Source organism: Pantherophis guttatus, chromosome 5 (assembly GCF_059756535.1).
Source record: "Pantherophis guttatus breed Tessera chromosome 5, ASM5975653v1, whole genome shotgun sequence".
NCBI lineage: Eukaryota > Metazoa > Chordata > Lepidosauria > Squamata > Colubridae > Pantherophis > Pantherophis guttatus.
The window spans coordinates 9,420,843-9,565,021 of NC_142067.1; the positions used below are offsets into that span (position 1 = coordinate 9,420,843).

The 144,179-nt window shown below is 43.6% G+C and overlaps 1 protein-coding gene and 1 long non-coding RNA gene across 2 annotated transcripts; one reads left to right on the plus strand and one right to left on the minus strand.

Annotated features, from left to right (window-relative positions):
- The first annotated feature begins 53,906 nt into the window (after window positions 1-53,906).
- On the plus strand, window positions 53,907-82,682 carry PRSS23 (serine protease 23). Its single transcript, XM_060686195.2, has 2 exons — window positions 53,907-54,471; window positions 79,594-82,682. The coding sequence occupies exon 2, from the start codon at window positions 79,607-79,609 to the stop codon at window positions 80,723-80,725; it is 1,119 nt and encodes a 372-aa protein (XP_060542178.2). The 5' UTR covers window positions 53,907-54,471; window positions 79,594-79,606; the 3' UTR covers window positions 80,726-82,682.
- A 14,152-nt stretch (window positions 82,683-96,834) lies between these two features.
- On the minus strand, window positions 96,835-131,873 carry LOC148113281 (uncharacterized). Its single transcript, XR_015728285.1, has 2 exons — window positions 131,581-131,873; window positions 96,835-97,740 (listed from the first exon to the last, which is right to left on the minus strand). It is a non-coding gene; the product is annotated as an uncharacterized LOC148113281 (long non-coding RNA).
- Window positions 131,874-144,179: the final 12,306 nt, after the last annotated feature.

Genomic DNA, 144,179 nt, shown 5'->3' on the forward strand with positions numbered 1-144,179 from the left:
CACCCATCGCTTCTTGTCCTGCCCTCAGGTGCTTTGGAGAATAGCTTGACCCCTTCCTCTCTATGGCAGCCCCTCAAATACTGGAATACTGCCACCATGTCTCCCCGGGTCCTTCTCTTCACTAGACTAGCCATGCCCAGTTCCTGTAACCGTTCTTCGTATGTTTTAGTCTCCAGTCCCCTAATCTTGGTTCCAAGTAGAGTGGCAGAAGACTGCAAACTTCAAGTTGTTGGGTTTCTCCTGCTTGGTTTCCACCTTCTCTAAGCAATCAGAGTATCCAGTACTTTTTTTGTCCAGAGATATATTTTCTTTCTCCCAAAGGGTCTTGGCTTTTCACACCTATTTTAAGCCTTCAGTTGCTTCAGGCTATTAGAATATAAAATAACCTTTCAGGTACCAGGAACTGTCATCCCAGGAAGAAATCCATAAAGCAAGTTCCAGAGAGTTCCGGGAAATGTGTCCAAGGACATCATTCCAACCTAGAAATAGATGTTTACCAAAACGTGCTCCTACCCTAACTTCATATCTGTATCACTGAACACCTTAATCCAGTGTTTCTCAACCTTAAGAACTCCGTGGGAAAAATTGTTTGTTTTTGTTTTGTTTTTATTGGATTTATATACCGCCCTACTCCCGAAGGACTCAGGGCGGTGAACAGCCACAGAATAAAACACCTAAATACAAAAATTTAAAATAGAATAAAAACGAATTAAATAATTTGGCTGAGACAAATTTAAAATACCCAATAATTTAAAAACAAATTAAAATTTACATTTAAAAGGGGAAAAGATTTAGGCCAGGCCAGCTTGATGAAATAAAAAAATCTTGAGTGTGCGACGGAAGCTGCGCAGATCCAGGATCCTCCGTATCTCCGTGGGGAGCTGCAAAAATTGTCTTCCACAACACCGATCCCTGATACCAAAAAGACTGGGGACTGCTGGCATTTTTCTCTTCAAGGACCAAAAGTGCGCACAACAGTGTGTGGGTGTGCCGGCACCCATAATGCAATGCGTGTGCCCCCCTCTCATGCCGCCCGCATGCATGCGCACGCGATCCCCCATGCAATCCCTGCCCCTCCATGCGTGTGCACGAGGGGTGGGATTCAAAAATTTTAGGAAGGTGCACCGTGGTGGGTGGGTGTATGTGTTTTCAACCTCCCCGGAGGCTCGGAGGGTTTGTCTGAGCCTCCGGGAGGGTGAAAACGGCCTCCCCTGGGCTCCGGAGGCCCTCCAGAGGCCGGAAACAACCCTGTTTCCACACTTCCGGAATGTGCACACCGCTCCCTCCTGCGCTCTCCCCTGTCCCCCATGCATGCGTGCGTGACCCCCGTGAATGCGCACCAGTGGTGGGTTTCAAAATTTTTTACTACCGGTTCTGTGGGTGTGGCTCGGTGGGCGTGGCATAGCTTGGTGGGCGTGGCTTGGTGGGTGTGGCAGGGGAAGGATAATATAAAATCTCCACTCCAGGGGAAGGATACTGTAAAATCTTCATTCCCTCCCAATCCAGGGGAAGGTTACTGCAAAATCCCCATTTCCTCCTGATCAGCTGGGACTTGGGAGGCAGAGAATAGATGGGGGCGGGGCCAGTCAGAGGTGGTATTTACCGGTTCTCCGAACTACTCAAAATTTCCACTACCGGTTCTCCAGAACTGGTCAGAACCTGCTGAAACCCACCTCTTATGCGCACGCATCTCTTGCATGCGCCCCGCCCCCTGCTCATCCCAAAAATCAGCTGGCCGGTGGGAGGCACACGCACATGCACAGTGGACGTGAGCTTGGCGACGGCTCACATGCCTGCAGAGAGGGCTCAGCGTGCCAGCTGTGGCACGTGTGCCATAGGCTCGCCATCACAGGCATAGCGTCTCCTTGCTCAAGCAAGGAGTTGGACTAGAAGACCTCCAAGATCCCTTCCAACTCTCGTTATTCTGTATCTTGGTATAAATGACCTTGTCTGTCCGTTGCGTCTGAAGATGTGGCCAGCATCTACAAAACTTCTAGTGGGATGAAAACCCCCAAGCGCTATGTGAACATCGGCCCACTGCCCATTAACGGCTGGCCAACCTTATAATTTATCACTGTTGCAAGGCATTATCTAATTAGTCCTTCAGCAGAACAAAGAAAGCATTCATGGGGCTCCTGCTCCCTGGACTTGTGTTTGTTAAGATGGTGTGTATTTCTGACTCCAGACCATAACAAATTCTGCAGGAGGTGACGGATTACTGTGTAACCAAAGCCTTCCGAATCCCTCACAGTTTTAACGCTCTTTTCAGCCCAAGTCTGCATAAAGGGCAGCTTATTTTAGTTTAGTTTAGTTTAGTTTTATTAGATTTAGTCCCGAAGGACTCGGGGCGGTGAACAGGCACAGAATAAAATACATAGGTACAAAAGTTAAAAGACATAATTAAAACCAGATTAAATAATTTAGCCCGAGACAATTAAAAAATCCCAATAATTTAAAACAGATTAAAATTTCGATTTAAAAGAATTTTAAAACGGGAGAAAATTAGGCCAGGCCGGCTTGCTGGAATAGGAGAATCTTAAGAGCACGGCGGAAAGTGCGTAGATCCGGGATCCTCCGTATCTCTGGGGGGAGCTCGTTCCAGATAGTGGGTGCCCCCACAGAGAAGGCCCTCCCCCTGGGGGCCGCCAGTCGACATTGTTTAGCTGACAGCACCCGGAGGAGCCCCTGTCTATGAGAGTGTACCGGCCAGTGGGAGGCTGCTTGTGGTAGTAGACGGTCCCGTAAATAACCAGCTCCTAAACCATGGACTTATTTTCCCACTTCCATTCAGCCAGTAGGTTTTCTTGGCCCCCAAAATAGCTGCTCCTATTTTAAAATTATCTGGATCTTCCTTAATCTTGAGAGAATGCCAGCGAAGTGCGGCGATGAAGGCGTTGAGTTAGGATTGGTGACAACCAGGTTCAAGTCTATTCTTCAACACAGACATTTTCTTGAGGGACTTTGGAGCAAAGTCCCTCAATCCAATTCAGTGGTGTCTTCTCAGCCCAATCTACCTCAAAAGGTTGCTGTTTTTGTGGGGCGATTGTAGTGCTTTATATATTGTTATTATTGTGGGGCAATTGTAGTGCTTGTAGCAATATGAACTTTCAAACTCCTGTTGTGACCCAGGCCCAAGTGGTTAGTATTAAATACAAACAGTTCAAAAACAAACAGACTTCATTAGAACAGCTGAGAATTAACTCATTCTCAGCGTAGTCCAAACCAAATTAAAGCAAATTCTTCAAAACACCATTCCTCAGTTTATCACCAACCTTGGGATAATTAGGCAAACTGTCAAAGGCTTTTCTTGGCAAAAGTTCAGAAGCAGAAGATGCAGACAAGAAATGAATACAGTGAAACAAGAAGCAAATCTCTCAAAGTTGTTTTCCGGCAAAGAGGCCAAGAGCTGTTGCTGGTCTTTTAAGCCTTATGGGAGGTGCCAATCATCTCTTGGCCCTACTCCCGAGTCGTCTTCTCTGCTTTATCTGATCCTGCCTTCTGGCAGCTCTTCTCATACGTGCAGTAGGAACAGGCTCCTCCTGTTCCTCTGCCTCTCTACTGTCAGCCTCTGGAGGCTCCGGAGTCCGCACATCACTCCCCGATGGTCCTGGCCCCATCTCTGCCTCCGACGCAGAGCCCTCATCCGGGCCTTCCCAAGCCTTCAGCACTTGCCCATGTTCTTCCTCAGCCTCATCACTGTCTGATTCCACTGCCAGCTCCGCAGGCTGCTGGCGGACCACAACAACTCCTTACATAAAAGATGGGGCTTCAATCCACTGAGCCAGTTTGGTGTAGTGGATAAGATATCCGGCCAGAAACCAGGAGACTGTGAGTTCTCGTCCCACCTTAGGCACAAAGCCAGATGAGTGATCTTGGGCCAGTCACTCTTTCTCAACCCCAGGAAGGAGGCAATGGCAACTACTTCTGAAAAACTTCACCAAGAAAACTGCAGGCTGTCACTGAGAATCAAACACAATTGAAGAGAATATTTTAAAAAGAACCTAATAGTTTTATATCTAGATGTGGTTTTGCCCATATGTTTTCCAGGTTTTCACCTTATTATTTTTTTAAAAAATATTTTATTAGTCTTAAAAGTAAAACAATGGACATTGCTCAATGTCTCTGGTTTCTAACATTTGCGTCAAATTCAAGTTAATAAGTAATAAATTCCTTAATCTATATACCAATTTACATATCTCCTATTTCATTATATAAAGTTTTCACATTATTGTGCAACTGCCTGTATGCCTGATAAAGAATTTTCTGCACCAGAATAATAGATTCTTTGCAACAGAGATCTGCTTTATCCTTTATATATAAAGGTATAAAAATAAAATAATGAATAAATAAATATATAAATAAACCAAGAATTGTATATGTCTAATCTAACGAAGAGGAGGAGTAGGGGTGACGTGATTGCAGTGTTCCAATAACTCAGGGGCTGCCAAAGAAAAGTGGGGTCAACCTATTCTCCAAAGCACCTGAAGACAGAACAAGAAGCAATGGATGGAAATTAATCAAGGAGAGAAGCAACCTAGAACTAAAGAGAAATTTCTTGACAGTGAGAATGTCAGGATTCCAAGTAACACCCCCAACGAAATCAAACTCCGAGGCTTGAAGTTCCTCAAAGCTAACTTTTATTAGAGATGTCATATTGGCACATCTGGAAAAACCTGAATCTGAGAGCTTCTGGGTTTTCCTCACCCAAAAGAAATCCAAGTCCTTGCCCCTCACCCACATCCATCACATGAACCAATCAAGTACCCTCCGGAACAGAAGATACCTCCTCATTCTTCTCAGCACAGCTGCAGGGCACAATGGCCTTGACTTTCTAGAAAGAATGTTATTTTGACTACATATCCTCTTCACTCTAAACAATCCCCCTCCCACAGTAGAATTTGTGGCAGGCCTGAAGTCTCAAAGGTATAAAGATGGCTTCCAGGTCTGACAAAGAACAATTAATCATTGGAACGGCTTGCCTCCAGAAGTTGTGAATACTCCAACACTGGAGATTTTCAAGAAGAGTCTGGACAGCCGTTTGTCTGGAATAGTATAGGGTCATGATGGCGAACGTATCGCATGCGTGCCACATGTGGCACGCAGAGCCCTTTCAGCGGGCACGCCAGCCGTCGCCTCAGTCCAGCTTCACCGCACTTACACATGCACCTCCTGCTGGCCAGCTGGTCAACGAGTCTCTGCCGTGCATGCGTGGGAGGCAGGGGTTCTGTGAGGGGCGTGCATGCGCAGGGGTGGGGCGCATGCGCCATGGCATTCCCATTGCACATCCGCCCCCCCACACACACACACCATGCCCCATTTTGGGCCTGGAAGGCCTCCTGCACCAACCTGGAAACCAAATCGGGGCACAGGGTGACACGCGTGCATGCGCAGGGGAGGGGCACATGTGCAGGGGGTGTTTGCATTGCATTTTGGAGTTCGGGCAAACGCACGTGCATTTGCAAGTGCACACACATGCTTTGGACACTTGGCACCAAAAAGGTTAACCATCACTGGTATAGGGTCTCTAGCTTGGGCAGTGGGCTGGACTAGAAGACCTCCAAGGTCCCTTCCAACTCTGTTATTCTATTCTATTCTAAAATGATAAGGCATTCAGTCTGTAGTCTCTCATTGTTGATGAATGAAAGGGATTCTACCAAGGAGGTTGTAGATGCAGCCCATCTACAAAAAGTATCTTGGTTTTGCCGCAACCTGAAAAGCAAACAGTCCAGAGGACGGGAAAACAAGATAAGAAGCTGATAACAAGAACAAACAAATCGAAAGTGTGAAGTGGCTCAGGAAGGTCAGAAAGGTGAAAGAGCTTTTATGGGAGTGGCCACATATGACTGGAAAAGATTTTGGTGCTTGGAAGAGTTCTGTAGAAGTCCTTATCCACTGATAATTCATATTGTGTACCTTGGACAAAGTTCAAAGGAGAAGATAACATTCAGGGCCTCTGGTTCAGTGTAAAAAAAAAAAAGTATAAAAATAGACCTTAGGACAGTTTATCTTGCAGAGTGTTGGTTATGGGAGTTAAATATCAATTATTGTTCTCTCTCCAGTCACCCATTCCAGTCTTCGGCAGGTGGGGGTATTTCGTAGGCTTTTAGCTGATCTCAGAAATGATCAGATTTGATTGACCCTTGGATGGAAAATAATTTTAGGGCTATAGGCTGGACAGAAAAGTGCAAAACTTTGGAAGAGATCAATAGTGAATCCGTTCCTTGCCGTGGCCCATGAAATGAACTGGAAACCAGGTCAAGTTAAAGGAGATCTTATTTATAACTAGCTGATAACCGGGCATTTATTTATCCCAATCCTGTATTAGACAGGAAGAGCAACTTCACCCCGAGCCCTGATTTCGGCGAGAATTAAATTAGTTAGAAATGTTTTCCCTGTGCCCCCAGAAGCGTCAATTAAAATACCATCTTGTTGTTTTGCTAGCTGATCCATGATCATTTGGTATGCTTTTTTCTGATCTTGATTTAGCAGTGGCTTCTTGTCTGCGATATATGCAGTAAGCTGTGGGATGTTGTAGTTCTTTTCTCTTATGTACGCCTTGTTCAAAATGTCCGGACCAAATGTAATTTCTAATGTTGGATTTTCCCCCTTACCAGAGGGAGCCCCCTTGTGGAGTACTGTGAAGCCGTTACCATGGCAATTCCACTGTGCTGTACAGTAGAAGCCATTTTAAGACAGTCTAGTAGAAGCCATTTTAAGGCACAACAGGCTATATCTTAACAGAATACACACCCCAAGGGCTATTGGGGTGTCAAGTTTGGTTGAAATTGCTCAAGGCGTTCAAGAGTTATGCTGGAACATACACACACACACATCCGTTTATATATATATATATATATATATATTCTAAGATTTCCTGGAAGGGCTGTATGTTTTTTGGACAATAATAGAAAAGAGGTTGGTCATTGCTTTCTAATATTTTAGTTTAATTTTGTTGAAAATTTGTTTAAATTTTAATTAACTTGTTAATTAAAATGGGCATGTGTTTATGATGGTTGCAATATCCCAGGGTCACCTGATCACCATTTGTGACCTTCCCAAGATGTCTTCTGACAAGCAGAGTCAATTCAGGAAAGCTAGATTTGTTTCATGATGGTGTGATTCACTTAACAACTGCAGTGTTTCACTTAACCATGGCAAAAAGACTGTAAAATCAGGCAGGACTCACTTAACAACCTACCTTTTTCAGGCTGTTGTGTCAATCATTGAAATGTATGACCCCAACCAGTGTCCAAATAAAGGACGATCGTACATACCATATTTTTCAGAGTATAAAACGCACCTTTTCCCCCCAAAAAAGAGGGTGAAAATCTGGGTGCGTCTTATACTCCAAATGTAGCCCCGCCCAGCCTTGCAAACGGAGATTTCAGAGGCTGAAAGAAGCCTTTGAAAGAAGCTTCAGAAAAAAACCCTCCGAAAGGCTTTTATCTAAAATAATATGGCAAGCAACGAAAGAAGAATCAATAAAGGTTCTAATCAAACTATGATGACAAATCTGGAGAATGACACAATAACCAAGAGATCAGAAGAGGTTAGTCTATGTACCAATACCAAAGAAAGGAGATTGAACAGAGTATGGGTAGTCCTTCAGAATAAAAGTCTCTCAAGGAAGCTTCAGAAAAAAAAGCCTCTGAAAGAAGCTTCAGAAATAAAGCCTCCAAACAGAGCTTCAGGAAAAAAAAGCCCTTTTCTCTGAGGCTCTGTTTCAGAGGCTTTCAGAGGCAGAAAAAAAAGTTTTTTCTGAAACAGAGTTTCAGAAGTTTCAGAGGCAGAAAAAAAAGCAAGGCACAGAGCTCACAACCAACGAACCTGTTGCTAAAATTCACCTCTGGGAACAGCTGATTGGGGGTATTCCAGGAGGCCGATCCACCCACCAATCAGCTTTTTTCTTATTTTCCTCCCCAAAAACTAAGGTGCGTCTTACACTTCGAAAAATACGGTATATTTTTTTAAAAAGGCCTTTTCAAAAAATGAGAAAGGGATGTGCGTTGCAGTCCAATATCTTTAGAAAGCAAAAAGATGGAAAAGCTGGAATAGAAAACCCTAGCTTTCGGTCTGTTGAGCCGAATTAATACCTCGTGCCCTACCCCAGAAGTTTTGGTGTGTGTGTGTGTGTGTGTGTGTGTGTGTGTGTTTGTAATCGATTTTATTGATTTTCTATTGTTTACATTTTGTTAATGCTTAATAAACATCATGTTGTCTCGGTTATTTAATTTTCTTAACAATACAGATTACATTCTTAATCTCAACCCCCTGGTTTTACTGATGTTATGCCTAATAAAAACAGTTCAGGTTTAAGATCTACATATTTTCCTATCCTCTTTTCTAACCACTTATGTATTTTCCAATTTGGCGTGTTGATGGCCACAGCAGAGATGGTGATACGTTGCAAATTTTTTTAGATTCTGAGTGAGCCAATCTGTGAAAGTGCGAGGCTATTATTCATGATTGAGAAATATCTGAGGGGGGTGGGGAAGGAGTTGGGAAATTCACATGGAGAAGTGATGCGTAGGTGGTCGCTATCCACCATCTCAAATTCTGTGGTAAATCTTGAATGTTGCATCCCAGCAATTTGGCTGGGAGACAGGGACGTGGTGTTCCTCTCTTCCTCCTGGCTGATTCTTTAATCCTTTGGCCAGTAGGCAGCAACATTTTGCAATTCTCAGCCCCTCTTTTGTTGAAAGGATGGATTTTGATGGGGAGAAAGGAGATTGAGGATAGAAGAGCGAAAGAAATAAAGAAAGAGAAAAAAAGAAAGAAAGAGAGGAAGGGAGGGAGGAAGGGAGGAAAGAAGGAAGAAAAGAAAGAAAGAAAAAAGAAAGAGAAAGAAAGAAAGAAGAAGAAGGAAAGAAAGAAGGAAAGATAGAATATTCAATGCATTTCATCCTTCTCATGATATACTGTATTTTTTGGAGTACGAGACACACTTCCCCCCCAAAAAAGAGGGTGAAAATTTGGGTGCGTCTTATACACTGAATGTAGCTCCCTGTCCATCCCTCCCAAAAATGGAGTGCGTGGAGGTGGCAATAGGCAATGGCAATTTCTGCAGCCTGAAACAGCTGATCTTTGGGAGGCCGATCCAACCGACAATCAGCTGCTTGTACTAATCAGGCTGTGCTGAAGCTGAAGCTGAAGCTGAAGCTGAAATGGGCAAATTGCTGGGAGGTAGAGGCAGAGTTTTTTTTTCTTGTGCTAATCAGGCTAAGCTGAAGCTGAAACAGGCTGTTTGCTGCAAGGAGGCAAATTGCTGGGAGGCAGAGGCAGATTTTTTTTTCTTGTGCTAATCAGGCTGTGCTGAAGCTGAAGCTGAAACGGGCTGTTTGCTGCAAAGAGGCAAATTGCTGAGAGGCAGAGACAGATTTTTTTTTCTTGTTTTCCTCCCCAAAAAAGGTAGGTGCATCTTATAATCTGGAGCGTCTTATACTCCGAAAAATACGGCAATAAAGGCCTAAACCCCAAACTTGCATGAAGAGAAAACAAATGTCATTCTTTCTTCAGAAGATCTTTATTGCTTGTTTGTTTGGCATAAATTATAGGCTGGGGTAGGGAAATGCTCCTGCTGCTGATGTGAAAACTGGAGGAAAAAAGAAAGTAGAGAAACCACAGAAATATTTTAGGGTGGGGGATTTGCACCAGAAGGCCTGCAAAGGCTTAATAAAATAGTATGGATTTTTTTTTTAAAAAAAGGCATGTAGAGAAAAGGACTAGGGGTGACATGATAGCAGTATTCCAGTATTTGAGGAGCTGCCACAAAGAAGAGGGGGCCAACCTATTCTCCAAAGGACCCGAAGGCAGGACAAGAAATGGATGGAAACTAATCAAGGAGAGAAGCAACCTGGAAACTTCCTAACAGTGAGGACATTTTTTTTTTAATTTGATTTATATGCCGCCCTTCTCTGGAGACTCAGGGCGGCTTACAATGCGTTAAGCAATAGCCTTCATTCTTTTGTATATTTATACAAAGTCAGCTTATTGCCCCCACAATCTGGGTCCTCGTTTTACCCACCTTAGAAAGGATGGAAGGCTGAGTCAACCTTGAGCCTGGGGAGATTCGAATATGCAATAATTGCAGACAGCTGAATGTTAATAACAGGCTTTTAGTCTGTTGAGCTATCCAGGCTCCCTCCACACAAAGGCAAAATTCACTTAACAAATATTTCACTTAGCAACAGAAATTTTGGGCTTAATTGTGGCTGTAAGTCGAGGAATATCTGTACATTAGGCTCATTAACACATCGGTTCAGGTTCATTCACACCCCAAGGGGAAAATCTGAACAGAATATCCTCTTTCCTTCCTTCTTTTTTTTTAAAAAAAAACTTTCTTTCTTTCTTTCTTTCTTTCTTTCTTTCTTTCTTTCTTTCTTTCTTTCTTTCTTTCTTTTTTTCTTTCTTTCTTTCTTTCTTTCTTTCTTCTTTCTTTCTTTCTTTCCCAAAAGTGCAGGAAAAAAGAAAGAAAAAAAGAAATATAAAGAAATATCTTTGTGTGATTTTCTTTTACAATAGTTAAAAATTTAAATTGACTTCTTACTCTAAAGTTAGAGTTGTTAGAACATTCTCATTTTTTTCTCTTTCACGCAAAAAATCCAAAAGAGGTTTCCAATCACCATTAACATTCATTAATATCTTTTTCCCTAATCAAAACTGTCAATTTCGCCATCTCAGCAAGCTCCATCGTCTTCACCACCCATGCTTCCATTGTGGGTAATGTCAAATCTTTCCACTCTTGTGCATACAAAAATCTGGCTGCTATCATGTATAAAAAACTAAGTTCCATGAGATTTCTCCAACATGTTGTCAATCAGCCCCAAAAGCAACATATTTGTCTACAGTTGTATATCAATCTTTAATTTAATTACAGTAATATATATGAACCCATTTTTAGACTTTTAAAGATGTCCACGAAGCATGATAAAAAGTCCCTGCTTGTTCACATTTCCAGCATAAATTTGAAGTACCTTTATACTACATTTTAGACAATTTTTCCAGATGCAACAATGCATCATTTTATAATGTTCTCTTTCAGATCATAACATGGTATGAGTTTCTATCCTTTCATCCACTTATGTATTTCTCCCATTGTTCCACTTTATGTCATGGCCAACATTTTTAGCCTATGTCATCATCATGCATTCTTTCATTTGTTCATCCTATAACAGTTTATCCTTGATGAACCGATTATGCTAAGTTCATTACTCGGTGACCCAGTCTTAATGCACTGCTTTTGACCTCAACTTCCTGCAAGTCAAAAGTGAAAAAAAACTAAAAAAGAAGAATGCATCAACATCACGCTGGGCAGCTTAAAAAAAAACCTCCAGTGCGTAAGGAAGAAAAATGTTACTAAGTGAATTAAGTCCATGTTTTATTCTTTGGATGGATGCCTAACATAGCATTAGCCAAAACAGACGTCGTTCACCAAATGCTAATTTAATGTAAGTTAGAATTTTTCTAACAGAACAAGAATGTTAAACGCATAACGGAGGGGATGATCAAATAGACAAATTTAAAATCATTGGAGTGAACCCATATTAAATGGGGGGGGGGAATTTATTTATTTATTTATTGGTTCGATTTATATGCCGCCCTTCTACGGAGACTCAGGGCGACTTACAACGCGTTAAGCAATAGCCTTCATACTTTTGTATATACCTGCTTAGTAGGGCTTTCGCCCCCCACCCCCAAGCGGTGTTCTTTTTTATACCCTCAAAGTTCCATTTTATCAGAGATGTCATATTGGCACATCTGGGAAAACCCGAATCTGAAAGCTTCCAGGTTTTCCCCACCCAAAGAAAAGTCCAGGTCCCTGCCCAACACCCACAGGTCCATCACATGGTTCAATCCAAGCACCGTCCCAACTGTAGATGCCTCCCAGTTCCAGCCCTCCAGGTGCAGGGCAAGATGTCCTTGACTTTCTAAGAAAGGAATGTTATTATGACTACATCTCACCCCTGCTCCATACAATCCCCCCTCCCAGTTTCCCACAGCAGTAAATGTGGCAGGCCTGAAGGCCCAATGCAATCCCCAGGTCTGACACCAGTGACATCTGCACGAAACATTTGCAGCCAGAAGGCTTCTCTTTCGTTTCCCATGAGCAAATAGTGAAGCCATTCCTCTTAGGAGAAGATAAGAAGGAACAAGCTGAGCTACTGACCGCTGTTGGCTTCTGTATGTTTTCCTTTCTGTTCTCAATGTCCCTCATTAGCAAACCAGATGACTGTTATAAAAACCCTTTGGAGATCCAGAAGGGAGTGTATTAACATTTCTTGGTGCTGCCTACTCTTGATAATTTATCCCCTGCTGAGGCCACGGAGTGCATAAAATGTGCCATGAAATAAGTCATATCTCATGTGGAATCAATTTATTTAGTGCCCCACAAAAATCAGAGACTTCTTCAAGAAATCCATAATATAAACATGGATCTTGGCCATCCTGAGCTATGTAGAAAGTTTAGCACTCACCCCTCTCCTAGGAGAATGAAATATTTTGAAGAATATTATATTTCCCTCGATGAGACATGGAGAAACATGTTTTTTTTTTAGAGGGAGAAAGAGACCCTCATCTTTTCTTAATAGCCATTAACAGCAGATGTTAGCACTTAAGAGGTAGATAGCTCTATTCATAGGCAAAACAAATCCTGCAGGTAGAAATCCATTCAAGACAGGATATTTTGAAATTCCTTGCAGCAAAGTCTGAACAAAGGCAGAGTGATAGGATTAGCCCTCACTTTCAAGATCCAAACCAGGACAAAGACATTAAGCCATAATAGGAATTGCCCAGCACCCTTTCAGAATACAAGCCCCTTTAGTGCATCACTCTCAGAAACCTCAACCAAACGTAGCTCAGACAAACACCTAGGATTTGTACTTTGCCTATAGAGCCAGCTATGACCCCTACATAACCCCTACAACAGCCAATAGAATACATGTTCTTGCACAGGAACAGGAAGCTCAAGTGCAAAGCCCAAGAGAAGGTATAAAAACCCACCCACTCTCAACTCCATGTGGTCAGCTGCCCAGGACCATCCATGTGGTTCTGCTTCATCATTAAACCATCTTTTCTTTTTTTAAAATTTTTATTATTATTATTATTTTATTCATAAACATTTTTGAATACAGTGTATTATCAGGGTATACCATTTACAAGGAAAAAAAAGGCCGAATAGAAAATAGTAATAGATATTAACACATGACCTAATAACAACAATAATCATATAATAACACTTGTACTGAGAATAATAGTAATAATATAACCAAATAGTTTTAACTAAGTTCCTTTTTATATTGGCTTATTTACATTTTTGTTAATTATAATGATTGTAGTTATAAACCTTCTCTATTAATCATACAAACCAGTGTTTCAAATTTTTTTACTAGCGGTTCTGTGGGTGTGGCTTGGTGGGCGTGGCATGGCTTGGTGGGTGGGCAGGGGAAGGATACTGTAAAATCTCCATTCCCACTCCACTCCAGGGGAAGGATACTGTAAAATCTCCATTCCCATCCCACTCCAGGGGAAGGATACTGTAAAATCTCCATTCCCTCCCCAATCTAGGGGAAGGTTACTGCAAAATCCCCATTTCCTCCCAATCAGCTGGGACTCAGGAGGCAGAGAATAGATGGAGGTGGGGCCAGTCAGAGGTGATATTTACCGGTTTTCCAAACTACTCAAAATTCCTGCTGCCGGTTCTCCAGAACTGATCAGAACCTGCTGAAACCCACCTCTGATACAAACATTCGTAGCCTTTCTTCCTCTAATTTCTACCTCTTTTCTCTAACCACTCATAAAATCTATTCCATATCAAAATAATATATATATATATTAATTTGATTTATATGCCGCCCTTCTCCGGAGACTCAGGGCGGCTTACAATGTGCTCAGCAATAGCCTTCATCCTTTTGTATATTTATACAAAGTCAGCTTATTGCCCCCACAACTGGGTCCTCAATTTACCTACCTTAGAAAGGATGGAAGGCTGAGTCAACCTTGAGCCTTGGCGAGATTCGATTCTTTATCTTTTATTTTTAAAGTTAGCCTATCCATTTCAGCACAGTCTAAAATTTTTCGAATTACTTCAACGTCTGGCGGGGTGTTCTCATTTTTCCAGTATTTAGCAAATATAATCCTTGCAGCTGTCAATATGTATAAAATTGATCTTTCCAATCAGCCTCCGCGTTTCCAATGTCTTTCTCCCAGCTTGGAACTGAACCAGATGGATATTTCTTCCCTCCGCTATATATGACTGCATCCAAAAATTCATTGTTCTGGCAAACTTTGCAAAAAGAAAAGGGAAAAAAAAAGCATGCCTGAACATTGAATTGCAACTAAAACTTCAAAAAGAGCTTCTTCACACCTCTCGTAATTAAGTTAAGGGGTTGGGTGTCATATGATGTGGTTGCCACAAAAGAAGTGGCTGGATGAGATGCAACAGATGCCTGATCCAACAGGTCTCTTTTAGGGAGACTCCCTGATTTGCTTGTAGAAGATCCCAGATTCAACCCGTGGCAGTTCCAGCTAAGAATCCAAATATCCATGAACTTAAGAGCAACCTTTCTAAATCAAGCCCAGGCTCATTTTAGTCCAACATGAAAAATTAAGATCCTGGAGGAATTTCTCACTGGGATGTCTGTTCTATGATTCATGAAGTTTGCTCTGTATTTGGACAACTTGAAGAGGTTGTATTCTTTCAGGCTTGAAAAATGAAGACCATTTTGGAGGCTAAAACATATGAGGAATGGCTGAAACATATGAAGACTAAAACGTATGAAGAACGTTTGCAGGAATTGGGTATGTCTCGTTTAATCAAAAGAAGGACCAGGGCACAGGTGGGTTATACTTACCTTTACTGTGCTGTTTCAGCTAGTGAGTTATAGTGAATTAGTTACCTTAAGGATTAAGAGCTGTCTCCTTAAGAGATTGCATTGTGGGAGATGTAGAGAGAGATTGCATTATGGGAAATGTAGTCCATGACATGTGACCACATCTGTGTGTCTGATTGGCCACTGAGGCTCTCTGCCTGGGTGCAGAACAAAGACCCGGGCATTTTGAACTACCACAGAAGAGAGAAGCATGCTTTCTGAACAGGGGGACAGAACTACCGTCATTTTACACTAGGAAATGGAATAGATTATGAAATATTTGGATGAACCTCACCTTGACTCACCATGATTGTAAGTCTATGTTTTGAGGATAGCCGAAATAAATATAATCTGCATGAAAACCTGATTGCTAGAGTTTTTCTGCCTGTTCCCAGTGGAGCCAGATGCCGGAGCCTCCCGCCACTTTTACTACCGGTTCTTGTGAACTGGTCCGAACCAAGGGCAACCCACTACTGGACCAGGGGTGACATGATAACAGTCTTCTGATATCTAAGGGCTGCCACAAAGAAGGGGGGGGGTTTTCAATCTATTCTCCAAAAGCAGCTGAAGAAAGGATAAGAAGCAATGGATAGAAAGTAATCAAGGAGAGAAGCAACCTAGAACTAAGGAGAAATTTCCCAAAAGTTAGAACAATCACCTCCAGAAGTTGTGGGGGCTCCAACACTGGAGGTTTTTAAGAGCTGTATGCAATGTAATTTGATTTTAATGTATGCCAATTAGTGTACATTCAAAGTGACAATAAAGCTATTCTATTCTATTCTATTCTATTCTATTCTATTCTATTCTATTCTAGTCTAGTCTAGTCTAGTCTAGTCTAGTCTAGTCTAGTCTAGTCTAGTCTAGTCTAGTCTAGTTTAGTCTAGTCTATTCAGAGATTAGACAACCATTAGTCTAAAACAGCAGTCACCAACTGGTGGTCCGGGAGAAAACTTTGGTGGTTCGCAGAAAAATTATTTGCGTTTTTTTAATATTGCGCTAAATATCTTTTTAAAAATTCATATTAGTGGTCCATGGGATTTACAATTATGAATTTAGTGGTCCCTGAGGTTTGAAAGGTTGGTGACCCCTGGTCTAAAATGTTATAGGCTTTCCTGCTTGAGCAGGGGGTTGGAATAGAAGGCCTCCAAGATCCCTTCCAACTTCGTTATTCTGTTATTCTGAAAGATCACTGGTTATTTATGGGAGAACTGCATGGTTTGCACATCTTCGCTTAGTGAAGAATGAATAACTGTGATGTTTGGAGGCAGGCCAAGATCAGGCACTGCCTTAGGCAACATATAGTAAAGGGAAACAACCATCAAATCCAGTGGCATATCGAAAGATGGATAGAAGGAGAGATATGAGACAGTGTTGACGCCTGGCAACTGTCTGGACCAGTCGCTGCAGTTCTCTTGGCAAGACTTTCAGAAGTGGTTTGTGTTCAATTCTTGGAACAGGCAGGCAAGGACTGAGGTGAGACAGGTTAACAGTAATCAACCATTTATTTAGCTAACAGTAAATGCTAACCGTGACTCACTCCGTCAGCTAACAACAGTGAGAGCGAGCGCTACCTCACGATCTGACAGCTCTTTTATACTCGAGCTGTCAGCGTCTTAACCAATGGGAACGGGTCTTTTTCCTGCCGGCTACAGTGCCACTGTCTGGCGTGCCTCGTTCGTCATGCATCTTCTGTCAGAACGTAAGAGTTTGCCCTTGCCTTCTTCCCATGGGTAAGAGACAAGGGCTGGCCCAAGATCAGTAACCCAACTGGCTTTGTACCTAAGGCAGGACTAGAACTCATCGTCTCCCAGTTTCTAGCCTGGTGCCTCTACCACTTGTCAGTCTTCCCAGGTAGACCAGACAGGAAACGCTAACCAGATGAGCTAACTGTAGTTTATTGTAAGGCTAATGTAACAGGATCTTGAAACTCTGAAAGTACAAATCTCCCACCATCTCTTTTTACAGCTTGAGACGTTAAGGAGGTTACTTTGTGGGCTGTCCCGCTGACACAGCAGAGAGTTCAAGGGTTTTTTATTCAAGCAGGTTCCAAGGTAATTCCCATGTTGAGTGGATCTGGCACGGCAGGAACACTTGGCAAGACTCAATCCAAGAAGAATGCAAATAAAGTCCAAAGACGAATCTAAAAGTCAAGACCAAGATCAGAGGTCAGGATGGATGGCATGGGAACACCTGGCAAGAAACTGGACATGTTATTCCAGCAATGCTCATCTCTCGGGGTCTCAGCCCGTCTAGACTGGGCCTGGTGGGAACCAAGAGAGCCAGGACACGGACTTCAAAAGCGGCAAAACCGAGCTTTAATCCTCACAAACAGGCCAGAGCCTCAGAACGTGACGAGTAGGTAATAGGTTCCTTGTAAAGTCAGCGCTAGGAGCATCCACCTCCCAGCACCAAGTCTTTGGGCCGCACCCCCTGTCTATCCGGTTGCCACGCCCACTGGTAGCCACCATCCGGTGCCCATCATTGTTGGGGCCATGCCTGTCTGGCTGCCATGGTAACCACCAGGTCCAACATCCTTCTGGCAGCAACAGGCTTCCTCGCCATCCGGAATGGCCCAGCGGTTGGTGTGCGGCTGCTGCGGCAGACCGATGGAGCAAAAATGGGCCGCTGAGGGCCTGCACCGCACCCCCCGCCCCATTTTGGGCCTAGTAGGCCTCCCTGCAGCCTCCTGGGAGCCAAAACAGGGCATGTGCAGATTCCTAGAAGGGGCAAGGCCAGCCAGCAATTTAACAACCGGTTCGCCTGAACTGTCCCGAACCAGCTGAATCCCACCACTGGTTGTAAAGCATGGACTACCTATATTGTCCCCGACTGAGTCATAATCTGGAGCCTTCCAATCTAATAGCCCCTTCTGCCTAGCACTCGAAAAATTCATTCTCAAACCTGGACAGCTGGTGCTAATTATTGTCAACAGTATTGGAACAACTTCTGATATTTCACAATTCAATTTCTCTTAAGAAGTTGCCATGGCAGACGTACTCCTTAAATTCATTTCAACTCTTCTGCACAATTTCCATAACACTTCTCCCTGGCTTCAAACTGCTCAGAAACGGATGGAAAAATGTGCGAAATCTGGCCACGCTCTCATTATTATTCATGCAGCAAAATGAGCATGGAGAAATGCATGCAAATAATAGTCCAAAGCGAGAAAGGAAATTGAACACATTCAATGAGAAGCATGTGGACTTGGTTTGGAGACTAAATAATGAAGCCAAGAGGAGCCTGGAAAGACAGAGTTTGAAGGAATACAATGTGATTGAATCATATGATGGACGTTCAGAGAGATGGGGACAGGGCGGTGGCTTTTAATAGAGCTTGACACATTGCACATACTGTGGGAACTAGAAAACTTTCTCTGCCCATAAATTTCTAGCTTGGAGAGGAAAGATCAAAAAACAGAACACCAGAACACTATTTCTTGGAGGCACAATATGGAAGACTCCCAAACAACTTTTTCCAACGTCGATGAAGATTCTCAGGCATCCAGACGAAGTTGCCTGAAAGTTGAGTCCACCTGAAGGCAGGACAAGAAGCAATGGATGGAAAATAATCAAGGAGAGAATCAACCTAGAACTAAGGAGAGAGTTCCTACAGTTAGAACAATCAGTGGAACGACTTTTGTGGATGCTCCAACAATGGAGGTTTTTATGAAGAGATTGGACATCCATCTGTCTGAAATGTGTAGTGTCTTCTGTTTGACCAGGGGGTTGGACTAGAAGACCTCCAAAGTCCCTTCCAACTCTGTCATTCAGTTATTCTGAGTCATGGCAGCTGGATTTATTAAATGCCTCAAACTAACAGGAAAATAAGTCCCATTTGCCATGACTCAACTTTCAGACAACTCTACCTAGATGAGTGACAATCTCCATTGACATATTGCAACAGACTTGGAGAAAGAAACTTCTGAGGTTTGTGCAGGAGGAGTTGATAGATTCCAACAATTATCTGCCTAACTAACTCGGTCTGACTGCTGAAGCTGCTTGGATGAGCAGCGAAACATCTCAAACTAACAAGAAAATAAGTCCAGTTGCCACAACTCAACCTTCAGAAAGAATTTTTCCAATTTTCTTTCAATGACCTCCTTTCTCAATCAAATTTCATCATTGAGATCACCCACATTGGTTCAAACCAGTGGTGGGATTCAAATTTTTTGACTACCGGTTCTGTGGGCGTGGCTTGGTAGGTGTGGTGTGGGCGTGGCTTGGTGGGCGTGGCAGGGGAAGGATACTGCAAAATCTCCATTCCCACCAATGGTAGGTTGCCCCCAGTTCGGACCGGTTCGCAAGAACCAGTAGTAAAACTGGCGGGAGGCCCTGCCCACCTCCCCGGATGTCGTCATCAGCGATCTGCGCAGAATCAAGGTGCACACACAAGCGAGCAAAATGAGCCGGTAGTAAAGGTAAGTAGAACCCACCCCTGATTCCCACCCCACTCTGGGGCCAGCCTGTTCTGTCCCCGTCTCACACACGCACACAAACAGTCAGCCAGGAGTTAATAAAACCAGCAGTCAGGAATTTCTTTGAGATAACAGCATTGGCAGCAACCCAGTAGCTGCTTGCCAAAAACTTTACTCACAAAGGGAGGTTTTCCTCCTCCGTCAGATAAACCAAAATAAGTTCACAAAGCCAAAGAACTGTCAAGTCCAGTCCATAATAAATCCAAGGAAGGCATATAATGAAGTTCCAGGAACACAGCATGACTTGCTAGCTGTTCAGTTTTGTCTGTCACAAAGCCTGAATGGCCACCACACCCCCTTTTATCAACTGTGGGGTGTGGTCCAGTGACTCAGCTTAATCTCTGGCACGCCTCCTTCTCTGCTGCGCACGCTTGTCTTTCCGATGCTGTCGGGGATCCAGCCAAGACTTATCTCCGTCGCTGTCTAACTGCGGCTGCTCGGAAGTGCCTGGCTCCTGGCCTATCTCTTCTCCTTCGGAAGACACCTGAGGCATTGCCAGAGAGGAGGGTCCTGGAGAGGGAGGCCTTGCCAACTCCTCTCCTTCACTTTCGGAGTCTTCTCCCTCCGATAAGATGGGCTCGGGGGTCGGAGTCACAACACAGCCAGAGGTGGTATTTGCCGGTTCTCCAAACTACTCAAAATTTCTGTTACCGGTTCTCCAGAACCTATCAGAACTTGCTGAAGAGCACCCCTGGTTCAAACCATCACAAGCAATCATCAAGTGATAAAAAAAATGTGGAATGAATAAAAGATGCCAAAGCTGAAATTATACACATGTAAGTGCCAGAATCCATTCTGGTCTTTGCGGAGCAAGAACTGCTCAGGAGTGAGAGGATATGACCCCCCAACCTCAAATCTGTGAAGTTTTACTTGGTGCTCATAGCAAGAAGAAGCTTCAACTGTCTTGAACAGGCATACTGAGACACCTTCATGCAGGATCCAATCTGGGTTGGTCACTGGGACCAGAGGTTTTGTCTTCCAAGCCTCCAGACTTGTGCTGGAGCCCATCCTCAGGGAACTTCTCTGTATGCTCTAGGCCAGGGGTGTCAAATTCAAGGCCCACAGGCCAGATCTGGCCCACCTGGTGCTTCGATTTGGCCCACAGGGGCCTCCCTGGAAACAGCGAAGGACTGGCCTGTGGTGCCTCTGCCAGTGAAAATGGAGCGGCCCTCCCGAGGCTCCATTTTCGCTGGCAGAGGGTTGCAGGAGGCTGTTGCAGCCTAAAACGGAGATCGGGAGCCCATTTTCTCTGGCAAAGCACTTGGACCACCACAGGTATCCCCAACACAAGTGATGTCAAGCTGGCTGGCCAGTCAAACACAACCCTGATGCGGCCCTCAATAAAATCGAGTTTGACATCCCTGCTCTAGGCTGTTCTTTGTGTAGTATTTATATGATGGCTATTGTGTCCCCTGAGGATGGGCTCCAGCATGGAGAAGACAAAACCTCTGATCCTGGTGACTGACCCAGATTGGATCCTGCACAGAGGTGGTATTCAGCCGGTTCGGACTGGTTTCTCTGAACCGGTAGCGGAAATTGCAGGTTCTATGGCATCCTATTTAGCATGATTTTTAGCTGCAAGCCATGTGCGTGAGCAAAGCACATGGGTGGAAGGCTGTGTGCATGCGTGAACAAGATGTGTGCGAGCCAAGCTAGTGCGCACGCGTGCTCACATTTGCGAACCGGTAGGGAAGGTAAGTGAATACCACCCCTGATCCTGCAACATTATCCTGGGACACGTATATTTGCCTTCATTTGTGATAAGGCTTCTTATATCAAGTTTATCTACTTCAGTCTCCATATAGCCCACCAGTCATAGAGTGATAATCAAATTCCTTCTATACTTGAATAAGAAGCTCAGGCCCAAAGAATACTATTCTAGTTTACTTGCAAACACAGCCTGAGATGACATAGGAGCATGAAAAGTTTTATGCAATTCCTGGGTTTTGTAACATTAAGCTTTATCTCTTTCGGTGGGGCTTATGTACACACTGGACTGTGGCCAACATGTCATCATTGTGAATCACATCAGCCTAAAGTTCAGAGAGTACTATAAAGTGGTGTGATTCTTCCTCTTTAGCACTGGGTCATAAAATGTTTATTCTTATAGCTGTTTTCTTCCCATGGAAATATTTTTAATGATTTAAAGTCTTGGCAATAGAATGCATATTTTAGATGTTTGCTACCAACATAAGAATGTCTAGTTTGGAAGAAGAAGGGTGAAGAGAGGACAGTTTCCCCCTTTTCTGTTCTAGAACAGCTCCTAGAACATGACTTCATTGGGCTGCGTAATACCATTGGATCAGTGGTGGTATTCAGCCAGTTCAGATGGATCGGGTGAACCGGTAGTGGCAACCTGTGGGTGGGCCTGCTGGTTCAGACCGGTTTGGGTGAACCAGTAGTGGTGAACTGCAAGTGGGCCTGCTGGTTCAGACCGGTTCAGAACCGGTAGTGGTGAACTGCAAGTGGGCCTGCTGGTTCAGACCGGTTCGGGAGAACCGGTAGTGGTGACCTGCGGGTGGATCTGCTGGTTCGGACTGGTTTAGGTGAATCGGTAGTGGCGACCTGCGGGTGGACTTGCTGGTTTGGACTGGTTCGGGTGAACCAGTACTGGCGACCTGGGGGTGGGCCTGCCCACACACCCCGGTACTTTGCCATCCTATTTAGCCACATTTTCTAAGCCCCGTGCATGTGTGCAAGCCTCACACACGAGCCAAGTGCGTGCATGGAAGGCGGTGTGCATGTGTGGTAGGTGCACGCACACATTTTCGGTGCACGGCGAACCGGTAGTAAAATTATGTGAAACCCACCTCTGCATTGGATCTAGTTTCCCACAGCACACTCCTGGTTACAAAGAAGAGGCCACAAAGAAGAGGGGGCCAACTTATTCTCCAAAGCATCTGAAGGATGGTTTGGAAACTAATCAAGGAAAGAACCGATCTAGAACCAAGGAGAAATTTCCTGAGTTAGAATTATTAATCAGTGGAACCGCTTTCCTCCAGAAGTTGTGGGGGCTCCAACACTGGAGGTTTTTAAGAAGAGATTGGGCAACCATTTGCTGGAAATGGTATAGGGTTCCTGCTTGAGCAGGAAACTCCAAGGTCTCTTCCAGCTCGGTTATTCTGTTGTAATGTTGTGCAAAACAGCATAGGGGGGCAACATCAATTATAGAGAATAGTCTTTCCTAGCTTGGAATAAGTTGGACATTAACTTTCAGAATTCCTAGCCAAGAGTTGAAATCTAGCAGATCTGAAGACCACCAGGATAAGGAAGGGATTAAATGAATGTTCATAGACAGAGATAAATGTGGCAGCTGTAATCGTTTCTGTTACCAAACTAAATCCTTTTATTACATTCTGTGATATATACAGCACAGTTTGAGAGACCTGTCATCTTCCTGATCTTATTGGACTTCAGTTCTCACCAGTCCAATAAAACATCAAGATCACGTGAAGTGTGTTTATAACGGCAAATTTATAATAATAGAATAATGAAATTTTCTGGTGAAGGAAAAATATGTCTAACAAGCAGGAAAGAATGTATGCGTATAGGGAATATGGTAGGCCAAGAATATAGCTCCACCTGGACTTAATACCACTTTATAATGCCTTGGTATGGCCACACTTGGAATACTGCATCCAATTTTGGTCGCCACGATGTAAAAAAGATGTGGAGACTCTAGAAAGAGTGCAGAGAAGAGCAACAAAGATGATTAGGGGACTGGAGGCTAAAGCATATAAAGAACGGTTGCTGGAACTGGGTATGTCTAGTCTGATGAAAAGAAGGACAAGGGGTGACATGATAGCAGTCTTCCAATATCTCAGGGGTTGCCACAAAGAAGAGGGAGCCAAACTATTCTCCAAAGCACCTGAGGGTAGAAGAACAAGAAGCAATGGGTGGAAACTAATCAAGGAGAGAAGCAACTTAGAACTAAGGAGAGATTTCCTGACAGTTAGAACAATTAATCAGTGGAACAACTTGCCTCCAGAAGTTGTAAAGGCTCCAACAGTGGAAGTTTTAAAGAAAAGATTAGATAACCATTTGTTTGAAGTGATGTAGGATTTCCCGCCTAAGCAGGGGGTTGGAGTAGAAGACCTCCAAGGTCCCTTCCAACTATGTTATTCTATTCTATTCTGTTCTGTTCCGTTCCGTTCCATTCCATTCCGTTCCGTTCCGTTCCGTTCCATTCCATTCCATTCCATTCCATTCCATTCTATTCACCAGCATGACAAGATCAGTTATGTATTATTTGCTGTAATATATGAAAATGAGAGCAAACCCTGTTCCCTTACTAGCAATGATGACGTTGCCTAGTTGGGCAATGAAACATCTGCAAGAAAACAGCCAAGCTCAGAGAGCATCAAGGACCACACAGTCCAACTCTGAGCTACAAATACTCTCTTCCATCCATTCTGAGGTGGTGATGGCTCCAAACATTAGATTGGTCCCCCTCTTTTCTAACATAGCTGATCTCTAGATGTATGGAATTATTTTTCCAGAATTCCCAGCCAACGTGGCCCTTGTTCAAAATTCTGGGAGTTGATGTTCACACATCTGGAGAAATTCATTCTCAAAGAAAAAAATAATATGTGCACTCAAAACTGCCTTTGCTTGTAGATAACCAGTGATTCCCTAAAGCCATCCTATGTCAGAAAGAGTCAGTTCCAAGAACTGCATCCAAGACACATTTTCAAATCCAGTGGAGCTTCCAGGCGAACTTTTATAAGGAAAAATCCCAGGAATTTCAGACTGTAACTTTTATCAATGATCTGTGGGATGCAATTCCACTGCTCCAATGCCAAATGGATGCGGAAACAGATGGAGGAGGTCGGTGGAAAAAGTGCACGCAGAAATGGAAGGTATGACAAACAATAACAGTCTGCACCCTCTCAAAATTTGGATTTCCCAATAGGCTCGGTTAAACTGTTCCAGCAGGATACAGAGCAGCCAGCAAGAAAAATAATGAAAATTACCAAATTAAATGGGACCAGAAAGATATCATCGCTGAATTCAATGCCAACATCCTGCTTAAAATAGGAAGGTGTGGAGAACATATTGTTTTAGCAATCATTGCTCACACTGTATAAATATCTGATTGGATCATCTTATATTTATGACTTCTTCATTTTTTGGCTTTGGAATTTAGGTATTTTTCAAAAACACTCAATTCAAGCTATGTCCCAAAGCATCTGAAGTAAGAACAAGAAGCAATGGATGGAAACTAATCAGTGAGAGAAGCAACCTAGAACTTGACTTTAGAAGTTGTGGGTCAGTGGTGGGTTTCAAAATTTTTTACTACAGGTTTCGTGGGTGTGGCTTGGTGGGCATGGCTTGGTGGGCATGGCAAGGGAAGGATACTGTAAAATCTCCATTCCCACCCCACTCCAGGGGAAGGATACTCTAAAATCTCCATTCCCTCCTGATCAGCTGGGGCTTGGGAAGCAGAGAATAGATGGGGGCGGGGCCAGTCAGAATTTGTACTACCGGTTCTCCGAACTACTCAAAATTTCCGCTACTGGTTCTACAGAACTGGTCAGAACCTGCTGAAACCCAGCTCTGTTGTGGGTGCTCCAACACTGGGCATTTTAAAGAAGAGATTGGGCAACCATTTGTCCGAAATGGCATCGTGTTTCCTGCTTGAGCAAAAAGTTGGACTAGAAGACCTCCAAGGTCCTTTCCAACTCTGTTATTCTATTTATCCAGATGTTGGTCCTTTATTTCAGAATTACAGAGATCATGTTGAGACTCTAGAAAAAGAAGTTGAGACTCTAGAAAGAGTGCGGAGAAGAGCAACAAAGACGATGAGGGGACTGGAGGCTAAAACATATGAAGAACGGTTGCAGGAACTGGGTATGTCTAGTTTGATGAAAAGAAGGACTAGGGGAGACATGATAGCAGTGTTCCAATATCTCAGGGGTTGCCACAAAGAAGAAGGAGTCAAACTATTCTTCAAAGCACCTGAGGGTAGAACAAGAAGCAATGGGTGGAAACTAATCAAGGAGAGAAGCAATCTAGAACTAAGGAGAAATTTCTTGACAGTAAGAACAATTAATCAGTGGACCAACTTGCCTGCAGAAGTTGTGAATGCCCCAACACTGGAATTTTTTAAGAAGATGTTGGATAACCATTTGTCGGAAGTGATGTAGGGTTTCCTGCGTGGGCAGGGGGTTGGACTGGAAGACCTCCAAGGTCCCTTCCAACTCTGTTATTCTATTCTATTCTATTCTATTCTATTCTATTCTATTCTATTCTATTCTATTCTATTCTATTCTATGTGAGGAACCCTCACCTGATGTGACCTCCCCATCACAAGACCTACTCACCACACAAAGCTCTTATAGGCAGAGGAACACGGACAGTGCCATCCCCTAAACTCTGCTGAAGATCTTACCTATCCTGGTAACGAAACGTTAAGAAGCCAACCCACAAGCTCGGAGAACGAACCTCCACCGTCATGTTATGTTCTATCTTCCTTTTTTTTAAGGAGGTCCATCTCTTCTTTTGGAGTTCATGCATAATCACCACCGCCGCCTTCATCCCAGCCACCCGGAGTTTGCCAAGTATGGGCAGGCATCAGATCTCCATTCACGCCCAGGGGAGAAATGACAACTCCCCTCTCTCCCATGACCTCTGGCCCACCCTTCTGTGTTTTGCTTGAGGGAACCCTTGATGGGAATCCGCCTCAATTAAGAAGAAAACATTGAGACACAGTTGAATAGCCACAAGATGAGCTAAGCTCTTTGGTATCTTCCCAGCTCCGTCCCGGCGAGCTGTGGCCGACCACAATTTTGAGCAAGCAGCCACCACACACCAACTCCTCAGCCTTGTAACAATACAAACCTAACCGGCTATTCATCATATTTGTTTGGAGCGCGTGACAAGAGAAGAAAAGGAGCATTATGTCTCCTGTAGAGGAACTGCCTGGTTTTGACAAACTATTCCACTTCCTTCACACTGTAGTTTAAGTGGCATGAGCCATTTTAGCCACAGGATTACATACTCATTGTTCTTTTGCGTATGAATTTTGGAGACTTGTTAGAATAGAGGACTAGAATCAGAGGTGGGTTTCAGCAGGTTCTGACCAGTTCTGGAGAACCGGTAGCGGAAATTTTGAGTAGTTCGGAGAACCGGTAGTAAGAATTCTGACTGGCCCCACCCCCATCTATTCTCTGCCTCCCGAGGCCCAGCTGATTGGGAGGAAATGGGGATTTTGCAGTAACCTTCCCCTGGAGTGGGGAGGGAATGAAGATTTTACAATCCTTCCCCTGCCACACCAACCAAGCCACGCCCGCCAAGCTGTGCCACGCCCACCAAGCCACACCCACAGAACCGGTAGTAAAAAAAATTGAAACCCACCACTGACTGGAATGGAATGGAGTGGAATGGAATGGAATGGAATGGAATGGAATCGAATCGAATCGAATCGAATCGAATCGAATTGAATCGAATAGAATCGAATAGAATAGAATAGAATAGAATAGAATAGAATTATAGAATAGAAATAGAATTATAAAATAGAATTATAGAATAGAAATAGAATTATAGAATAGAATAGAATTATAAAATAGAATTAGAATTAGAATTAGAATAGAATAGAATAGAATAGAATTATAGAATTAGAATTAGAATTAGAATTAGAATTAGAATTAGAATTAGAATTAGAATTAGACTAGACTAGACTAGACTAGACTAGACTAGACTAGACTAGACTAGACTAGACTAGAATTCTTTATTGGCCAAGTGTGATTGGATACACAAGGAATTTGTCTCCGGTGCATAAGCTCACAGTGTACATATAAACAGCAAGTAATAGGCCATAGATGATAAATCATAGTTACAAAAAAAATCATAAATCATAAGTTACAAATAACAACTGATAAATCGTAATACATCAATAGGAGAAGATAGATGAGAGGATGAGAAAAGATGAGAAATGAGACAGTGCTGTGGGAATTAAGTGAAGTAGATAGTTCAGAAAAGGCATAAACATGAGATAAACCTCTGTGGAAATCCATTAGCAGGAATGCTGAGTAAACATCTGACTTTGTCATATATCAAAATTTCTTAGCACATCCAAATGTGTTCCTTCCCTCTCCCAGACATGAGAGAAGCAATGGCTCACTTGTGTACTTTTCTTGGAGTGAGAATAAGCAAGTACCGACTGCATGAGAACAAGTGTTAAATACTTCGTAGGTCATGGCCTTCTCTTTTATGACATGCATTCAGATTTTTGAAGTTTCTCCTTTCATATCTCTTATCTCCCTTCCTCAGCCTTTTGATGTCAAAGAAAAGCTTTCCCAGATTCTTCAAACTCTTCGTTTGTTTTTAGTCCGTTGCTCATCCTCACACCATTCTTGGACACCGGTCCACTTTGACGGAATCCTTCTTAAGACATGATACCTAGAACTGGACACAATATTCAAGCTAGAGTCAAACTAATGCAATGAATAATTTCATTGGTAAAATTTAGGAATGCCGAGAGCCACAACTGACTCGTATTTATGACAGTTAGAGTGTCCCGGGGGTCACCTTTTTGTGACTTTCTGACAAGCAAAGTCAAGGGGGAATCCAGATTCATTCTTAAGATGCTTCCGTGGTCATGTGGCCAACTCATGTGACTATACATTGAGGAACCTGGAACGCTGTTACCTGCCCACCAAAGTGGTAGCTTTTTATCTACTTGCATTTGCATGCTTTCGAACTGCTAGGTTGGCAGGAGCTGGAGCAAGGACGGGAGCTCATCCCTTCACACAGTGCTTGGGTCTCAAACTACCAACTTTCTGGTAAACAGCTCAGCATCTTAACTTCTAAGCAGTATGATTGTGTTAGTTGCACTATGTGGAAATCCAACACATTTAAATGTCATGAACAGTCTAGTGCTTCATGTTATTTTATATGCAGCTTCTATCTAGGACTAATATAGTTTGCATAATGCTTCTAACTCCCTTTTTTAAAACAACCCTGTAATCCCTTAATTCGGGTTAGAGTCAGGGTGACTGAATGGAGCTGAGCATTTACTGGCTGGATGCCCTTCCTGATGCCTATGTGGAGTTCGCAGCAAATATTTTTTCGTAGCGCCCTAGGAGAGAAACATCTGTTGCTACCTAGGATTGGACTCTCAATCTTCCGAGTGGGAGGTGGGTGTCTTTACCACTAGGCCACCAAATGTTAGAAGCATAGATAATATTTCTAACATTTCAAAAAATATCAGAAGAGCTACTATTGGGTATTGGCTTGGGGTCTTTTTTTAATACTTAAAAAAATATTGTATGATTCTGGTCTTTTTTATACTGTTTTTATTGTTTGTGAACCACCCAGAATTTCCATCTTTTTCAGAGTATAAGATGCACCGGACTATAAGACGCGCCTACTTTTTTTGGTGAGGAAAACAAGAAAAAGAAATCTGCCTCTGCCTCCCAGCAATTTTGCCTCGTTGCAGCAAACAGCCTGCTTTACTTTCATTTTCATTTTCAGCATAGCTTGATTAGCACAAGGAAAAAAAAAATCTGCTCCCAGCAATTTACCTCCTTGCAGCAAGCAGCAGAGGCCTGCGCAGCAATAGGCAATGGCAATCCCTGCAGCCTGAAACAGCTGAGAGTCGGGGACAATCAACTTGTGCTAATTAGGCTGTGCTGAAGCTGAAATGGGCTGTTTCTTCTTGCTGCTTACTGCAAGGAGGTAAATTGCTGGGAGGCAGAGACCAAAGGGTGGGGGCCAGTGAGTGGGAGGGGCTACACTCAGTGTATAAGACGCACCCAATTTTTCACCCCCTTTTGGGGGGGGGAAAGGTGCGTCTTATACTCCGAAAAATACGGTATATATTGAGATAGATAGATACATATGGATGCCAATGAGAAAATAAGACCATGCCAAGAGAAACCATTGCATATTGGACTTGCTTCAAGCTGCCCTGCCTTGAACTTTGCCAACCAAGGAAGTTTTTAAAAAATGTCATTCTAATGACATTCCACTTGTTAGTGCTTGCAGTCCTTGGGCGCAGACTCTATAGGGGTGTAGTATCTGATCTGGTTTTAAAAAAAAAAAAAAAAAAAAGCAGTCATTTCCAGACTGCTTATCCCAGCATAATGGCAAATAAAGCAGCAATTTAGCAAATGATTACATGCCTTTGTCATTTGAGGCACAGTTATCTGATGAGAAGAATGGAGGGCAGATTTTACCTTCAGTCTCAACCAAGACAATTCCAGGTGAAGCTGTGTCTCTCTGCTGCCCAAGCATTCCCCAGCTGGCATTAAAGAGAATTCATGGTCAATGGCCAACCAAGTCACAAAAGGAACTCAGGGTTCTAGGGATAATGGGAATTTTCCATCTGTTATTAAAGAAAATAAAGCAATCAGCCAACTGGCTGAAATTCTGTGGTGAAAAATCCAAAAAGTACTTACAAAAAGTAAGGTTAACCTTTAACCTTAAACTGTCTACTGTTGACCTCATCCCATTCCTAAGAGGTCTGTAAAGAGTGTGCATAAATGCATCAGCGTGCCTACTGTCCAGTGGTGGGTTCCTCCCGGTTTGGTCCGGTTCGGCCGAGCCGGTAGCGGTGACGATATGACGTCACGGAACCAGTTCTCCCCCCCCGCCCTCCCACCCACATTATTCTTACTTTTTATTTAGTCCCACCCCCAATCTATTGCTGCCTCCTGAGTCCCAATTGATGACTAGAGGGAAAAAAACTGTCTAAACTCTTGCCGTGGGGCTTCAAAGGGCCGCCCTACAGCTGATCAGTGTTAAAAGCAAACAAATGAGTCAGGTCGTAAGCGCGAGGACTGGTCGTAAGTGCAAGGACTTTCCAGAAATGACTCTGACCAGCTAGCCATGCCCACCTAGTCACATGACCTCCAAGTCACACCCACAAAATAAGCCACGCCTACAGAACCGGTAGTAAAAAAGTTTAGAACCCACCCCTGCTACCGTCCCTGTCCTAATATTCCTTTTTACTTACTCTTTTCATGTATTCAAATTCTGTTTATATTTTTACCTGTTATTTTATACATGCTTGACAAAATAAATAAATAAAATAAAATAAACAAGAGATGAAATCCATGATCCATCAGAAAGGAGCACAGGTAGTCCTTGACTTACAACAGCTCATTTAGTTACAACGACACTGAAAAGTTTCAAAGTTACGACGACACTGGAAAAAAAATGGCATGACCATTTCTCAGTTGACTTTCTACTGGGATCTATTCAAGAATATTCCTGAAAAGCCTGTGGAAAAGCCAAGAAAACAAACAAATGGACCATGAGACAAATTAGACCAAGAACCAATAGTTCTCACTCAAGGCACCAATGACCAGGCTCAAGCCATCCTGCTTCAGAAACATTGTGTGAAGACCAAAACAACAGATTGATTTGAATCCAGAAATATTCTTGTTGGGCATTTTACCGGATAAATATAATAAGGGGAATGTATATCTGATTTTACATGTATTGACTGCAGCTAGAATTGTATTTGCACAAGAATGGAAAAGTGAAGAGATCCCTACAGTTGAAAATGTGATTTTAAAAATATTAGAATGTGCAGAAACGGACAGGCCAACAATTACAATTAAGGACAAGGAAGAAACTGAATACTTTTTGACCTGGGATTTATTTTATCAATGCTTAGCTGAGAAAAACAGGAGTTAGAAGCGGGGAAATATAAGAAAAGGATCAATGATATAAGGGAAGTATGTTGAAATGGTTAAGTAGTAGTAGTAGTAGTAGTAGTAGTAGTAGTTATCATTATAGAATCAATATTAATGTAATGAACACTGTTGTAAATATTTTGATTATTATTTCCTAAAACTACTGAGTTGTACTCAGACAACCCACTGTTTAATTGAAAATGGAATTTTTATATGTTATAAAATAAAAAACTTGATGGAAAAAAAAATGGAAACATCCAGGTCTATGGATAAGGCTCTAACCCTAGAAGAGTGAAAGTAAAGAGAAGAGGGAGAGAACACGGTGTAGAGACTCAGTTATCAGAAGAGACAAATACACTTATCGAATAGCTGAAAGACCAGGTTAGGGACAAACCAGCATGGAGAACATCTATTTCAGTGGTGGGTTTCTCCCGGTTCGGCCCGGTTCTCCCGATCCGGTAGCGGTGACCATATGACATCACCGAACCAGTTCTGCCCCCCGCGCCCCCCGCGTTATTCTTACCTTTTATTTGGCCCCACCCCCAATCTATTGCTGCCTCCTGAGTCCCAGCTGATGGTTAGAGGGAAAAAACTGTTTAAACTCTTGCCACGGGGCTTCAAAGGGCCGCCCTACAGCTGATCAATGGTAAAAGAAAACAAATGAGTAGACCGGTGCCTGCAAAAATAAATGGGTAGACCAGTGCCTGCAAAAATAAATGAGTAGACCAGTGCCTGCAAAAACAGATGAGTAGACCGGTACAGCTCTGCAAGCAGTTAAAAGCCTGGTAGACCAGTACCTCTGCTAAATCCTAAAGAATTGTCACATGACCATCAAGCCACGCCCACAAAATAAGCCACGCCCACAGAACCGGTAGTAAAATATTTTAGAACCCATTCCTGATCTATTTATGTGGTTGCCAAGATGATGGCTTGATGGCAAACAATCCAACCATCCACATGTAACCAAGTAAGACACTGGGCAAGCAGAAATATCCATGCCATCCCACAGAATGATGGATATTTCCAAGAATAAATTTTGGAACCTGAAATGATGAATTTGTGGAACTTTCTCGTGCATCCTTAATCAGAGAGTGGCCTGTTTTGAATTAATAGGTTAAAGAAATAGTTTGCTAAGGAAGATGCAATCAACCTTTTGTTTGGGTTGATTGCTTGCTAATGAATATAACGCTGAAAAAAGAGACTTCTGGAGTGGGAACTATGAGTTCAGGCCATTTCCTGGCTGGCAATTTAGTAATGAAGGGCGAGGTAGGAATGTGTGTTCTGTAGAGTGGAATGGAAACACAGGTGATGTGAAGGTAAACTTCACCGCAATGTGGGCTGGATACGATTAGGGAGACAGGCGCCGAAGGGCTTGGGGAATGGGGTCACAGTTTGGAGGGTGCAAAATGTATTTTTTATGAAACGGGTGGAAGCATTCTATTTTTTATTTATTTATTTATTTTATTTTATTTCTACACCGCCCTTCTCCTGCGGGACTCAGGGCGGTGTACAGCCAAGATAAAACATTGCATATAAAATTTAAAAACAATTTAAAAAACAATTAAATAATTTCGGCCCAAGATATTAAAAACAACCCAATTAAAACCGAATTCAATTAAAAACTGAGAGGATGGGATCAAGCCAGCCCGGCTAGATGGAATAGGTGTGTTTTCAGGGCCCGACGAAAAGTCCGGAGATCTGATATCGTGCGTATCTCAGGGGGTAGGTCATTCCAGAGGGCGGGTGCTGCCACAGAGAAGGCTCTGCCCCTGGGGGTCGCCAGCCGACACTGTCTGGCCGACGGCACCCTGAGGAGGCCCTCTCTGTGCGAGCGAACCGGTCGGTGGGAGGCTATTGGCGGCAGAAGGCGGTCTCACGGATACCCCGGCCCTAAGCCATGGAGCGCTTTAAAGGTGGTCACCAACACCTTGAAGCACACCCGGAAGACCACAGGAAGCCAGTGCAGCTCGCGCAGGAGAGGTGTCATATGTGAGTGCCCCGTTGCTCCCATAATCCCCTGCGCAGCCGCATTCTGGACTAACTGTAGCCTCCGGGTGCACCCCAAGGGGAGCCCTATGTAGAGAGCATTGCAGTAGTAACTAACTTTCTAACTTTCTCTCTTTCAAATTTTTAACACAGAGAGCCCCAAAGTTCCCCCATCACTGTGCTAGACATTCTAATATATATTCAATCAGAGAGACTGAATGGCCATCACGCAATGTAGGCCACCCGTTCAGAGGTGGGTTTCAGCAGGTTCTGACTAGTTCTGGAGAACTGGTAGTGGAAATTTTGAGTAGTTCGGAGAACTGGTAGTAAAAATTCTGACTGGCCCTGCCCAGTGGTGAAATGTAAAATTTGTTACTACCGGTTCTGTGGGCGTGGCTTGGTTTGTGGTGGGGGTAATGTGACTGGGTGGGCATGGCCAACTTTTCTTTTTTAACTTTTAAAAGCATTTTTTCTACAACCTTAAGAGGTTGCAGAAAAAAATGCTTTTCAAAGCCTCTGACAATCCCAGCTGAGCCGCGCGATCATCAGAGGCTTTTTTTTTTTACTTTTAAAGCATTTTTTCTGCCGAAGAAGTTGTAGAAAAAATGTTTTTAAAAGTAAAAAAAAAAAGCCTCTGATGATCGCATGGCTCACCTAGGCATGAAGGGGGGGGGCCCAGGGATTTTTGCTACTGGTTCTCTGAACCACCCACCGCCATCGCTACCGGATCAGGCGATCCGGTCTGAACCGGGAGCATTTCACCCCTGGCCCCGCCACCATCTATTCTCTGCCTCCCGAGTTCCAGCTGATCGTGAGGAAATAGGGATTTTGCAGTATCCTTCCCCTGGAGTAGGGAGGGAATGGAGATTTTACAGTATCCTTCCCCTGGAATGGTGTGGGAATGGAGATTTTACACTATCCTTCCCCTGCCACGCCCACCAAGCCATGCCACGCCCACCAAGCCACACCCACAGAACCGGTAGTAAAAAAATTTGAAATTCACCACTGCACCCGCTGCTTCCAACTCTGTTGACTTCACAGTTCTGCATCGTAGGTAGACACAAGTCCAGAGCTACACAATTCTCAACCTTGAAGGGGGAAAAGTGCCTTGTGAACTTGTCAAGCATCTCAAAGTAGTATCTATTGGCCTCTCCAGAAGGAAGTACAAGAAGGAGGGAGAAAACTATTCGGATTTCCCCAGGTCTCACAATGCAAATTTAATATATTATTATTTATTTTTGTACTATTGTTTTCCCTTCTCCTCCTCCCATGAAATATAATCTCACTCAATGATTTGGCTTTTCAGTTCCAGATTGTCCCTCTTCAGAGTCTTTTGTTGGCCTTGACTTTTGGATGAACCCCATAACTGGCTTGGCTTTGAAAGTTGCATGGCCCCAAAATTAATGTTTAACACAAAACACCCCTTAAAACACAAGTGGAAGCGGGTCAGAAACTTCTCCCTCCCTTCCTCCCTCCCTCCCCTGCACGCCACTTCTTCTGAAGACTTCAACAACCCTCCAAGAAGCTCTTATCTTTCCTGGGATGATTTAAACCAGGGGTGTCAAACTCCAGGCTGTGGGGGGTGCAGATCCAGCAGAGGTGGTATTCAGCCTGTTCTCACCAGTTCTGGAGAACCGATAGCAGAAATTTTGAGTAGTTCAGAGAACCGGCAAATACCACCTCTGGCTGGCCCCGCCCTCATCTATTCACTGCCTCCAAGTCCCAGCTGATCGAGTCCTAGCTGATTGTCTAGTCTTCTTTTGTTGCCCTGCACATGGAGCTGGAAGCTAGGTTAGTGGGGTGGGGAAGGAATCAGAGGTGGGTTTCAGCAGGTTCTGACCAGTTCTGGAGAACCGGTAGAGGAAATTTTGAGTAGTTCGGAGAAACGGTAGTAAAAATTCTGACTGGCCCCGTCCTCATCTATTCTCTGCCTCCCAAGTCCCAGCTGATTGGGAGGAAATGGGGATTTTGCAGTATCCTTCCCCTGGATTGGGGTGGGAATGGAGATTTTACAGTATCCTTCCCCTGCCACGCCCACCAAGCCACGCCACGCCCACCAAGCCACGCCCACAGAACTGGTAGTAAAAAAATTTGAAACCCACCACTGGAAGGAATGGGGATTTTACAGTATTCTTCCCTTCCCTGGAGTGGGGTGGGGTGAAAATGGAGATTTTTACAGTATCCTTCTCCCTGGAGCAGGATGGAAGTAGAGATTTTACAGTATCTTTCTCTTCCCCTGGAGTGGGGTGGGGTGGAAATGGAGATTTTGCAGTATCCTTCTCCTGCCACACCCACCAAGCCACGCCCACAGAACCGGTAGTAAAAAATTTTGAATCCCACCACTGGGATCCAGCCTGTGTGGTGCTTAGAACTGACCGGTGGGGCCAACTTGGAAACAGTGAAGGACCGGCCTGCAGTGCCTCTACCAGCAAAAATGGCGCTTGGGAGGGCTCTGTTGCGGCCCTCATGAGCTCCGTTTTCACTGGCAGAGGGTTGCAGGAGGCCGTCGCAGCCGAAAGAGAGCTTGGGAGCCCATTTTCACTGGCAGAGCGCTCGGGCCGCCACAGGCACACACACACCCCGACATGTGTAACGTCGAGTTGGTCACACCCACCCTGTCACGCCCACTCTGCCCCCCCACACACACACTGAAGTCAAACACAACCATAATATGGCCCTCAATGAAATTGAGTTTGACACCCCTGATTTAAACAATCTTGACAATTTTCTTTCTTTCTTTATTTTATTTTTATACCGCCCTTCTCCCGAAGGACTCAGGGCGGTGAACAGATAAAATAACATACATATAAAATGTGAATATAAGATGATTAAGCCAATTTGGTTCATTGGTTAAGAATCTTCAGCATAAAGATTTAGAACAATTAGAAGAGATTTATGCCAGCCCGGCTTGGTGAAACAGAAAGGTCTTAAGTGCATGATGGAAAGTACGATCATTCGTATCCCTGGGGGTAACCTGTTCCAAAGGGTAGGTGCCCCCACAGAAAAGGCTCTTTCTCTGGGAACCACCAGTCGACATTGCTTTAGTGACGGCACCCTGAGGAGGCCCACCCTGTGGGAGCGTGCTGGTTGGTGGGAGGTTATTGGTTGCAGAAGGTGGTCTCGTAGGTACCCAGGTCCTAAGCCATGGAGCACTTTAAAAGTAAGAACCAACACCTTGAAGCACACTCGGAAGACCACCGGGAGCCAGTGCAGCTCGCGTAGGAGAGGTATTACATGTGAGCGCCATGTCGCTCCCAATATCACCTGCGCAGCTGCATTCTGGACCAGTTGGAGCCTCCGCATGCACCTCAAGGGGAGCCCCATGTAGAGAGCATTACAGTAGTCCAGATGGGAAGTGATGAGGGCATGAGTGACTGTGCGTAAGGAGTCCCGATCTAGAAAGGGTCACAAATGGTGAATCAGGCGAACCTGATAGAAAGCTCCCCTGGTCACGGCTGTCATATGCTCTTCTAAAGGCAGCCACGTGTCCAGGAGGACACCTAAGTTGCGAGCCCTCTCCGTGGGGGCCAATGACTCGCCCCCAATAGTCAGCAATGGTATCAGCTGGCTATATCGGGACACCGGCAGCCACAGCCACTCAGTCTTGGAAGGGTTGAGTCGGAGCCTGTTTCTCCCCATCCCTTATCTTCTAGATAGGTGGTAGAACAGATCGGCTGAATTTGGGGGTCCCCCGACTCAAACCAACTTCTGTGGCTTAAGTTGTGGTGGGGGCAGAACGAGCAATAAATGGTGGAGTCTTGCTTTAGTTAGTAATGAAAGAAACGCTTGTTCCAATATTCTGGTTGTTTTCGTTCCAGACAGACTTAGGTGGGGGAATTCCGCATAACTCATTTGGCACCAGCCTCGGAAAATTTGTGAGTGATTAATCAGGAATCTCCTTCAAGCCCTCACTTCTAACTGGCAGCCAATGAAGGAACTTGACTGCTTTGACATCAGCAGGTAAACTTCATTTATTTAGAATAATGAGCTGTTTATATCAACAGGGCCAGTCCAGGATTCCAGCGATCCAAGAATAAAGAAAGGCAACTTTTTATAAATACATTGATAGAATATATAATCGTAATGAGGGAAAACGGGGGAAAGATCGCTCCGAGGCTGACCAGAAACACTTCACGATTCTGGTAGTTAAGGAATTTATGTTACCAAAAGTGACCCGTCTAGCAGTTCCAGAAAGATCTGAGAAACATATGGTGGCACTTTACGTTGTGGTGAAAAGCCCACGGAGATAGGTGAACTTTGAGAAAATCTAAATCATACCACAGGAGGATCCCGACTTATAACACTTCATTTAGTGACCGCTCAAAGTTACAACGGCACTGGAAAAAGTGACTTATGACCATTCTTCACACTTCCGACCATTGCAGCATCCCCATGGTCATGTGACCAAGATTTAGATGCTTGGCAACTGACTCATATTTATGACGGTTGCAGTGTCCTGGGTCATGTGATCCCCTTTTGAGGCCTTCTGACAAGCAAAGTCAACGGGGGACGCCAGATTCACTTAACAACCACGTTACAGGTAGTCCTCGACTTACAACAGTTCATTTAGTGACTGTTCAAAGTTAGAACAGCACTGAAAAAAGAGATTTATGACCATATTTTACATGAACGACCATTGTATTCAGATGCTTAACAACTGACTCATATTTTTGACGGTTGCAGAGTCTGAGGGATCTGTTATGCCCCAGCTACGGACCCCAAAGAACGCAGCACACACAAAGTCTGTACAAACCTTAGTTTACTAAATTAAATCAGTCTTTTTCAAATAAAGGCTGTTAATTAACTTTCTTAACAGCCTACAAGAATCCAAAGAATAAATAATCGCAATCTTACTATGGTTGGCAGAAAGCCCAGAAGCAATTTGCAGGAAACTGATAAGAGAAGATCAGGACACGAAGGAGAGTGAACGAAGTTGTTCCCTGCAAATTGCCTCAGTTGTCGTCCTTCCTTAAATAGGCTGAGTGGCCAATTAGCCCCAAGCCTTACTCTCGAGGAGACCTCCTCCTGAGGAGCCACTCCTGCCTTTTGGCAGCTCTGTGCGCCCGTGCATCGAGAAGAGGCTCCTCCTCTTCATCCTCTTCACTTAAGGGAGCTTCTGGAGGTTCTGAAGGCCCTGGCTGAATCCCTGCCTCTGGCACCACATCTTCTCCAGCCTCCTCATTGTCTGACTCGAGTGCCAGCTGCTCAGGCTGCTGGCACATCACCACACCAGCCTCCTCGCTGTCGGAATCAGCTACTAGCTGCACAGGCCGCTGACGGGCCACAACAGGATCATGTGATCCCCTTTTGTGATCTTCTCACAAGCAAAGTCAACGGGGAAGCCAGATTCATTTCACAACGGCGTTACTAATTTGACAACTGCAGTGGTTCACTTGACAAATGCGGCAGGAAAAGTCATAAAATGGGGGCAGAACTCACTTAACAAATTTCTCACTTAGCAACGTAAGTTCTGGGCTCAATTGTGGATCGTAAGTGGAGGGCTAACCTGTACTAACTTAACAACTGCAGCGATTCACTTAACACCTGTGGCAAGTAAACTGGGGCAAAGCTCACTTAACAACTGTCTCGCTCAGCGACAGAAATGTTGGGCTCAATTGTGGTCATACATCAAGGACTGCCTGTATATGTGCTTGGTTTTTGAAAAGCATTGGGCATTTGGACAGCTGCTTTTTGGGAAGATGTCACTTTGACAGAAGAGACCTTGCAATAACTTCTTTCTTCTTTATGACGATGAATAGCTGGGTGAATCTTCACACTTCAGCATTGTCTCCAAGAAATTTCTCCATTGCTAAGACCACCTCAGATCTTCAACCCAAAATTTCCCCAGGGCAGAGTTTTCAACTCGCTGCTCTCCAGATGCATATTAAACTTCAAAACTACCCATAGCCTCCAGGCAATATGGCTTATGAGTTCTCCAAAACATCTGGAGAACACCAGCTTGGAGAAACGCTGCTTTAAGCAATGCAGGTGCTCCTCCTATCCTGGGAAACTGTCCTCTGCCCAATCTGGCCATTTGTCTCTTTAATGGAAAAGGAGATGGAGGGTTTCTGTTGAAGTTGGAAATTTGCTAGGACACGTCAAGGTTTCTTTGGCTCTGACACTTGGCTTTCTGTAATCCTTGACTTTACTTCCTGGCTCTGATTCCTGGCTTGGTCTTTTGCTTCTCAACATCACCAGGCTCGAATTTAGAATTATAGAATTGGAAAGGACTGATCACTCCATCCAGTCCAAGTTCATGCTCAGTGAGAGAAATCCAGATCAAAGTGTTTGTCTGAAATGGTATGGGGCAGGCCTGCCAAAATGGTGGCCTGCGGGTTGGATGCATCACACGCAGGCCACACCCACCCCAGCTCCGCAAAGGTGGAATGGTGGCCGAGTGGTGAAGATGCTCACTTCCCATTTAGAAGGTTGAGAGTTCAATCCTAGGTAGTGGCAGATATTTCTCTCGTAGAGCGCAAAGAAAAAAAATACCGTATCTGCTGCTGCAAACTCCACGTGGTGTCAGGAAGGGCATCCGACCGGTAAATGCTCAGGCCCCATCCAGTCGCCCCGACTCTACCCCGAATTAAAGGGATTACAGGGTCACAAAAAGGGAGTTACTTTCAACTGACATTTCTAATCTATAAAGATTGTTTTGAGTTTTGTGTCTTCAAGGTTATTAGCAATCTCATCAAATTTGAGGTCATCCACAAATTTGTTAAGCATTCTTCCATTTCTTCATTGAAGTAATTAGTAAAACCAGATCCAGTCTTTGGCACTCCACTCGACAAATCATTCCAGACTGATGAAGGACCAGTGATGAGTGTAACTTTTAAGCCTGTGATGTATCCACTTAATTTTCAACCCGCCCAGGCCGCATTTATTTAATTAGCTAAACACAGTGCTCTTTACTAAAATCCCTTGATCTTATGTCTGAAGCATCTGCAAATAAATTCAGTAAGTGACCTGATCAAAAAATGAGATTCAGTGAATTGAGCAAATTCTTCTTCCTTGACAAATCCATGCTACTTTCTGTTTTTATATATATATATATATGTTTTCTCAGGTTTTCGCGGGTGTTTGTATGTAGGTCTTTGGTTATTCGGGTCTTCTCCCACGTAAAATTGGAAGTGTCTTGGCGACGTTTTGACGAAGTCTCATTCGTCATCTTCAGGCTGGTGTTTTCAGCTTTGTGCCATTGCTCCTAGAAGCACGAAGCCGAAAACACCAGCCTGAAGATGACGAATGAGACTTCATCGAAACATTGCCAAGACACCTCCAATTTTACGCGGGAGAAAACCCAAATAACCAAAGACCTACACACACACACATATATATATCCCCTCTTATGTCAAAAGGCCTACTTTATTGTTCACGATATCCTCTTTATCTCCCTTTTGGAAGTCTGAGAAATATGGATTTTGCTAATCATTGGTTGCTTCATCCGTTCTCAAAGATATCTCAAGATAGCTCATAAAAGTTCAGTCAGAACATGAACAAGATCACCCAGAGCTCTCAGATGTCATCTGACTTCGGATAGCGTAATGAGTCTTCTTTTATTTTACACATAATCAGTTTAACAAGCTCTTTTTTTATTATCCTTGGTCAACCTCTGCTCATTTCACACTCCAAAACTTACCTTACTTTTTGGAGAATAAGATGCACCTCCCCCCTCTAAAAATGGGTAAAAATTGTGGTGTGTCTTATACATCAAATGTTCCTGAAGCCCTGCCCACCCACCAGCCCCCACCCTTTGACCATTTTCGGCTTCCATGCGTCACGTTTTCAGCCTCCGGATGCTCCATTTTAGACCCATTCCAGGCTGCGGGGATCGCCACAGCACATCACTGCTGATCGCCACCTCTGTGCATCGCATTTTCGGCCTCCGTACATCACATTTTCAACCTCATTTTTGGCCTCTGTGCATCACATTTTCATCTGGTTCCAGGTGGTGGAAGTCAAAAACACGACGCGCAGAGGCGGCGATGGGCTGTGGCGATCCCCACAGTCTGGAACAGCTGATCGGCGGCATACCGGGAGGCTTATCCATCCGCCAATCAGCTGCTCATGCTGAATCAGGCTGCAATAGCATGTTAAAACTGACCAGACTGTTTGCTGTTTGCTGCAAGGACGCTAGCCAGATGAATACTGGTGGATGCTGGTAGGCAGAGGCAGAATTTTATTTTTTTTGTTTTCATCCCCAAAAACTAATGTGCATCTTATACTCCAGTGCATCTTATACTCCAAAAAATACTTTACTCTATTGTTCCATACTATCTGTCTGGTTCTTTCTTTTCAACGTGATCCTTTTTTTGCATCGCAACTATTTGTTTAGAGATCATCCAAAGTCACAACAGGACTAAAACAAGTGATTTGCAACCAGTCTTCACCCTTAAAACCATTTCAGCATCCCCCACAATCACGTTTAATTTCCTTTCTTTCTCTGTCCTTTCTCCAATGGTTTCTATAGGGGAAGAGAGTGTGTTCTTTTCAGTCATTGAATCTCACTGTTTGCTGAAGGGTTTTAAGATTAGACTAAAGTCCATAAAAGACCCATGCTCTCAGTTTGTCTATGTTAATGGGAGAGATTTACCCCAGGATTTTTTAATTTAACGGATGCAAATAAGATCCAGTGTCATTGAATTCTAGAAAAAGATATTACTGTATTCTTTTAGAGAGACAATTTAATAAACTGGTTTGAAGTTACTAGTTACCTTTACTAACCACAGCAAAATTCGAACCCCTGAATAAAATCTTTTGGAAACATCCGAAATTCTTAAGTTTCCTTCATACTTCAGAAGCTATTTCAGAAACTGTGCGTGTTCATTGGGGGGGACGACTCACAATTCTTCAAAATCTGAAGTAATCTGTTTTAAAAATAATGTTTAAAAGTCGATGTTGTGTGGATAGATTTCCAGTAAATTCTTGCAGAAATATGCGATTTATTGTGCCAACTTTTCAATTCAATGTGGACATGTGTAAAATAAGTGTGCATTGTATTTTAACTCCATTTTATGGGACGTTAGCTATTAATAATTGTTCGTTTATTTCTGATGCAGTGATTTCAAACCAATTCTGCTTTTAATGAATTTACAGATTTGCAGATTACACATGCTTAAATAAGTAAGTGGGACCAATTCAGAGTTAATGATTAAGGAACTAAATTATGCAAACATGGATGGTATATATTAGAAGTTGGATAACTTTTTGATGGACAGCTGGTAGATGGACTCATTTCTTTTTATGACGATAACAGCTGTAGTGGATATAGCAATGTGGGCAAGTCCATGTTTTGCATTTGTTATTATTGTTTGGAATGTGTGTTTAAAGTATTTAACAAAAATACTTTAAGTCTAGTTTGGGGCTTATTTTTCAACCGTAAGTAGTAGAAAAATATACTGTTTTTTAGAACATGTAGCCAGAGTGAGCTCCGAAGATATCTACAATAAAGATTTGGGGGTCATGTACAGAAATCCTTCTGTTATATTGATTGATTGATTGATTGATTTTGTGTGTTAGTATCCTGCCATTATTGTTTTTACAATTAACTCAAAGCAGCAGACAGACCTATTTCCTTCTCCTATTTTCCTCGCAACAACAACAATCCTGTGAGGTAGGTTGGGCAGAGAGAGAATGACAGGCCCAAAGTCACCCAGCTGACATTTATGCCTAAGGCGGGACTAGAACTCACAGTCTCCTAGTGATTGGCTCAAAGTCACCCAAAGTCACCCAGCCAGCTTTCATGCCTAGGGCGGGACAAGAACTCATCGTCTCCTGGTGATTGACCAAAACGTACCAGCTGGTTTTCATGGCTAAGGTGGGACTAGAACTCACAGTCACCTGGTTTCTAGCCTGGTGCCTTAATCACACTAGACCAAACTGGCTCTCAATTACGTGCTGTTAAGTCATATTTGACACCTAGCAATCACATAAATAGATTTTCTCCAGAGGCTTAAATTTTCTGATCTTGGAAAATGCTCTGAATGGCCTGTTTAGCAACTGTGGAAAAACCTATAATAGAATCTTCCAGTCAATTTCTCCATTCTGATATCCTCCAGAAATGGCGGACAACCTCATCCAATAATTCCCTTTCAGATTGGTTTTTATTGTTTGGCATTTATGGGCCCTGCAATCTATAACACCAAGAAAGTGTTTGGTTGGCAGATATTGCTCTGGGTATTCAGAGGCCAGTGAGATGGAGCAATATCAGTGGTGAAATCCAATTTTTTTTACTACCGGTTCTGTGGGTGTGGCTTGGTGGGCATGGTGTGGTGGGCGTGGCAGGGAAAGGATACTGCAAAATCCCCATTCCCACCTCACTCTGGAGCCAGCCAGAGGTGGTATTTGCTGGTTCTCTGAACTGCTCAAAATTTCTGCTACCGGTTCTCCAGAACCTGTCAGAACCTGCTGGATTTCACCCCTGAGCAATATGTACTCACTACTCAGTTCCTATACAGGGAGCGTTCAGCGTACAACCATTTGTTTCAGCAATCATTTGAACTACAACGGCACTGAAAAATGACGACCGATCCTTGCACTTGTGATGGTTGCAGCATCTTTACAGTCACATGTTCAACATTTGGGAACTTGGCAACTGGCATGTATGTACAACAGTTGCAATGCCCCAGGGTCATGTGATTGCCAACCTAAGTGGGCAATCCTAAATTGCATTAACAGAGGGATGCGATCAAGATCAAATGACATACTAATACCACTCTATAAAGCAGGGGTCCTCAAACTTTTTAAACAGGGGGCCAATTCATTGTCCCTCAGACTATTGGGGGGCCGGACTGGCTGGGTGGGTGTGACTAGGTCATGTGACTAGATGGGCGTGGCCAATTTAACAATCCGTTAAACAATGCGCACAAATTAAACTTTAATTTGTTTTGCTCCTGTGGGTGTTTTATTTGCTTCTGTTTGCATGTTGCTCTTTTGATTGACTTTTCTTTTTACTAGATCATTTTTTCAGTTGTTTAGGAGTCTAGTGGTCCACTTCAGGAAACTCAGTTTTGCAGCAATTCTTCTCAGCCCCAAGGAGCCTGAGAAATATATATATATATATATATATATATATCTGTCTCTCTCTCTTTCTCTTTCTCTCTCTCTCTTTCTGTCTCTCCCTCTTTCTCTCTCTCTCTCTCTTTCTCTTTCTCTCTTTATGTCTCTCTCTCTTTATGTCTCTCCCTCTCTATCTCTTTCTGTTTCTCTCTCTCTCCCCCCCCCTCTCTGTCTATCTATCTCTCTTTATCTATCTTCTGGAGGTGGGAGAGGTGAAAAACAGGCCATTTTCACCCATTTTTTGGCCTCTTGGGGCATCTGTGCACCCCGTTTTTCACCTTTCCTACCTCCAGAACGTCTCTGCAGGCCAAAATTGTTGGCCTTAGCTTTCAGTTCCAGCCCGCAGGGCTAGGGAAGGAAAGTCCTGTGTTTGGCCAAAGGGTGGGTGGGGCAATGTGGGCGGGGCAGTCTCGTGGTCCTCCATGGGCCGGGTTAATGGGTTCGGCGGGCTACAGGTGGCCCGCGGGCCGTAGTTTGAGGACTCATGCTATAAAGCTTTAGTAAGACCACACCTAGAATATTGCATTCAGTTTTGGTCACCACACTATAAAAAAGATGTTGAGACTCTAGAAAGAGTGCAGAGAAGAACAACCAGGATGATTAGGGGTCTGGAGGCTGAAAGATATGAAGAACAGTTACAGGAACTGGGCATGGCTAGTCTAGTGAAGAGAAGGACCAGGGGAGACATGATAGCAGTCTTCCAATATTTGAGGGGCTGCCATAGAGAGAAAGGGGTCAAGCTATTTTCCAAAGCACCTGAAGGCCAGACAAGGAATAATGGATGGAAACTGAACAAGGAGAGATTCAACCTGGAAATAAGGAGAAAGTTTCTGACAGTGACAGCAATCAACCCATGGAACAGCTTTGCTGGGCTGAGCCAGATGTTGTACCTACATTTGGCAAATTAGATCTCTCTGCTATCTTGGTGATTCAACGTGCTGAAGCTGGTACCCCTGGAATCTGGCAAACCCTGGCATGTTCATCTCCTACAATAGATGTTAGCTAACCATGGAATTTTTAAAGCCTTCGTCATTGCCACATTCTGTTCCAGGTGGCAAAGATGGGATTTTGTGCCAATATTTGACTTGGTTTGGCTTTCAAAGTTCCTCAGGCAAAAAAATTCATTTGAAGTCTTTGGGTTTCAGGTTTTACCTAGATCTTATGAAAACACTTGTTAAGCTGTTAAATCTATAGTATAGCCAAAGCTGGAATCAATTACAGGCCACAATGGAGCCCCAAATTTCATTTGCTATGCGAGACCGTTGAAGTGAATTTTGCCCCATGTTATAGCCTTTCTTGCCACCGTCATTAAATGAATAACCGCGGTTGTTAAAATTAGCAACACGGTGACTAAGCGAATTGGATTTCCCTATTGACTTTGCTTATCGGAAAGTTACAAAAGCCTATCGTATGACCCAGTCCTAAATCCATGCCAGCTGCAAGGCATCCAAATTTTGATCTTGTGCCATAATGGTTGTGTGAAAAATAGTCAAATGCCTTTTGAGCAGGGGGTCAGACTAGAAGAACTCCAAGGTTCCTTCCAGCCCTATAATTTTGTGATTCGCTGACTAGCTGTATACCATTCATAAGAGATAAATTCTTTTTTTAAAGAAAATACACCAGGGATGAACAACTCACAAGCTGCATTGACAAATTGTTCTAGGCTTGTACAAATTTACTGTCATAATGTTTTACTCTTATATTTAGATAAAATATCGGCAGTTCTAACTGATATCTATGATTTCTGGTCCCCCACTTTTTTTTTTAGGCCAGGGGTCGGCAATCTTAAACACTCAAAGAGCCACAAAGGTCCTAACCAAAAGCCCCTCATTCAATTCTGGAGCCAACCGGAAGTCCAGTTCCCCCACCATAGAGTCTCCTCCTAGCATGGCGTCCTTTTTTCTCTGATGACCAGAAGTCTGTTCCTCTACCATAGAGTCTCCTCCTAGCATGGCGTCCTTTTTTCTCTGATGACCAGAAGTCCATTCCTCTACCATAGAGTCTCCTCCTAGCACGGCGTCCTTTTTTCTCTGATGACCAGAAGTCCGTTCCTCTACCATAGAGTCTCCTCCTAGCACGGTGACCTTTTTTCTCTGATGACCAGAAGTCCGTTCCTTCACCATAGAGTCTCCTCCTAGCACGGCATCCTTTTTTCTCTGATGACCAGAAGTCCGTTCCTCCACCATAGAGTCTCCTCCTAGCATGACATCCTTTTTTCTTTGATGACCAGAAGTCCGGTTCCCCCACCATAGAGTCTCCTCCTAGCACGGCGTCCTTTTTTCTCTGATGACCAGAAGTCCGTTCCCCCACCATAGAGTCTCCTCCTAGCACGGCGTCCTTTTTCCTCTACCTGTCCTAACCGAAAGCCCTATCAATTGTGGAGCCGACCGGTGACAGGGAGCCGCAGCAGAGGGATGAAAGAGCCACATGCAGCTCCAGAGCCGCGGGTTGCTGACCCCTGTTCTATTGTCATGGACAATAATTCTTGGCTATCTTTCCTAAAGCTTTTCTTTATGTATCTGAACTCAGCTATGATGTCTGTCCTAAGTTTTCTGTTCTTCAGACTGAAATTCCCACATTCCATTATTTGAATAGGCACAAAGAAAACCAATGTTGTTGCAACAATAGAATAATATTTTCCTCTATAAAAACAGCGGGACGCACTGAAAAGAGAAACAAAAGTTTTAAAAAAGAGGGGAAAAAAAGCTTTAGCAAATTGTAGAAGTCACCTGGTAGTCCCAAAGACACTTGAACTTTCTTGGGTTTTTTTTCTTTCTTTCTTGCAAACATTTTGCTTTTCCTCCAAAGAAGCTTCTTCGGTTCAGAACCTGAACTTGAAGAACCTTCTTGGATGAGAAGCGAAATGTTTTCAAAGAAAAAAAGAAGTCCAGTTGCCTTTTCAAAAAGCACCTTTGGGACAGCCATGAACAGGATGATTGTTCTGCCCCAGCTACGGATCCCAAAGAATGTAACACACACAAACTCCGAACAAAACTCAGTTTACTTCAAAACACAGTCTTTTGCAAATGCAGGCTGTTAATAAAACGTTCTCAACAACCTGACAGAAATTCTACAGATAAGATAGAGTCTTACAAGAGTTGGCAGAAAGCCCAGAAGCCAGGTTTGCAGAGAAAATCCAAACTCAATGATCAGCGAACGAACGAACGTTGTTTCCTGCAGCTTTTTACAAGCTGTGTGCAAACTTAAATAGGCTAAGGAAGTGGCCAATTAGCCCCAAGCCTTACTCTAGAGAAGACCTCCTCCTGAGTTTTGGCAGCTCTGCGTGCCCGTGCATTGAGAAGAGGCTCCTCCACTTCATCCTCTTCACTTAAAGGAGCCTCTGGAGGTTTTGAAGGCCCTGGTTGAATCCCTGCACTACAAGATGTGGCACTACATCTTCTTCAGCCTCCTTGCTGTCCGACTCGAGCACCAGCTGCACAGGCTGCTGGCGCGACACCATACCAGCCTCCTCGTCGTCGGGATCAGGAACAATCCATGCAGGCCGCTGGCGGGCCACAACAATGATTGAGTATCACCTGGTAATGGAGAAGCCCAAAATTTCTGTTTGCTCTATGTCAGGGATGCAGTGGTGAAACCTGAACCAGTTTGTTACCGGTTTGCTGGCCGCGAATGAGCATTGCGCGCCAAGCGCACGCTATGCACGCACATGCACAGTACACGCCAAAAGAAGGCTTGGGAAGGTAAGTAGAACAGCAAGTGGGGGGAATCAGCTGTGGTGCATGATCTTGGGAACTGTCAAGTATTTGCAAGCCATTGGCACATGTATCATACAGACACTAGTGGAGGCAGAAAGTGCCTCCACCCCTATGTGGAGAGGAGGGGCTTACACTGAGTATAAAACCCCCTCTAACCTTTCCACCATGCTCTCTTTTACATTTGTTCTCCATGAGACATGATCTTTGATAAGGGTAGTCACACACGCTGTGTGCCCCCTATCCTAATGGATATTAAGACAGCCTTGGTATATAGTTAATATGTTTTGTTATATGAATAAATACATTTATCACATTTATTCATGCATCTGCCTTTGGACTCTTCTATGCTCCTGGGTGTTTCTACGATCCCAATTTCCACAGGAACCTTTTTAAAAACTTTTTAAAAGCATTTTTTACTACCGGTTCGGGCGAATAGGTAGCAAAAATGCTTTAAAAAAGTAAAAAAAAGGCTTGGACAATCACAGCTGTGCCGTGCGATCGTCCGAGTCTTTTTTTTTTTTACTTTTTTAAAGCATTTTTTTACTACCTATTCACCTGAACCGGTACTAAAAAATGTGTAAACAGTAAAAAAAAAAAGTTCCGACGATCGCGCATCGCTCAGCTCATCGTGAGAACTTTTTTTTTAACATTTTTTTTTTACTACCGGTTCGGCGAACCAGTAGCACTTTTTACTACTGGTTTGGGCGAACCGGCCCAAACCAGTAGAATTTCAGCCCTGCAGGGGTGTCAAACCCATGTCGTCACAGCGGCGTCACCAAGCCACACCCACCAAGCGATGCCACACCCACCAAGCCACACCCAGAGAACTGGTAGTAAAAAATTTTGAAACCCACCACTGGGTGGAAAGATTTGATATACTTACATTGAAAAAAACGAATCGTGAAGTGGATGGAGCTGGCTGAGAAATGACTCCATCATATTTTACAGAAGTGACTTTTTTTTTTAAATTTGATTTATATGCCGCCCTTCTCCGGAGACTCAGGGTGGCTTACAATGCGTTAAGCAATAGCCTTCATACTTTTGTATATTTATACAAAGTCATTTATGGTCATAAAGAGGCATGCCGTTTTTTTTTATGGTGCTCACATATTTATTGCCTGTTTTGCAACGGGAAGTTTCTTGGACCAGGTCATTGAACTAATCTAACTCCAAAAACATTGCAATGACTCTGTTTTGTGCCAGAAGTGTGAAGATGCTGTTATTCTTTTCTCCACTTTCTCCAATCCTAGTTCCCGCAAGGATAACGGGAATCAAAATCCATCAAGTTGGGACTTTATTACGGCAAAGAGAGACCCTCGTGTCAAACCTGTCAGCAATTGTCCAATACAGCAGTCTTCCAATATTTGAGGGGCTGCCACAGATAGGAGTGGGTCAAGCTATTTTCCAAAACACCCAAAGGCCAGACAAAGAATAATGGATGGAAACTGATCAAGGAGAGATTCAACCTAGAAATAAGGAGAAATTTTCTGACAGTGAGAACAATCAACCCATGGAACAAAAGTTGCCGTTGGAAGTTGTGGGAGCTTCATCACTGGAGGCTTTCAAGAAGAGACTGGACTGCCATCTGTCAGAAATGGTGTAGAATCTCCTGCTTGGGCGGGGGGTTGGACTAGATGTCCTACAAGGTCCCTTCCAACTCTGTTAATCTGTATCTGTAATCCCTTAAAGAAGCTGCATGTAGGAGAAGGAATGGCAGAGTCAAAAAAGGAATCAGCCTAGAATCTCTATGTAGCCACAAACGGACTAAATCCAACTCTGCTTGGATTTGGTTAATCCTTACCTAGTCCCAAATAGCACTGACCATTAGTTGAGTAGATTCTTGTGCACAGGCATAAGCAATAAATCAGGTTTTTTTTTTTTAAATTTGATTTATATGCCGCCCTTCTCCGGAGACTCAGGGCAGCTTACAATGCATTAAGCAATAACCTTCATATTTTTGTATATTTTTACAAAGTCAGCTTATTGCCCCCACAAACTGGGTCCTCAATTTACCTACCTTAGAAAGGATGGAAGGCTGAGTCAACCTTGAGCCTGGCAAGATTCGAACTTACTAATTGCAGACAGCTGGAGTTAAATTACAATGCATTAGTCTGTTGAGCTATCCAGGCTCTTAATTGGAACTTAACTGGAACTTAATTTATGGTCCTTATCTTTCGATTCCTGACACTGCATCGCTTTACAGACTCATGCTGTTGTCCCACAGGAGTTTTTGTAGAACTGTAGGACTCCTTGTTTCATTTCTCTTATCCCACAAATAAGAGACCGTGGGAGCCGAGGACCCTGTTCCCCGCTAACCTGCCTGTTGCGATTTAGATTAAGTTGGCTCTTCCTTCAGTGATACATCTGGCTCACCCTGCTTTGGAGTTTTCCAAACTTCTCCAGTCTAGAAATTGAGGCATGGAACCGAACAGCTTTTCTTTGAAGCTGCTCTTGGCGGGTGGGTCATGCCAAGAGATCAAGCATAACTCTACTGCAGAGGTCTTCAAACTTGGCAGCTTTAAGACTTGTGGACTTCAACTCCCAGAATTCTCCAGCCATGCTGGCTGGAGAATTCTGGGAGTTGAAGTCCACAAGTCTTAAAGCTGCCAAGTTTGAAGACCTCTGCTCTACTGGGTAACTCTACAGGACCTTCCGAGGTGGCATCCTCCATCCTTTTGAGATCAACATAGAAGTCACCTCTCAGTCTCACCTGTCCAGGTTGCGCTGCAGCAGTGACAAGCAATGATCGCAACCGCAGCCCCACCTCTGGATTTCCGGCAACGAACTTTTCTCCCCTCCTTAGAGACCCTGGAAGGGTGAACCGCCCCGCCATCGCGGTCCCCCTTCCCAAATTGCAACCACAAGTGTAGATGCGCATTGTCGCCTCTCTCTCTCTCTCCCTCTCTTTTTCCCCAGCCAGGCGGTTGATCCATTGACCTAGTAGTTGATCAAGGGCGCGTGACTTTCCATTAGTGGTGCCCCCCCCAACCCCAGCGCCTGTTTACCCCCCCCCCCGCCCCATTTCCATGGGACTTATTTCCCAGTAAACCTGCAGCAAGGCTGGGGACCCCGATGCCGTCCTATGCGTCCTTGGGGAAGGAAGGGGATCCGAATGGCATTCTAAGCGCCATTCATTCCTTTCCCTCTTCGCCCCCGCCCCCCCCCCCGTCGCTCCTGGTGGAATGTCCCCTTTTAACGATCCCGGTTCCTTAAAATAGAAGACGAAAGGCTGCTTCCCACACACCTCCCTTCCTCCCTCCCTCTCCCTCTCCTTCTTTCCTTTCTCTCTCTCTCCCTCCCTCTCTCCCTCCCTCTCTCCCTGTCCTTCTCTCTCTCTCTTTACCACCCTCCCTCTCTCTCATTCCCTCCCTCCCTCTCCCTGTCCTTCTCTCTCTCCCTTCTTCCCTCCCACTCCCTGTCCTTCTTTCTCCCTCCCTCCCTCCATCCCTCCCTCTCTCTCTCTCTCTCTCTCTCTCTCTCTCTCTCTCTCTCTCTCTTTACTACACTGAGAGCATATGCCCACCAAAGACAAATTCCTTGTGTGTCCAATCACACTTAGCTAATAAAGAATTCTGTTCTATTCTATTCTCTCTCTTTCTTTCCCTCCCTCCCTCCCTCCCTGTCCTTCTCTCCCTTACTTTCTCTCTCTCTCTCCCTCTCCCTGTCCTTCTCTCCCTCCCTCCCTCTCTGTCCTTCTCTCCCTTACTTTCTCTCTCTCTCCCTCTCCCTGTCCTTCTCTCCCTCCCTCCCTTTCCCTGTCCTTCTTTCTCTCTCTCTCTCTCCCTCCCTCTCCCTGTCCTTCTTTTTCCTTCCCTCCATCCTTCTCTCTCTCTTTATGTACACTGAGAGCATATGCACCAAAGACAAATTCCTTGTGTGTCCAATCACACTTGGCCAATAAAGAATTCAATTCAATTCAATTCAATTCAATTCAATTCAATTCTACTCTACTCTTCTCTACTCTACTCTACTCTACTCTATTCTATTCTATTCTATTCTCTCTCTCTCTTTCCCTCCCTCCCTCTCCCTGTCCTTCTCTCCCTTACTTTCTCTCTCTCCCCCTCTCCCTGCCCTTCTCTCTCTCTCTCCCTCCCTCTCTCTCTCTCTCTCTTTATGTACACTGAGAGCATATGCACCAAAGACAAATTCCTTGTGTGTCCAATCACACTTAGCCAATAAAGAATTCAATTCAATTCAATTCAATTCAATTCAATTCTACTCTACTCTACTCTACTCTACTCTACTCTACTCTACTCTATTCTCTCTCTCTTTCCCTCCCTCCCTCCCTCTCCCTGTCCTTCTCTCCCTTACTTTCTTTCTCTCCCCCTCTCCCTGCCCTTCTCTCTCTCTCTCCCTCCCTCTCTCTCTCTCTTTATGTACACTGAGAGCATATGCACCAAAGACAAATTCCTTGTGTGTCCAATCACACTTGGCCAATAAAGAATTCTATTCTATTCTATTCTCTGTCTTTCCCTCCCTCCGTCTCCCTGTCCTTCTCTCTTCTCCTCTCTCTCTCTCTCTCTCTCTCTCTCTCTCTCTCTCTCTCTCTCTCTCTCTCTCTCTCTCTCTCTTCCTTAACATTCCCCCTTCCGGCGACCCTCCTAGAGTCGAGACGGAGCAGGGAAGGGTCCCCAAATGTCGTGCGTTCTTTTAAGGCAGCTCAGGCTGTCAATGGAGCGGCGGGAGGTGAACCAGGCTGGGGAAAGTGAAACAGCGGAGGGGTGGGGTGGAGGGAGACGAGAACGTCGAAGAAAGTGGTCGGGGTGGGGGGGGAGTGACCATCGGAGAAAGTGGTCGGGGGTAGGGGAAAGAGAAAGTCAGAGAAATCGGGGGTGGGGGAAAGAGAAACTTGGAGAAAGTGGTCGGAGATTGGGGGGGTGGGAGAGAAAGTCGGAGAAAGTCGGAGAAAGGGTGTCGGAGATGGGGGGGGAGAAAGGGGGGTGAATGGGAGAGAAAGTCGGAGAAAGTGGTCGGAGATGGGGGGGAGAGAAAGGGGGGTGAATGGGAGAGAAAGTCGGAGAAAGTGGTCGGAGATGGGGGGGAGAGAAAGGGGGGTGAATGGGAGAGAAAGTAGGAGAAAGTCGGAGAAAGGGTGTCGGAGATGGGGGGAGAGAAAGGGGGGTGAATGGGAGAGAAAGTCGGAGAAAGTGGACGGAGATGGGGGAGAGAAAGGGGGGTGAATGGGAGAGAAAGTCGGAGAAAGTCGGAGAAAGTGGACGGAGATGGGGGGAGAGAAAGGGGGGTGAATGGGAGAGAAAGTCGGAGAAAGTCGGAGAAAGTGGTCGGAGATGGGGGGGAGAGAAAGGGGGGTGAATGGGAGAGAAAGTCGGAGAAAGTGGTCGGAGATGGGGGGGAGAGAAAGGGGGGTGAATGGGAGAGAAAGTCGGAGAAAGTCGGAGAAAGGGTGTCGGAGATGGGGGGAGAGAAAGGGGGGTGAATGGGAGAGAAAGTCGGAGAAAGTGGACGGAGATGGGGGGAGAGAAAGGGGGGTGAATGGGAGAGAAAGTCGGAGAAAGTCGGAGAAAGTGGACGGAGATGGGGAGAGAAAGGGGGTGGGAGAGAAAGTCGGAGAGAGTGGTCGGAGATGGGGGGAGAGAAAGGGGGGTGAATGGGAGAGAAAGTCGGAGAAAGTGGACGGAGATGGGGGGAGAGAAAGGGGGGTGAATGGGAGAGAAAGTCGGAGAAAGTCGGAGAAAGTGGACGGAGATGGGGGGAGAGAAAGGGGGGTGAATGGGAGAGAAAGTCGGAGAAAGTGGTCGGAGATGGGGGGGAGAGAAAGGGGGGTGAATGGGAGAGAAAGTCGGAGAAAGTCGGAGAAAGTGGACGGAGATGGGGGGAGAGAAAGGGGTGGGTGGGAGAGAAAGTCGGAGAAAGTGTGTCGGGGGCGGGAGGTCTACTCTCTGTTGCTTTTGAGCGGAGGGGGACCAGAGTCTTTGCATCCATTTCTTTCTTGCTTCCACCCCAGACACGCCTGGATTAGTTTTGGGGACCCGAGAAAAGCGGCGACTTAAAGCGCCGGCTCCGAATCCGCCTCTGGATGCGCAGAGGGAGGGGCGGGCGGTGCACCAAGATGGGGAGGGGGGAAGGGGGAAGGGGAAGGGGGGGTTATTAGGGAGGCGGGGGAGGGGCATTTGCCCGGCCGGGAAGGAAAAAAAAAAGTCTTGACAAAAAGGCTGGGTTGGGTCACAAGGCGCCTGCGCCACGCTGCCGGCTGCCGAGCAGTCCTGAACTTTTCCTCCGCCTGCCCAGCATCTCCGCCTCCGCCTTCCTCGCCTTGGCAAGCGGGGCTCAAGCCCGGAGCTCGCAGAAGGAGCGCGGCGGGGCTCCCAGCTCGCACCTCCGCGGATCGCGTTGCCCTCTTACCTCCTCCTCCTCTTCTTCCTCCTCCTCCTCCTCCTCCGGGGGCTCCCCTCCCTCCCACCCACCCAGGAAAAAAAAAGAAGTCCACCCGCGGGAGAAAAGCGCTCGCCCACTCCCGTGGACTCCCTCGCGCGTGGGACCTGGGCTCTCCCTGCGCTCGCGGGGAGAAAAAAAAACTCTGATTTTTTTTTTTTAAAAAAAATCTTATTTTGGGGAAGGAGGGAGCCGGGATCGGCAGTGCGGGGAAACCTGCACGGGATGGGCTGTCGGTACCCACCTGCCTGATCGTTGTTATCATCACTTTTCAACCCTGACCAAACTTTGCTTTCAGAAGAAAACTTTCGGCGCCCTTAAAAGCTGCGGCAGAGGTAAGTGGCGAAGGAGAGAGAGAGAAGGAGGGGGAGAGGGAGAGGGAGAGGGAGAGGGAGAGAGAGATAGACACACAGAGAGAGAGATACACAGAGAGAGAGAGAGATACCGATAGAAATACAGAGAGAGAGATACAGAGATACACAGAGAGAGAGAGAGAGAGATACAGAGAGAGAAATACAGAGAGATACAGAGATACATACACACACAGAGAGAGAGAGATACAGAGAGAGAAATACAGAGAGATACAGAGATACATACACACACACACAGAGAGATACACAGAGAGAGAGAAACAGAGAGAGAGAGAGAGAGAGATACAGAGAGAGAAATACAGAGAGATACAGAGAGAGAGATACAGAGGGAGAGAGATACACACACACACACACACACACACACAGAGATACAGAGAGAAAGATACAGAGATACATACACAGAGAGAGAGAGAGAGAGAGAGAGAGAGAGATACAGAGAGAGAAATATAGAGATAGAGATACACACACAGAGAGAGAGATACAGAGAGAGAGAGAGAGATACAGAGAGAGAGAGAGAGAGAAAGATACAGAGAGAGAAATACAGAGAGATACAGAGATACATACAGAGAGAGAGAGAGAGAGAGAGAGATACAGAGAGAGGGGGGGAAGGAGGAAGAGAGAGAGAGAGAAAGAGAGCGCGCAGTATGGGCGGAGGGGACCGGCGACCCCCGCAGCTGATGCTCTGGAAAGCCCCATCCCTCGAGGCTCCCGGGCGATATGGCCAGTGATCAGGGATAATGGGAGGTAGGGTCCAACCGCGATGAAAAGACCCTCTCCCGCCCCCGCCGCCTGAACCACAGCTGCAGCTCCCGTGCGGGTTTTGCGGGGGCACCGAAGCCCCTCGGGGCGCCCGGAGTCTTCCCACTGGGAAATCCCTCTTTGCATTGAAAAAGCAGCTGGAAGCCTCCAACGGGGAGGAAGTCTTTCCAGGGGCTACACTGGAGGACAAAATACCCCCGATCGAAGGCGGGTCCTTCCTTTCCGCCGCTACCGGTGATGGTTGCCGGTGCGACTTCGGGATGAAACAAAATTCGTTTTTGGTAAAGTGGCTGTATTCGGTCATTGGAAAGGTGGCTACTTAGTGGGTACCAAGGAAACGTGGACAACGAATCCAAGGAACTAGACAGGGTCAAACTTGGTGGCACAGCTAATGCTCTAGAAAACAGAAAGGGCACTTCCAAAGTTTTCAGTAGGTTGTTGGACTATTCAGTGGGCTGAAATTAACAGCGTGAAAATGAATAGGAACAACAGCAAAGTTGTTTTATCTCATTGTTGTGCACTGCCCAGAGTCTCTTTTGGTGAGCTGGGTGATTGGATAGATAGATAGATAGATAGATAGATAGATAGATAGATAGATAGATAGATAGATAGATAGATAGATAGATAGATAGATAGATAGATAGATACCGTAGATAGATGTAGATAGATAGATAGATAGATAGATAGATAGATAGATAGATAGATAGATAGATAGATAGATACCGTAGATAGATGTAGATAGATAGATAGATAGATAGATAGATGATAGAAAGATAGATAGATAGATAGATAGATAGATAGATAGATAGATAGCTACTGTAGATAGATGTGGATAGATATATAGATAGATGATAGATAGATAGATAGATAGATAGATAGATAGATAGATAGATAGATAGATAGATAAATACTGTAGATAGATGTAGATAGATAAATAGATAGATGATAGAAAGATAGATAGATAGATAGATAGATAGCTACCGTACATAGATGTAGATAGATATATAGATAGATGATAGATAGATAGATAGATAGATAGATAGATAGATAGCTACCGTAGATAGATGTAGATAGATATATAGATAGATGATAGATAGATAGATAGATAGATAGATAGATAGATAGATAGATAGCTACCGTAGATAGATGATAGATAGATGTATAGATAGATGATTGATTGATAGATAGATTAGATAGATAGATAGATAGATAGATAGATAGATAGATAGATAGGTGATTGATTGATAGATAGATTAGATAGATGATAGATAGATGATAGATAGATAGATAGATAGATAGATACCATAGATAGATGTAGATAGATATATAGATAGATGACTGATTGATAGATAGATAGTTGATTGATTGATTGATTGATTGATTAGATAGATTAGATGATAGATAGATATAGATGATTGATTGATAGATAGATTAGATAGCTAGCTACCATAGATAGATGATATAGATGATAGATAGATAGATAGATGATTGATAGATAGATACGATAGATAGATAGATAGAAAGATAGATAGATAGATATCATAGATAGATAGATAGATAGATGATAGATACATACCATAGATAGATACACACAATGAGAAACAATGGATGGACATTTACCAAGGAGAGAAGCGATCTAGAACACAGGAGAAATTTCCTAACGGTGAGAGCAATCAACCAATGGAACAGCTTTGCCTTCAGAAGTTGTGGGTGCTCCACCACTGGAGGCTTTCAAAAAGAGACTGGGCAACCATTTATCTGACATGGTATAAGCCAGGGTCTCCTGCTTGAGCAGGGGGTTGGACTAGAAGACCTCTGAGGTCCCTTCCAACTCTATTCTATATTTGATGTTCCATGAACAGTCACTAAACAAATGTTTGTAAAGTCGAGGACTACCTGTACTTCTTTCCTGCCTGCCTGAACTTAGGTTGTGTACACATCTTTAATTGTCCAAAAATGTGACTTGCCAAAGTTAAAAGCAGTTGATCTCATAACCCAGGCTTTAGCCTCCCCCATCCTGATTAAGGCAAGCATTCCAGAATTCCTCTAGCACGCCTGGGAATTCTGGAAGCTGCGATGTTTAGACGGCACCAGAATGGAGAAACCTGCAGAGACGTATTTCATCTTGGATAACAGTCTTCTCTTTCCACTTATCTAAACTTCAGGGTACCTGATTTGTATGAATTTGCTCTTTTCCCCTTATTATTCTTTGAATTTGCTAAGGAATTTAAGAAGCTACTTCTGTAAAGATCAAAGTTTTGGTCTCTCTAGGATTGTTTTATTGAGTTTCCTGTCTTGTGGGCAGGACATGTATTCAACTGGGAAACTTTTGCAAGCAAAATCTAGATTTTGCTCTGGGTTACCCTCCTTCTCTCTGTGAGAAAGCAACGTTGCTCTGTGCATGCCCAGTGACTCACCCAGCAAGACTTAGTAGGTACACTGGAAATTAAATTAAAGAGTGTTGCATTAAAATTAGGAATGCTTCTGACGATTGCTAAGTCATGAACCAGATAGTCTTTCATCCTTTTAAAAATTGGCACAAAATTAGGCACCTCCTACCAGATGTTTAGTCCTTATCTTGTTAGCTGATTGCTTGCTATTCTGTAATCTCTCTGGAATTTGGTTTGCTCTTCTCCAACAGCCCTGTAAAGTAGGCCAGCACAATACTGCAACATGGCAACAAATGTTATTTGTGACCAAGATGACTAACCAGGGAGCCTTGATAGTACAGTGGTCTAAGCACCCTGTTATTAACACAGCTGCCTGCAATTACTGCTGGTTCGAATCTCTCCAAGGCTCAAGGTTGACTCAGCCTTCCATCCTTTCAAAGATAGGTGAAATGAGGACCCAGATTGTGGGGGCAATAAGCTGACTTTGTATAAATATACAAAAGTATGAAGGCTATTGCTTAGCGCATTGTAAGCCGCCCTGAGTCTCCGGAGAAGGGCGGCATATAAATCAAATTTAAAAAAACAAACAAAAAACCAGTCAGTTTTCAGAAAAAGATCATTTGAAACAATTGTCTAATTCGTGCTCTTACAGCTCACATTAAATGATGTGGTTTCGTTTATCTTGGTTGAGTCTTTGGGTTCTTACATCAGAGTACAGTATGTCTGGAACTTCTTGGCTTATTTGGGAGTGCTTGTTTTAAATGTGTTTTTAATGAGGCACGACAGCATATTTTTCCTTCCTGGAGATAAGGGCTTTCTACGAAAACATATGTTCTCTATGTGAATAATTTGTGTACTTATTTTAGTTTAATTATACTAAGCCAAGACTAAAAAAAAAAAAAAAACGCAGCTCAAGGAAAAAAGGGTAAGATTTACAGATGATGAAATACACAATTATTCTTATTTCTTTGAAGAAGTGTCTATTGGTTTGATTGCTGCCAACCACAACTTCTGCACACAATGGGATTCTAAGCCACTGTATGATCTTGCAGTTTCCATGCAGACTGATTTTGAGATTATTTCCACTTAAGGAGACATGTCCCGTTTGACCCACCCATTTGAGTTATATTATCTGTTTGTTTCCTAATTTGATTTACACCCTGCTTTTCCAATCTGGCAAGTTCTCAAAGCAATTCATTAAATGAGTCCTTTTGGCCGCAGGATCATGAATGTTTGCCCAGGAAATCATTCTCTCTCTCTCTCTCTCTCTCTCTCTCTCTCTCTCTCTCTCTCTCTCTCTCGTTGGTGTTTTGCTGAAGTTCTCAAAATACAGGTTTGAGAAAAGGTACTTCAAGAGTAGATAAAAATCTCTTTCCAGTTGAAGTGAAGTTCTTGTGACTTCCCGAACAATAAGGGTGATAGACAGTCTGGAGATTAAATTGTAGGATCAACAGTTGAGGGAACTAGGTATAGTTCTAGTCTATCAAAGAGAATGATGGGGAAGACATGAGAACGGTCTTCTTGTCCTTGACAGGTTGTCACAAAGAAAAGGAGATCGAGTTATCATCACCACTATAAAAAAAAAGATATATTTTTTTGAATTTGATTTATATGCCGCCCTTCTCCGGAGACTCAGGGCGGCTTACAATGCGCTAAGCAATAGCCTTCATCCTTTTGTATATTTATACAAAGTCAGCTTATTGCCCCCACAAACTGGGTCCTCAATTTACCTACCTTAGAAAGGATGGAAGGCTGAGTCAACCTTGAACCTGGAGAGATTCGAACCTGCAGTAATTGCAGGCAGCTGGTCTTAATAACAGGGTGCTTTAGACCACTGTACTACCAAGGCTCTTGTTGAAACTTTAGAAAGAGTGCAGAAAAGAGCAACAAAGATGATGAGGGGTCTGGAGGATAAAACATACGAAGAATGGTTGTAGGAATTGGACATGTCTAGTTTAATGAAAAGAAGGACTAGGGTGATATGATAGCAGCGTTCCAATATCTAAAGGGCTGCCACAAAGAAGCGGGAGTCAAGTTATTCTCCAAAGCACCTGAGGGCAGGACAAGAAACAATGGATGGAAACTAATCAAGGAGAGAAGCAACTTAGAACTAAGGAAGAAACTTCCTAACAGTGAAAACAATTAACCAGTGGAACAGCTTGCTTTCAGAAGTTGTGGATGCTCCAACACTGGAAGTTTTTAAGAAGAGACTGTACACCATTTATCTGGAGTGGAACAGGGTCTCCTGCTTGAACAGAGGGTTGGACTAAAAGACCCCCAAGGTCCCTTCCAACTCTTGTTATTCTGTTATTGTCTAGGGCCGTGATGGCGAACCTATGGCACGTGTGCCACAGGTGGCATGCGAAGCCATGTCGCTTGGCACGCCAGCTCAGCTAGGGTGCGCATGCACGCGCTGGCCAGCTAATTTTGGGGCCTTCTGGGCCCACCAGAAGTAGGGAAACAAGCTGTTTGCTGCCTCCGGAGGGCCTGGGGGTGGGATGGGGAAGGCTGTTTTTGCCCTCCCCAGATGCATAGAGAGGATCTGGATCCAGGTGAGACAGAAAAACGGACCTACCGGGGCATCACATGCCAGGACCTGGGGGGAGGGGGGTCGCACACGCATGCATGGGGCGGGACGCATAGAATCATGGGTGTGGGCATGCTCACGCGTGAACCTCCCCCATCCCCCTTTATGGCACGCGATGGCAAAAAGGTTAGCCATCACTGGTCTAGGGCACCAGAAAGCAGGAGAAGAAGAAGTAATGAATGTAAGCTTGGTCAAAGAGAGGGACCATCTACAAATAAGGAGACATTTTCTGACAGTGAGAACAATTAATCAGTAGAATAGCTTGCTTCCTGGGGTTTGTGGTGCTCCAACACTGGGGGTTTTCAAAAATAGACTGAACAACCATTTGATTGGGTAAGAAACTTCCTGACTCAAGCAGGAAGTTGGACTGGAAGACCTCTGAAGTCCCTCCCAGCCCTATGATTCTATGTTCTATGACAATACGGAATATTTCTTTCTTCCAGGAGATTTCCCCAACTTGTCAGGCTAGTCTAAAGCCCTGAGAACCCTTGAAGGTCTCCCATTCAAATAGTCTCCAGGTCTCATCCCGCTTATCTTCTTTAATCGGAGAAGGGCATTAAAATATCACCTGCAGCCAGTTCAATGGTAGTGGAGCAGATAGAAACTACAGAGCGATGGTTGGTAGATCCCACCTCCTTCCCATTAAAGTATTGGTCCCTTTCATTCAGTTGTTGTTGTTAATTGTAATGGTTTAACTTTTAATGCTCATATGTTTTTAATGACTCCTTGGAAAAGACCCTGATGTTGGGAAAGATCAAAGACAAAAGGAGAAGGGGATGGCAGAGGATGGAATAGGCTAGGCTAGGCTAGGCTAGGCTAGGCTAGGCTAGGCTAGGCTAGGCTAGGCTAGGCTAGGCTAGACTAGACTAGGCTAGACTAGACTAGACTAGACTAGACTAGACTAGACTAGAACAGAACAGAACAGAACGATAGGATAGGATAGGATAGGATAGGATAGGATAGGATAGAATAGAATAGAATAGAATAGAATAGAATAGAATAGAATAGAATAGAATAGAATAGAATAGAATAGAATAGAATAGAATAGAATAACAGAGTTGGAAGCTGTAGTGGGTTTCAATTTAGTTTGCTACCGGTTAGTTTGCTTGCGCAGAAGCATCTGGGCGGTTGGTCGGAGCCTCCCACCGCCGCTACCAGTTCGCCCGAACCAGGGCGAACTGGTAGCAACTCACCACTGGTTGGAAGGGACCTTGGAGGTCTTCTAGTCCAACACCCCCCCCAAGCAGGAGATCCTATACCATTTCTGACAGGTAGCTATCTAGTCTCTTCTTGAAAGCTTCCGGTAATGAAGCACCCACAATTTCCAAAGGCAACTTCTGTTCCATGGGTTGATTGTTCTCACTATCAGAAAATTTCTCCTCATTTCCAGGTGGAATCTCTCCTTGATCAGTTTCCATCCATTAGCCCTTGTCTGCACTTCAGGTGCTTTGGGGAATAGCTTGACCCCCTCTCCTCTCTGTGGCAGCCCCTCAAATATTGGAAGGCTGCTATCCTGTCTCCCCTGGTCCTTCTCTTCACTAGACTAGCCATGCCCAGTTCCTGCAACCGTTCTTCATATCTTTTAGCCTCCGGTCCCCTAAACATCCTGGTTGATCTCCTCTGCACTCTTTCTAGAGTCTCAGCATCTGTTTTTGTAGTTTTGTAGGTAGTGTCATCAATGCAATGCACATGAATTTGGGCAAACTCTGGGAAACAATGGAGGGCAAGGAAACCTGGTATGCTCTGATCTGTGGGGTTGTGAAGAGTCGGATGCCACTTAGTGACTGAACAACAACAACTGTTTGTGTAGTGGTGGAAAAAGGAAAGATTTTATCATTTGTCACCCCACTTGGTATCCATTTATGGCAGTGAGCCAAATGCTAGGAAAACACAGGAAAGTGTTTACCTTAGTTGGGTACAAAAAAGTCCGGTGTGCAAGACTCTTTGTAGTGATCTTCAGAGAATGGATCCCAAAAATCAGGAGTCTAAGAAGCACACTTTCAAACATTACCAGATTTTATTTGAAGGCATAAGCTTCTGTGAGCTTCTGCTCATTTTCATCAGACGCGACAAATCTGATAAATGAGGTGGTCTCCACTGCTTCTGCGAGAATGAATTACAGGTAGTCCTTGTTTAATGACAATAGGGAGGCTGTTAAGCAATGTAGTCGTGAAGCGAGACATCATACGACTGTGTCTTATCATTTTTACTGCCGGCTTCTCCATTGACTCTGCTTATTGGAAGAGTACAAATGTCAATCATTTTTCCGCAGAGATGTTACAATGGTTGTAAGTGTATAGAAAACCATTAGCAGAGATGGCTAAATTGACGGCTTTGATCCAAGTAAAAAAACATACAAATACTTTTATTCCTACTTGGAAACCACTTCTGGACTTTGGGCTTGAGCTGGAAAAACAACCGAAACTTCGATTTTGGGTTTTACCGATTAGATAGATTTGTTGTTATAGAAATGGCTAGTTTAAACTATTATGTAAAAGTAAAAAAATAAAATGAGGTTTGATGTTAATGCCTTATTCTACTGCACCAAAAGAAATCGGAAGTCAATTCTTTTTCTTTCTTTTTTCCCCTTTTTCACCCTTTCTCCTTCCCTTTCCCCTTCCCTATTTTTCCTATTTGCTTTTGTATTTTTTGTATGTTATAACATAAACGAATAAAAAAAATCAAAATGTGCGTTAAGCATGAGGACCAGTTGTAAAGTTAGCTTTTCAGCACCGTTATAATTCAAAATGGTTGCTAAACAGGGCAGGGATTAAGTGAGGCCTACCTCACAAAAGGTATGCTTTTAAACGAAAACTGTTATCCTGTTTCCCCCAAAATAAGACATCTCCTGATAATAAGCCCAATCGGGCTTTTGAGCGCATGGCAATAAGGCCAAGCGCTTATTTCAGGGTTCAAAAAAAAAAAATATAAGACAGGGTCTTATTTTTGGGGAAACACCTTAGAAGAGGTGATACCAGATTTCTCCTGATTCTGGATTATGATGCCTTTTTTTCCTACAAACTCTAGAATGCGTGGGGCCTCACATTTAAGTCAATTTTGTTCAGTGGTGGGCTCCGATTTTTTTAACAACCGGTTCTCTGCCCTAATGACTGGCTGGGTGGGCGGGGCTGGGTGGGTCATGTGACTGAGTGGGTGTGGCCAACTCTACGTCACTTGTGTGAGTGATACCTGTATGGGACAGGCAGGGTTGGGGATGGAATCCAGGGGTCTCTGGTGGTGGTGGGGGAGCGGGAGGAAAGAAAGATCCAACCTGTTTGTGTCCGTGTGTGTGTGTGTATTTGTGTGTGTGTGTGAGAGAGAGAGACTGCGTCAAGCTAGATTGGGGAAGCTGGCTGAGAGAAGAAGAGAAGCTGAGTAAGTTGGACCCAGACGCTTCCCGGGTCCCCTTATCCCAGAATCAGCAACTTCTCACACTCCTCTCTCTGCTAGCCCTCTTCTCTGGAGAAGGGGGCAGCGGCGGCCGCTAGCATTGAGGGGAGAGTGGCACACAGAAACAGGAGCACACAAAAATGCCACCCCCTTCTCTCTCTCCGTCTCCGTTGCTGGGTGATCCAGTGTGAAGAAGGGGGCTAGTAGAGCGGGGACAAGTGCGAGGTTGCTGCTTCTGGGATGAGGGGACATGTTGAGTCCAGCTCACCTGGCTTCTCTTCCTCTCGCAGCCAGCTTTTTTGAGCTGTTTTCAGGCTGTTTTTTGGGCCGTTTTCAGGCCGTTTCCCAAAATGGCCTAAAAATGGCCCCAAAAAACAGCCTGTTTTGGGGCATTTTTCGGGCTGTTTTTCAGGCCACTTTTGGCCAGGAAAGTGGTTTGGTTTTTGGCTGTTTTCAGGCTGTTTTTCGAGCTGTTTTCAGGCCATTCTCAGGCTGATTTTGGCCAGGAAAATGACCTGAAAATGGTCCTGAAAACAGCCCGAAAAATGGGTGGGGGCAGGGCCAGCTGGTGGTCCAATTTGCCGGTTCTCCGAACTGCGCAGAATCAAAACAACTGGTTCGGGCGAACCGGTCCGAACCGGCAGCAGCCCACCTCTGCTTTTGTTCTTTTTTTTTTTTTTAATTTGATTTATATGCCGCCCTTCTCCGGAGACTCAGGGCGGCTTACAATGTGCTCAGCAATAGCCTTCATCCTTTTGTATATTTATACAAAGTCAGCTTATTGCCCCCACAAACTGGGTCCTCAATTTACCTACCTTAGAAAGGATGGAAGGCTGAGTCAACCTTGAGCCTGGTGAGATTCGATCTTACTTTAATTGCAGACAGCTGGTGTTAAATTACAGTGCTTCTGTCTGTTGAGCTATCCAGGCTCTGTTTCTGAAGACCTTTAGGGCCAAATGGGCGTCTTAAGCCTTGCAACCGTTTAAGGTACCCACTTCACCCTCGGAACACACCCAAACCTCTTAGCCTTGCCAGATCTTGGAGTGCAACTTTGGCAAGCACAAATTCACACCCTTGAGTTAAGTCTTCCAAAAAACTACCCTGTTTCCCCAAAAATAAGACATCCCCTGATAATAAGCCCAAATGGGCTTTTGAGCACATGCACTAAAATAAGCTTCCCCCTGAAAATAAGCCCTCCCCGAAAATATTTAAATGCAGAGCTGGAAATCAGGTAAAATGGCAAGAGGAACGCCGTCTTGTTCCACGCACCCCAAAATAACAAAACCTCCCCGAAAATAAGGCCAAGCACTTACTTCGGGGTTCAAAAATATAAAAGACAGGGTCTTATTTTTGGGGAAACACGGGTATACAGGTAGTCCTTAACTTACGACCACAATTGAGCCTTTCTGACACCAGTGAAAGAAGTGAGGAGCTCCTACTTACTGGATGTATTCAAGTAGAAGTTGGACAGAAACCTGATCAGAGATGCTTTCACTTGGAATTTTGTACCAAATGAATATTGAATCCCAGAGCCCTTGGGATTGAATTCTTCCAATTCTGTAATTGCAGTTTTAGATCATTATAACGGAGACTTTCTTAGTGGGTTGCATTACAGGTAGTCCTCGACTTACGACCACAATTGAGCCCAAAGTTTCCGTGGCTAAGCGAGACAGTTGTTAAGTGAGTTTTGCCCCATTTTACAAATTTTCTTGCCACTGTTGTGGAGTGAATCACTGCACTTGTTAAGTTAGTAACATCGTTGTAAAGTGGCTTCCCCATTGAAATTTGTGTATCAGAAGGTCGCAAACAGTGACCGATCCCATGGCCCCAGGACACTGAAACAAGCATAAACATGCAAGCATCATGCAACAGAAATGTTGGGGCTCAGTTGCGGTCGTAAGTCGAGGACTGCCTATACATAAAGGATGGTTGGGTCATGATGCAATCTCATTGTTTTGATGAGTTTCTAGCTCGTTGCTGATGCCCCTCAATGCAACTCTTGTCATTGTAACACCGCTCCTGCGCGAGCTGCACTGGCTCCCGGTGGTCTTCCGGGTGCGCTTCAAGGTGTTGATTATCACCTTTAAAGCGCTCCATGGCATAGGGCCTAGCTATCTTCGAGACCGCCTGCTGCCACCGACGATCTCCCATCGACCCGTGCGCTCCCACAGAGAGGGCCTCCTCAGGGTGCCATCAGCCAATCAATGTAGGCTGGTGACCCCCAAGGGGAGGGCCTTCTCTGTGGGGGCACCTACCCTCTCGAATCAGTTGCCCCCAGAGATAAGGAGAATCCAAGACCTCGGTGCCTTCCGCCGTGCCCTTAAAACCCACTTTTTCCAGCAAGCTGGGCTGGCTTAAGAAGAAATTTTTAAATGTTTTAATTGGTTTGTGATTTTTAATTTTGGGGCCAAATTTATATATATTTTAATTGTTTTTTTTAATATTTGTATTTCATGTTCTTAATTCTGGCTGTCCTCAGGGAGAAGGGCGGTATATAAATTGGAAATAAAATAAATAAATAAATAAATTTATAAATTATGGCTTAGAACAATATGCAAACCTAGGCATTTCTGGCTTACCTAACTCTTGGTTAAAGCATTGTGACCGTGTGGTTGTGGGAACTGGGCCACCGTTAGCAGGTTTGGATTTTTGCCTGATCTTTCTGACGTGCCAAATTTCTGCCGAGTGGTTTTTCTTTTCCTAGTGGGCGCTCAAGAAGTTACTACTACCGCTCCAAAATAACTTTCCAATTTTTACAACCGTATTTATTCAAAAATGGCCCAAGCTTCCAAGGTATACATTAGACGCGTGATGGAATCAGTTTGCTCTTTGGTTATAAATGTGGACGTTTCTTTGGCATAGCTGCATTTGGGGGTGGGGGTGGGGGGTGGGAATATATCCTTGTGGTTTGAGAAGTTGAGGGCGAAGCTCGGCTTACAGGTTCAATTTCACTGGGTTCTGTTTTTCATTTAGGTATTTACAGAGCGTTACATAAAACGGTTCCTTTTGGAGAGAAATTAATGTTTAACTTCTTATCTGAATGACCGTGAACGCACACCCGGATTCGTTCTCCAATCCATTCTCTCCAACTGCCTTTTTGGTCTGGCCCAAAAACAAATAGCATTTTCTTTGTTTTTGGTTGCTGACTGAGGTCGGCTGAAGCAATAGGAGAACGAATCATGGGGCTGGACGGGACTTCAGAGGTCTTCTAGTCCAACCTCCTGCTGGTTGGTGGGCCTGGTGGCTCAGCAGACTGATAGCATTGTGATTAACACCAGATGTCTGCAATTACTGCAAGTTCGAATCTCCCCAGGCTCAAGGTTGACTCAGCCTTCCATCCTTTCTAAGGTAGGTAAATTGAGGACCCAGATTGTGGGGGCAATAAGCTGACTTTGTATAAATATACAAAAGTATGAAGGCTATTGCTTAATGCATTGTAAGCCGCCCTGAGTCTCCAGAGAAGGGCGGCATATAAATCAATTTTTTTAAAAAAAGGCAGGAATCTCATACCATCCGGGTCAAATGGTTGTACAATCTACTTCTGAAAACCTCCAGTGATGTAGGACCCACAACTGCAGGAGGGAAGCTGTTCCATTGATTAATTGTGCTCGCTGTCGGGAAAAATTATCCTTGTTTCTAGGTTAGATAAGAGATGAAAAACTATGGTCAAGAGGTAAAATTTGCCCGTTTAATGAGGTAACAAACTATGTGTCTGTAGCTGAGTAGTTGTTGTGGTCCAACAGCAGCCTGCAGAGCTGGCAGCGGAGTCGGACAGTGAGGAGGATGTGGAGGAACCTGGGACAGTCCTGGAGTCTGGGGAAAGCCAGGACAAGGGCTTTGCTTCGGAGGCAGAGATGGGGCCAGGGCCATCTGGGAATGATGCGCGAACTCCGGAGCCCCCAGAGTCAGACAGCAGAGAGGCAAAGGAACAGGAGGAGCCTGTTCTTAGTGCACGCATGCGCAGAGCTGCCAGAAGGCAAGAGCAGCTAAAGCAAAAGGGTCGACTGGGGAGTAAGGCCAGGAGATGATTGGCCCCTCCCATAAGGCTTAAAAGAGAAACAAAGGCACTTGGGCCTTTTGCAGGAAAGTAACGTTGCTAACTCTGTTTCCAGTCAGCATCTCTTGTTTGTTTCTGAACTCCATGGGGCTTTGCCAAGTAAGGCCTTTGGCAGGGTGTCAAAGAAGATAAAGGTTGGTGAGTGTCCCGAAGGACTTCTTCCGAAGGACTTGTTTTGCAACTAATTGGGACTCAGCTGGGAATGAACGTAATTCTCAGCTGTTACAATAAAATAGGTTTGTTTGGGACTAATTGTGTCTTGTAATGACTCAGTAAGCCTAGATCACAACAATAGTAAGGAAAGCATGATATGAGCAGAATGGAATGGAATAGAACAAGAACAGGACAGAGGTGGTATTCAGCCGGTTCGGACTGGTTCGGGTGAATTGGTAGTAGCGACCTGCGGGTGGCCCCGCCTATTTGCCCACCCACCCAGGCTCAATCCCATCCTATACACTGTGGTTTTGATTGTGGACGCATGTGTGGACGCATGAATTCCCATGTTGTTTGATATCGCATGTATGGGTGGATGGCGTGCGAGAGCGAATTCCCATGTTGTTTGAAATCGCACATATGCGCTTACATTTCCGGTGTCGGGTGAACCGGTGGTGACAGAATATGAAGCCCACTTCTGGAACAGGAACAGGGACAGAATATAATAGAATGCAATGCAGAAAATGCAGAGTAGACTAGAGTAGAGTAGAGTAGAGTAGAGAATAGAATAGAATAGAATAGAATAGAATAGAATAGAATAGAATAGAATAGAATAGAATAGAATAGAATAGAATAGAATAGACGGAACAGAACGGAATAGGAATAGGAATAGGAATAGGAATAGGAATAGGAATAGGAATAGGAATAGGAATAGGAATAGGAATAGGAATAGGAATAGGAATAGGAATAGAACAGGAACAGAATAGAATAGAATGCAATGCAATGCAGAAAAAATGCAGAATAGAACAGAGCAGAGCAGAAGAGAAGAGAAGAGAAGAGAAGAGCAGAAGAGAAGAGAAGAGAAGAGAAGAGAAGAGAAGAGAAGAGAAGAGAAGAGAACAGAACAGAACAGAACAGAACAGAACAGAACAGAACAGAACAGAACACTTTATTTGGCTAAATGTGATTAGACAAAGAATTTGTCTCCAGTGCAGAAGCTCTCAGTGTACAGGCAAAGCAACAGAATAATACTGATCATAATAATAATACTACTACAGATAGTCCTCAACTTACAACAGTTCATTTAGTGACCATTCAACAGCACTGAAAAAAAAGTGTCCTGACCGCTTTTTCGCACTTACGACCGCTGCAGCATCCCCCTTGGTTATGCGATCAAAATTAAGACGCTTGGCAACTGGTTCGTGTTTATGTCGATTGCAATGTCCCTGGGATCATGTGACCCCCCTTTTGCGACCTTCTGACAAGCGAAGTCCGTGGGGAAGACAAGACTCACTTAGCAACCTGTGTTACTAACTTAACAACTGCAGTGATTCGCTTGACCACCGTGGCAAGAAAGGTCCTAAAACGGGGCAATGTTCACTTAACAAGGGGGGGTTGGACTAGAAGACTTCCAAGTTCCCTTCAACTCTGCTATTCTGTTATTCTGTTAAGTTGATGAGTTTGGGGCAGGTATATAATAAATAAATAATAAATAACTTTATTATCATTGTACCGGTGGTGGTTTGCTCCCGGTTCGCACCGGTTCGCAAGAACCGGTAGTAAAAAAATTTAGTAGTTCGGAGAACTGGTAATAATTGGCTGGCCACGCCCACGAACCGGTCCCTGGCCCAGTCACTGCTCGCTTACCCCGCTCACCTCATCAGAGGCTTTTTTTTTTTTTACTTTTAAAAGCATTTTTTCTACACCCTCTTCGGCTGAAAAAATGCTTTTAAAAGTTAAAAAAAAATCCTCTGATGATCGCGCAGCTCAGCTGGGATCTTCAGAGGCTTCTGAAAACATTTTTTCTGCAACCATTTTTTTAAACGGAAAAAAAATCCCTTTAAAAGCTTCTGGCGATCCCAGCAGATTTGCCTGATCGTCAGAAGCTTCTAAAAGCATGCTTTCCTGCAACCTCTTAAGGTTGTAGAAATAATGCTTTTAAAAGTAAAAAAAAAAAAAAGTTGTCCACGCCCACCCAGTCACATTACCCCCCAAGCCACGCCCACAAAATAAGCCACGCCCACAGAACCGGTAGTAAAAAAATTTAGAACACACCCCTGCATTGTACAAGTGTATACACAGTATACCCATACAACGAAATTCACCTAATACCCAAAGACTAGGTCCAACACACATAACAATCCCCAAACATATCCATTCAGAGGATGCTGGAGATCAGTGTCTAGTTAGATTCTCCTGGCATGTGGTAGGAGATCTATTATAGCTGACAAGCAGACATCACTGTCAATCGTCTCATAAGACATGAAGGTTTCTCCATCGTTAAACATTTCCATCTTCTATTATATCCAAGTCTTTTCCAGCGCATATCCAAGCTCTTTTTTCAAAGGGAAGGAGGGGAGAAGGAAGGCAAGCCAGACTAAGCCATTCAACTTGCCCTGCCAACTGCTAACCCAATAACATCATGATCCTATTATTTTTGTGTGGTGGGGGTGCAGTCGAGCCCCATATATCTGCTGTGCGACTACTGTATTTGCTGGCACGTAGCCCATATACTTCCAGACGGCTTTGGGTGTTTTTACCCCCTGGCTCGTCTCCTCTTGTAACCCTCAAAGCAGTTGAGTCTGCTTTTCAGCATCATTCCTATCGGTTGTAATCGATACAGCTTATGTTTTTTAAAAATGCAACACCCCCCCTCCCAGATTTTAGAAAGGGGGATTTGGCTCCGTTGATTGCACGCTTAACTAACCGCAGTAAAGGTCTGTCTCACTTGGCAAAGGTAGAAGAGAGTTGGGAGTCGGTGTACACTCTGCCATTGATTTTAGGAATCTCTCTCTCGTCCCCTTCGTGATCCATTTTCTCCTCTACCGTTTTCCATAGAAAAACTGCCTTCGTCGTGAGCTGTAATGGAGATTATGGCTTTCAGACCCCTTCCCCTCCTAGGAATTCTATCCAGGGGGTGGGTTTGGAAAAGGACCTCCTAAATAATGACTTTAAAAAAAAAGAAAACAGACGCACAACATGCTGTCCCTTGTTGAAAAGTGATTCATGGAATGATTGAGGTAGGTAGATACATAGACAGACAGACAATGAATATGAGAGAGGGAGAGAGGGGGAGAGAGAGAGAGAGAGAGAGAGAGATCATTTATTATTATTTATTATTTATTTATTGAATTTATATACCGCCCTTCTCCCTGAAGGGACTCAGGGCGGTGAGATCATGGGTCCCTGGTGCTCTCTGAGCTTGCTGGTTTTCTTGAGATGTTTATATATATATATATATATATATATATATATATATATATATATATATATATATATATATATATATATATATATATATATATATATATAATTTGATTTATATGCCGCCCTTCTCCAGAGACTCAGGGCGGTTTACAAGGCATTAAGCAATAGCCTTCATACTTTTGCATATTTATACAAAGTCAGCTTATTGCCCCCACAAACTGGGTCCTCAATTTACCTACCTTAGAAAGGATGGAAGGCTGAGTCAACCTTGAGCCTGGTGAGATTCGAACTTACAGTAATTGCAGACAGCTGGTGTTAATCACAATGCTATCAGTCTGCTGAGCCACCAGGCCCACCAACCAGCAGGAGGTTGGACTAGAAGACCTCTGAAGTCCCATCCAAGGCCCTAGTTTCATTATCCAAACTAGATAACATCATCACACACACACATTAGATTGATTGATCGATCGATCGATTGATTGATGTTAGCTATCTATCTATCTATCTATCTATCTATCTGGATAGATGGTTGGATGGGTAGATAGATAGATAGATAGAGAGAGAGAGATAGAGAGATAGATAGATAGATAGATAGATAGATAGATAGATAGATAGATAGATAGATAGATAGATGATGGATGATGGATGGATAGATGGATGATGGATGGATGGATGGATGGATGGATGGATGGATGGATGGATAGATGATGGATGGATAGATAGATAGATGATGGATGGATGAATGGATGGATAGATGATGGATGGATGGATGGATGGATGGATGGATGGATGGAGAAATGATGGATGGATAGATGGGTAGATAGATGGATGGATAGATGGATGGATGGATAGATGATGGATGGATGGATCGATTGATAGATAGATGGATAGATGGATGATGGATGGATGATGGATAGATGGACGGACAGATGGATAGCTTCCACAAAACTCAGTTCAGTTGTATCCACCCATCTTTTGAATTCTTCCTTTGATCCTTCACTGACTTATAGCTTTTAGGCTGTGGGTGTCGGGCTCTGAAAATCAAAAGGAGATGTTGAAGTTCTTCTAAGCAGTCTCCTCACCTATAGACAGAGATCTTGCCAAACTAAAGTAGACTTCCTGCCCCATTGAACGCATACTCTGGGAACTATTAGGGAGGAACCATCTTCACTCTCTTTCTCCCACAGAGAGTATCTAAGCTGCATTGTCTCTTGCTCCTCTGGAATGCACCCCCTCCCTCCTAGGAATCCAGATTACATTCCACCACAGTGGGTTCTCAATGCTTGCTGTATCATAACCCCAGTGATGGGATCCTCTCGGTTTAACAATCAGTTCGGTGATTGTGTGCTTTGCGCGTGTGCACAGTTTGAAGAAATCTTCACTTCCGTGTTTCTTCGGAGAAGAAACACAGCTGAGGCGAGGCAATCTGCTCTGCCACATGAATCAGCTGAGAAGATAAAGGTAGGAAAATAGTGCAGGCGGACGGGTGGGCCCATCTGATCGTGGGGGCGAACCAGTTCACTCCCAACTGATCGTCGGAGCTACCGGTTCACCCGAACCGGTCCAAACCGGTAGAATCCCACTTCTGCATAACCCCCAAATAACAAATGAATTAACATAGGGCTTTGCTTGTATGACCTTTTCACTCTGGGTTGCTCCTGACCCACAGCTGAGAACTACTGCTTGGACGTGGTGGGTTCTGACCAGTGGTGAAATCCAAATTTTTTTACTACCGGTTCTGTGGATATGGCGTGGTGGGCGTGGCAGGGGAAGGATACTGCAAAATCCCCATTCCATCCCTACTCCTGGGGGAAGGATATTGCAAAATCTCCATTCCCACCCCACTCTGGAGCCAGCCAGAGATGGCATTTGCTGGTTCTCTGAACTACTCAAAATTTCCGCTACCGGTTCTCCAGAACCTGTCAGAACGTGCTGGATTTCACCCCTGGTTCTGACATATGCTAATAGACCCCTCCCTGGACTGCAGGTGTTCCTGTATGGCCTACTCATAAGCCTTGGCGCTCACAGCTAAACTTCAGAAAGGATAATAATAAGTGACGATACAAAAAAGGCGCTAGAGAGTGCTAATTTTCTTCTGATCAGAATATACACTCAATCCCCCATTCCTGCCTCGGAAAAAAAAAAGGGGGGGGATTAAAAACATTATTTCAAAATAAGGCTATTGCTTAAACGCATTGTAAGCCGCCCTGAGTCTCCGGAGAAGGGCGGCATATAAAAATAAATAAAAATAAAATAAAAAAATAAAAACCTCACGTTGTTTTGGGCACTTATCCAACATTAGCTGGCTGAAAATAATGGTGGATCTAAGAATGAAAAAGTACTTTTTTTTTTTGCTGAATTGGAAAACACCCATTTTGTGGAGTTGGGATTGTAGAAACACCCAGGAGCATAGAAGAGTTCAGCGGCAGATGCATAAATAAATGTCTTAAACATATTTATTCATATGATAAATCATATTAACTATGTACAACAGAGATCAAGTCTCATGAGAAACAAACATGAAAAGAGAGAGATGGAGAGAGCAAGATGGAAAAGGTTGGAGGGGGTTTTATACTCAGAGTAAGCCCCTGTTGTGGCTCTGTTACCTGAGCCTGTGTCATCAGCAGGAGAGGACTCCAAGAGTGAAGAAGAGGAGTTGGCAAGGCCTCCCTCTCCAGGACCCTCCTCTCTGGCAATGCCTTCGGTGTCCGCCAAAGGGCAAGAGATAGGGCTGGGGCCAAGCATGTCCACGCAGCCACAGATGGACAGTGATGAGGGTAATGAGTCTTGGCTGGATCCACGCCAGCGTCACAGAGATAAGCGCGCGCAACAGAAGAAAAGGCGTGCCCGAGATTAGGCTGAGTCACTGGACCACACCCCACAGGATATAAAAGGGAGCGTGGTGGCCAATCAAACCTTGTGACGAACAAAGCTGAAAGCTTCTACACCATTCTGCATTGCCGGACTTTTGCTATAGACTTTGCTGGATTATCTCTGGACTTGATTAACTCCGTAATTATTGAGCTATTTCTTTTGATGTATCAGAAGTGGGGAGAAGTTATCTCTCCTCTTCGTAAATAATAAACTCTTGGCAGGCAGCCACTAGGTTGTTGCCAAGTTCCGTTATCATAAGGAAAAGGATTTTGCCGGCTGGTTTGGTCTTTAACTCTTGAACATCTGTTGGTGTGTGTGCGTGTGGTTGGGGACAGAACAGCCCCTCCTTTCCACACAGGGGTGGAGACACTCTCTGCCTCCACTGGTGTCTATATGACACATGTGCCAATGGCTTGCAAATACTTGACACATTTGATATTATTCATCCTGTAAATTGCGTTCGCCATCAAGGCGATTGATGCCTGGGGCAAGGCAGAAATAATCGTAACAACTTTTATCATAACTTTGGGAAATATTGGAACAGAACCGCAGGTAGGGTCAAGGGGATGCCAATGAATAAGGCAAGACGGTGCCTTTCTTATGCAAATTCCACTCTTTTGTACATGGGGCATGTCACGCCTATAGAAAGTGGGCGGAGCTTCCATCACGAAGGGAGGATGCCGTCATCATTTGGAACGGTGCCTGCAATTCTGTAGATCACTCTGCAGCAAGCCACATATTTTACAGCAGTGTCCCCGTCCCCCCCCCAAAAAAAATCCCATCAAAATGAAAGCTGTGGCATTGCATAAAATATTACAGGTAGTCCTCGATTTACAACAGCTCATTTAGTGACAGTTTCAACGGCACTGAATTCAGTGACTTATGACCCTTTTTCAGGCTTATGTCCCAAAGGTGATTTTATTCAGGAGGCAACTGGACTTTCTTGGTTTGTTTTTTTTTTCTTTCGAAGATGTTTCACTTCTCATCCAAGAAGCTTCTTCAGCTCTGACAGGATAGTGGGGAAATGGAAGGATTTATACTCCTTGCAGACAGCTGGTCATTTGCATCCTTTTAGAGGGTCGTTGAAGCACTTGGAGGTTTAGGGAATTTGGGATGAACCCCCTTGGAATGGTGTGGGAGTAGGAATGGATTTCCAGAGAAAAAATTGCAGACTACAGGAACCAGGAGCACCACTCAGGTGCCCCTGAGGACATAGATAAACCTCCAAGTACTTCAACAATCCACTAAAAGGATGCAAATGACCAGCTGTCTGCAAGGAATATAAATCCTTGCATTCCGCAGAACATGGCAGCAACAAACATGGCGGGCGAGGCGACCAAGCGGCGACCGGGGGGCCAGTTTTGGGGCGTGGCCAGCCGACCATCGCTACCAGATTTTTTTTTTTAATTTGATTTATATGCCGCCCTTCTCCGGAGACTTAGGGCGGCTTACAATGCGTTAAGCAATAGCCTTCATATTTTTGTATATTTATACAAAGTCAGCTTATTGCCCCCACAAACTGGGTCCTCAAGTTCCGTGACCTTGGCCAAATTTCCGCCAACGGTTCACACGAACCGGTACGAACCAGCTGAATACCACCTCTGTCTCCATCCCTGGAGGTTTAGGCTCTCCTGCTCGAACAGGGGGTTGGACTAGAAGATCTCCAAGGTGCTGTCCAACCCTATTATTCTACATTTCATGATTAGGGAATTAGAGACTAAAAATGAAGAACGGTTGCAGGAACTGGGCATGGCTAGTCTAGTGAAAAGAAGGACCAGGGGAGACATGATAGCAGTCTTCCAATATTTGAGGGGCTGCCACAGAGAGGAGGGCATCAAGCTATTTTCTAAGGCACCTGAAGGCCAGACAAGGAATAATGGATGGAAACTGGAAGTAAGGAGAAACTTTCTGACAGTGAGAACAATCAACCAATGGAACAGAAGTTGCCTTCAGAAGTTGTGGGAGCTTCATCGCTGGAGGCTTTCAAGAAGAGATTGGATTGCCATCTATCAGAAATGGTGTTGGGTCTCCTGCTTGGGCAGTGGGTTGGTCTAGATGACCTCCAAGGTCCCTTCCAACTCTGTTAATATGTAATATGTAATATGATACACCTTACCACCAGGGGTGGGTTCTAAATTTTTTTTACTACCGGTTCTGTGGGCATGGCTTATTTTGTGGGTGTGGCTTTGAGGTCATGTGACTAGGTGGGCATGGCTAGCTGGTCAGAGTCATTTCTGGAAGGTCCTCGCACTTACAACCAGTCCTCGCACTTACGACCCGACTCATTAGTTTGCTTTTAATACTGATCAGCTGTAGGACGGCCCTTTGAAGCCCCGCGGCAAGAGTTTAAACAGTTTTTTCCCCTCTAGTCATCAGCTGGGACTCAGGAGGCAGCAATAGATTGGGGGTGGGACCAAATAAAAGGTAAGAATAACGTGGGGGGCGGGGGGCGGGGGGGAGAACCGGTTCGGTGACGTCATATCGTCACCGCTACCGGCTCGGCCGAACCGGACCGAACCGGGAGGAACCCACCACTGCTTACCACACTCCAATGAGTACATTGAATTTTTTTCCTTCTTCACCCAGTGCCAGAGACCCTTTCTTAAAATCTGGCTGTATATTCCATTCATTTGCGGCATTTCAAGAATGAAGCTAAGCCGCTCCAACTATTATTGATTTAACTCCAGCTGGGTTTAAATATGCATAAGATGCACCTCATAGCTATGGTTTGTTTGAATAAGCCTGTCCAGGGAGTGGGCGAGATTTCCTCCCGCTTTGCGGTGGGAATTCGGATGCCTACGGTGCTTTAGCTGCCTGGCTAATTTTCAAATTAAATTTTCATTTCCCCTCCCTCTCAATACTGCTGTTTTCGTGCTTTTTTGTTCTTTGCTACTGAGCCGTTTTCTTTCCTCTTGGGTATTCACAATGCTTTGGATAATGTGGCATTGATTTCCCACCCCCCACCCCACCCCACCATGATGAGTACAAATATGGGTAGCGGGTTTGAGTTTCACGATGTTTTTCCAGCCTCTTGGAAACGAGCAACCCAATCGTGTGGAGGTTCTCAAATTGTGCGTTTGTGGGCAATTTAAAAGGGAGGGGGTGGGTTGCAACATTTTTTAAACGTTGCCTTAAGCATCATAAGGCATTTCAGACTTCTGAATATTAATAATTTACTGGTCTGTTTTCAATAGAATAGAATAGAATAGAATAGAATAGAATAGAATAGAATAGAATAGAATAGAATAGAATAGAATAGAATAGAGGAAAAGAGAGAGAATAGAATAGAATAGAATAGAATAGAATAGAATAGGATAGGATAGAATAGAATAGAATAGAATAGAATAGAATAGAATAGAATAGAATAGAATAGAATAGAATAGAATAGAATAGAATAAAGGAGAGAGAATAGAATAGAATAGAATAGAATAGAATAGAATAGAATAGAATAGAATAGAATAGAGGAGAGAGAATGGTAAAATAGAATAGAATAGAATAGAATAGAATAGAATAGAATAGAATAGAATAGAGGAAAGGAGAGAGAATGGGAAAATAGAATAGAATAGAATAGAATAGAATAGAATAGAATAGAATAGAATAGAATAGAATAGAATAGAATAGAATAGAACAAATGTGATTAGTTATACAAGGAATTTGTCTCTGGTGCAGGAGCTCTCAAGTCTACATGGAAAACAACCAGGTAATAATAATGATAATATCAAAGTAATAATAATAGTGATAATGATACCAATAGAGAAGATAATGGAACAAGAAGAACAAGAATTCTGCAAAAAAACAACCTGTGGTATATGCTTGGATTATTATGGTACAGAGTGTTACTTTCAGATGAACTTCTGTTTGTGAATTTACAGAAAACATTTACATTTATCTGCTGAAATAACACGGCTTTGTCCAAAAGGTTTACAGTTTCGAATTTCGCTTTGATTACAGCCTATTTTGTGGCTTGGGAGTGTGTATGTGAGTGTGTGTTTGTCTGTGTGGGGTGGAATTGGAATGTGCTATGCCCTGATCCGCAGTGTGTAAGCTACACACACATTTGCAGAGGATTGTTTCGAATTGTTTCTGACTCTTTTAGTTAATAGCTGATGTAGGAGGCATCTGGAAGGAAGGGACACACGAGTCTACCGTTTCCGTTGTAAGTTGTGATGGTTGTTAAGCAGGTCTTCACATGCCTGATTTTAGGATCTTTTTTTTGCAGCAGTTGTTAAGCAAAGACTGTAGTTATAAAGTGAACACCATGGTTGTTAAGCAGGCAGTGTAATCATTAAGCAAATCCATTGTTTACTACCCCTCTGTCGATGCAGCCTGAGACTGCATTGGCTTCTTTGAGAGATGCAGCACACTGCTGCCTCCTATTTAAGCGATTATCCATTATGAGTTTGATCCTCTCTTCCTCAGGCCCTTGAATTTAAAGTCTCTACCTTCATTAGTTCATTATTCATTATTATTCATTATTATTATTAGTTCATTATTCATTAATGTCGACTGGCGGCCCCTAGGGGGAGAGCCTTCTCTGTGGGGGCACCTATGACCTGGAACGAGCTCCCCCCGGAGATACGGAGGATCCCGGATCTGCGCACCTTCCGTCGCGCGCTCAAGACTTTCTTATTTCATCAAGCTGGCCTGGCCTAAATCTTCTCCCCTTTTAAATGCAAATTTTAATTTGTTTTTAAATTATTGGGCATTTTAAATTTGTCTCAGCCAAATTATTTAATTCGTTTTTATTCTATTTTAAACTTTTGTATTTATGTGTTTTATTCTGTGGCTGTTCACCGCCCTGAGTCCTTCGGGAGTAGGGCGGTATAGAAATCCAATAAAATAAATAAATAAACTAAAATAAATTAATTCATCAGTTCTACAGAGGAATGATTGAGTCTGTCATCTGCACATCTGTAACTGTCTGGTTTGGCTCTGCAACCCAACAAGACAGACACAGACTTCAGAGGATAATTAGAACTGCAGAAAAAACCATGGCTACCAACCTGCCTTCCATTGAGGACTTGTATACTGCACGAGTCAAAAAGAGGGCTGTGAAAATATTTACAGACTCCTCACATCCTGGACATAAACCGTTTCAACTCCTACCCTCAAAACGACGCTATAGAGCACTGCACACCAGAACAACTAGGCACAAGAACAGTTTTTTCCCGAATGCCATCACTCTGCTAAACAACTAATTCCCTCAACACTGTCAAATTAACTACTAAGTCTGTATTACTATTCTTCTTCTCATCTTTACTAGTATCTATCTCTTCCCACTTATGGCTATATCCATGTTACTTGTATCTTTACAATTTATATTGTTTTATTTGTTTCCTAGTATGATTTGATTGCTTATTAGTATCTTAGTGATAGTCATATCACTAAGTGTTATATCTTATGATTCTTGATGAATATATTTTATTTTTTTTTATATACACTGAGAGCGTATGCACTAAAGACAAATTCCTTGTGTGTCCAATCACACTTGGCCAATAAAGAATTCTATTCTATTAAATCATAGCTCCAGGTTGTAATAACTGAAGTGGAAAACCAGTACGGATCTATTCTGTTGCTGGTCCCCCCAAATTTTATTTCTTCAGGACCGAAGTAGAATAGTTGTTAATTCTTTATTCATTAATTGTAAGACTTTTCTTCTTTTTCTCCAGATCCTTGCTCATCATGGTGGCATTGCCAGGTTTTCTCCTACTCCTATGGATAGTAAAAGGAGTTGTGCCCTCACATCCTCATGGGAAGCCAACTTGGCCAACCTACAAGGTGCCCGTCGTTCTACCCCAGTTAACAATCCCTTTGGACAAACCACACTTCGATGCAGAAGCCCAGTTGGAAGTGGTCTCCCCATGTGGCCCATCTTGCCACAAACGCTCCCCACTCCCAACGTACGAAGAAGCGAAAGATTATTTGTCCTATGAGACGCTGTACTCCAATGGATCCCGCACCGAAACCGAGGTCGGCATCTACATTGTTAGCAGGATCAGCACAGGGGAACGGAGCCGATCGCGGACAAAGAGACAAATCTACGGCTATGACACCAGATTTAGTATTTTTGGCAAGGACTTCTTGCTGAATTACCCATTTTCTACTTCCGTGAAGTTGTCCACGGGATGCACCGGAACGTTAGTGGCTGAAAAACACGTCTTGACAGCTGCTCATTGTATCCACGATGGGAAGAGTTACGTCAAGGGAGCCAAGAAGCTACGGGTTGGGTTCCTGAGACCCAAGCCGAAAGATGGCGTCAAAAGGACCAACAACAGTAGCATCCCTGAGCCCGAGAAAATGAAGTTCCAGTGGATTCGGGTGAAACGGACACACGTTCCTAAAGGATGGATCAAAGGGAACGCTAATGACATTGGCATGGATTATGACTACGCCCTGCTGGAGCTCAAGAAACCCCATAAGCGAAAGTTCATGAAGATCGGAGTGAGCCCAGCAGCACGTCAGCTGCCCAAAGGAAGGATTCACTTCTCGGGCTATGACAATGATCGGCCTGGAAACTTGGTTTACCGGTTCTGCGACGTCAAAGATGAAACTTACGATCTCTTGTATCAGCAGTGCGACGCCCAGCCTGGGGCCAGCGGTTCTGGAGTTTACGTGAGGATGTGGAAGAGACAGAATCACAAATGGGAGCGTAAAATTATAGGGATATTCTCTGGGCACCAGTGGGTGGATACCAATGGATCCCCCCAGGATTTCAACGTAGCTGTTCGTATCACACCCCTCAAATACGCACAGATTTGTTTCTGGATCACGGGGAACTACCAACAGTGTAGAGATGGATAGAGCCAATTGATGTCCCAGAGGGGCTTCAGCGGCTTGCTGGGGAGGGGCAGGGAAAGGGAGAGGCATGGTGGAAAGCATACGCTTAACTGTTCTGTGGGCACAGTTCTGTTTTTAGAAATGCCAGGGTGCAGGAGTTGACCAAGAGCTCAACCAGGTTAGTGTTTGGCAATAAGCACAGTGTCCATGCCATGACACAGATCCTGGATTTCTGCATAGTTTGCGCCTTAGGATAAGCAATAGCTTGAGGTAAAAGGGTTGGGGCTGAAGCAAAGTATCTGTATCTCCCTTTTGCACCCTCTTTTAGGATGGGCCGTCATTCGCCAACGGGGATGCTGATTGGCTGGCTCTTACATCATTCATGTAGCGCAGGATTGGCTAAGTCTGATAGGAAGATAAGTGGACAGAGACACAGGCATCTGTTCTTAAATCCAGTGATGCCAAAATAGCAAATAGAGGATTGTGACATCACAGTGCAAGCTCTGCGCTTCTGGATGTGTGTTTTATCATCAGTTATTAGTATATAAGGCATTAATTTACTTTGGGATGTCATGACACACTTTTCACCATTCCCACTTCCTCTGTGGTTGGAGATTTTCCACAGTGGTGCTTCTCCTTCTCCTTCTCCTCCTCCTCCTCCTCCTCCTCCTCCTCCTCCTCTCACCATTTCTCCTTCCTCCGTGGTTGGAGATTTTCCACAGTGGTGCTTCTCCTTCTCCTCCTCCTCCTCCTCCTCCTCCTCCTCCTCCTCCTCCTCCTCCTCCTCCTCCTCCTCCTCCTCCTCCTCCTCCTCCTCCTCCTCCTCTCACCATTTCTCCTTCCTCTGTGGTTGGAGATTTTCCACAGTGGTGCTTCTCCTTCTCCTCCTCCTCCTCCTTCTCCTCTCACCATTTCTCCTTCCTCTGTGGTTGGTGATTTCCCACAGTCCTCCTCCCCGCCCTCCTCCATTCTTCAATTCCCAATAAGAATCAATGAGAGGTAGAAATGGGATGCCAAAAGTGCTTGAAAAGCAAAAGACAAGAGGAACTTAGGCTGGTACTCTTTTAAAAGAAGTGGTCAACAAAATACAAACCTTTGACCAAATTGAGTGAACCCTGAATACATATTTTAAGGTAGAGTGCCATTACTTTCTCTGCTTTCTTTTTAAAAGGCCTATCAAAATATGAGATCACGATGTGCATCAGAGGTGGTTTCATCAGGTTCTGACCAGTTCTAGAGAACCAGTAGTGGAAATTTTGAGTAGTTCGGAGAACCGGGAGTAAAAATTCTGACTGGCTCTGCCCCCATCTATTCTCTGCCTCCCAAGCCCCAGCTGATCGGGAGGAAATGGGGATTTTGCGGTAACCTTCCTCTGGATTGGGGTGGGAATGGAGATTTTACAGTACCCTTCCCTTGCCATGCCCATGAAGCCATGCCACACCCACCAAGCCACACCCACAGAACCGGTAGTAAAAAAATTTGAAACTCACCACTGATGTGCATTAGCTTTCTTCAAAGGTCATGTTAGCAATAAATCCAATACAGTATTGAAACACATATTTGATCACATGGTCAAATGGGGATGCTGTTATAAGTGTAAAAAAACGGTAATAAGTCACTTTTTTCAGTGCCATTGCAACTTCGAACAATCACTAAATGAGCTGTTGTAAGTCAAGGACTACCTGTACTGCATTAGAACGGGACATTCTTAATACCCTTAGAATGGAACACTTTAATACCCACAGTCCGCCTCTCTGTATTTTATGAAATCTTTTTCTTTTATTTCTAAGCATTTAGAAATGTATTGAGCGGTTCCCCTGAAGCTCTCCTGCTTTGAAACGTGACACAAACGGTCGAAGATACCTCGGCCTACATAGGATCTTCTTGTAAATATTTATAAACCTTCGCTAGAAATGGAAACATGCATTGTAATTCTACTCATTTTGTAAGGATGTTCAAATACAGCACGTGTTTAACACCTCGTCTGTTTCTTGCTGTGTGTCCTGGTTTGCTTCCTCATTTTCTTCTTGTGAGAAAAGTTGAGGAGATAAGAACAACCCGGCTAGATCAAAGCAAGGCCGATCTAGACAACCTAGAGGTAATATTGGGTCTTCAAGGTAGGTAGCCCACTATAATAAAGGTCCCCAACCTTTCCGGTTCTATAGATCAGCAGAGACAGCAGCCATGGGTAGTGGTGGCAGCGGCAGGAGAGGGAGGGGATAGTTTTGCACACATAACCCAATCCCACACATGCCCAAGTGGAACTTTGTGTGCTCACCTGCTGCTCGCATAGCCTGGTCCAGGCTATGGTGGGATTCAGCTGGTTCGGACCGGTTTGGGTGAACCGGATGTTAATTTTAATCTGGTTCGCCGAACTGGTTGTTGCAAGGACTGACTGACCCCGCCTAACCCCACCCTGCCCAGGAGTCTCCACACAGCCCGTTTTGGATGCCAGGTAAGTCCAGGGCCCGCACGGAGGCTCTGGGAGGGTGAAAAATGGGCCTACCGGAAGTTCCGGAAGTCCGGAAATGGGCTCATTTCCAGCCTCCGGAGGGCCTCCAGAGCCCAGGGGAGGTCATTTTTGCCTTCCCAGAGGTGCTAGGAAAGCCTCTGGAGCCTGAGGAGGGTGAAAAACAGGCCTACAGAAAGTACTGGAATTCCGAAAACAGGCCTGTTTCCGGCCTCCGGAGTGTCTCCCCAGCCAGGGGAGGCCATTTTCACCCTCCCGGAAGCTTGAGGAAAGGCTCCGGAGTCTGGGGAGGGCAAACCCTCCCCCGGTGGCACAGGAGGCCGATTAGGCCACGCCCACCATGGCCACACCCATCCAGCAACCGGTCAGAGAACCGGTTGCTAAAATTTCTGAATCCCACCCCTGCCTCGTTCCCAACGGATGACAGACTGGTACTGGTTTGGGGATCCCTGCTCTATCACTTTGTCTTCATTTGTCCAAAACTCTTTCAAAGGCAACCAAATTAGTGGCCATCATCACCAGATCTTGTGGGAATGCATGATACCATTTAGTGATGCATTTTGCGAAGAAGTGCCTCCTTTTATCTATATACTGCCAAATTCTTTTGTGACCTTCAACTGGGCAAAATGGTACATCAAAGAGCAATAATTTTTGAACCAAGGTACCTCAAGTGGTCTAACCTATAGGATGTGCACAAAACCGGGGACCCGTGACTCCGGAGGTAAAGAAATTTTGGGAATTGTGGCTGCTTCAGGGATTACTGTGGCTGCTCATGATCTCCATTTTCAAAGTTCTGTGACAGTTTCCCAGCCAATCTCACAATCCCTTGCTCCTTCCCCACCCAGCAGCAGCCACTTGGGAAGGGAATGGAATGGGAGGGAAGGGCAGGGGAAGGGAGGGGAGGGGAGGAAGGAAGGAAAGAAGTTAGTTAGTTTCCTGATGCTCTCTACTATATTCCCACAAAGAAGGTCAATGGGGAAGCCAGCAGGAAATCAGACATCGCTTCTAATCCGACTGGTTTTTTTTTTGGTCATTCTGCTTTTCTGTTTAGGTAAGGAAATACCTGCGAAATGATGATCTGATAGGGCACGGGTTGTGTAATCTTCTCAACTTTAATACCGTGTTTCCCCGAAAATAAGACCCTGTCTTATATTTTTTTTGAACCTTGAAATAAGCTCTTGGCCTTATTGCCATACACTCAAAAGCCCGATTGGTCTTATTATCAGGGGATGTCTTATTTTGGGGGAAACAGGGTATTTAGTCAGATTCACTGGTTCTAGTGTTCGGGGAGATGAAAACTTTCTCCTTGCCCACTTTCTCCGGGCTGTGTCTAATTTCATACGGCTCCATTCATTTCCCACAATTCACTGTTTTTCCCCTAAAAAGAACCTAAGCTTTCTCATTTTTTTTTCTTACTTGCACCTTTCCATGAACTTTTCACCTCTATTTGTTGGCTTTTGAACGTGCAAAGTAGGTTATCCTTCCCAAGAAGACCGCGTTTTGCCAAGAGAAGGACAGGCCGTCAGTTGTAAGATCAGAAATTCCCCACTTCCAATCCCCTTATTATAATAACGTGAATTCATAATGCCTCTATTTATTGTTCCAGAGGTGCTTGGAAATTGTCCAGCTTGAATTTTACTGGCCAGCAAACACGACATACTTGAAATTCTTCTCCGCCGTTGCGGGGAAACACTCAGGCTGTGCTTGAGAAGGGAAGCATTTGAGGAGTGGGGGAAACATAAGGAAGACTGACAGCAAGGGAATCGGCACAAGGACGATGTTCACATTTCCGTAGAGACCTAAGGAAAATCTGAGGTTTCGTGTCATAAAGAAGGAGGATTACTAGGAACAACATACAATATTCATCTAACTCAGCAGAGGGGAACTATGACAACTTAACGACCTATGGACTTCAACTCCCAGAATTCCTGGCTTCCTGGACATGGCAGACTCAGGAATTCTGGGAGTTGAAGTCCACAGGTCATAAAGTTGCTATAGTTCTATGATGGCGAATGTATGGCACATGTGCCACAGCTGGCATGCAGAGCCCTTTCTGAGGGCATACTTGCCATCACCCAGCTCAGCTCCACCATGCATATGCGTGTGCCGCCCACTAGCCAGCTGTTTTTTGGGATGCATGGGGGGGCAGGGCACATGTGGGAGACACGCATGCATGCGCAGGGGGTCACAGACGCATGCGTGGGGGAGCAGGGGGAGCACGGGGTGTGTGGCGTGCCCATTTTTGGGCCCAGGAGGCTGCAGAGTGGCTTACTAGGCCCAAAACAGGGGGCAGGGGGGTCATGTGTGCAGACGCGGAGGGTTGGGGGGAGTACGGGGGTCGCATGTGCATGCCCAGGGGTGTGAGGGAGCATGGGAGGGTCAATACTTTCCTTGCATACAATGCATTATCTTCAAGAACATATGCCCTTTTTACATAAATAGGACTATCATCAAAGGGCAGACTGTGCTAGAATTTGGAAAAGTGCAGATTTCAAACGAGAGCTACGTTTTCATTGTTTGAACATTTCACACTAATTAATTTTAAGTGCAAACTAATTAAGTTTGCACTCAGTGCAAACAACCAGGGGGAGAGCCTTCTCTGTGGGGACACCCGCCCTGTGGAATGAGCTACCTCCTGGAATACGACTGATCCCGGACCTCTGGACCTTCCGTAAGGCCCTGAAGACTTATTTATTCCAGCAAGCCAGCCTAGCCTAAATGATTTTTAATGGGATTTTTAAATTTTATAGACTTGGGGTTTTAAATTGGGTGGCCGATTGATTTAATCTCTTTTAATTATCTTAACTTTTGTATTGTATGTATTTTAATTTTTGGCTGTTCACCGCCCTGAGTCTCTTTGGGAGAAGGGCGGTATACAAATTAAATTATTATTATTATTATTATTATTATTATTATTATTATTATTATTATTATTATTATTATTAATAATAATAATAATAACAACCCACATTTTTGTCCCTCATCGCTTGTTCTGTCCTCAATACACTTTAGTCTGTATGCTGCTCAATATGCAGCTAAACCTAATTTGAACTAAACATGTATTCACCTCTTTTATCTTCTGGTTTAGACATATTTCCCATCTGGCCTCAAGGCTTCTTAGCAAAGTTCTTCCGTTGGTTAGATAAAGTGATTAGGATTTTTTTTTTACAAAGGCAGGGGGGAAAAAACACTTGACCTCCAAAATCTTTCCTGATTAATCTTATCTTAAGCTTCTCTATCCCAGCCTTTTGAACTCGTCTATTCTTGGGGCACTTCAGCATTTATCAGCTCCTGATAAAGATATCTGGTTAAGGAATGTATTTTATTGTAATGTATTTATATACAATGACTTTAAATGGTCATTAGTTTTCTCTCATTCACCTTTCTTTGATGATTAGGATCATTCTTTTTTATGGTTTCCTGCCTTCCTTCCTCCCTCCTTCCTTCTCTCCTTTCTCAATTGCTCCCTTCCTTCTTCCGTTCTCTCTCCCTCCCTTCTTCCTTTCTCCCTCCCTCCTTTCTTCCTTTCCTCCCCCTTCTTCTTCTCCCTCTCTCCTTCTTTCCTTCCTTCTTTCCTTCCTTCCTTCCTTCTTCCTCTCACTTTCTCCCTCCCTCCCCTTCTCCTTCCTTCCTTTTTTCGTTCCTTCCCTCCCTCCCTCCCCTTTCTTCCCCCTCTCTCCTTCCTTCCCTCCTTTCTCAATTGTTCCCTTCTTCCTTCCATCCTCCCTCCCTTCCCTTCTCCTTCCTTCCTTCCTTCTTTCCTTCCCTCCCTCCTACTTATCCCTCTCTCCCTCTCTCTCTCCTTCCTTCCTTCCTCCCTCCCCTTCTTTCCCTCCCTCACTTTCTCCCTTCTTCCTTTCTCCCTCCCTCCCTCCCTCCTTCCTTCCTACCCTCCCTTCCCCTTCTTCCCCTCCCTCTTTCTTTCCTTCCTTCCTTCTTCCTTTATCACTTTCTCCCTCCCTCCTTCCTTCCTACCCTCCCTTCCCCTTCTTCCCCTCCCTCTTTCTTTCCTTCCTTCCTTCTTCCTTTATCACTTTCTCCCTCCCTCCCCTTCTCCTTCCTTCCTTCCTTCTTTCCTTCCCTCCCTTCCTCTCCCTTCTTTCCCCCCTCCTTCCTTCCCTCCCTCCCCCTTCTTTCCCTCTCTCCCCCTCTCTCTCCTCCCTCCCCTTCTTTCCCTCCCTCAGTTCCCCCCTTCTTCCTTTTTTCACACTTTCTCCCTTCCTCTTTTCCTCCTTCCTTGAATCCTTCCTTCCCTTATTTTTGATATATTAGCTTAAAGTAGTGGTTCACAATACCAGCAGCTTTAAGAGGAATGTCCTTCATCTTCTAGAATTCCCAGAATTCCCCAGCCAGCCAGCATTTCATTTCTTGGAAATTCTGGGACTTGAAGTCCAAACATCTTAAAGTCTCTGTGGTTGAGAAACACTGGCGGGAAACATTAATTTCCCTGCATCTCCTGCCACATGCTGTAAATGCAAGAATCTCATTTCTTACAATATTATTTCTTGTTGAAAAGGATATAATCTAAAATCTATTGAAAATTTTGGTTTTCATAAACACATATCTTCCTTTTCATTCAGCGGTTAATAACAGTTCTGGAAGCCAGCATGCTAAGGACTGTTGCAGATTACATGAATTTGAGCTTGCTTGGAATCAGCATAGTACTATTTAATAAGGACTTAGCTAGTCAGTGGTAATCAGAGTCAAACCCTGGTCCAACTATTTACTAGCAAGCATTTCTCCCCTTCCCATGGGACTACCTGACCTCTGTTGGGCACAGCAAGGGGTTCAGCCAAGAGCTTTCCGAATCCGAAGCAGATGTTTCATAGAACAGAGAACCCAGAGTAACAGAGTTGGAAGGGACCTTGGAGGTCTTCTAGTCCACCCCTCTGCTCAAGCATGGATCCGTCATGTGACTGAGTGGGCGTGGCCAACTCGATGTCACTCACAGCAAGGTGCCGCCCCACCAAGCCACGCCTACCGAGCCACGCCCACAGAACCGGTAGTAGAAAAATTTGAATCCCACCAGTGGATCCGTCCCACTGATCCCTGATTTCATGGCCCTGAGTTGCATGGCGATGAACTCTGCAAGTCAGAAGTGGCTTTAATCAGAGGTGGGTTTCAGCAGGTTCTGACCAGTTCTGGAGAACCGGTAGCGGAAATTTTGAGTCGTTTGGAGAACCGGTAGTAAAAATTCTGACTGGCCCCACCCTCATCTATTCTTTGCCTCCCAAGTCTCAGCTGATCGGGAGGAAATGGGGATTTTGCAGTAACCTTCCACTGGATTGGGGTGGGAATGGAGATTTTACAATATCCTTTCCCTGCCACGCCCACCAAGCCATGCCACACCCACCTAGCCACACCCACAGAACCGGTAGTAAAAAGTTTTGAAACCCACCACTGGCATTAATGCAATTGAGTACAGGTAGAACCTCAATTTACACCACATAGCAAACAATGGGTTTGCTTAATGACCGTCCCATTTGCATTACGACCATGGCATTTGCTTTCTGACTGGGGCCTTCCGGTCATAAAATCAGTTGGCTAGAATTAGAAAGATTAGTTTAGTGATAGATTGTCATGGAGAAAATCTACCTTTGTGGTTGGTAGGAGTGAAAACAACTCAATAGCACCAATAGCCTCCCACCGGCTGGTACGCTCTCATAGACAGGGGCTCCTCCGGGTAACGTCGGCCAAACAATGTCGACTGGCGGCCCCTAGGGGGAGAGCCTTCTCTGTGGGGGCACCTACTATCTGGAATGAGCTCCCCCCGGAGATACGGAGGATCCCGGATCTGCACACCTTCCGCCGCGCTCTCAAGACCTTTTTATTCCACCAGGCGGGCCTGGCCTAATCTTTTCCCTTTTTCTTTTTAATATGAAAATTTTAATCTGTTTTTAAATGATTGGGGTGTTTTAAATCTGTCTGGGCCAAATTGTTTAATTCAGTTTTATTCTGTTTTTAAATTTTGTATTTATGTATTTTATCATTTGGCTGTTCACCGCCCTGAGTCCTTCGGGAGTAGGGCGGTATATAAATCAAATCAAATCAATAAATAAATAAAATAATATCAACCCCCAAACAACATGACCAATAATTCTAAATAAAAACAATCTGTGTTGCTATGAACTGAAGTCCAAAGAGATCAGGGCATCACTTTTTTCAGTGTCATTGTGGCTTTAAGCGGTTGCTGGACGAATGCTTGTGTTGTCTCCAATTCGGGTCTGAGCCCGGTGACAAAGACGATGAAGAGCACCAAACACGAGGTGCAGGTTTTGTTTCCTCTTATTGAAACGCTTCAGCGAAAGGGGGCCCAGCCAGCAAAATGCCAGGACCCCAGAACAAAGGACTCAACAAGCTTTTATGCAGTTTTTCAAGGCGGGATAAACAAACATGGTCCAATAGGCATTCTGAAAATTATCTAAAGGGTCCTTTATTGGCCACATGCCATCTCCATTTCTAAGTCCCAACTAATAAACACTTCAAAAGTTACCTAACAAGTATTCTATTGGCTCTATTTCAACCCGATTTCTAAAAGTTAACTAACAGGCATCCTAGAAGATTTTTAGCAAGTCTTCTATTGGCTCTGTCTTAGCCGTATTCCTTATTTTAGCAATATGTCTTAATAGAATAGAATAGAACAGAGTAGAATAGAGTAGAGTAGAGCGGAGCAGAACAGAACAGAACAGAACAGAACAACAGAACAGAACAGAACAGAACAGAACAGAACAGAACAGAACAGAACAGAACAGAAGATTTTTCATCTCTGACTGGATAGATAGGGGGGTTGATTACCCATCCAGTCAGAGCTGAAGAAGCTTCTTGGATGAGAAGTGAAATGTCTCCAAAGAAAAACCAAGAAAGTCCTCTTGAAAAAAAAGCACTTTTGGAACAACCCGCATTGAAAGATCTTTTTATTCATCCAGATCTCCATTCCCCTCACATCCTCCATGCCTGTCAGGGCTGAGCCATTGTTGTCAAACTGTTTCAGCGTTTTGGAATGAAATTGTCACTTTGCCTATACTAATTTGACTCTGTTTAGAATAGAATAGAATAGAATGGAATGGAATGGAATGGAATGGAATAGAATAGAATAGAATAGAATAGAATAGAATAGAATAGAATAGAATAGAATAGAATAGAATAGAATAGAATAGAATAGAATAGAATAGAATAGAATAGAATAGATTAGAATAGAATAACAGAGTTGGAAGGGACCTTGGAGGTCTTCTAGTCCAACCCCCTGCTTAGGCAGGAAACCCTACTCCCCTTCAGACAAATGGTTATCCAACATCTTCTTAAAAACTTCCAGTGTTGGAGCATTCACAACCTCTGGAGGCAAGTTGTTCCACTGGTTAATTGTTCTAAGTGTCAGGAAATTTCTCCTTAGTTCTAAGGTTGCTTCTCTCCTTGATGAGTTTCCACCCATTGCTTCTTGTCCTGCCCTCAGGTGCTTTGGAGAATAGCTTGACTCCCTCTTCTTTGTGGCAACCCCAGTCTTGTGTGAAATGCCTGACAGTCTTGTTTTCTAAAGTATTACAGATTTCCCATATTTCCCATCTGTCTCCACTCCCTTTTCCTTTATCTCTGTTATGTAAGTCTTGAAAATACCCTTCCTTCCCATCTCCTCCCTTCCTTCTCAGTTTATGCCGTAACCTTGCATTTGTACAGCAAATGGCCCTTCACTTGTAAGCCAAGGACTACCTATAGTATGAATAATGCTCATTTAATGAATGTGAACACTTCTTTTGTTTTTCCTAAAGGAAAGATTTCGGGGGGGGGGCTCTTTATTGTTCTGCCAAGTGTTGCAGAAACACACAAACAAGGAAGTCCGACTGTTATCTTCCTCTCTCCGTTAATTGTCTGGCTCACTGCCAACTTTTCAGTGTAACTGCGCTGTTTCAGATAACCACGATTGTTGACATTCGAAGTTGGCAGCCCGTCAGCTTCTAGCTTGAGAACAATCCCTAGATACTTCAGCCATCCCAAATATGGAGAAGTTTCCAAAATGGGAATCACAAGAAACATGAAAGAGGACAATGGATGTAAAACGAACTACCAACACGGCTGGGTAGCAATGTGACCATTGGTGGTAATTCAGCCGGTTCAGGTGAATCAGTAGCGGCAATTGCGGGTGAACCGGCCCATCTGCACTGGCTCTATGCTGGCCTATTTAACCATGTTTTTGAGGCTGGGTGCATGCGTGGAAGGTGCGCATATGCGCAAAGCGAATCAGTGGTAAAAATATGTACAACCCACTTTTGCAACTGACCTCTTCGTTCTATGCTTATCCTCCAGGTGTTCCATCACTGGAGGTTTTCAAGAAGAGACTGGACAGTCATTTGTCCAGAATGATATGGGGGGGGGTGTCTCCTGCTTTGAGCAGGGTGTTGGACTAGAACCGTGATGGCGAACCTATAGTACGCGTGCCACAGGTGGCACGCAGAGCCATATTAGTAGGCACGCCAGTTCAGCTCTGGGGCGCATGCGCGCCGGACAGCTGATTTTCGGGCCTTCTGGGCCCACCAGAAGTAGGGAAACAGGCTGTTTCCTGCCTCTGGAGGGCCTGGGGGGATGGGGAAGTCTCGTTTTTCTTTCTTACCTGGCTCCAGATCCTTTCTATGGATCTGGGAAGGGCGAAAACAGCCTTTCCCACTCCCTTGGAGGCCCTACAGAGGCTGAAAGGGTCCATTTCCCGACTCCCGGTGGGACAGGAAGTGACATTTATTTCTGTCCCCAGCCTCCAGAGACTCCTAGAGAGACTCCTAGAGACTCCTAGAGAGGCTCCTAGAGACTCCTAGAGAGGTTCTGGAGGCTGGGGACAGCAAAAAACATCACTTCCTGTCCCACCGAGAGTTGGGAAATGGGCCCTTTCAGCCTCCGTAGGGCCTCCAAGGGAATGGGAAAGGCTGTTTTCGACCTTCCCAGATCCATAGAAAGGATCTGGAATCAGGTAAGAAAGAAAAATGGGCCTACCAGGCCATCATGTGCCAGGAGCGGGGGTGGGTGGGGTTGCGTGCGCATGCGCGTGGGCACGTGCATGCGCGACCCTCCCCCCTCCCCCCCTCTCCTGGCACGCAATGGCAAAAAGGTTAGCCATCACTGGACTAGAAGATGTCCAAGATCCTTCCCAACCCTATTGTTCTATGTTCCATGTTTTGAAGAGAAAAAACCTCAACTGAACTTCATTGGATTTCTCCCAAATAAACCTAGAGATGATTGCACTGTGATTGAATCCTGAAATTTTTGAACACCAATAGATGGCTAGGCCAGGGGTCTGCAACCTTAAACACTCAAAGAGCCATTTGGACCTGTTTCCCACAGAAAGGAAAACACTGGGAACCACAAAACCCTTCCCGTGCTTGACTATTTGTTGAGCGGCCAAAAAACTAGCATATGTAGTTGAATTAAACCTTCAGTTTTCTTCTGAAACTTTTCTTTTCTTGGATTTATCCATGGTTGGCCTACCAGGGGTTGAAAAGCTCAATAAATCACTTGCTGGCAAGTGTCACACATTGGCAGCTGTGAGTGACATTTTGAGTGACAGGGAGCCGCAGCAGAGGGGTGAAAGAGCCACATTCTATTGTGAGCAGAGGAGTGGAGGACTCTTCTTGTGAAATGGCTTAGGCCCGGGGTACCTGCAGGATCATCTCCTGCCATCCTCCCATCGTCCGGTGCACTCACACAGAGCGGGCCTCCTCAGGGTGCTGTCAGCCAGACAATGTCGGCTGGCGGCCCCCAGGGGGAGAGCGTTCTCTATAGGAGCGCCGACCCTCTGGAATGGGCTGCCCACCAGCCTCAGGACAGCCCCTGACCTCCTCTCCTTCCGCCGCGAATTGAAGATGTGGCTTTTTCACCAAATGGGCTGAATCCCTAGGGGTGATTTTAAATAATTTTAATTAATTTTAAATTGATTTTAATGTTTATGTAATTTTTTGTTCGCTCTTGTAAGCCGCCCTGAGTCCTTCAGGAGAAGGGCGGCATATAAATTACATAAATAAAATAAAATAAAATAAATAAATAAATCCCGCTCAATCTTATTAATGTCTGATACACAGTGTGATATACAGAGTTGCTTAAAGAACATCTTAAATATTAAATATTTTTAATATTTAATATTAATTAAGTAATAATTAATAAAATTAATAAAATTAACTTTTGTATTTGTATTTCTGTATTTTATTCTGTGCCTGTTCACCGCCCTGAGTCCTTCGAAAGTAGGGCGGTATACAAATTTAATAAAACATAAAACATAAAACATAAATAAAGTTCTTAAATATCAACTGTATTTACTCAGGGATAAAGGAATGTGTTTCTGTTTGGTCAGGCTCTCAAAAGTGGTTTTCTAGCCTATTATTCAAATAAAGATGGGTTTCTTGTTTCTGGGTTGTTGTTTTTTTAACAAGGACATTTATGGAAGAGTCTAATACAGCGGCGAAGCGTATGCACGAAGAGGAGATTGCGCGCAAAGCACACGCACAAAGAGAACCGATAGTAAAGCTGGTTAGAACCCACCACTGCACTGTGGGCCAGTCCTTTGCTGTTTCCAGGGTGGCCCTGCAGGCCAGATCTAAGCACCTCGCAGGCCGGATCCAACCCTTGGGCAGGGGTGGGCTGCTGGGGGTTCGCAGAGTTCGGGAGAACCTCTAGCTAAGATTCCGTGCAGTTCGGAGTCGGCGAACCCCCAAATCCCACTCCTGGCTGGCCCTGCCCACCCCACCTTGCCCCTCCCAGGAGTCCCTACGCGGCCCGTTTTGGATGCAGGTAAGTGTGGGGCATGCGCGGAGGCTAAGGCGAAATACGGGCCTACCCGAAGTTCAGGAAGGCCTGAAATGGCCCCGTTTCTGGCCTCCAGAGAGCCTCCAGAGCTTGGGGAGGCCGTTTTCGCCCTCCTGGAGTCTCAAAGAAAGCCTCTGGAACCTGAGGAGGGCAAAAGCACACACACACCCCATGCCGTGGTGCAGTAGGCCAACTAGGCCACACCCACCATGGCCACGCCCATCCAGCAACCGGGCAGAGAACCCCTTGCTAAAATTAGACTAAAGCACTGTTATTAACATCAGCTGCCTGCAATTACTGCAAGTTCAAATCTCACTAGGCTCAAGGTTGACTCAGCCTTCCATCCTTTCTAAGGTAGGTAAAATTAGGACCCGGATTGTGGGGGCAATAAGCTGACTTTGTATAAAATATACAAAAGTATGAAGGCTATTGCTTAACGCACTGTAAGCCGCCCTGAGTCTCCGGAGAAGGGCGGCATATAAATCAATTTAAAAAAAAAAAAAATTACACAAGAGGCATACTATAATGGCAACAAATTCAATAAGGAAAATATTTGAAGATTGGAAGGAAAAGTCAACCAGAAATTAGTTGATAGGAAGAGAGGCTTCTCTAAGACAAGGAGAACAAATTTGAAATGTGAAAAGTTTGTCATTGGAAGGGGTTTTTTTGGGGGGATGGCTAAAATTTTGGAATAATTCTGCCCTATTCCAAAAAGTTCTCATTTTTAAATTACTCATTTGTCAGTGAAAAAAGCTCATGAATTTTTATGTAGCACTTAAAAAGAGCTGCCAGCTCACCTGGAATATGGAGTGAATCACTATTATTGTTCTCCAATTCTATTAATCTGGAACAGCTAATGCTAGCCAGGTTTTGTATTCATATTTTGATCTTGATTAAAAATCTTTGAGTCATAAAAGTAGTGTCAAATTAAATATGAGCTGCCCAACAAAGTTTCTTCCCCCCACCCAACAGGACTATTCATAATTTGTTTCAAGTTTTGGCAGCCAAAATTATTTCTAAATCTTCATGGCTGCCCAGTTTAAATACTGGCGTAGTGGTTAAAGCACCAAGCTAGAAACCAGGAGACTGTGAGTTCTAGTCCTGCCTTAGGAATGAAAGCCAGCTGGGGGAACTTTGAGTCAATCACTGGGAGACTGTGAGTTCTAGTTCTGCCTTAGGCATGAAAGCCAGTTGGGGATTCTGAGTCAATTACCAAGAGACTGTGAGTTCTAGTTCTGCTTTAGGAATGAAAGCCAGCTGGGGCACTTTGTGTCAATCACCAGGAGACTGTGAGTTCTAGTGCTGCCTTATGCATGAAACTCAGGTGGGGGACTCTGAATCAATTACCAAGAGACTGTGAGTTCTAGTTCTGTTTTAGGAATGAAACTCAGGTGGGGGACTCTGAGTCAATCACCAGGAGACTGTGAGTTTTAGTGTTGCCCTAGGAATGAAAGTCAGCTGGGGAACTTTGTGTCAATCACCAGGAGACTGTGAGTTCTAGTTCTGCCTTAGGAATGAAACTCAGGTGGGGGACTCTGAGTCAATCACCAGGAGACTGTGAGTTCTAGTCCTGCTTTTGTCATGAAAGCCAGTTGGGTATTTGGGGAATGAGAAGGAAGATAGTTTCTGTTGCTCTGTGGAAACAGATTAACTGGAAGAAGTCTAGTTTATAAGTCTAAAAGGCAAATACTGATCTTCAGCACTGGGGCTCACATATTGTAGTAGCCTGGTGTTAGGAGGAGAAATAGACCTGGGGAAATCAAATATGTTTTTTCCAAAAGGCAACTAGACCCTTTTTTCCCCCTTTGAAAACATTTGCTTCTCATCCAAGAAGCTTCTTCAGTTCTGACTGAAAGAAAAAAAACCTCAAGAAAGTCCAGTTGACTTTTGCAAAATGCATCTTTGGGACAACCATGACCTGGATGATTGAGAATCTCCATAGACATTTAGACCCAGGGAAGTGTATGAGAAGGAACAGCGAATACTATCTCTTGTGTGGGTGTTGCCTCACGGCCAAGGGGGTTTGGGTTGGGGATCCCAGAGATTTAGGTGTAGATAAAAGCACCTGTGACAGATACAAGTTAACTGGGAGCCTCATATACATGTAGTTCTCAACTTCAAACCATTTCATTCATTTAACAACTGTGGCAAAACTCATAAAATGGGGCACAATTCGCAATGTTAGAAATTCTGTTTATATAAAGCACCACACAGAGCAAAGAGTACAGTCACAATGTGTTTTACTGCTCAGCTACAGTATATTACTGCCATCTATTGGCTGAATACTACTGTAGTTGTCACATAGAAATACATTCCAGCAATGAATTCCAATACTTAACAACTGCCTTGCATAGACATGGAAATTTTGGGCTCAAATGTGGTTGGAAATCAAGGACTACCTATAAGATACATTGGACAGCTCGGCAGTACCTGTGATGACCCCTCCTGGAAGGGAACACTGGGTGACAAATCATTAAGCCAAGCAAGAGAAAAGCTCTTCTAGGAGTAGTTAAAAATCTGTTCAAAAGGATGTGGTATCATAGGGGTGTGGGTATGGGTGAGGGTCAGCCTTCCAAGTATGGTATGTGTGAACACATAAATTTGGGCATAATCTCTGTTGCAGATTTTCAGTGCAAAATTCTTCATCATTAATAACATCTGAACCCATCAGAGAAGAATTCAGACCATTCAAAATGTAGTTGTGGACCTTGTTATCCTTAACATTTATCTACTAATGTTAAGGATAACAAGAAGCCATGGTAAGATGGCACCAAAGACAATAGTCCGCCTAAATAAGACACAAGTATAAAGGTCAATGCAAAATTTTGCATCATTAATTGCATTTGACCCCACCAAGAAAGAATCTAGACCATTCAAAACATAGTTGTGGTCTCAGAAAGCAAGTTTATTTATTGATGTTAAGGATGACACAACCATGGTGAGATGCCACCAAAGACAATGGTCCACCTAAATAAGACACAAGTGTCAATACAAAATTTTGCATCGTTAATAGCATCTGAACCCACCAAAAAAGCATCTAGACCATTCAAAACATAGTTGTGGTCTCAGAAAGCAAGTTTATTTACTGATGTTAAGGTTGACAAGAAACCATGGTGAGATACCACCAAATACAATGGTCCACCTGAACGAGACATGAGTGTGAAAGTCAGATTTAGACTAGAACATTATAAATCCATTGGACTAGTTTTCAAAAAAAGGTTCTTTTCTTCCACCAGCATCATTGAGTTTGGATTCCTCAACCCTACTTTGAATACTACCTCTCATTCTCCTTGGTCATTCAAACAATATGTCCTTGGCAGACCGAAAGAGCCAAATGCACAACCTTCTGACTTTCCCAGGGTGACAGAGGAAACCTCCCCACCATTCCTAAGTGTTGCTCATTTGGAGATGCTCCCAATTTCCACTGAAGAGCAAAACCACGTTTCGGTCAAGAAGTTCCCAAGTCCCACCTTCAGGATCAGACTTGATGTTCTTTTTCTTCAACTGTCTAGGTATCAATTCGTCTTGACCGGATCCTCAGCTGTTGAAAGTTCACCAAGTCATACTTGTTCTTCAGACTTGCTCCGTTCCGGTCTCCTTAATGGCACCACCTGGAAGGATTTACAACATCCGGTGCAGATGTACTTCAAAAAACATAAGTAGGCACTTCCGGAAATGATTACGGTGACGATAATGATCACCGTGGCACTAAAGGCTGGCGAGACCGTTCCTTCCAGGACGGAGTGAAATCCTCCTGTTGCTGAGAAAGTTGGCAATTCGGTGTTCTCTCCTAAGGACAAGAGAAACACAACTTTGTGTGAGAGGGGTGACATGATAGTAGTGTTCCAATATTTAAGGGGCTGTCACAAAGATGAGGGGGTCAACCTATTCTCCAAAGCACCAAAAGGCAAGAGAAGAAGCAATGGAAACTAATCAAGGAGAGAACCAACCTAGAACTTTAAAAAAGTTTGTCAGAAATTTACTGACAGTGAGAACAATTAATCAGTGGAATGACTTTTGCCTCCAGAAGTAGTGGATGCTCCATCACTGGAGTTTTTAAAGAAGAGATTGGACAAGCAATTGGGAAGTGGTGCGGTGACCTAGAGGTGGAGCTCTCGCCTCACAATCAGGAGGCTGTGAGTTCAATCCTAGGTAGAGGCAGATATTTCTCTCTCTGGACACACTGAGAATATATATCTGCCAAACAAAACTCCGCATTGGCGACAGGAAGAGCATCCGGCCATTAAAACATTCTGCTAGCTCCATTCAGTTGCCCAGACTGTACCCCGCAAGGGATTATGTGGTCATTAAATGAAGATGATTGGACAAGCAATTGTCTGAAATGATATAGAGACTAGAAGACTTCCAAGGTCCCTTCGAACTGTGTTATTCTGTTATTCAGTTGCAATATGACATGAATGAATCTCTCCCACATGATCTTTACAATTCTGGTAGTCCTCAATTTATGCTACAGTGGAACCCAGACTTTCGGTTGTAAGTCATTGTGATGCTAAATTGAGGCACCATGTGACCAGATTTGAGTTTATGACCGTTTTTACAATGGTTGCAAAGCGAATCAAAGTGAATTATATGGTTGTAAGCAAACCACACGCTCCTTAAACCAATCCAGCATATTCAATGGGTGGTTTTTTTGCCATTCTCTGCTAGAATAAAATCAGTATGGGGAGGGTGCCGAGCAGTTCCTTCTGTGAGGCTGATTTAGACCCTTGTTCAGGAGTGGTATCCACTTACCTTCACTACCGGTTCGCAAATGTGCAGTGCATCAAAAACGGGTGACATCCGGGCGGGTGGGCGAAGCCTCCCACAGCTGCCGCTACCAGTTCGCTAGAACCGGCTGAATACCACCACTGCCCTTGTTGAGAAGGTGGGAAATGGGACAAGGGATTGTGGGAAACCGGACAGGAGGAGCCAATGTAGGAGCAGAACTATGCTAATCTCTAATAAATACAGGTTGTCCTAGACTTACAAAAATTCATTTAAAAAAAAAAGACTTATGCCATATTTTTCACACTTATGACTGTTGCAGCATCCCTATGATCATGTGATCAAAATTCAGACCAAATTCAGGCAATTGGCACACTTTTGCAATCTTTTGACAAGCGGAGTCAAACTGGAAGACAGATTTACTGAACCACCGTGCTACTGATTTAACAGCCGCAGTGATTCACTTAACAGCGTCGAGAGGAAAGTTGTAAAAACGGAACACCGCTTACTTAACAACTGTCTCGCTCAGCAACATAAATTCTGGGCTCAGTGGCGGCCGCAAGTCGAGGACTACCTATAGTCTAGAAACATCTTTTCAAACTAACCCTTTTTATTCAAAATGGGTTGTTTTTCTTTCTTTCTTTTTTTAATTAAAAGGTGTGCTTTGTTTCGGAAGCAAATGCATCTGACGAACAGAGCTACAGTTCGCAAAAGCTTCTACCTTTTAATGAAACCTCTTAGCCGAACAGCTGCTCCCGGACTCCTCCTGATTTTTTAATCAGCGCAAATCACTATGGTTATCTCGGCTTTGATAGGCTCCCTGCCTTAGGCAGCAACTTCCATTACTTTCACATCTGGGGTTGCTTTTAACTTAGAAGGATGGAGACCAGGAAAAAAAATATAACTCTTTGCTGAATTTTCAGAACTCCAGGGTCTTGCTAACCCCTGGACTGTTCTCAAATGCAGATCTGAAGTGTCCTTGGTGCTTGCTGAGCTTGGTTATTTTCTTGTTCCATTTACCCAACTTGATATAGGGCCGTGATGGCGAACTTATGGCACGCGTGCCACAGGTGGCACGTGGAACCATGTCGCCTGGCACGCCAGCTTAGCTCCGGGAGTCTCTGGAGGCTGGGGACAGCAAAAAACATCACTTCCTGTCCAACTGGAAGTTGGGAAATGGGCCGTTTCGGGCCTCCGGAGGGCCTCCAAGGAGGTGGGGAAGGCTGTTTTCGCCCTCCCCAGATGCATAGAGAGGATCTGGAGCCAGGTGAGAAAGAAAAACGGGCCATCACATGCCAAGAGCGGGGGGGGGAAGGGTGGGGGAAGGGGAGGGGTAGTCACGCACGCATGCGAGGGGCGAATAGAATTATGGGTATGGGCATGCGTGCGTGCGAACTTCCCCTGCCCCCCCCTTCCTGGCATGTGATGGTCAAAAGCTTAGCCATCACTGATATAGGGCGTCCTTGACATACAATCACAATCGAGCCCAACATTTCTGTTGCTAAAGCAAGACATTTATTAAGTGAATTTTGCCGTTTTACGACCTTTCTTGCCCCAATTGCACTGCAGCTGTTAAGTTAGTAACACGGTTGTTAAGGGAATCTGGATTCCCCCGTCGTCAGAAGTTCGCAAAAGGGGATCACATGACATCCCCCCTCCCCAGGACACCGGCAATCGTCATAAATATGAGTCAGTTGCCAAACATCTGAATTTTGTTCAACTGACCATGAAGATGCTGCAACAGTTGTAAGTGTAGAAAATGGTCATAAGCAGGGGTGAAATGTAAAATGTGTTACTACCGGTTCTGTGGGCGTGGCTTGGTGTGTGTGTGGGGGTAATGTGATTGGGTGGGCGTGGCCAACTTTTTTTTTTTTTTAACTTTTCAAAGCATTTTTTCTAATGCTTTGAAAAGCCTCTGCCGATCAGGCAACTCAGCTGGGATCGTCAGAGACTTTTCAAAGCATTTTTTTTACCACCTCTTCGGCCAAGAGGTTGCAGAAAAAAATGCTTTGAAAAGCTTCTGAGGATCCCAGCTGAGCCGCGTGATCATCAGAGGCTTTTTTTTTTACTTTTGAAAGCATTTTTTCATCAGAAGAGGTTGTAGAAAAAATGCTTCTAAAAGTAAAAAAAAAAAAGCCTCTGATGATCGGGTGACTCAGCTGAGCATGGGGAGGTGGGGCAGGGATTTTTGCTACCGGTTCTCCGAACCACCCACCGCCATCACTACTGGATCAGGCGATCCGGTCCGAACTGGGAGCATTTCACTCCTGGTCATAAGTCCATTTTTTTTCAGGGCTGTCACTAAATGAACTGTTGTAAGTCAAGATCTACCTGCAACATCACCAGTGTTGGTTGGTTGTGTCAGAATATTCATGAACTGGAATAGAGCATGGTAACAAGGTCAGCCAATAAATAGGCATAGCAACTAAGTCAGCTAATGAGGACTGTTTGGAAACTGAAACTGGAAGGAGCCTGGGCGTGGCTCTGTATTAAGCTCTGAGCTCTGAAGCTGCAAACTAGTCTGACTGCTGAACTGAAACTGAAACTCATCTCTGCCGTCCTCTCCTCTGCTTGTGTTTGTCTGTAACTCTCTACCACGTTGGAAGAATCTGCTGTTGGTATTGTATGTGTTATTATGTATATAAAGAGAAGTTAATGAATCCTGCTGAATCAGTTATCTGTCTGTGCTTTCTGGATGTGATTTCTGCAACAAAGTCTGACAGGTTGATTTTACCTAATTTGGGTAATGAAACATCTGCAAGAAAAAAAACCTAGCTCAGAGACCTCCAAGGACCCCTCATTTCAACCGCAAGCTACAAATATTCTCCTTTATTATGCTCAGATCTTTTCACCAGTCAATTTGTTCTCCAGATCCTCTTTTCCATTCCTGCTGCATGTCAGATTCCACCCAGGAGTTCTTTCCATCTGTGCCTGGATTCACAAAGTATTTACTTTCTCTCCGGCACACAACACATCCATTCTTTTTATAGATTTTTCACCAGAAGGCCACTGTGCCTTTTCTCTAGTGTCCTAATTAGGTACGATATTTCTTGACGTCGTTGCATGGAATTTGCAAATAGACCAAAAAACAAAAAACAAAAAACCCTAACTAGCTTTGATTTTGAGAACAGTGTCCTTTATTATTATTGATTCAAAAAACGGTCCTTTGAATGTGTTTCTCAAAATTCACTTTTGTCCTTTGTTTTGGTCATTTCGCTTTTACTGTGCCCACGTTCCTTAAATCACCGTCTGGTGGCAGGAATCCTTTTTTTAATACTTGCTTCCTTTCTTGTGGGGGTTTTATGCTTTTTTAAAGATGCTTTTATTAGAATCTTTTTTGTAAAGTTTTTCTGGGTTTCGTTCTTGGCTTTTTGCTAAAATAAAGTTATAAACATAAACAATTGGATGTTTTTTTTTAATCTTTATGGACAGGTGTGGGATCCTACTGGTTAAACAACCGATTCGCTAGGCAGATGCACCACGGGCCGGTCCTTTCGCTGTTTCCAGGGCGGCCCTGCGGGCCAGATCCATCCCTCAGGCCTTGTCTTTGACACCCCTGATCTAGATGATAAGAGGCGTTAAGTCAGGGGTGGGTTCTAATTTTTTTTACTACCGGTTCTGTGGGCGTGGCTTATTTTGTGGGTGTGGCTTGGAGGTCATGTGACTAGGTGGGTGTAGCTAGCTGGTCAGAGTCATTTCTGGAAGGTCCTCGCACTTATGACCAATCCTCGCACTTACGACCCAACTCATTTGTTTGCTTTTAACACTGATCAGCTGTAGGACGGCCCTTTGAAGCCCGTAAGAGTTTAAACAGTTTTTTTCCCTCTAGTCATCAGCTGGGACTCAGGAGGCAGCAATAGATTGGGGGTGGGACCAAATAAAAGGTAAGAATAACGTGGGGGGTGGGAGGGCGGGGGGGGGAGAATCAGTTCGGTGACGTCATATCGTCACCGCTACCGGCTCGGCCGAACCGGACCGAACCGGGAGGAACCCACCACTGTGTTAAGTGTTGCTATGAATAGCCTGGAGAAGACTGTGTGGAGGTACATAACAGCTCTCTTCAAGTACCAGTACCAGATGGAGCAGAATAATTCAAAATCGTTCCAGAACATGAAAATCAGAAGCAATGCCTTTAACTTATAAGAAATAGATTTTGGTTGAACATCAGGAAGATTTTCCTAATAATAAGACCTGGTAGCAGTGGTGGGATTCAGCCAGTTCTCTCCGGATCGTGCGAACTGGTAGCGGTGACTGCGGGAGGCTCCGCCCACCCGCCCGGACGTAATGCGCGACTACTGCGCATGTGCAGAAGGCTGTGGGCATGTACATAGGTGGTGTGTGTGCATGCGCGTTCACATTTGCGAACCGGTAGGGAAGGTAAGTGAATCCCACTTCTGCCTGGTAGTCTGTTGAGAATGCTTCCTCCTTCACTGGATATGTTGAGAAGCTAGGCTGTCATCTCTTGGGGATGCTGTTATAATAGATGGCATTGGTCAACCAGCTGATTATCAAGGGTCCTTCCAATCTTCATATTATGTATCTGATTATCCTGTGGGTTCTGTCTATTGTACTTCTTGTTTCTTTCTTAAGAAATAAAAGACTCTTTCCATCCTCAAGTATTCTGTCCTCCGAAGAATAAAGAAATTGTATTGTCCACTATTTCCTAACAGGATTTCCATCCTTCGGCCAAGCTTTGTGGTGGACAAAACACAGCAGATGAGTCTACTCTAGTACCTGGAACCCTGGATTGCATCACCCATTGGATTTTGGCCTGATCCTGAAGAAATAAGGATTTGTCAGAGTTCATATTATATAGAATAGAATAGAATAGAATAGAATAGAATAGAATAGAATAGAATAGAATAGAATAGAATAGAATAGAATAGAATAGAATAGAATAGAATAGAATAGAATTTTTTATTGGCCAAGTGTGATTGGACACACAAGGAATTTGTCTTCGGTGCATTCGCTCTCAGTGTACATAAAAGAAAAGATACGTTCATCAAGAATCATAAGGTACAACACTTAATGATAGTCATAGGGTACAAATAAGCAATCAGGAAACAGTATCAATATAAATTGTAAGGATGCAAGCAACAAAATTAGTCATACAGTCAAAAGTGGAAGGAGATGGGTGGTGGGAATGATGAGAAGATTAATAGTAGTGCAGATTTAGTAACTAGTTTGCCAGAATTGAGGGAATTATTTGTTTAGCAGAGTGATGGCGTTCGGGAAAAAACTGTTCTTGTGTCTAGTTATGTGCAGTGCTCTATAGCGTCGTTTTGAGAGTAGGAGTTGAAACAGTTTATGTCCAGGATGCGAGGCCCTCTTTTTGACTCGTGCAGTATACAGGTCCTCAATGGAAGGCAGGTTGGTAGCCATTGTTTTTTCTGCAGTTCTAATGATCCTCTGAAGTCTGTGTCTGTCTTGTTGGGTTGCAGAGCCAAACTAGACAGTTATAGAGGTGCAGAATGACAGACTCAATAATTCCTCTGTAGAACTGGATCAGCAGCTCCTTGGACAGTTTGAGCTTCCTGAGTTGGCACAGAAAGAACATTCTTTGTTGTGCTCTTTTGATGATGTTTTTGAAGTTAGCTGTCCATTTTTATGTCCATATTTATGCTAACTCAGAATTAGTAGAAATTGGAACCCAAGTCACTTATTTATTTATTCATTTATTTATTTATTCAATTTATATACCGCCCTTCTCCTAGTGGACTCAGGGCGGTGCATAGCCAGAACTAAAATACATAACAATACAAAATTTAAAATTAATTAAAAGAATTATATACTTAGAAGGTCCTAGCTCTGGAGAGCTGATTTATAAGCAAAGGTCCTTCTAGAAAGGTTGGACGGCAATGCCCACAATTGTGGTGGGAGGGAAGCCAAGTTAGGAAACTCTGATATAACTCAGTAATAGAACTTGAGGGGGGGCTGGGGGTTGTTATTTACCATGGCAACTAGTTGACACTCTTTGGAAAGCTTCCGAGACCTACACAGAGAATTTAGCTGCATATTAAAAAAAAAAAAAACAGTAATTTAAAAAAAAAAAAGATTTAACACTGCATGTCACAATTTTTTTTCCAGTACGCAGCCCGTATTAGATCAAGAGTGACTGTAGCTTCCAGCTGATTAAATTAGAAACCCTTTATGGTAGAATAGCTTTTTATAGCTTTGTTTGTTCAATTTATTCCAGGTTTGGTTCCTTTTAATTTTCCTTTTTTCCTTTTCAAAGGTAGAAGTCAAAACCTTGATTGCTTCCGATCTATGCTTCCTTGGTCAATTTCATCCCACTACTCTCTGCCCCCACCCCTGCCTCTTTCATCTTTTTCTATTCTTGACTTCCAAAGAACTGTACCAGATTTTGTCTAGGCATCTGATTACTCTGGGCTTTTATTTTATTTTTATTACTTATTTATTCTTTCCTTCCTGTGGGCTTTCAACGAGAGATATGCCCTAAAACCAATTTTAAGAGCAAGCCACAAAAAACACTGAATGCTAGTAAAAGCAGAGAAATGTCACCCTAGAAATGTGTAGAATTTGACAGATTTTACTTAATTGGCTCCCCATCAATATGTTTTTAAACCACCTGCGTTGTATGACCTATCAGCCAGATGCTTAATTGTCATTAGATCAGGGTTTTTTTTGTCCCCTTTTCTGTACATAAAAATAAACGTCTTTGTAAATCAAAGAAGTGTGCCTTGGTCACTCACTAGACATATGTGTCATGGCAATAATAGGGTCTTTGCTGTGGTGGCCCCATCTTTTTACATCTTCTGGTTGTCCAGTCTCTTCTTAAAAACTTCCAGTGTTGGAGCATTCACAACTTCTGGAGGCAAGTTGTTCCACTGATTAATTGTTCTCACGGTCAGGAAATTTCTCCTTAGTTCTAGGTTGCTTCTCTCCTTGATTCGTTTCCATCCATTCCTTCTTGTCCTGCCTTTGGAGAATAGGCTGATCTCCTCTTCATTGTGGTGGCCCCTCAAATATTGGAACACTGCTTTCATGTCACCCTTTTTTTAAAAATTAAACTAGACATACCCAGTTCCTGCAACCATTCTTCATATATTTTTGTTTCCAAGTTTCCCACCCTTGATTGTATTTCCTAGTTCAAATAAGGTCAGCCAGGAGCTGCCACTTGTTGAGTCAAGATTGGTCTAGACTCCTTCGTACAGCCTCTTTCATTAACAAGACTGGGTTCCCCATTGTATCACCGACCATTATATTCACCTGGGTAATATAAATGTATTCACCCATAAATACTGACTTCCAACATGGTTTGCAAATGTTGAACGATTCCATTGGTGGAGTAATTCCCTAGTTTTTATTCATATGTCTTGTTATAAGCCTGCCCATATTATAATGGAATGGAATGGAATGAATAGAGTAGAGTAGAGTAGAGTAGAGTAGAGTAGAGTAGAGTAGAGTAGAGTAGAGTAGAGTAGAGTAGAGTAGAATAGAATAGAATAGAATAGAATAGAATAGAATAGAATAGAATAGAATAGAATAGAATAGACAGAGTTGGAAGGGACCTTGGAGGTCTTCTAGTCCAACCTCCGGCTCAGGCAGGAAATCGTCTACCATTTCAGATAAATGGTTGTCCAACTTCTTCTTAAAAGGTTCTTGTGTCTTGTAGTTCACATGTATAAATCCAATACTCTTGAATTAAGCAAGCCATGTAATATGAATATAGTGACTGTCTCTACTTGAGCCCACAATTTTTACTAACATCTAACGCAGTTTGAGCAAGGAAGCATAGAACATAGATAATAGGGTTTAGAAGCAGTGGTGAAATCCAAAATTTTTTACTACCGGTTCTGTGGGCGTGGCTTGGTGGACATGGTGTGGCTTGGTGGGCGTGGCAGGGGAAGGATACTGCAAAATTTCCACTTCCACCCCACTCCAGGGGAAGAATACTGCAAAATCTCCATTCCCACCCCTACTCTAGGGGAAGGATATTGCAAAATCTCCATTCTCACCCTACTCTGGGACCAGTCAGAGATGGTATTTGCCAGTTCTCCGAACTACTCAAAATTTCCGCTACCGGTTCTCCAGAACCTGTCAGAACCTGCTGGATTTCACCCCTGTTTAGAAGGGATCTTGGGTCTGCTAGTACTCAAGCAGGAGACCCAGAGGTGGTATTCAGTTGGTTCGGAATGGTTCACCTGAACCGGTAGCGGAAATCACGGGAGGGCCCGTCCATCCGCCCATCCGCCCTGGCTCTATGCTGTCCTATTTAAGTACATTTTTAAGGCCGGGCACGTACGTGGAAGGCGTGGACTCTCGAAGTGAGCATGCGCACAGCGAACCGGTAGTAACATACTGTGAAACCCACTGCTGAGGAGACCCTATTTCGTTCCAGACAAATGGAATCTCTTCAAAACCTCCAATGATGGAGTACCCACAACTTCTGGAGATAAGCTTAGAATGAAGAGGCTCATTGCTACCCAACTGTGCTGGTGGTTCATTTTTCACCCATTATCCTCTTTCATGTTTTTGTGATTCCAATTTTGGGAAACTTCGCCATATTTGGAATGATTGGAATATATAGGGATTAGTCTAAAGCTAGAAACTGATAGGCTGCCAACTTTGGATTTCAACATTATGGCCTCTGCTATGCTGTTATTTACGAAGAATGGATGTTTATTGTCTCCAATAAAACAGCGCAAGTATATTGGGAAGTCATCAGCTAGTTGGCAATGAACCAGAAGAGGATTCAGGAATGGGGGAAAATAACAGACCAACTTGCTTGTTTGTGTATTTCTGCAACAATTGGCAGAAGAGCAAAGAACTCCCACTGAAATCCTACCATTAAAAAAAAAAAAATCACATTCATTAAATGAGCACCATTCCTATTGTGCTGATCTCAACACAATTAAACTTCCCATGGTGATTTTTCAAGTTACATTTCAGCTACAAGTCCAAAATGTGGAATTAACGAGGCCATCTGTAGGCTATCAAGTTGGATAAATATTATCCCAAGACCATGATCTTACTAAACAGATAATAATTTTGCAATTTGATAAGATATGTGTTTCCTTAATATCTTGGAAGTTTAGTTATTTTTCGAGAGTTATTGCTTTTACAATTCTTATTGTGTTTTTATTAGTTTCAAAAAACAGTCTGAGGTTGGGAGGGAGGGAGGGAAGAAGAAAGGAAGAAAGGAAAGAGGAGGGAAGGAGGAAGGAAGGAAGGAAAGAGGAGGGAGGGAGGAAGGAAGGAAGGAAAGAAAGAGGAGGAGGAGAGAGGAAGGAAGGAAGGAAAGAGGAAGAGGGAGGGAGGGAGGGGGGAAAGAGGAGGAGGAAGGGAAGGAAGGAAGGATTATCTAATACAGGAATGTGCAACCTTGGCAACTTTAAGATTTATATGTTTCAACTCCCAGAATGCCTCAGCCAGTTATGCTGCTATGCTGACTGGGGAATTCTGGGAGTTGAAATTCACACATCTTAAAGCTGCGAAGGTTGGATACCCTGATTTAAAACATTAATACTGTCTTTACCTCCTACTTAATAGCAAGTTTGAAGATTAGTTTGAAAAATGCAATACGCCTGAACATTTGGTTTGAGTGTTTGATTGTCTGCTACCCTGTCCTTTCAGATAGTGACATATTCCCAGGAACAATAGAAAACAATCAAATATAGAAAATAATCAAATGATTAGGGGACTGGAGGCTAAAACACATGAAGAACAGTTGCAGGAACTGGGTATGTCTAGTTTAATGAAAAAAAGGACTAGGGGAGACATGATAGCAGTCTTCCAGTATCTCAGGGGCTGCCACAAAGAAGAGGGAGTCAAGCTATTCTCCAAAGCATCTGAGAGCAGGACAAAAAGCAACAGGTGGAAACTAATGAAGGAGAGAAGCAACCTAGAACTAAGGAGAAATTTCCTGACAGAACAATTAATCAGTGGATCAAGGTGCCTCCAGAAGTTGTGAATGCTCCAACACTGGAAGAAGATGTTGGATAAACATTTGTCTGAAGTGGTATAGGGTTTCCTGCCTAAGCAGGGGGTTGGACTAGAAGACCTCCAAGGTCCCTTCCAACTTTGTTATTATTCTATTCTATTCTATTCTATTCTATTCTATTCTATTCTATTCTATTCTATTCTATTCTATTCTATTCTATTCTACTCTACTCTACTCTACTCTACTCTACTCTACTCTACTCTACTCTACTCTACTCTACTCTATTCTAAATAGAGTCAAATAAGTATAGGCAAAGTGACAATTTCATTCCAAAATGGTGAAAAGGTTTGAGAACAATGGCTCAAACAACAAAGTGGGTTGTCCTAAAGGTGCTTTTTCAAGAGGACTTCCTTGTTTTTCTTTGAAGACCTTTCACTTCTCATCCAAGAAGCTTCTTCAGCTCTGACTGGATGGGTAATCAACCCACTATCTATCCAGTCAGAGACGAAGAAGCTTCTTGGGTGAGAAGTGAAAGGTCTTCAAAGAAAAACAAGGAAGTCCAGTTGCCTCTTGGGGGGAAAAAAGCACCTTTGGGACAACTACAACCTGGATGACGGAGAATCTCCATAGACTTTCAAAGGGGTTCTTCTACTGCAGGGGTGTCAAACTCGATTTCATTGAGGGCCGCATCAGGGTTGTGTTTGACCTCAGGGGCCGGGGTGGGCGTGGCCAGGGTGGGCGTGGCCAGCTTGTCGTCACTTGTGTCGGGGGTGCCTATGGCAGCCTGATGACCCTGCCAGTGAAAAAGGTGTTCCTGAGCTCCGTTTTCAGCCATGACAGTGTCAGCACTTCAAGCTGCATTTACTCTAGTGCTGACATAAGAAGGAGAAGTGGAGGCATCTGGAAAGGGACATTTGACTTTTCACCTACTTATTTTCCCTGGAGATAATATTCCCTAGGAGATGGGATGGGAGGGGGGAAATTCCTTTGAGCTGGAGCAGTAGATTAGGGGTAGAGTGACTTGGAAGATGGCCAATGAGTGCAGAGGAGTGGGGAAAGGAAAGGGAGGGTTTTGGGTCAGGAAGTCAGTGTTGGCTACGATGGAGTCGGAGTTAGAATGTCGTGCTTAATAAATGGGAGTTTTTCATAAAAGACTTCGTTTGAAATGCAATTTATTTGAGACGACCTCGAAACCTGACAGATGGCCTCCTGCAACCCTCTACCAGTGAAAACGGAGCTCGGGTGGTCCACGTGTGCCCCCCGGCCCCATTTTTGCTGGCAGAGACACTGCAGGCTGGTCCTTCGCTGTTTCCAGGGCGGCCCCGCAGGCCAGGTCTATGGACCCTACGGGCTGGGTCTGGCACTCAGGCCTTGAGTTTGACACCCCTGTTCTACTGTCTTGGAAATCAGGAGTCCTTAGGATAAAGTATGTGTCCAGCAGATATCAGAGTCCCTTACAGATAGAGACATATATGAAGTCTTCTGCTAACTGACTAGTATAATCCTTATTTATGTATTTAAAATATTAATATGGCCACCAACCTTAAACAACTCTTATGTGTAACCGAAGGATTGTGAGGCAGAGATGGCAATGAGTATTGTGGCCTGCCGGTGGCCAGCAGAGCTGGCAGCAAAGTCGGACAGTGAAGAGGTTGGGGAGGAACTTGGGCCAGTCCTCGGGGCTGGGGAAAGCTCAGACGAGGGCTCCTCCTCTTCCACATCAGCCACCTCCAGACCTGGGGGCTGTTGACTCTCCATCTGAGGGCTGATGGACGGCCCAGGCTCCGCCTCTGTCTGTCTCTCTCTCGGCCAGCTCCATTCCCTCTTCCCCCTCGGACCTCTTAGGTTGCCTTGATGCCAACCCTGACTCCCACGCCCTCCTCCTCCTCCTCTGATTCGGCGGCTGGAGGGGCCGGTGGCCGACAGGCCGCAACAGTAACTTTGAATGGCCACTAAATGAACTGTTGTAAGTCGAGGACTATCTGTGACAGACAATAGGGTAGGATTCAGATGAATATAGCCAAAATTACTAGGAACAACATATCCCAGAAATTATGTGGAACTAAATGGGGAGTTTCAGCTGCCACCCTCAGGCCATCCACCCTAAGTTTGGTCTACTCCTCAGCAGAATGCTGTGTCCCTCTATGTTTTTACATAGCTGCCAACGCTAGTAAGTTAGATTTTACACGCTGATTTTACACACTCACATAAATCCATACATCCAAGATGGCTTTTGAGGAGAAGATCTCCTGTTGATCGTCTATCTGGAGATGATGTTCTCCTACTGTCAGAAAACTGTTGACTCTGTGCCTGGGAAGATGTTGTGAGTTATCAGAAAATGTAGTTGCTTTCTTGAACTCATCTTATCTCCTTTCTGTGTAATGTTTTTTGGACACTGTCGTGTTTATTTTCCCTGTTAGTGTGGTTTTTATTTTTTGGAGGTTGGAGGCTGACATCTAGCTAACAAGGATATTAAGCTGCATTTTATGTAGCCCCCCCCACCCCCCGCCGCCTTTTTTTCCTTCTAAGCTGCTTGCTTTGCCTTCCTGTGAATTTCTCAACAAATTTCCAGGAAAGTAATACTGGTAGAAATCTTACATTTCATTATATTGATGTTCTCTTTATTTCCCAAGAGTTGGCTGTTCCAACTTTACAGACTTTTTAATTTATCGAGCCTTTATTTAATTAAGCAGAACAAACAGAAAAACAAACGCACCCCAAATAACGTTATCTATCTGTCAGGGGTATTGATATAGATATATAGATTTACCGTTGTTAAAACATGTTTTAAGAGCAGCGAGGATTATCTTCGCACAATATTGGAAAGGTGAAGAAACACTTCAAGATGAAGAGGTAATTGAGAAGATATTAAACTGTGCAGAAATGGAGAGGCTTACAGTGAAAATAAAACAGAAAGAAGACACAGAATATTATCAAACTTGGAACTTATTTTTCCAATGGTTGGAAAAAAGGGATGGAGAGTAAGAATGGCATTTGTACTGTTAAGCAAATTAAATACCCAGACAACACGATGTTGGTTAAGCACTAAGGAATGTAATTAATAGAAAATTAATAAAATGTCTTTTAAAAAATAGATATACTATACAAGATTTCATTTCTTGCTGTAGAGTTGATATAGTCCTTTTTTCTTCCATGTTTTCTATCTGACTCTGGCCTCCTTAAACTTTTGTTTCTGAAACAGTCTGAACAATTTCCACAAATGATTTTATTTGTATGCAGGTAGTCCTCGAATTAGAACCATTCGTTTAGTGACAATTTGAAATTACAATGGCACTGAAAAAAGTGACTTATGGGCATTTTTCACAACTTACAACTGTTGTAGCATCCCACAACAGTCATGTGATTGAAATTCAGACACTTACAAACTGACTCGCATTTATGACGGTTGCAGTGTCCCAGGATCACGTGATCACTTTTCGCGATCTTCTGACTAGCAAATTCAAGGCAGAAGCCGGATTCACTTAACAACCATGTTAACTAACAACTGCAATGATTCATTTAACAACGGTGGCAAGAAAGGTCGTAAAATAGGGCAAAATTCACATAACAACTGTCTTGCGTAGCAACAGTTATTTTGGGCTCAATTGTGGTTGCAAGTTGACAATTACTTGTAGTCATATGGTTGACATTTTTATGCCATGTCCATCAACACAAAAAGAGACAGTTTGGTATAGTGGTTAAAGGCTAGAACCTGGAAGAGCATGAATTATGGTCTTCCTTTAGGCATAGAAGCATACATCTATTCATTATTATTTATTTATTTTTATTTATCTATTTATTCAATTTATATTCCCCCTCCAAAAGTGTCTCCGGCAATTCACTTTATGATCATTTAAATATGAGCCAGCAGTGTGCTGCAGCTGCTAAAAAAGCCAACACAGTTCTAGACTGTATAAACAGAGGGATAGAATCAAGATCACGTGAAGTGTTAATACCACTTTATAATGCCTTGGTAAGGCCACACTTGGAATACTGCATCCAGTTATGGTCGCCACGATGTAAAAAAGATGTGGAGACTCTAGAAAGAGTGCAGAGGAGAGCAACAAAGATGATTAGGGGACTGGAAGTCAGTGTTGGCTACGATGGAGTCGGAGTCGGCTAAAACATATGAAGAACGGTTGCTGGAACTGGATATGTCTAGTCTTATGAAAAGAAGGACCTGACAGTTAGAACAATTAATCAGTGGAACAACTTGCCTCCAGAGGTTGTGAATTCTCCAACAGTGGAAGTTTTTAAGAAGAGATTGGACATCCATTTGTCTGAAATGGTATAGGGTTTTCTGTCCAAGCAGGGGGTTGGACTAGAAGACCTCCAAGGTCCCTTCCAACTCATTCTATTCTATTCTATTCTATTCTATTCTATTCTATTCTATTCTATTCTATTCTATTCTATTCTATTCTATTCTATTCTATTCTATTCATAATCCAGGGCACAAAGCCAACTGGGTGATTTTGAGCTGATGTTTCTCAGCTTCTTAATTGTATTTTTTTAAAATAAAAGCCAATCACCTTAATATAAAACACTGATGATTGATTACACTATGTGCGATCAAGCCAGTGTCATATCTTAGTAACTACACTGATTTTCTCCACGGTGACCTGTCACTAAACTGGTCTTGCTGCTCTTCCCATGTAACGTGAGTTTTCTAATGTGAGTTTCTCCATTTTGCTGCTGTTTGTCCTCTTCCTCCCTCCCTCCATCTCTCCCTTTCCCTCCCTCCCCACCCCACCTTTCCTAGCATTAGAACCTTAACACAAAACAGAATAACAGAGTTGGAAGCAGTGGTGAAATCCAATTTTTTTTTTACTACCGGTTCTCTGGGTGTGGCTTGATGGGTGTGGCAGGGGAAGGATGCTGCAAAATCCCCTGTCACTGCGTTTTTGTATTTACCAGGTGAGCTCATATTTTTGGACTTTCAGACTTACCGTAGCTTGCCAAGTTTCTTATCTTTAAGCTAACTGCGCATGTCTACATTCCTTCACTTTCTTCTAACTTTCTTTGTTCTCCTGCCAAGAGGTCCGGCCAGAAGAAGTGGCCGGCAGGAACGTTGCCAAGATGTAGCTAATTAGACTAGTGAGATGTTTTATTTTCTTTATAACAAATAAATGAGTTTTTTTTCTTAGAAAACATATCTTCGGGTTTATTTTCTTAAGTATACTTCAAGGAAAAGCCTCGATTCATTCTCTAAATCAAGGTGCGATTACCCAAATGCAGAATGGGATTAATTGACACCCTGACATCCCCATTCTCAGCCAGAGATGGTATTTGCCGGTTCTCTGAACTACTCAAAATTTCCTCTACTGGTTCTCCAGAACCCATCAGAACCTGCTGGATTTCACCCCTGGTTGGAAGGGACCTTGGAGGTCTTCTACTCCAACCTCCTGTTCAAGCAGGACACCCTATCCCTTTCCAGACAAGTGGCTGTCCAGCCTCTTCTTAAAAACCTCCAATGATGGATCACCCACAACTTTTGAAGGCAAGCCCTTAATTGAAGGAATTTATTCCTTAGTTTTGGGTTGATTCTCTCCTTAGTTTCCATCTGTGGAGAGCCACCCCCTCCCAGAAGAATGAAATATTTTAAGAAATATTAAAAAGCAGAATATTATATTTCCCTAAAGGACAAACATGCTTCTAAAGGCAGAAGCTCAGAGCCTCAGCTCCCTGCCCCCAAGTAGAAACTAAAGGGCCAATTTTTAGAAATGCAGATTTGGTAATCCATTCAAGACAAGATATTCTGAACAAAGGTAGGATTAGCCTCCAGCCACAATAGGAATTGCACAACAAGCCCCTTTATTGCAACAGCCCATTTCAACCAAACTTATCTCAGACAATCTCCTAGGATGGGAGCCTGACAGCAACCAATAGAATACATGCCCTTGCCGCAGGAACAGGAAGCTCAAGGGCAAGGCCCAAGAGAGGGTGTAAATAACCCTCCCTCTCCATTCCATGTGGTCAGCTACCCAGCATCACACGTGCTTGGTGGTTCTGCTTCACCATTAAACCATCTTTCCAATCAGCCTCCATGTTTCCAGTATCTTTCTTCCCACTTGGAACTGAACCAGATGGATATTTCTTCCAACACATCCATTGTTTCTTGTCTTGCTTTCTGGTGCTTTCGAAAATAAGTTGACTCCCTCTTCTTTGTGGCAGCCCCTCAAATAATTTAGAATACAGCAAGCGAAGGAGACCATTTGTTCAGAAGCTGTTGAAACAGAAGAAGAGCTGCGCTAGATGTTTAAAAAATACCTATTTCTTTTCAGAAATCCAAACAGATAAACTTGGCCGTGCTATAAAAGCATTTGGGCTAAAATCAGTGAAGCAAGTAATGAAAGCCATGCTTCTGTTATCCGCCCAATGCAGAAGAAGTGGATGCTGTTTTAAGTCTGTAGAGATTCTCCATCATCCAGGTCATGGTTGTCCCAAAGGTGATTTTTCAGGAGGCAACTGGATTTTCTTGTTTTTTCTTTTGAAGACGTTTCGCTTCTCATCCAAGAAGTAGGGAGCCGAGGTGGCGCAGTGGTTAGAGTGCAGTACTGCAGCTACTTCAGCTGACTGCTAGTTCAGTAGATCAGCGGAGCAAATCTCACCGGCTCAAGGTTGACTCAGCCTTCCATCCTTCCGAGGTGGGTAAAATGAGGACCCAGATTGTTGGGGGCAATATGCTATTTAGTATACTGTCTTTGGTGCAAGCTGCCCAGAGTCCTCGGAGAGTGGGCGGCATAGAAATATGAATAATAAAATAATAAATGATAATAAAGAAACTTCTTCAGCTCTGACAGGATAGTGGAGAATGGAAGGATTTATATTTCTTGCAGACAGCTGGTCATTTGCATCTTTTTAGAGGGTCGTTGAAGCACCTGGAGGTTTATCGGTGTCCTCAGGGTCGCCTGAGTGATGCTCCTGGTTCCTGTAGTCTGCAATTTTTTTTCCTCTGGAGTTGCTCTGTTTCCAGAGCAACTCCAATTCCTTTCAATCAGACATAACACTGCAGTGATACCTTGGTATTTGGTATTTGTACTGCAATCATTACAAGGCACTAATTATCTTGGTATTTTGGGAGACAAGCTTTCTATAGCATGGTCCTTTCCAGGAAATTCTTGACTCCATGTATATTTTATTACTTTTCTTTCTTTCTTTTTTAAAAGAAGGTAATTCTAGGTTTAGGAGAAAATAAGCATGCACATTTGTAACTTATGAAAGGTCTGGAAAATATTATCAGAAGAAATATGAATTGTGCAAAAGAGTATTTTTTTTCCCCGCACACTGCATTGTGCATTAGCTGCTGGTATTTGTTTAGATTCTTGTTATCACGGGTGAATAAAGCATGCTTGTGAGGCAGTGTTGTTGCCTCTTCACTAACTATGTTTCATGCACAGTCACCAGAATTAGTTCTTAACAGAATAACAGAGTTGGAAGGGAACTTGGAGGTCATATAGTCCAACTCCCTGCTCGAACAGAAGATCCTATATCAGGGGCGTCAAACTCGATTTCATTGAGGGCCGCATCAGGGTTGTGTTTGATCTTGGGGAGCCAGGATGGGCAAGGCCAGGGTGGACGTGGCCAGCTCGACGTCACTCGTGTTGGGGGTGCCCTTTGTGGCCTGAGCGCTCGGCCAGAGAAAACGGGCTCCCAAGCTCCATTTTCAGCTGCTACAGCCTCCTGCAACCCTCTGCCAGCGAAAATGGAGCTCGGGAGGGCCCTCCCGAGCTCTGTTTTCACTAGCAGAGGCACGGCGGGCTGGTCCTTCACTGTTTCCAGGGCGGCCCCGCGGGCCAGATCTAAGCACCCCGCAAGCCAGATCTGGCCCCTGGGCCTTGAGTTTGACCCCCCCCATACTGTTCCAGTCAAGTGGGTGTCCAGTCTCTTCTTAAAAGTTTCCAGTGATGAAGCATCCACAACATCTGAAGGCAAGTCATTTCAATGGTTAATTTTTCTAACTGTCAGGAAATTTCTCCTTAGTTCTCAGTTGCTTCTCTCCTTGATTAGTTTCCACCCATTGCTTCTTGTCCTGCCCTCAGGTGCTTTGGAGGATAGCTTGACTCCCTCTTCTTTGTGGCAGCCCCTGAGATATTGGAACTATTATAATTATATCCTTAAGACAGTCTTCTTCCTCCTCCTCCTCCTCCTCCCCCTCCTTTGTTCTAGGTTGGTTCTCTCTTTGATTAGTTTCCATCCTTTGCTTCTTGTCCTGCTCTCAGGTGCTTTGGAGAATAGCTTGACTCCCTCTTCTTTGTGGCAGCCCCTGAGATATTGGAACTATTATAATTATATCCTTAAGACAGTCTTCTTCTTCTTCCTCCTCCTCCTCCTCCTCCTCCTCCCACTCCTTTGTTCTAGGTTGGTTCTCTCTTCGATTAGTTTCCATCCTTTGCTTCTTGTCCTGCCCTCAGGTGCTTTGGAGAATAGCTTGACTCTCTCTTTTTTGTGGCAGCCCCTGAGATATTGAAGGGCTGCCACACAAACACTGTTTTCATGCCACCCCTAGTCCTTCTTTTCACTAACTAAACAAACCCAATTCCTGAAATTCTAGAAGAATTTCTGCAATTCTGCTAGAAGTTTTCATAAAACAAGCAAGTCGGAAACTCCATTTTTTGACTCAAAAGTCTTTGTCTGATAAGTTGAAAACACACTATCGCTCTTAAGCCTTACTCTTTTGTAGTAAGAAGATTTTGCTGCAGACAGAAACTATAATCCCTCTGGATGGTTTGAAGATATCTTGAGGCTCTTGATCCTACTGCCCTGTGTTTTGTTTTGTTTTTTACAGGGGGAAAAAAAACCTCATCCAAAGCAAGTCAAACACTTCTAAGAAGCCAACATTAGTCGATGTTCCTTACAAAAAATGTTCCAGCAAGCTCTCAAAAAAGCTTTCAAAGAGCAAATTCCATGAAAATATAAGTTGTAAGGGGAAAAAAACGAAGCAAAATACGAATTCATAAAACCTTAGCAGAGAAGAAAATAAATGGCATGGTAAAAATAAGACAGGTGAAACGCTCAGCTTTAAAGGTGAATAAAATAATTCCATAGTGCAGTGTTTCTCAACCTTGGTCACTTTCAGATGGGTGAACTTCAACTCCCAGAATTCCCCAGCCAGCTATTTGGGCCAAGCAATGACCCCGGGACAATGAAACCATCATAAATATGAGCCAGCTGTCAAATGCTCAAATTTTGATCATGTGACCATGGGGATGCTGCAATGATCGTGTGAAAAATATTAGCAACTTTTTCAGTGCCAACTTTAAACAATAATAAACACATAATTGTAAGTCGAGGACTACCTGTAATCATTTCCAAAATTGTGTAGTAAAAGTCTCAATATTCCAAATTCCCTGGACTCTTAATTCACGTATAATCCTCTTAAATCCAAGTCTTATTTAACATTTTGTTTTTTATTTACACATTTTAAACATTCTTAAACTTATGGTTAATTTTTCTTTTGTTCATGAATGAAAGTAAAATTACCAGGTGGCTTTTCAAACTTGCCGTTCTGAAGGTCTCTAATAGCTTTAATAGAGTTAAATAGGCAATTTATGAAAGTGAGTGCAAACGCAGCATCCTTTAAATGGCTCTGCCAAGATTGCAAAGTTGGTGTTCATTTCTTGGCACTCAAACATGTGGGAGATCAATGACCTGCAGTCTCCTTGTGAGGAGCAGCCATCCAGTGCACATGTGGGTTGCTTTCCCATCTACTCCTGGTCCAGAAAGATTCCAAAGAACTAATCTATTCACTGTTCATCTGTCTTTGCTGTGATCATAATGTCCACTTTTTAAGAGAATTGCTTAGTTCCTCATACCTCTCCCAGAAACCTGGCTTGTAATTTTTACTTCCAGGTTCTCCATTAACTCCGCTTGTCGCAAGTGAAAATGTGTGGATGCAAATGATGATCGCATGACTAGGGGATGCCATGATGGTCATAAATGAAGGCCAGCTGTGAAGCATCCGAATGGCAATCATGTGTCTATGGGGTGCTGCAATGGTCAGAAATGCGAAGATTGGGCGCAAAGCTAATTTTTATACTATCGCAAATTGGAACGGTCTCTAAATGAGATAGTTGGTAAATGAGGACTACCTGCAATATGCAAATATCTTTTTAAAGTTGCTTACATTTCAATTAATAATGGATCATCAAATATGTTTCAGAGGCAATACGGAACACGAGATATATTCCTGTGTTATTTTCCCATCCAGCTACAACATTGTTGTGCTCACTGACATCTGGCATGGAAAATCTTGCCTGAGAAGTAATTACGAAGATGTGGTTAAAATTTCTTCTAACTAGCGATGCTAGGAATGGAGCTTCAGCTTCTCCCTTCTCCACCAAATGGAACTATAATTCCTTTACTTATCAATTCATCATTCTGAATCACACACTGTTCACAACACGCTTCCAAAAACTGTGAAAGATAATTGCATCATTGCCTACTGAGAGTCGTTCTTCCGAAAAAGCCACTGAATGGAATAAAGGGAAAGAGAGAAATAAGCAGGTCCATGCATGAGTGGATTTTTCTAGAAATTGGCAACCCAATTGGCACTGATCTCCCAAATGTTGCAAGTTCAAATATTTAGCAAAACATCAGAAGCTGCAGATTTGTCTAAGCTTCTTCTTGTTGTTGTTAGTCGCGAAGTCATGTCTGACCCATTGCGACCCCATGGACAACTTTTCTCCAGGCCTTCCTGTCCTCTACCATCCCCAGGAGTCCATTTAAGCTCACATCGACTGCTTCAGTGACTCCATCCAGCCACCTCGTTCTCTGTCATCCCCTTCGTTCTCCTTAGGTGGCTTCTTCAGAGGTCGGTTTCAGCAGGTTCTGACCAGTTCTGGAGAACCGGTAGTGGAAATTTTGAGTAGTTCGGAGAACCGGTAAATACCACCTCTGACTGGCCCCACCCCCATCTATTCTCTGCCTCCTGAGTCCCAGTTGATCAGGAGGAAATGGGAATTTTGTAGTAACCTTCCCCTGGATTGGGGAGGGAATGGAGATTTTACAGTATCCTTCCTCTGCCACGCCCACCAAGCCACGCCCACAGAACCAGTAGTAAAAAAATTTGAAACCCACCACTGGGCTTCTTAGGTAAACTCAAATCTAATCTAAAGAAATGGCAGTACTTTAAAAGTTTAACTCAAAACAAGGGAAGCAGATGGGAGGAAAAAAATATAAATAACCCCAAAGCAAATAGCTGGCAAGCTAAAAAAAATTAACGGACAATCTATACATGATAACAACAACAGAGAAAAGAATGATGCTATGAGAAGCCAGGCAAGAAATCACGCAGGATATTAACTGCAGATTAGAAAATGGATAATAGTCTAAACTCCAACTCAGTGATAACTGAATCTGATGACAAGAATCAATCTCTTGTTCAACTCAACCAATCTTGTACAGGCCATCAGTCTAGCCCTTTCTATCCACTGTAGGATGAAGGCCTCTTCCGCATGTTTTCAACCTATATGGTCCTGAGCTTTCTTTTGCCAATTGGGCCCACCGTACTTGCGATTGTCGTCAATCCATCTTGTTTTAGGTCTGTTTTGTGGACGTTGTTTATCAAATGGAATCCATTCTATGACTGCCTTGGTCCACCTGCCACCAGGTCTTCTTGCTACCTGGCCAGCCCGTTTCCATTTCCATTCTTTTGATGGCATTTTCGTTTGTTCTTTAATCCATCTCCTTTTTTATTTTTTAATGACCCCCCCCCCCATAATCCGTTGCGGGGTGGAGTCAGGGCAACTGAATGGAGCAGAATGTTTACTGGCCGGATGCCCTTCCTGTCGCCAATGCGGAATTTTATTCAGCAGCACAAATTCTCATTGTGCCCAGAGAGAGGAATATCTGCCTCTACTTAGGATTGAACTCACAGCCTCCTGATTGTGAGGCGAGAGCTCTACCTCTAGGCCACCGCGCCATGTTTGTTCTCTAATCCATGTGCAGGTCTTTCTATCTTCTCTTGTGATGTCGAGCATGTACCTTTCCATGGGTCTTTGCGCCACTTGCCATTAAGAAATTTATCATATGACCATGTTATTTTACTGCCAGGTGTATCCAGCAGTGGTAGGTTGCCCCCGGTTCGGACTGGTTCGTAAGAACCGGTAGTAAAACTGGCGGGAGGCCCCGCGCACCTCCCCGGATGTCGTCATCAGAGATCTGCGCATGCAGATATCAGCGATCTGCGCATTTACCGGTAGTAAAGGTAAGTAGAATCCACCCCTGGTATCCAGGAAGTCTAAAAACCAGCTAATCATTTGAAAATAATATATAAAATTAATGAGTGTGCGGAATCAGATAGATTAACTAGATTGATCAATGGTAAAAAAGATTCAGAATTTTGTAACAGTTGGAAAGTATGGTACGATTGGGTCCAGAAAAGGTGGGATAGAATAGATATATGATGATATATATATATATATGGTGGCAAATATGTATGTATAAAGGAATGATTTTATACTTATGGACAATGTAATCATATTATACCATGGTGGCAGGATTGTATATTTTATTTGTGTATTAGTGTATAGAATATATTAATAAAAATTATATAAAAAATAATAATAAAAAAATAAATAAAAACCAGCTAATCATCAGGAAAAATAATTTATCAAGCTAATCTAACTTTAAAGTCCGATGATAGCATTGATGCAGAAGGTTCTCTATTGACTAGCTCTCTCTTTTGAAAATAATGCGATGGAATATTTCTGGTTCGTTTAATCACTGTAATGAAGGACTAATGGCAAAAAGGATTTGCATTGGGTTCCTTGTTTTATTCCAGGAATTATGAGGCAGAACAACCTGAATTAACTCCAACATATTCTTCTATAGCAAAAGCACTTCCCACAGCAAAAATAAACCAATCCAAGTACTCAATCATGTACAGGATCAATTTACTTTATTGAAGCATGTCATAATGAAAAAGGGTTCAGTTTTCTTCTATTGCCGTCTTTTCATGTTTACTTGTCTCCAAGGCAACACTAATTACGTATGGCCAAGTGGGCGCTGACTTTTAGCAAGCACATAAACAGGCCTTCCTAAGGATGGTGTATGCCGAATACCTGTTGCTGCTTTAATTGAATCCTAAATTGCATTAACAGAGGGATACAATCAAGATCAAGTGAGGTACTAATACCACTCTATAAAGCCCTAGTATGACCACACCTAGAATACTGCATCCAGTTTTGGTCACCACACTATAAAAAGAAATTGAGACTCTAGAAAGAGTACAGAGAAGAGCAACCAAGATGATGAGGGGACTGGAGACTGAAACATATGATGAACGGTTGCAGGAACTGGGCATGGCTAGTTTAATGAAAAGAAGGATTAGGGGAGACATGGTAGCAGTCTTCCAAAATCTCAGGGGCTGCCACAGAAAGGAAGGCGCCAAACTATTTTCCAAGGCACCTGAAGCAGGGGTGAAATCCAGCAGGTTCTGACAGGTTTTGGAGAACCAGTAGCGGAAATTTTGAGTAGTTCGGAGAACTAGCAAATACCACCTCTGGCTGGCCCCAGAGTGGGGAGGGAATGGGGATTTTGCAGTATCCTTCCCCTGGAGTAGGGTGGGAACGGAGATTTTGCAGTATCCTTCCCTTGCCACGCCCACCAAGCCATGCCCACCAAGCCACACCATGCCACGCGCACCAAGCCACGCCCACAGAACTGGTAGTAAAAAAAATTTGGATTTCACCACTGACCTGAAGGCCAGACAAGGAATAATGGATGGAAACTGAACAAGGAGAGATTCAACCTGGAAATAAGGAGAAATTTTCTGACAGTGAGAACAATCAACCAGTGGAACAGAAGCTGCCTTCAGAAGTTGTGGGAGCTTCATCACTGGAAGCTTTCAAGAAGAGACTGGACTGCCATCTGTCAGAAATGGTGTAGGGTCTCCTTGCTTGGGGCAGGGGGTTGGACTAGATGACCTACAAGGTCCCTCCCAACTCTGTTAATTTGTTAATCTGAATTTTGCTGATTATGATTCTCTTCTTCTCTTTCTTTCTATCTTACTGACCATCACAGTTTTCTCAAGAAAAGTAGGTCTTTTCTTTTTTTTTTATAGGTAGTCCTTGATTTACGACTTACAAAATTTCTGTGGCTAAGCAAAACAGATTGCTAAGTGAGTTTTTTCCCATTTTATGACCTTTCTTCCGACAGTTGTTAAGTGAATCACCTCAGTTGTTAAGTTAGGAACAACAGTTGTTAAGTGAATCTGGCTTCCCCATTGACTTTGCTTGTCCGAAGGTTGCAAAAGGGGATCACATGACCCTTGGACACTGCAACCGTCATAAATATGAGTCAGTGGCCAAGCGTCTGAATTTTGATCACATGACCATGGAGATGCTGCAATGGTCGTAAGTCTGAAAAACGGTCCTAAGTCACTTTTTTCAGCGCCGTTGTGACTTTGAATGGAATAGAATAGAATAGAATAGAATAGAATAGAATAGAATAGAATAGAATAGAATAGAATGGAATGGAATGGAATGGAATGGAAAAGAATAGAGTAGAGTAGAGTAGAGTAGAGTAGAGTAGAGTAGAGTAGAGTAGAGTAGAGTAGAATAGAATAGAATAGAATAGAATAGAATAGAATAGAATAGAATAGAATAGAATAGGATTTATTCACCATGATTGGACACACAAGGAATTTATCTCCAGTGCAAAACTTAAGTGTACAACAACAACCAAAAAAGGCCAGGTAGAAATAACTTATTTTTAAATATATTTAATTATTCATAATCAACTGGTCCTCTGAGTAAATGAGATATGGAAAATAATTACTGCCTCCAGCCGTATCTATACATCCAGAAGGAGAAGAAGAAGCAGTAAGAGACGATGTAACGTCAATTTAAGAACTGGTGACAACAAGATGTTTAAAGTATGCATTTACTCCTAAAAGAATCCTACAACTCCTGATAAAATACTCTTTCTTTTGCCGTAGAGAATTTGCTGGTTCCTCCAGAGTGTCACAGTTTTCACTGCAAGCTTTGGCAGGAACAGTTGCAAGGACAATTAAGGAGAAGGTTGGACTGATCATTCTTCGATCTGAAAATGCGGGACTACTGATTTATATGCTTTCTAATTGTGCCCTTAGTTTATTTTTTTTTCCAATACACTTTATTAAACTTTTATTACATTAAAAAACTTAAAAAATATTTCACTCAACAAAAGCTATTTGTGGTGTTTTTCTTGTGACAATAATTCGTGCATTATTTACAAAAATTAAATTGTGTGTATTTACATTCTTACTTTATCTATTATTTATACTTTATAACTATCTATCTTTAATCTATCTCCGTTCTATCCAGTAATACCACTGTTCTCACACATTGTAAAATGTCGATGCCTCTTTATCTTTTAAACTCAGTGTTAATTTGTCAATTTCTGCGCAATTCATGACCTTTTGTATGAACAATTTCTCTGCGGGTGTGCATGGCTGTTTCCAACATTGAGCATAGGCAATCCTGGCAGCGGTTAATATGTGTAGTACTAGATATTTTGTGCCCTTTACATTTTTTTTTTTTTTGAAGATCCCCAGTAGGAAGAGTTCCAGTTCTAAGTCTAATTGTTCGTTAGTAATTTCCTGTAGCTAATCTTTAATTTTTAGCCAATATTTTCGAGCCTCAGGACCCTTACTTTAAATTACTACCCTTCCATTCCAACGGTTAGAGGGATATCACGTTTGGCAGGTGGATTTGATTTAAATCGAGTTGATTTAAATCACAATTTAAATCATGATTTAAATCACTAGTAAAAAGGCTTGATTTAAATCAACTCGATTTAAATCATAATTTTTAAAGAGCAACTGTCATCTCTGCTACTCCTTTGACCCACTGTTGACTCACCGATAGTCCCAGTGTTGCAGAATATACAGCCTCATGCTACATAACTAAGCTGCATTTCATGCTGAATAAACTAAATTATTTACGTATCTTAAATAGAAAACTATCTTACGATAGATTTTTACCCCAAAAGTTTTTTATTAAAATAAATTCGATAAAAATAAAAAAAATCCGATTTAAATCAAAAAATCTGATTTTTTTGATTTTTTTAAAAAAAATTATTGATTTTTATCCACCCTGATGTTTGGTGTTCAAAAATGCAGAAGACGACATGCAAATATATATTTTTAGCATCCTAGTGATTGTCCAGATTTCTGCAGTCCACATGTGGCCACTTTGATGGGACAAAAACTTTGGGTTTTTTTCCTCAAAACTCATCACAGGGGGTTCTTGATTTAGAACCACAATTGAGCCTAACATTTCTGTTGCTAAGTGAGACATTTGTTAAAGTGAGGCTTTTTCCCCATTTTACAACCTTTCTTGCCCCAGTTGTTATGTGAATCACTGCCGTCAAGTTAGTAACATTGTTGTTAAGCGAATCTGGCTTCTCCCATGGGCTTGGCTCGTCAGAAGGTCACAAAAAATAATCACATGACCGCAGGACACTGCAACGGTCATAAATATGAGTCAGTGGCCAAACGACTGAATTTTGATAATGGGACCATGGAGATGTTGTAATGACCGTAAGTTGTGAAAAACATATGTCCCAAAGGTGCTTTTTTCAGAAGGCAACTGAACTTTCTTGTTTTTTTTCTTTGAAGATGTTTTGCTTCTCATCCAAGAAGCTTCTTCAGCTCTGACTGGATGGAGGGGAATGGAAGGATTCATTCTGTCAGAGCCGAAGAAGCTTCGTGGATGAGAAGCGAAACGTCTTTAAAATAAAAGCAAGAAAGTCCAGTTGCCTCCTGAAAAAGCACCTTTGGGACAACCAATTGCCTGGATGACTGAGAAGCTCTATGTCATTTTATTCAGTGCCGCTGTAACTTCAAACGGTCACTAAACGAACTGTTGTAAGTCGAGGACCAGCAATACATGAACCGGCTCCAGAATTTTACTTAGAGAAAGAGAGGGTTTTAACTCTTTGCTCTCATTATAATATTAATCTATATTAGATTTCACATGTGTGCAGTTTCCACTCAGAAGAAAGCCTCGAATGGAATAAAAGCATTTTTCTTCTAAGCAAGCTGTACCTGTACCTTCCCCACCTTAAAAGATCTGATATGAGGGGGAAACGCTGGGATTGTCCCAGAAGTGGGTTTTAACAGGTTCTGACCAGTTCTGGAGAACCAGTAGTGGAAATTTTGAGTAGTTTGGAGAACCGGTAAATACCATCTCTGACTGGCCCCGAGTCCCAGCTGATCGGGAGGGAATGGGGATTTTGTAATAACCTTCCCCTGGAATGGGGAAGGAATGGAGATTTACAGTATCCTTCCCCTGGAGTGGGGAGGGAATGGAGATTTTACAGTAGCCTTCCCCTGGAGTGGAGAGGGAATGGGGATTTTGCAGTATCCTTCCCCTGGAATGGAGAGGGAATGAGGATTTTACAGTATCCTTCCCTGGAGTGGGGTGGGAATGGAGATTTTACAGTATCCTTCTGGACTGGAGAGGGAATGGGGATTTTGCAGTATCCTTCCCCTGGAGTGGGGAGGGAATGGGGATTTTACAGTATCCTTCCCCTGGAGTGGAGAGGGAATGGGGATTTTGCAGTATCCTTCCCCTGGAGTGGAGAGGGAATGGAGATTTTACAGTATCCTTCCCCTGGAGTGGGGAAGGAATGGAGATTTTACAGTATCCTTCCCCTGGAGTGGAGAGGGAATGGGGATTTTGCAGTATCCTTCCCCTGGAATGGAGAGGGAATGAGGATTTTACAGTATCCTTCCCTGGAGTGGGGTGGGAATGGAGATTTTACAGTATCCTTCTGGACTGGAGAGGGAATGGGGATTTTGCAGTATCCTTCCCCTGGAGTGGAGAGGGAATGGGGATTTTGCAGTATCCTTCCCCTGGAGTGGAGAGGGAATGGGGATTTTGCAGTATCCTTCCCCTGGAGTGGAGAGGGAATGGAGATTTTACAGTTTCCTTCTCCTGGAGTGGGGAGGGAATGGGGATTTTGCAGTAACCTTCCCCTGCCATGCCCACTAAGCCACGCCATGCCACGCCCACCAAGCCACACCCACAGAACCGGTAGTAAAAAAATTTGAATCCCACCACCGGATTGTGCCCACTTTCTTCTGAGTTACATAAAAGTGAAGGAAAGTCACATGTTATTTTAGCTTGCCACTTAAAACAAAATGATCAAAGGGTCCTGTACTATTTGAAAGGGTCTTATTTATCGTAAACGGCACATTCACATCACATTTCGATAAAAACACAAGATTAAAATATGAAATCTAAAATAGTATACATGTGTGTCTAGATTACAAATATAATTTGTTTTGGCTTCATTTAACACAGCCAGGAAATCAGCAACGTCTCCATTATAGTCTCTCTATGAGTGGGCAAAATAACATCACCGAATTGTGATTGCGGGGACGAAAAACAAATTATCCAACATATGGTGTAGTGTGCCAATAAGAGCCTGTAATAGTGAGTTTGCTGGTTTCCTGACAAATGAAGCAAAAAATTATATCTCTCATCTAGACCTAGAATACTACATCCAGTTTTGATCACCACACTATAAAAAAGATGTTGAGACTCTAGAAAGAGTGCAGAGAAGAGCAAGAAAGATGATTAGGGGACTGGAGGCTAAAACATACGACGAACGGTTGCAGGAACTGGGCATGGCTAGTCTAGTGAAGAGAAGGACCAGGGGAGACATGATAGCAGTCTTCCAATATTTGAGGGGTTAAAACAGAGCACCTGAAGGCCAGACAAGGAATAATGGATGGAAACTGAACAAGGAGAGATTCAACCTGGAAATAAGGAGAATTTTTTTAACAGTGAGAACAATCAACCAATGGAACAGAAGTTGCCTTCAGAAGTTGTGGGAGCTTCATCACTGGAAGCTTTCAAGAAGAGACTGGACTGCCATCTGTTAGAAATGGTGTAGGATCTCCTCCTTGGATGGGGGGGTTAGACTAGATGACCCACAAGGTCCCTCCCAACTGTTAATCTATATCAGTATCAGACATACGTTTATAATATTTTAAGGGATAAACTAAGGTGATTTAATTAAGCAAATTACAAGCCAAATGTTAGAAGCCATTGTACCACAAACTACTCCGTAAAGTGGAGGTTGTGATCCCTAGAATTGTAAACAACTGGAGGCATCTCCATTTCTTTTTTAAAAAAATAACCTCTGGCATGATCGTTCCAACTTGGATTTTTATGCATTAGGAATTGTTTCCTTCTCTTGCATTCTTTCGATTAGGATGTTGCGGGCTGTTATTTTGAAATGAACTTTTTTGACCCTGGCGTATCTATCGGTTTTACGAAAAGGTTAAATCTCTTTGTTAAAAATCCATCACTCCGTTGGAAGTGCTGAGTGCTTGTGTAACTTGTTGTGACTAAAAGGTCAAATAGCTACGCCTCTGAAGGCAGTCAAACTGAATGGATGGCCAAAACTGTCATTTTTACACAGAGTAACAACTGACAGGGAAGAATTGATTGTGTGACAAAGCAGGATCACAAATTAGCAACAGCAATAGCACTTAGTCTTATACTAAGTGCTATTATTTATATACTATTACTTTTATACTATAAAAGTCTTAGGACTTTTCTTGCCACGTTTAAGTAAATCGTTGCAGTTGTTAAATTAATAATGCGGTTGTTAAGTGAATCTGGCTTCCCCATTTTATTTATTTATTTATTTATTTATTTATTTATTTATTTTAATTTGATTTATATGCCGCCCTTCTCCGGAGACTCAGGGTGGCTTACAGTGCGTTAAGCAATAGTCTTCATACTTTTGTATATTTATACAAAGTCATCTTATTGCCCCCACAAACTGGGTCCTCAATTTACCTACCTTAGAAAGGATGGAAGGCTGAGTCAACCTTGAGCCTGGCGAGATTCGATCTTACTTTAATTGCAGACAGCTGGTGTTAAATTACAGTGCTTCTGTCTGTTGAGCTAAACCAGGCTAAACCATTGACTTTGCTTGTCAGACGGTTGCAAAAGGGAATCACATGACCGCAGGATACTGTGACCGTCATAAATGTGAACCAGTTGCCAAGCATCCAAATTTTTTTTTTTTTTTAATAAAAAAGTTTTTATTTTCTGATCAAACAAGTATACAATATAAACAATCATTCATACTATCATCAGAAAAAAAGAAAAAAAAATCAATTTGGTAAACTCAATCTTCATCCCCTCCTTACCACCCCCCACCCCCGACTTCCCAGAACAAAAACAGGGCATAGATTTCACCAAACATTCGCTAAAATAAACTAGCTAACTACAAGATTTAATAACTCCCAAGACCCCTTAACTCCCCTTTTACAATTTCATCAACCTCCCTTTATATAAACACAAAGTAACATGTAATCCAATAACTCTAAGAATTTTAAAACCATTAACAAATCTTAAACATTCAAACCTAAAAACATTTTTCCCCCTCCTATTTTTCTCAAAGTTCAGATATTTTGAAATCTCATAACAAAAAATAAACCTTAGATATTCACTAATTAAATTTCTACATTTAAGCATCCAAATTTTGATCACATGACCATGGGGATGCTGCAAAGGTCATAAGTGTGAAAAAGCGGTCATAAGTCGCTTTTTTTCAGTGCCGTTGTAACTTTGAACTGTCACTGAGGGAACGGTTGTAAATCAAGGACTCCGTGTATAAAGAAGTGGCTTTTGATACTCCTTATAGTAGTTGTAAGTACGCTATGATGAGTATTAAAAGCCTCTTCTCTTTTTTTTACTTTCTTAGATTTGTTGTCTTATTGCACTTTTAACTTTTTCTTTTCTTTCTCTTTCCTTCTGATTTTCTCTGCTCTATTTTAGTTTGCACAGTTCGTATTGTTGCTGTTCAAACTTTTAATAAAAACTATTTCAAAAAAAGGACTGTCCCTTCTGTCCCTCAAGCATCTCTCCTTACAGATAGCATGGTCTTCAATAGTAGGTTACAAGTACTGCATTTTTCGGAGTATAAGACGTACCTTTTCCCCCCAAAAAAGAGGGTGAAAATCTGGGTACGTCTTATACTCCGAATGTAGCCTTGCCCAGCTTCTCAAATGGAAGTTTCAGAGGCTGAAAAAAGCATCAGAAATGAAGCTTCAGAAAAGAAGCCCCCAAACAGAGCTTCAGAAAAGAGGCTTTTTTTTTCTGAAGCTGTTTTGGAGGCTTTCAGAGGCAGGAAAAAGGTTTTTTCTGAAACAGAGTTTCAGAAGTTTCAGATGCAGAAAAAAAAGCAAAAAAAAGCAAAGCACTGAGCTCACAACCAAAGAACCTGTTGCTAAAATTCATCTCAGGGAACTGCATTACTATTACTATTAATTTTCTCATCGTTCCTATCATCATCTCCTCCCACTTATGACTGTATGACTGTAACTTTGTTGCTTGTATTTATATTGATATTTGACAATTTATATTGATTGTTTTCTAGTATGATTTGATTGCTTATTTGTACCCTATAACTATTATTAAGTATTGTACCTTATGATTCATGATGAATGTATCTTTTCCTTTATGTACACCAAGAGCATATGCACCAAAGACAAATTCCTTGTGTGTCCAATCACACTTGGCCAATAACGAATATTCTACTCTACTCTACTCTACTCTACTCTACTCTACTCTACTCTACTCTACTCTACTCTACTCTACTCTACTCTACTCTACTCTACTCTGGGACTGGAGGATAAAACATGCAAAGAACAGTTGCAGGAGTTGTGTTATACCTGATTTAATGAAGAGAAGGACTAGGGGAGACATGATAGCAGTGTTTCAATATCTCAGGGGCTGCCACAAAGAAGAGGGAGTCAAGCTATTCTCCAAAGCACCTGAAGGCAGGACAAGACGCAATGGGTGGAAACTACTCAAGGAGAGATTCAACCTAGAAATAAGGAGAATTTTCCTGACTGTGAGAAAAAATTAGTTAGTTGAATGGCTTGCCTCCAGAAGTTATAGGTGCTCCATCACCTGAGGTTTAGTTTAATAATAATAAAAAAAGGGACATGATAGCAGTGTTCCAATATTTGAGGGCCTGCCACAAATTCAAGGGGGTCAACCTTTTCCCCAAAGCACCCCAAAAGTAGGACAAGAAGCAGTGAATGAAACTAATGAAGGAGAGATGATCCAACCTAGAAATGAAGAACGGTTGCAGGAAGCCTGGATAGCTCAGCAGACTAATGCATTGTAATTTAACTCCAGCTGTCTGCAATTAGTAAGTTTGAATCTCGCCAGGCTCAAGGTTGACTCAGCCTTCCATCCTTTCTAAGGTAGGTAAATTGAGGACCCAGTTTGTGGGGGCAATAAGCTGACTTTGTATAAAATATACAAAAGTATGAAGGCTATTGCTTAATGCATTGTAAGCCACCCTGAGTCTCCGGAGAAGGGCGGCATATAAATCAAATTAAAACAAACAAACAAACAAAACTTGGGTATGTCTAGTTTAATGAAATGAAGGACTAGGGGAGACATGATAACAGTCTTCCAATATCTTAAGGGGCTGCCTCAAAAGATGAGGGGGAGGGCGTAAACCTATTCTCCAAAAACATCTGAAAGCAGAACAAGAAGCAATTAATCAAGGCGAGAAGCAACATTAGAACTGAGCAGAAACTTCCTGACCGCGAGAATAATTAACCAGTGGAACGACTTGCCTCCAGAAATTGTGAATACTCCAACACTGGAAGTTTTTAAGAAGAGACTGGGTATCCATTTGTCTGAAATGGCATAGGGTCTCCTGCTTGAGCCCAGAGAGGGTGGACTGGAGGACCTCCGGGGTCCCCTTCCAACTCTCTTATTCAGTTCTGTTATTCTAGTATCCTTTCTACGCATCCGTCCCATCCACAGCGATAGCTAATAGCCTTATATATACCGCTTCACGGTGCTTCACAGCCCTCTCTAAGCGGTTTCAGCCTCTTGCCCAAAGAAAATCCAGAATGAGATCGCCTGCCACGGGCAAGGAGGGCTGGGGTTGGACTAGACGACCTCTAAGGTCCCTTTCTAACTCCCTTATTCTTTACCGGCTCCGAGCCTTTCCCCACCGCTTACTTACCGCGCAGCGCAGCCGGGGCTACTGCAAGCAGAAGCAACACCAGCCTGGCTGGAGCGCCTTCCCGGCGGCCCGGCTCCATCGGCGACGGTTCTCCGCTCCTCCAACGAAGGGACCCGGCGGGGAAGCAGAGACGGGCTGGCCACGAAACTGATTCGGATTTGCACCCGGCAGGTGGAGGCTTCAGCGAGCCCCGGGCGTGGAGAAAGGCGGGCAACGAGCCGAAAACGGTGCAATCGCTTGCTCTCTACCTGTGCAAGAGCCGCCTGCCCCCTTCTAGCCAACTGGGGTTAAAAGGAAGAAGGGGGGGGCTTGGTTTCTTGCTGCTGGCACCGCCCCCTCATTTCTCCCTCCCCCCCTTCCACCCCCCCAACCCCCCCATTGAGGAAGAGAGAATGGGCTCCCTTTGCACGCCCACTGCGAGGAGAGCCTCCGGCGGTGCACCTTTGTTAACTTTATCCCCGCAAGGGCTTCCTGGCACCAGTTGATAAATTTATATTTGCCGATTTGATATAAAATGGTTTGTCGTGAAAATGCGACTGCTTGAGGGCTCCTGGATGGGAGCTGAAATTGGAGCTCCTTCCCATATTGGGGTGCTTTGACCAGGTGCTTTGATAGAAAAACACTGGATATATATCCAGATCTTGGAAGTTATATATCATATATATGTAATGGCTCCAGACTCTCTCTCTCCCCCCCTCTCTCTCCAGACCTTGGAGGTTATATATATCATATACAGGTATATATAATCTCTCCAGACTCTCTCTCTCTCTCTCTCTTCCCCTCCCCACCTCTCCCTCTCCCTCCCTCCAGATCTTGGAGGTTATATATATCATATATATATAATCTCTATACTGCCTCTCTCTCTCTCTCTCTCTCTCTCTCTGTCTGTCTCCCTCCCTCCCTCTCCCTATCTCTCTCCCTCTCCCTTCCTCCCTCTGTCTATCACTCTCTTTCTATCTCCCTATCTCTCCCCCCCCTCTATATACACACACACACACACACACATACATTAGTATGTATTTTTCTTCAACCGGGTATTTTTAAACATTTTAACTAACTTATTTAACATGACGCGGGAAAACACCCGAGATTTTAATTTTTTTCATATTCACACCCACGAAAACTTAAGAAGACATATATATGTGTATGTATATACATATATATACATATATATACATATATATACATATACATATACATATACATATATATATGTATATGTATACTACTAGCATACACACTCACACATATACATACATACATACATATACACACACACACACACACACACACACACACACACACACAAAATGTGCAATGCTCACTTGAGGCAAATGCAGGCCTTGAAAAACCCAAATCAAATTAAAAATGGAAAAATAAAGACAATAGACTTAAAAAGACAACAACAACCCAAGGCTCCAGTCAGGTGAGTGTCATTCACGTCAATTGAACCAGCGGTGAAAAAAGGGGAAGGGGGGAAAAGATGGCTTGATGCAGTTTCGTTGAATTCTGGAAGAACCGAGTCCAAAAGTGTTTTTTTGGGGGGGGGTGAGTGGGGGACTCCAGTCGCCTGGAGAATGGGTGGAAGATACAGGGGGAGAAAACCCACCAGATTTGCGCTTTGTCCCTTCCTTCCCTGTTCATAAAAAAAAAAAAGATAATAGGTATATGCTAATTAATGAAAAACCACTGGCTCTGTGGACACTTTAATCATATCTTCCCTGTAGACCCGTCAATGTCAGTAGTTTTTGAACAGGAATCTGTCCTCCGTTTTCTCTCAAAGATAAAATCGGAATTGATTTGAAAATCGTGAGATATTCTGCTTTCAAATCCTGGGAGAGTTGGCTCCAAAGATGATGCTTTGAGAGAGCATCAGATTAAAAGGCTGATTTTTGAGGCGTGCTTCGTGCTTTTACCTGGGATTTCTTGTAGATGTTTCATTAGGTAACATAATCAGTGTGATCAGTGGTGAAATCCAAATATTTTTACTACCGGTTCTGTGGGCGAGGCTTGGTGGGCGAGGTGTGGTTTGGTGGGTGTGGCTTGGTGGGTGTGGCAGGGGAAGGATACTGCAAAGTCTCCATTCCCACCCCACTCCAGAGGAAGCAAAATCTCCATTCCCACCCCACTATGGGGCCAGCCAGAGGTGGCATTTGCCGGTTGTCCGAACTACTCAAAATTTCTGCTACCGGTTCGTCAGAACCTGCTGGATTTCACCCCTGAGTGTGGTTTATGTTCCTTAGCTGGGGTAATGAAACACCTGCCAGAAAACAACCAAACTCAGAGAGCGCCAAGGACCACTCCCATCAGCCCTGAGCCACAAATAATTCTACAAAGATGCAGGAACTCTTGACTTACAACCATAAGTGAGCTTAACGTTGCTAAGCGAGACAGTTATTAAATGAGCTTGGTCCCATTTCACAACCTTTTTGGATGCAGTTGTTAAGTGGATCCACTGCCGTAGTTCAGTTTGTCATACGATTTGTGCCTTCTCCAGAAAGCTGGGTCTTTTTACATTTTACATCCTTTCTTGCCACAGTTTTGCTAAGTGAATCACTGCAGCTGTTAAATTAGAAACTCGGTTGTGAAGTGAATCTGGCTTCCTCTGTTGACTTTGCTTGCCAGAAGTTCCCAAAAGGGGATCGCATGACCCCGGGGACACTGCCACCGTCATAAATATGAGTCAGCTGCCAAGCATCTGAATTTTGATCCACCTGACCATTGGTATGCTACGACGGTCGTAAGTGTGAAAAACAGTCGTAAGTCACTTTTTTCAGTGCCCTTGTAACTTTGAACAGTCACTAAATAGAATAGAATAGAATAGAATGAGCCGGAAGGGACCTTGGAGATCTTCTAGTCCAGCCCCCTGCTCAAACAGGAGAACCTATACCATTTCAGATAAGTGGCTGTCTAGTCTCTTCTTAAAAACCTCCAATGATGGAGCGCCCACGATTTCTGGAGGCAAGCTGATTAATTGTCCTCACTGTTAGGAAGTGTCTCCTCAATTCCAGGTTGTTTCTCTCCTTGATTAGTTTCCATCCATTGTTTCTTGTCTGGCCTGCAGGTGCTTTGGAGAATAATTTGATTCCCTCTTCTTTGGGGCAGCCCCTCAAATACTGGAACACTGCTATCATGTCGCCCCTACTCCTTCTTCTCTTTAGATTATCCAGACCCAAAACCTGCAGCCGTTCTTCATATGTTTTAGCCTCGAGGCCTTTGATCAGTGGTGAGATTCAGCCGGTTCGGGCTGGTAGTTAAATTGCTGGCTGGCCCCTCCCCTCCCCTTCCAGGAGTCCCCACGTGCCCCATTTTGGCTCCCAGGTAAGTGCAGGGAGGCCTACTAGGCCCAAATGGGGTATGGGGGGTTGGTGCCCCCCCCACAGCCCGTTTTCGCTCCCAGGAGGCTGCAGGGAGGCCTACTAGGCCCAAAACGGGGCACGGGGGGGCAGCATATTCCCCCTGTGGTCCATTTTTGCTCCCAGAGGTGTTCAGGAGGCCAAGTGCTGCCTGTCTCACCTGGCCACACCCACCATGGCCACGCCCACCCAGCCAGTCATTAGGGCAGAGAACCGGTTGTTAAATTATTTGAATCCTACCACTGCCTTTGATCATCTTAGTTGCTCTTCTCTGAACTTTTTCCAAAGTCTCAACACGAATGATTGACTGCCTTTCCCACGATTGCGGTCTTTCAGTTTAAAGAGCCTGGTGGCGCAGCAGACTAATAGCCTGTTATTAACATTCAGCTGCCTGCAATTACTGCAAGTTCGAATCTCCCCAGGCTCAAGGCTGACTCAGCCTTCCATCCTTTCTAAGGTAGATAAATTGAGGACCCAGTTTGTGGGGTCAATAAGCTGACTTTGTATAAATATACAAAAGTATGAAGGCTATTGCTTAACGCATTGTAAGCCGCCCTGAGTCTCCGGAGAAGGGCGGCATATAAATCAAATTAAAAAAAAAAAGAAGAAGAACTTTTGAAATCTTCCACCTTTTCCCTTTATCTCCCAAGGAAAGTGCTTTCCAAATTAGACAAGTATTCATCTTCCAAACTCCTTCCACATGACAAGTAGTAATTTCTCTAAGTTAAAGAGCTTTATTACCTATTGTGGTAATGTCAGGTAATTTTTTTTTATTGTACCTTTTGTGCTTTTGTCCCTGTCCATTACCGTACTGAGAATTGTTGCTTAGTTGGGGAGGAGAGCATAGCAAATTGCAATGGTCAATTAAGGCCAAAAGATGAGAGATTTGACGCGTATAGTTATAGTTTTATAGTTTATTGAATTTATATACCGCCGTACTCCCGAAGGACTCAGGGCGGTGAACAGCCAAAAGATAAAATACATGTAATACAAATGTTAAAAAACGATTAAAATACGATTAAATAATTTGGCCCAGAAAACAAAATTTAAATACCCCAATTTTTATACGACAAATTTAAAAAATTTAAAAAACAGTTTAAAAAAGAGGTTGAGTGATGTAGTGTCGTGGCAGTCCTTAAAAACCTAAAGGAAGGATCGCAAGGCCATTGCTTTGAGTGATTTTCATGATGGTTTTTAGAGAATTTCCACTACTATATTTTTCGGACTATAACTTTTTTTGTCTCCCAAAAAGGGGCAAAAAATGTCTGTGCATCTTATAGATCGAATATTGCCGAAGCCCCACCCGCCCGCCCGCCATTTTTTGGCCCTCCACACGCCCCGTTTTTGGGCCTTTCTTCAGCCTTTTTCAGGCCTTTTTTTGGCCCATTTTCAAGGCTTTTTTCAGCCTGCTTTTGAGGCTTTTTCCGTTTTGGGGGGTTTTTTGGCTCATTTTGAGGGCTTTTTTTGGCCTGTTTTTGAGGATTTTGGGGCCTGTTTTTGAGATTTTTGGGCCCGTTTTTGAGGTTTTTTGGCCCATTTTCGAGGCTTTTTTCAGTTCCCCCCCTTTTTTGTTGAAAAAACGGGCTGAAAAAAGCCTCGAAAACAGGGGGGGGGAGTCTCAAAAACATCCCAAAAAAACCTCGAAAACGGGCCAAAAAATGGGCCAGAAAAAGCCTTGAAATGGGCCAAAAAAAGTCTTGAAAACGGGCCAAAAAAGCCTCCAAAATGGGCCAAAAAAAGCCTCCAAAATGGGCCAAAATAAGCCCCAGAAATAGGCTGGAAAAAAGACTCAAAAACGCCTGAAAAAAGGTAGGCCAAAACCTTTTTGTTTTTGTTTTCCTCGTCTAAATTTAGGTGCCTCTTATAGTCTGAAAAATACGGAATGTCCAGGAGGTTGGATAGCAGTTTTGTCTTCTGAGACACTCCATTCCATCTAAAACTCTAATTTTCTCTCTCCGCCATAGCCAAATTATCCTCTAATCATCACTGAGGGTGATTGGATGGAAGAACCTTATTAGACAAGTCTCAGGATTTAACAGTTAGTGGTAAAATGAGTTAATACTTTTAATGTATTTAGAAATTAATGCCCGGCTTCTTCTTTTTTTTTAACACCATCCTTTTTTTTTTTTAAAAGGTATACTTACATTTTTGAGCTCCGTAGCACAAGTGAGCCAACACAACAACACAGGACCCTACACAACACACACAACCAGAGTTACCTCATGGTGAAATGGGCAGCAAACAAACACGAGCTAATACTCACTGCTCACTACTCCACTCTTCTCCCCGCTACTACACGTCCTCCTACTGCTCCCCCACTTACTACTCCTTGTGAGAGTAACTCCTTATTGCTTAGAACAGCATTTCTATCTATCTGCTTTAGGCTGTTTTGGCTGCTTTAAGATGCTTTATTTCCACAAACAAACCCTTCCTTCCTTCCTTCCTTCCTTCCTTCCTTCCTTCCTTCCTTCCTTCCTTCCTTCCTTCCTTCCTTCCCTTCCCTTCCCTTCCCTTCATTTCATTTCATTTCATTTCATTCCTTCCTCCTGTCCCATTTCTCCTTCCTTCCTTTTTTCTTTTCTCCCTTCCTGTCTCCTTTTCTTTTCTCTCCCCTCCTCCCTTTTCCTCTCCTCCTGTTTCCTCCCTTCCGTTCCACCTTTTCCTTCTTTGTTTCCTTGCTTCCTTCTTTCTTTTCTCCCTTCCTGTCTCCTTTCCTTTCCTTTCCTCTCCTCTTCTCTCCCCTCTTCTTGTTCCTTCCCCTCCCTCCCTTCCTTCCATCCCACCTTCTCCTTCCTTGTTTCCTTCCTTCTTTCTTTTCTTCCTTCCTGTCTCCTTTCCTTTCCTCTCCTCACCCCTCCCCTCTGCTCCCCTCCTCCTTTTCCTTCCCCTTCCTTCCTTCCTTCCTTCCTTCCTTCCTTCCTTCCTTCCTGTCTCCTCTCCTCTCCCCTCCTCTTGCTCCCTCCTCTTGCTCCTTCCTTCCTTCCTTCCTTCCTTCCTTCCTTCCTTCCTTCCTTCCTTCCTTCCTTCCTTCCTTCCCCCCTCCCTCCCTCCCTCCCTTCATTTCCCCTCCCCTCTCCGTTCCTCTCTTCTCCCTCCCTCTCTTTTATAGCCCCCAGTTGCTGGGCTGGCTAGGGAGGAGTCTTAAAGGGACAGATCAACAGCTGAACAGGTGCTGGCCATCTGTAGGCAGCCTGTTCTTTCACACTGCCCCATCTCACATACATACAGACCGCTGGCCTCTCTGCCTTTGCTTAGTTAACACTACAAAGTCAACCAACCATCTCATACAATTACAACTCAACATCTTCCCCCAATTACAGCCAAATGTCTTCAGTCAAGGTAAATTCACCCCTGAGCTGATTATTGTTGCTCTTTGCTAAATTCTAATTTCCTGATTCATAGTCATCTCTCAACTCTATTGACTCAGGGAGAGATCACAGCGGGAGGAAGGAGTTTCCTCTCAATATAAAAATAAATTGAGAAATTCAACCCTCTTCCAAGTTGTGGCTTACCATCGCAGAGATCTTGTGGTGGAGGCTAAAATAATCAGCAAAATAGAATAAGACAGGAGTCAAACTAAGAACAGTTGTCATTTTTGCTTATCTTTCCTTCTATTTTCAGAAGGCTATTGAATGGCGATTTGTACATAGCCACTGCTTATACAGTTAGTTCTCGACTTATGACCGCAGTTGAGCCCCAAATTTCCATTGCTAAGCAAAACAGTTTTAAGTGAGCTTTGCCCCATTTTACAACCTCCCTCCCCACAGTTGTTAAACGAATCACTACAGTTATTACATTAGTTATAACTCAGTGGTTCATTGCATCTGGCTTCCCCGTTGCCTTTGCTTCTTGGAAAGTCACAAAAGCGGATCACGTGACCCAGGATGCTTCAACCATCATAAATACATGCAAGCTGCCAAGTGTCTGAATTTTGATCACGTGACCCTGGGGATGCTGCAGCGGTCGTAAATGTGAAAAATGGTCCTAAATCACTTTTTTTTCAGTGCCATTGTAACTTCGAATGGTCACTGAAAGGATGGTTGTAAGACAAGGATTACCTGTAAACAAATATTGTTAGCTACCCAAAATGAGTATGGTGAGATAGGTGGACATATAAAATGAATGAATGAATGAACAAACGAACAAACAAACAAACAAATGAACAAACAAAGAAAGGAATGCATGTGTCAATTTGCAAAGCATCCCTGGCTTGCTCTTATTAAGGCCAAGCGCTTATTTCAGGGTTCAAAAAAATATAAGACAGGGTCTTATTTTCGGGGAAACACAGTATCTAAACTGATTTGCAGAATCAGCATATTGCCCCAACAATCTGGATTCTCATTTTACCGTCCTCAGAAGGATAGAAGGCTGAGTTAACCTTGAACCTGTCAGGATTGAACTCCAGGCTGGGAGCAGAGTTTGCCCGCAAAACAGCATTCTAACCACTGTGCCACCTAGGCTCTTATTATCCTTCAGCAGAGGTGGGTTTCAGCAGGTCCTGACCAGTTCTGGAGAACCGGTAGCGGAAATTTTGAGTAGTTCAGAGAACCGGTAGTAAAACTTCTGACTGGCCCCGCCCCCATCTATTCTCTGCCTCCCAAGTCCCAGCTGTTCAGGAGGAAATGGGGATTTTGCAGTAACCTTCCCCTGGATTAGGGTGGGAATGGAGATTTTACAGTATCCTTCCCCTGCCATGCCCACCAAGCTATGCCCACAGAACCGGTAGTAAAAAATTTTGAAACCCACCACTGTCCTTCAGGGATGGATGGATAGATGGATGGACAGTTTTATTTCTTTTTATTATGATTATTTTTACAAGATGATAATTAGTCGAGATGAAATATTGTTAAAGATGAATTACTGATTGTACCAATTTATAACCAGATCAATGCCTCATTCTAAAAGATGTATTTTATGTTTATGTTTTTAAAAAAAATAAAAAAAAATTATCAAAAAAAGAAAAGAAAAGAAAATATAAAGACAAAAATTCAAATATATCTAATATTAAAGAACACAAATAGATTCCACATCTTTTGGTAATTCAGCCATCTGCAAGTAATAAACTCTCTCCAACTGTGTTATAAAAATTGAGACTGATTTCACCCATCTTTCTGTAATTCAGCCACGCGTATGTAATATACTTTTCCCATCTATCTTTCACAAACTGAGATAAGTTTCGCATCTTTTTGTAATTCAGCCACGCGTATGTAATCTACTCTTATACAAACCGAAAGAGAACCTGTAATTTTTCGTCACCTTTCCAACATTCAATTCAATGACCGGATCAACTAATTTTTCCCCTCAGCTCCTCCCTACCAGTTAAACCAGTCAGTTCATAAGGTTTATTTTCTTCCCCCGTATGTTACTTCATTACACACACACACTTACACTCCTATGAGCAGAACTTCCATCATCCCCTAGTCGAAAAGTTGGCCCCCTACATATGTGACATTAAGAGAGTTAGATACAATTCCAGAAAGGGAATTTGGACACAAGCAGAGGTCTAGCTCTGTAATGGCGAACCTATGGCATGCGTGCTACAGGTGGCAAACAGTGCCTTCTCTGTGGGCATGTGAGCTGTCGCCCCAGTTCAGCTCTGCCGTGTATGCGCATGCGCCTTCTGCCGGCTAGCTGGTCGTCGGGTCTCTGCTGCATATGCACATGGGACAGGGTGCAAGGGAGGCATGCACGCATGCACGGAGGTGGGGCACCTGCAGGGGCCACACGTGCATGCACGCGTTGCATTTGGGGGGTTCGCGTGTGCGTGCGTACTTTGGGCACTCGGTCTGGAAAAGATTAGCCGTCACTGGTCTAGCTCATTAAAGCAGCTATGTCAGTTCCTGGACCACATGCCCTTTACAGAGACTGGTTGTGCTATCTTGGGAAAAGTTGAGTTTACTTTACTTTATTGTCAGTGCACCTCGTACAACGAAATTAAATGCCATCTTCAGTGTACATCATACATAAGAAAACTATCAAAACACAACAAAAACACACATCCTTCACATTCTATACAATTGAATTGAAAACACCTGATACTGCGTTAATATAACATTATACTGTAGAATTCAGTATAGTTACTGCTCTGTAGAAGCTGTTTTTCAGCCTATTTGTCCTTGTCTTTATTGTCCTGTACCATCTGCCAGATGGTAATAGTTCAAAAAAAAAAGGGGGGGGAGTGTCCAGGATGTTTTGAACTTTCTTAAGGCAGCAGGAGCTATAAAGTTCTTCCAAAGAGGGGAGAGGACAACCATTGAACCTCTGGGCAATGATGTTGACCCTCTGGAGCACTGTCCTATCTGCCTCTGTGCAATTGGCACACCATACACAAGTGCAGTAAGTTAAAATACTCTCTATGGTGAGCTTGCTTTAAAGAGTTGCAGACACATGCTACATTCATAGTCCCGTGTGCTTATGTAATGACATGACTGGACCCACCTAATTGTTTTTTTTTTTTTAAATTTGATTTATATGCCGCCCTTCTCCGGAGACTCAGGGCGGCTTACAATGCGCTAAGCAATAGCCTTCATTCTTTTGTATATTTATACAAAGTCAGCTTATTGCCCCCCAAAACTGGGTCCTCAATTTACCTACCTTAGAAAGGATGGAAGGCTGAGTCAACCTTGAGCCTTGGCGAGATTCGAACCTGCAGTAATTGCAGGCAGCTGGTCTTAATAACCAGCTTAATAACAGGGTGCCTTAGACCACTGTACTACCAAGGCTCTTATTGTACTATAATTGTACTTGTACCTCTGGTTTTTCTCCTTTCGCTTCCTTAACTGTTTCCAGTTTATGTGTGATTGCTGGAAATTGTCTCTTATTTTATGTGGGTAAGAGCAGAAGAAGATATTTAGGGACGTGGCCGGTAACACCAATGCTTTATTAATCGTTTGGAGCTCATACTAGAGATCAGGCTGAGACCAGTTAGCAGAGCTGGAGTTAGCTTCAATACATGTAGACATGATTGCTCTATAGTTAAATCAACAATGATAAAAGAGATTTTTATCAGTACAAGAAGAAGCACAGGAGTTTGATGTATTTTAGATGAGTTTTCAACACTGATTTTTTTTAGTCTTCGAAATATGGATGGCTAGGAAAAGTGAAGTTTGCCAGTTGTTTTGCATTTCTTTTAGCCTCAAATGTCTTTCCTTGCTTGTGAAATCTGCCCCATAACTACTATGATATGGGAACTAACCAGTGGGTTGCCCCCGGTTCGGACTGGTTCGCAAGAACCAGTAGTAAAACCAGCGGGAGGCCCCACCCACTGCACCGGATGTCATCAATGGCGATCTGCACATGCGCAGAAGCAAGGTGCACACGCGAGCGAAGCCATTGCGAACCGGTAGTAAAGGTAAGTAGAAGCCACCCCTGGAACCAAAACATTATAGATGCTAATTAACTATAGATGCTACCAAGTGTAATACTAACTAAATATAGATCAGGGGTGAAATCCATTTTTTTTAACTACTGGTTCTGTGGGCGTGGCTTGGTGAGTGTGGCAGGGGAAGGATACTGCAAAATCCCCATTCCCTCCCCACTCCAGGGGGAAGGATACTACAAAATCCCCATTCCCTACCCTCTCCTGGGGAAAGATACTGCAAAATTCCCATTCCTTCTCCACTCCCGGGGGAAGGATACTGCAAAATCTCCATTCCTTACCCACTCCCGGGGGAAGGATACTTCAAAATCTCCATTCCCTCCCCACTCCCGGGGGAAGGATACTGCAAAATCTCCATTCCCTTCCCAATCCTGGGGAAGGATACTGCAAAATTGCCATTCCCTACCCACTCTTGGGGGAAGGATACTGCAAAATCCCCATTCCCTCCCCACTCCTGGGGGAAGGATACTGCAAAATCCCCATTCCCACCCCACTCTGGGGCCAGCCAGAAGTGGTATTTGCCGGTTTTCCGAACTGCTCAAACTTTCAGCTACCGGTTCTCCAGAACCTGTCAGAACCTGCTGGATTTCACCCCCGGTATAGATGTTACTGACTATGTAATTCTGTGAAAAACTGTCTTAATTTACTTTTTTCAGTGCCATTGTAACTTCGAACAGTCACTAATCAAGCGGCTGTAAATTGAGAACTACCGATATTTTAGCTCAGTGTTTAGACCAGAGATGTCAAACTCAAGGCCCGTGGGCCAGATATGGCCCACGGGGTGCTGAGATCTGGCCCGCAGGGTTGCCCTGGAAACAGCAAAGGACCGGCCCGCGGTGCCTCTCCTAGTGAAACGGAGCCTGGTATGACTAGGGTGGACGTGGCCAAGGTGGGTGTGGCCAGCTCAAAGTCCTGCAGCCCTCTGCCAGTGAAAACAGAGCCTGGCGTGGCTGGGGTAGGAATGGCCAGGGTGGGCGTGGCTAGCTTGATGTCCTGCAGCCCTCAGCCAGCGAAAACGGAGCCCATTTTCGCTGGCAGAGGTTGCAGGATGTCCAGCTGATCACGCCCACCCTGGCCATGCCCACTCACCACCCAGAGGTCAGACGCAACTCTGATGCAGCCCTCAATGAAATCGAGTTTGACACCCCTGGTTTAGACAGACCTTTAATTCCTTTGAGTCTTTCTCTAAATGTCTCTTGATACAGGGGATATGCTGCCATCCATTTGAATGATAAGGATGGAATGTGTACAACTGTTTGCAAAGCACCTGAAGGCAGGACAAGAAGCAACGGATGGAAACTAATCAAGGAGAGAAGCAGCCTGGAATTAAGGAGAAACTTCCTGACAGTGGGGACAATTAACCAGTGGAACAACTTGCCTCCAGAAGTTGTGAGTGCTCCAACACTGGAGGTTTTCAAGAAGAGATTGGACAACCATTTGTCCAGAATGGTATAGGATCTCTTGCTCAAGCAGTTGAGGGTTGGAGTAGAAGACCTCCATGCTATCTTCCAACTCTGTTATTCTATATTCTGTTTCATGCCATGTTTTGGAAGTCTACATTCCCAGACTCAGAGAATTCCATTACAGATGGAGTCCCCTGAGATTACCTAGTAAAAAAGGCACTGTAGATGCTACTTTGCAGTAGTTCCTATCCTTCTTCTGAGCTGCATTCAGAAGGAGGTGCTGGAGGATTATTGTCTGATAGGTCTTTAATCTGTGGTGCTCCACAGGGTTCCATCTTGCTTCCAAATATCTATATGCAGTGGTGGGATTCAACTTGTGTAACAACCGATTCGCTGAGCTCCCGTTTCATGCTCCGTGGGCGCACAGTGAAAACAGCTCTAAAACTTACTTTCTACTACAGC

What these genes read in the sequence shown, in the direction of transcription:
- PRSS23 (XM_060686195.2), top strand. Translation starts at nt 79,607, where the DNA reads ATGGTGGCATTGCCAGGTTTTCTCCTACTCCTATGGATAGTAAAAGGA.